Source organism: Glandiceps talaboti, chromosome 22 (assembly GCF_964340395.1).
Source record: "Glandiceps talaboti chromosome 22, keGlaTala1.1, whole genome shotgun sequence".
Taxonomy (NCBI): Eukaryota; Metazoa; Hemichordata; class Enteropneusta; family Spengelidae; genus Glandiceps; species Glandiceps talaboti.
Genome location: NC_135570.1, coordinates 6,224,163 through 6,368,341, shown reverse-complemented (window position 1 = coordinate 6,368,341; position 144,179 = coordinate 6,224,163). Strand labels below are relative to the sequence as shown.

General features: G+C 36.6%; 4 protein-coding genes across 9 annotated transcripts; 2 read left to right on the top strand and 2 right to left on the bottom strand.

The window, feature by feature from the left end:
• Window positions 1–14,128: 14,128 nt before the first annotated feature.
• LOC144452460 (uncharacterized) lies at window positions 14,129–53,043 on the bottom strand. The gene is made up of 34 exons (XM_078143557.1): window positions 52,974–53,043; window positions 47,913–50,617; window positions 44,058–44,135; window positions 43,344–43,418; window positions 42,874–42,957; window positions 42,371–42,517; window positions 42,063–42,107; window positions 40,002–40,130; window positions 39,677–39,772; window positions 38,277–38,399; window positions 37,615–37,698; window positions 36,828–37,268; window positions 36,018–36,119; window positions 35,530–35,658; window positions 34,217–34,306; window positions 33,427–33,549; window positions 32,314–32,709; window positions 31,804–31,908; window positions 31,206–31,334; window positions 30,023–30,115; window positions 28,991–29,113; window positions 28,755–28,841; window positions 28,203–28,346; window positions 27,156–27,287; window positions 26,322–26,408; window positions 25,449–25,565; window positions 24,893–24,979; window positions 24,306–24,467; window positions 23,522–23,644; window positions 23,034–23,162; window positions 22,381–22,467; window positions 20,988–21,110; window positions 20,545–20,642; window positions 14,129–19,685 (listed from the first exon to the last, which is right to left on the bottom strand). Exons 1-34 carry the CDS (start codon window positions 53,041–53,043, stop codon window positions 16,229–16,231), a joined length of 10,200 nt encoding a protein of 3,399 aa, XP_077999683.1. The 3' UTR covers window positions 14,129–16,228.
• Window positions 53,044–81,538: 28,495 nt separating this feature from the next.
• On the top strand, window positions 81,539–100,393 carry LOC144452128 (uncharacterized). Of its 5 annotated transcripts, none has more exons than XM_078143157.1 (4): window positions 81,539–81,656; window positions 95,877–96,413; window positions 96,996–97,097; window positions 97,314–100,393. In XM_078143157.1, the coding sequence occupies exons 2-4, from the start codon at window positions 95,924–95,926 to the stop codon at window positions 98,588–98,590; spliced, it is 1,869 nt and encodes a 622-aa protein (XP_077999283.1). In that variant the 5' UTR covers window positions 81,539–81,656; window positions 95,877–95,923; the 3' UTR covers window positions 98,591–100,393. The 5 variants fall into 5 exon arrangements, with proteins under 5 accessions (XP_077999283.1, XP_077999282.1, XP_077999279.1 ...); XM_078143156.1 differs by lacking the exon at window positions 81,539–81,656 and adding an exon at window positions 87,525–87,660; XM_078143153.1 differs by lacking the exon at window positions 81,539–81,656 and adding an exon at window positions 93,740–93,970.
• Window positions 100,394–103,950: 3,557 nt separating this feature from the next.
• On the top strand, window positions 103,951–117,301 carry LOC144451930 (interferon-induced GTP-binding protein Mx-like). Of its 2 annotated transcripts, XM_078142840.1 has the most exons (12): window positions 103,951–104,280; window positions 105,760–105,909; window positions 106,474–106,628; window positions 107,481–107,619; window positions 108,263–108,461; window positions 109,184–109,262; window positions 109,657–109,779; window positions 110,726–110,870; window positions 112,085–113,254; window positions 113,819–114,054; window positions 114,751–115,050; window positions 115,930–117,301. In XM_078142840.1, exons 1-12 carry the CDS (start codon window positions 104,025–104,027, stop codon window positions 116,155–116,157), a joined length of 3,180 nt encoding a protein of 1,059 aa, XP_077998966.1. In that variant the 5' UTR covers window positions 103,951–104,024; the 3' UTR covers window positions 116,158–117,301. The 2 variants fall into 2 exon arrangements, with proteins under 2 accessions (XP_077998966.1, XP_077998968.1); XM_078142842.1 differs by lacking the exon at window positions 112,085–113,254 and having other exon boundaries at window positions 103,968–104,280.
• A 3,414-nt stretch (window positions 117,302–120,715) lies between these two features.
• LOC144451968 (S-adenosylmethionine synthase-like) lies at window positions 120,716–142,636 on the bottom strand. The gene is made up of 8 exons (XM_078142907.1): window positions 142,508–142,636; window positions 128,135–128,212; window positions 126,736–126,858; window positions 125,728–125,984; window positions 124,580–124,798; window positions 123,878–124,060; window positions 122,772–122,905; window positions 120,716–122,349 (listed from the first exon to the last, which is right to left on the bottom strand). Exons 1-8 carry the CDS (start codon window positions 142,593–142,595, stop codon window positions 122,241–122,243), a joined length of 1,191 nt encoding a protein of 396 aa, XP_077999033.1. The 5' UTR covers window positions 142,596–142,636; the 3' UTR covers window positions 120,716–122,240.
• Between the last annotated feature and the right edge of the window lie 1,543 nt (window positions 142,637–144,179).

The window sequence follows — 144,179 nt, the reverse complement described above, 5'->3', positions numbered from 1 at the left end:
GGAATCCACCACTCGTCTTTGATTACCTCTTTCTTCAGGAAGGAGAAAATGAGTCCCAGACGCCAGGTAGAGACAACGCGATCATAGTTATGCATATCAATGTTGGATATAGACGCCTGTTGATTGTCTATGGCTATCACCTTCGGAGGACTGTAAAAATCAAGGCATGAATGCATTTGTATGCTTTTAATGTTCGTAACATTAAATATCTTACACTTTTGTTGCTACTTTGTCCAAGGAAATGCAAATCCATTGTCTGTTAAAATTTTAAAAAGTCAGGGGTCACAATACAAAATAGATAAAGTGTTTTCCACATTAAACTTTATTTGAATCCGATATGGCAACTGCATACTGTGTTTAACGTTATGTGAAAACTAGGCGATTACACTATTTATTCCACGCTTACTTAATTGAATGGAATAAGCACATTTTATGAATTTTGTTTTCATGCATCGCTGTTTACATCTTGGAAACAAGAGTGTGTCAAAATAGAATAGGTATCCACGTGCTGTAATTTAACTGAAAGTTACACGAATGTACTAACTACAAAGGAAGCCAGGTGACTTGAAATAAAATTCCATCTGGCTCAAACGTACTAAATTGCTACATGTTATTGTCTAGCGCGACAAAAAATCACAACAATTATTATTGTTTTCATCACCTGGTACACTAAATGTCACTCTTACCAACATTGTTGCATTTTCTTTGCAAGAACTGGTCTACCGTTATCTTTTCAAGTCGTTGCCAAATCACATACATTGCAACAGCATATACGTTTTCAGACATGCGGCCAATGGATAACATATAGCAATTGTAGCTTTCTATCGTGTCTTTGATAACATGTGACAAAGTTAAGGTTGTTGTTTGAGCTATATATATTATAAAATTCGTCAATGTTGAAATATTTGTCAAACGTGACAATAAAATGTAGCAATGTTCGTAAACTTCTGTCGTTTTAAGATGACAATGTTTTTCAACTTAAAATCTCCACAGTCACTCAAATATTATCTCCATGTGGCAGGTCCTAGGGGTCGATCTTACCTATTATATGAAGATCGAACACGTACGCTTCTTAATCACTTCATTTGTTTCTATTTTGGCGAGTAAAATATTGTTGCCAACGGTTCCAATCACACCTTAATTGACTAAGGGATTGAAATTGATCATCCATCTGAAAAAGAAAGACGCGGAAAACATTTTTGAGTATTGTTATCGATATGAATAGCGTGATGAAGACCAACGTATCTTTTTAAATCAAGAATTCCGGGAATTAAAGTTATCCCCTCTCCTGATAATTACCCCCACCCCAAACATTACCATTGGCAGCAATCAGTAGACATTACAGCATAAAGTGAATATCAGTTAATCTGAAGACTAAACTGTGTACAAGTTCGGTTATTATCTTGTCAGACCGAAAAAAAACCATGAAAATGGCGAGAGGTGTAGTATTCCATTTTACTTATAAATAACAATAAAACCTATCGTTTCCCATATACGTTTACCATGTGAGGTACTAAAGTTGAAGTCCTGGGGTTAGGTCCCAGCGTACAATAATGAATGATATTCGATTCAGGTACTAATTTGGTAACCTGAATTCGGCAGATTTGAGGAGCTGTCAATATGATACTGCCTATAATCTTGCAAGGCAGTACGGGAAATTAATGTGACCTAACGTGACCTTTACCACGGAATTAACAATATCAACATCGAAACTTTTCAATCAGTCGAGATTTGATGCATATATGAAACAAAATTGGGGGTATTACCGACATTTAATATGTGAACCAAAACAGCAGATCTAAATACTTGGATATCTGTGATTTGATCGGATTACAAGCTGTAAATTTGTCATATATCCAATGAAAGCCCTGTAAATATGCCAAACTCTATACTATATTTCGGTATTTTCTTCTTTAAAAAATGTAAAAGAAGAGCATAACTCTACGTTTTAATGGTAATTTTAGCTTTAAGTTAGTTTAGATAAAGATTATATTGTCATTTCTGAAACATTCTAGTGTAATTAGATGTTATTCCCCAATATTATTTTCATTCAGCCATGGAAAATACGAGTACGAGTGACCTAGGAACCTTTATCACTACTCGTCTAGAGACTCGTAGTGACAACCCTTAGGTCAAGAGTATTTTCCGGCTGAATGAAGAAAAATATTGGAGAATAAAATAATTACACCAGCGCCGGTAATATCAAAGAAAATTCGGGGAAAGTAATGACAATTTTGAAGGTTTTGACTCATATTCCGAACAAAGCAGGACCAGTGACGTAGACACACGTTGTCGTGACGTAGAACAAACAGAGAATATATTGAATATTTCTCGTTAAACTTGGCTCGTGCATGGTATAAGTACTCCATATATGTAGGGACAACGTACAAAATTATGCTAAAAATAGTACTTTTAAAAATGAGCATAGGCCCTGAACTTGAAGAAGAATCTATAGCGAGAAGGAAAGGAACGCAGAAGGAAAAAATACAAAATGGTATGAATAGAAAATACGAATTGTGGTTTTAGGAATTTAAAACAATTTTAAAAGCACTTTTGACAATACCACACAAGAAGATTAGTTTTACCCTACAATGTAATGGAGTCGCCCAGGTGTCGCAGAGCTGCTTGTTTAGCTATGACGTCGCAGTCTAGAACTTTAGTAATAAATGTAGGATATTAATAATTTCAACTTTTTAGTCCCAAAACTTATAATAAGGAGACACGCTCAGTGATATATACCTGTAGGTATGTACCCGAAAAGTGACATTTGCACGTACATATAGCGCAAATGAGGAGCTCGCTACCACTTGGTCAATTTTAGCAGCACATGCGATCATTTACCAGTAGATCACGTTACTCAATCTGGTCTCCGTAAATCTGAAATTCAAATGGATGGCATTGTCCTGTTCATTGTATCTATACCAATTATTTGTGATAGACTGTAACTTTGAATTAAAGATCTCGTACGAGAATGTTTTTAGTATTCATAGACCGCTTAAAATTGACAATTTCTAGGATCCGATTATTCAGTCATTATCTAGCTATAATATTGTTCAAATACCATGGGGCAGGTACTCAGTAACTAGTAGTTATGTACCGTCTTTTCCATTTCTATTGAAACTATCATTATTTGTCAAGTTAATGACATTTAAGTTTGGCAGCCTTAGGATATCACTTATCCTTTGTCAATATTAAGTATGCTTCATATAAGATTATGTTTGGATGAAATTATCTAGACCAGAACGAGTCACAGAGGTTTAAAAATGATTAGTTCACTCTTGTGTTTTTGGTTGAACTTTAACCTTAACTTAATAAGAATGATCAATTACAGGAAAATTGTAGCTGCCTTGGCATTTCACTCATGGGACACATTGTGTTTTACATAAACATAGACAATTTCAACCCCACAATATTTAAAACAACTTCCAATGTTCTGCACTTGGTTTGACATCGGAATAAGCATACCACATAGGTGTTATGGCCATACATGCTGAGTAAACTGACACATAGAGCTCTGATACTGTACACACTTCTCACTTCAACATTGTAAGTAACAGATCTCACTGACATTGTCTTATATCAACTTGACAGCAAGGAAGGTGACCTGCAGAAATTGTAACAATTGGGAACTTGCAAACCCGCCGTGTTGAATGTTATTTTTTTCGTTTGTTTATATTATCTCCATATCCATAACCTACTATTGCCACCTAATTATGTTTTCTATTTACTCCGTTTCTAATTCATATGCATGAGCATTCTTTACTTCATATTTGGCGTGCAATTATTTACGGTAACACTAAAACGAAAAAGAGTGGTAAACGTAAGCTTATGTATACATGTTGTGAATACTTGACAACACTTAAATAGTGCCAGACCACATGTGCAGCTACCGTGCCTTCATTTGATCCCTTTTCCATAATAGCTAGCCATTGAGAGTACGTTTTTAATGTCATGAGAAGTATTTGATCGTGCAAAGCCCAACCCTTCGCTTTTACACGTTATTTGGTTTTAGGACGACTGCCCCCCCCCCCAACTACAAGCGCCCCTGGGGAATTACGTCCGTATGACAACCCCTCTCGTATATAGTTCTCATTGAGTTGATTGTAGTCTAAGACTTTGAAAATACCTTGCGTATACAAATCGGTATACCTAACACACACGCGCGCGCGCGCGGTTACACCCACTTCCACATGCACCCACCCACCCAATCAATCACCCAACGCACAAGCAAACACACACACACACACACACACACACACACACACACACACACACACACACACACACACACACACACACAGGCACATATGCTGGAAAGTCTTTTGCAGGCGCCGTTAGACAATATGCCAAAAGTGAGACAATATGCGTGAACTTTAGAGAAATGAGAGTGTCCTATATTTAAATATCGTTATCAAATAACAGTATAAGTGAGATTGATAAGAAAAAATCTAATGAATAGCTATCATTGTCACCAGTTAGATAGCCTCCTGTCAAGAGACATCGTTGGTAGCAATTGAAGCCCACTAATTGAAGTTCACTGACCGATTACGTATTGTATTCTATAAAAATGGTGAACTAGCTTATGAGAAAAGGTTAAATCACCGAGGAGGGGAACATTCTTTCTTGTTTTCCAAAGTCGTCATGGCTAACACAAATATATGTTCGCCTTATGCAACATATACTGATTCAAGGGGAGCAGGTACATTACGAGGCGGTTTCTGACACATTACTGTTGTAAAAGTTTTAAATTTTGCTAGCGATTGAATGTGAAAGTTTCATTAAAACTATCGAAATATATATGGTTTGTATTTCACGTATTTACAATTAAGGCCTCTGTGGAACCATAAATACCTCCCATCGGAACACCACATCATATCACATCGCATCGCATCGCATCACACATCACATCACGCATCACATCACGCATCACATCACATCACATCACATCACATCACATCACACCATATACAATACCATATCGTTTAATACATATATAACATCATATATCATATCACATCACATCATACTCTTAATTTGAACATTTTAAGCTTTGACATAATGAAAATGAGGAAAAATTGTATTATTACGCAAAACTTACTTATGCACCTGATGGATTTTGTGATTTTTGGCCCCCCCCAAAAAAAAAAAAAATAAAAAAAATAAAAAAATAAATAACATTACTGTATAATAGTGTTTTCCCATGAGCATTACTTCGTAATCCAGATTTTATTAACTGTTACAAAGTGAAGAATCTCCAAAATTACCCTTATTTTCAACTATTGGCCTCCCTAATCTTGGATGTCTTTCCTTGTACATGAAATTACATGTGTATTAGAATGTGAAGGAGAGCAGAGCGCGCCATCTCGTGATAGGATCAGGAACTATCTCTCATAATAAAGAAAAATCGGATCTGCACGCTTTATTCTAATTTCTAATTTAAGGAAAAAAATATGTTGTAAGATAAAATATGCATTTATAATTTTGTAATATATTTTTAATTTATAGATAATGATATTTCAATTATTATAAAACTCACATTTTTACAATGAGAATAGACCAACACGTGGGTTATGCTAAACAATATATTGTATTTAGTTAATGTATGAACTACACAAATGTTCAAGCATACAACCTACAGTGAATGGATCCTGCCTACCAAGTTCTATACTTTGAAGTGTTGATTAGTTCCGATGACGCCCTTTGAACCCTCGGATTGACCCTCGAGGCGCAATTAAGAATAACAGACTTTTCAACTAACACCTCAATTAATTGAACAGAGGCACTTACGAAAGCATATATGCAAGTTGTAGTTCTTACATATGGTTTTAAAACTGCAATTTTTGAAAACTGCTTTGTTAGGTTCAACAACTTACTCGTATGTCGTACATCGTTAACAGTATTACACAACATGTGGGTAAACGTATTGTTTGCAGCTGCATACACGAAAAATCGATCAAATCAAAATCATTTTGGGTCCGTACTCAAAAGTCAGCGCCCTTAACGGCGATCACGATTTCAACCTGTTCCTGTGGTGTTTAAGGATATTATCGACCGCGAATAACATGTACAATGTGTAATTATTAGACTAGTATTCAAACGATTTTCGATGATACTCCAGCTAGCTACAACTAGTACAGTTTTAACATGGTGAACGATTCAAAACCAAGCTTTCGCTCAAGATACACAACCTACAGATACTATTGACCACTAATTAACAGATACAATGCCTTTTTATAAGTAATTGATCAATTTATAGTGAATAAATCTTTGGTTATTTGATGAAAAAAATGTCCCAGCTTGTTGCAGCCAGTGTAGATTTAGGAACCAAGGCTGAGTAAGAGCGGAGGCGAGCTAAGCGGGTCATCTTACCCACATTCTGACCACACAAATTGAATAAATCAATACCGTTATGTAAGAGGAGCATCCTATGTGGTAAAAAAACAAGAAGCCCAACAGAATACTTTCTGCAATCAAAATGTAATTAATCAATGACGCAACTGTGCACTGGTCTGTTTACTAGGACATGAATGTTGATTCTACGACACTGTTTTACCTTATATGGTATTAATATTGAAATGACAAGGAAAAAAATTTACTGTCATTTGTTATCACGTTTTGGCAATAAATAATTTTGACTTTCCAAAAATTGACATTATATAGCCACGTAAAATGCTATATCGCGAAATTCATGTTTTTTTAAAAAACCTTCCGTATTAGGACACAGTGTGCCAAAGGTGGAACAGCAAATGCGCACTCCTTTGTGTATTGGAGATTCAGAGTAACCGATATCATACTGTTTGTCGTTATATTCCTGGAATCTTCCTTATCATATCAGTGTGTTTGCACTTCTGATACTTTTATCTCCAATCTCATAAGGTGTATCAGTTTCAGATTAGAGTTCCCATGCTACACCAAAACAGGCAGTGTTACAGCAAAGTTAATACAATGGGAATCCTTATAAAATAGGCGAGGCTAACTATGCCATATAAAGCATACAATAGGGAACTTGCAGACTGAGCATGCTCAGACGCAAAGGACTATGGGATTATCTGTAGTTATCGCAATATCTAATCTGGAGCTATCGATAAAATAACCCTTCTCGGTATATTAAACCATGACTACATTATTTGTGGTTACAAACAACGTAACAAAATTGTTAACAATACTGACTGATTCATATATATCAACGCATTTCCCATGATGCAACATTCAGGATATTCAAAATGGCGGGTTTGCAAGTGCCCTACCAAATAGAATTAACATCGTACAACCGAACTAACCAGACGATCTCAATACCATATTACCCAAACCAACTACGCACATTGAAGTACTCTTCTTACCCTCGCATGGTATTTAAAGTGGAACAATCTCACAAGCAAGATTATGTGCTCCCCATCGATTGGAATATTCAAACAAGTCTCGAAACAAATCAAGAGTATTCACCATTACAGTGCTACCCCCCCCACACACACACACTTGTAATCACAACTTGGTGTGCATGTGATACGTATATAGTGTAAACGAACACAGAAGCACTTGCGCCCAATTTACGCTGCATCTTAAGAAATTCATCATTGCTTTCTACTTGGGGAAAACAATGTGAGTAAACATTGACCAAGTCTGTGTTTGTTACTCAATATCGGGAAAAAGCTATAGAAAATGTGTAAAAGTTTGTTATTGTACGTACAATAACAAATATTTTACGCATTTATAAGTCTTTTTGGAATGTATAGAGTTACTTACAAACAAGGACTTGGCATATGTTGTTTCACGTTGATTTTTCAATAGGAAGCAATGATAAAAGTGTTTATAAATAAAAAAAGTGTTGTTCCATACATGGTTATATACGACATGACAGCCATCAACAGTATGTGTCAAGTCTGTTTACGGCGCTAGTGGTACTCCGTTTATTTCTCATACCGCCAGAGATAATCGATCGGACTATAATATGTGTACTCATTCATCACGATTCGTAGCAAATCTTCACCATTTCGCTGTTTTGCTCAGTCTTTCCGTGGATCAAAATTCAAGACATCAGCGCATTGCTTGTACATGTACTTGGCATTGTTTTTTTGGTCATGAAATACAACCAATATACCACATACCAACAAGGGCAATATTACAATTTATAGCCCGCCCAAGGGCTGCTACCCTGACCATCATATTGATGATGCCCTCACCGACAGTTCAGATGTAATCATTAAAACAATCATCAGCTCCATCCTGCAGGTAGACAGTGATAGAACGAAGCTGCTTAGTAGATGTTAAGGTCAATTTATTACCCTAATCCTGTGATTGATTGTTAGTGGCCTCCCATCCGTTTGATTTTAGATATTGTTGAGGATTTAGAAAGTGCAATAATCTAGATCTTGACCTGGAAACTGGTGTTGATCGAAATGACATGACTTGGTTATATAGGCTATTGACTAGTATTGTCTGTCGATGTTTCCAAATTCATAACATGATACCTTGTAATTATCACGTGATCATAGTCACTGCGAGTACCTTTCTAGTTTGTTGGTTTGCTTGCAACTGTATCGAAATTATTCGGTTATATGTTGTCCATATTTTCAACAAATTCACAATTTACAAACATCTTACTTTCCATGGCAAAGAGCTGTTGTACTATGTGGCACAATCTTACTCGACAGTCGTTTTGGTCAATAAAGTACATGTATTTTAATCTTCTATTGGAGGAAGTCTCTCTGTCTGTCTGTCTGTCTGTCTGTCTGTCTGTCTGTCTGTCTGTCTGTCTGTCTGCCTGTCTGCCTGCCTGCCTGTCTGTCTGTCTGTCTGTCTGTCTGTCTGTTTGTCTGCCACCTTAGTGGTAAAATCTTCCGGGGGAAGAAAGTCAAGAATGACAGACAGACAGACAGACAGACAGACAGACAGACAGACAGACAGACAGACAGACAGATAGATAGATAGATAGATAGATAGATAGATAGATAGATAGATAGATAGATAGATAGATAGATAGATAGATAGATAGATAGATAGATAGATAGATAGATAAATACCAGACAGTATCAACCTTCAGATAAAGATTTTTATCATTACATGAAATTAAATCATTAGATTCTTTTTTACACAAAAGTAATTTTATGGGCGGTCACACTCTCGATATTAACGCAACGTATGTCATATACAAGCGTCACCGATCACTGCCACGCCATTCCCTTAGGATAAAGTACTCCACGCATACCCGCCAATTTACGTACAAACTTCTGTTTAACGTATGGATGAGTTGAGAATACAGATTTCATCGTACTTTGTAGGTCATCCATGGTTGAAAACGATGGGTGTTTTGTATAGTGAGGAATTAGTCAAATGCGAATGCCAAGATGTTCAGATTTTCTCCATTCCAGATAAGACAGACACTCAGACAGACAGGCAGACAGGCAGGCAAACAGACAGACAGACAGACAGACAGACAGACAGACAGACAGACAGACAGACAGACAGACAGACAGACAGACAGACAGACAGACAGACAGACAGACTGACTGTAGACGATATGTAGATCACATAAAGGTATTAGGTACACCAGAATGTCTTAATGACAGTTTGTTCTGAATAATTTGTTTACTTTGGATCATATCAGTAGTTTGTTTTTACGGTCAGAAAACTGAATATCAGTCTTGTACCGTAATATTTATGTGTATTATTAGATTATTAGATCTTAATGACAGCAGAATTCAACCAATGATGTAAAAGGTCATATATGCTATATATAGATATCACAGATTCCATCTGAATGCGATGGCTCGTGGACTATTTTCCCTTTCAAATGTTTCTCCTTTTCATTCAACCACGTGAACCTTCCTGCATATAATTGCAAAATGCAAGTCTCATAGCAAATCAATTCGGGAATATACAGAGTCAGAAGTTGGGAAACGTGATAGAATTTGACCTTGATTTTGTTCCATTTGACAGCATTGCGAATTTTCAGGACGAGAAAACAAATTGTACTTATATTCCATAAACTCAAATATTTTGATATCATTTTGACCTTTATTTAAAAAGGTTTATGTGGTGACCCTTCATTTTATTCCTTGATTTTAACTGAGAATAGGTTGTTTTGAACAAAGTGACAACAAAATTTAAAGCGTTTATTTCTGAGGCACATCCTATATATACAGGTAAAACCTACCTCAGTTCTGGTTGCTTGTTATCAAAGTTTCCATCAGAATTATAGATTACTAATCGGAAATAGTCTTTTCTATTCAACCAGGGTCCTTACATACTTAGTAAAGACTGTTTACTATATACCTATGAAATGATGTTCCACATTTTTCTGTAGGAAAATCTTGACCAAATCCAGGAATAGTGTGAAGCTGGTATAACAATCTGAGGAACGTATTTCTCTCATGGTAAAGAAGTGAAGGAATGCTGTATTTAGCAATAGAAAGTAAGTAATATTACTGTTTGAAGTTTGATAACCTTTATATTGATACCTGAATTTCAAATGCTTGGGACTGCATTCTTTCAGTTTTGAACATGCATGTATAAAACCCATGTAAGATATCTCTTACTGTAGGATCTACTAGTCTAGATCCTACCTCTGTCACTCCCTGTACGATCACTCAAGCTACTTCAGAAACGCGTTGTATAAAGTTTAAAGTCTTTAATTGCTGTTCAATGTAGTGTTCTACGAACAATCTATAACTGACGAATGAATAACAAACGAAATAACGACTCTACAATAGTCTGGATGGCAACTGTGGTCTAACCACTGTCTGGTCAAAGTCCCTCAATCAGCACAGAAAGTTGTTCATCCAATCAGTGAACCCCAGCTGCTATAGTGACGTAAACAGTGTATACTAGTAAGTAGCAACCTCAGCTGACAAATATACCATATTTGGGACATTACATAACTGCCCCAATAAACACTAACTTTATGATGGACTGTGTTATTGGTTAGGTCTAGAATTGTGTGATTGATTATTAAAGGCATGGTGTTAATGACTGTGGGTGGTTGTGGGTAAATTTTAAATTACGTCTCTTGCATCTCAGGACTTCTAGAGTAACGACTTTGACTAGACTGTGAGTGAAGGTAAAAATCGTAATGATACTGTATAGGCACTAGTCTACTCTACAAGGAAATACAAGAGAAAAACACAGTTCAATTAATATAACATTAATAAGCCTTATCACTCCGCTCAAGAATATTGCCTATTGGTATAAGGTTGGGATGCGAGCTTTGTTAAAGGCTTACTCTGAGCGAAGTATTCACTATCTTACCAGAAGGGTGGGTGGGTAGGGTAACTAAGGAGATGTCTCTTATGTTTGGCATCCTTGATGGATTGGCTAACTGAATGCTATACACTTCCATAATGCCACTAAGGTCACCGCACTATCCACCCTTTACTGTGCGAGGAATAACAACGTGTCTTCCATTGCCTTACATTTACCTTTATGTACTCTATGAATATTTAAATTTAACATCTGGCGTAATATTTTCGCTGCGTGATTGGGCTCTGAATATATTTATGTCGTCTAATGACATGAAATAAATTTGCATGTCTGACCAACTCAAAATTAGTACTTTAAACAAATAGGCTTGGCTTGCTGTCTTTTGAAACGTGCTCGGCCACAGGGGACATCCAATTTGCGACGTGTAGGTCTAGTACATTGCTTCGTAAGAATTCTAACTTCAGTTTCACTTGATAATTAAACGGAACAAAAACTCACCTTAGATAGTAGTGTCTTCAGGGGGACAAAGTAAGTTGGTCGCTGCTGTTGGCTATAGTGACAAATGACCTCCCATCAGGGATTCTGAGCGTAAACTACACAAAACCGGCTTCCAGCCACTGCATGAAGTTACAGATTAAGGGGGTCAATTTTAATACTACTACAGTACAGGTGTACGTATAGCAATTAATGCAGCCAATCAGAGTAGCACCTACACCTTCAATGATAGTCAGACATCCCATGTTAATGAGGCTTTCATCAGCCTCTTGTTGTCTCAAGGTGCCCCATGTTAGTAGGCCCCTAACAGCCTGTCAAATATCTCAAGGTAATTGGCTCTCAAAACTTAGTACATCTTCATCAAACCCATATTTATATTTATAATTACATGCAGATTAGGCCATGTGTAGTCCCAAAGTAATAGCCTCCCAACAGCCTTGTCAACCTCCCTGATATGTTCATCACTTAATACTCTCAATCACAATCAGAACTACCTCATGCTGATATATACACCTTGATACTCTGACACATCATTGGAGTATCGGAGCACACATAAGAGCTAGATCATCAGAACAGGCCACATAACATAACGGTACACAGTTGTCAACACGTAGCTCAGTAACTTGCGTTCATACAATATAGTTATCGGAGCTGAATTGTTTTTTATAGATAGAGACCGAATTCAAGTGTCTACCTTTATATTATCATGTATGATCTTTCTGTTAGTATCATATATTTTGACCTTGGCCCTGATCTTTTGGTCAAAATCAAGCCTTTTTCTTGCAAATCACAGGTGCATATGAATTGTGGTATTCAAGTATTGCCAATTTAATTATTTGTTATGTAACTTTGGATGAAGATTACTACTGGAAAGCTGCCAAATACAAATGTTCACATTTTTGCTATCTACATAAAAAATGGTTTTACCAATTGCTAAAACTCAGGGTCTGGCTCATGGCCATATTAATATGCACAGTATACAAACCTGTATTAAACTCATTTCAACCGAGCATGGTAAACATTACAGTTATCTACTGTCGACCACCATACAGTGAAATCGATTATTAAAGTGGCCATATGGATGAGAATTTGGTATTTCTTTTGGATTTTTATTTGATAAAACAGCTTCACTATGTTTTTCTACTTGAAAAAATAATGTGAAATAACACATACCAAGTCCATGTTCACATCTCAATGAACAGTAAAACATTAAACAATGTGTAAAATGTTTGTTATTGTACATACAATAACAAACTTTTTACACTTTTTGCAATGTATCGAGTTATGAACATGGACTTGGTATATGTTCTTTCACATTATTTTTTCAAGTAGAAAAACATAGTGAAGCTGTTTTATCAAATAAAAATCCAAAAGAAATACCAAATTCTCATCCATATGGCCACTTTAAGGGTGAGCAGTGTGGTAAGATATAGAGGATAGTGAGATGGAGTTAGAAACATTACCCCTAGTCTTGCCAATGTGTGCCCATCTTTTATAGTCTTCACAAGTTTTGGCCTTTAGCTCTGCATATTAGATCTAAACACGGAAATTAATTATTGTAGAGCTGTCACACAAATTCACTGTGGCGGTGGTAGTGGAAAACAACCAGCTACTATAAAATCATCAATGTGGTGGGATCGAGTCCTAATCAACATGGTAGCAGCAGTGGGACTTGTATTCCTTTTCACACTGGACAGCATATAAGTGAACCCATGTTTTGAAATATTTTCAATGTTCTAGAGACAAACAATTAAGGTAGGGCTACTTTTTTGATAACAGAATTGGGGAGAGTCACATTTTTCATATTCATTGGGCTTGACTTCCCTTGGCCCTCATATCCCTTGTAATTACTAAAGGTTCCCTTAAATGAGTTCTTATCCTATGTCACACAACTAACTGCCAGGCATAGTGCAATCTGATAAAAATCCGATGTAGTGTACACGTCGTGATTTTAATCAGATTGGGCAAGCCAGTGCAGCCAGAGGTGGACATACAAGACAGGAGCCCGTGTTAAAAGAACACATACACATACAGACAGGTTTGTATAAATTGTGTAGATACTGCATGACGTACACATTATTCATCAGTTTACCAACAACAGCTAAATCCACAAAATAACAATTGCACTCAATATTTCATAAAAACATTTTTTATTTCATAATTGGCAGTTTTAGTTTTACATTGTTGAAAATCATTTACATGTATATTACTGATTCAAATGGATTGAAAAAGAAAGCATTCTGATAATAATACTGCTGAACTTGATGATATCAGATTACTGTAATATTTCCCTAGACTGTATTCATATTAGTGGCTATTTCAATGCAAGTACCTCTTAGGGGTGAGATCAATAGTTCAAAGAAGGATTAAAAACTAAATTCCTTTAGTTTGGCTCAGACCCCCCCCCCCCCCCCCACCAACTAAATTGGCCAAAGAAAATATTTCAGACAGCACAGTCAATTTCAAATCAGTATGGAGCGCTAGGAATACAAAGCCAGTATGTAGTTGACACTTTCCTTTATTTTATAGCGAAAATTCAATTCGACATTTCAAAAACATATTTGTATTTAGGGGTACAAAACAGATCCATTACAAGTAAAAATCGTTTTTGTAGGATGAGGACTAAAATGGTAGTCACTAATACAGCAGAAGAAAGTAATCTGTGCAGGAACAAAAGTCAGAGCAGATACAATTATTGCATTTGTCTGTCTCTTGCAGAATGGATTTATATATAACTGTCAAAATTATGATGGAGATGCGCACTGTCTTTCACGTAGTCCCTGTTTAGTAAATCATACAATTCAAGAGACAGACACAAGCAACAACTGTATTGCAATGTATTTGAATCATCCTATGCAACAGACAGACACAAATAACAATTGTATTGCAATGTATTTGAATCATCTTCTGCAAAAAGACAGACACAAATCATAATTGTATTACAATGTATTTGAATCACCCTATGCAACAGACAGACACAAATAACAATTGTATCTGTTCTTACTTGTGTTCCTACACTGCTTACTTTCTTGTGCTGTAAAACAGTACAGCAAGAGCAACATGGAAGTAAGGGATAACTTCATATCTGCTGTCTTTATGCTACAATACTAAACTCTTCTGGCCCTCAATTCCAGCTTTAAAATGGTTTACGAGCAATGCATCTAGTGGCCAAATGATGCAATCTTTTCCCTCTCTCATAACTGAAATATGGCACATAGCAGTACAAAACAACCCTTTTTTTCTTTGCAAATCAAATAGACCACAAGACCTTTATCCAAGTATATGAGTTTTTCACAGATTATAGGGAGGGGTCTTCATTTCAATGAAGGAATTTTGCTTCTTAAGAGACATTCTGAGACAGTTGCGTCAAAAATAAAACTTTTCACAAAACCTAACAATTTCAACAAATTCGTAAGATGAACATAAAACACTTTTTGAAATAAATTGAATGAGAAGCTGAAAATAAAGCGATACAAGCTGAGTTTACACATTTCAATTATGTAGTGGCACACAGGTGAACAAGCCCCATGCAGAGCGCATCATTCAGAACATGAAATCATCTTTAGATCAGCAATTTACATAAAGCTTTGGCAACATGTAAGAAACGGTTTTATTTTGAACTTTGAATAAATGACATCTTCCACTAGTTTCAGATGTCAGTGGGCTTTTCAAAAAGTTTGATTTGTTTTGAACCTCGACTCTCAAAGTACAACCAGGAAATACATCCATTAACAACTAGTAGTAGACATGTAGACAGCTTGCACCAGGAAATGTTTGTCATCTTACCCAAAAGTCAAATGTGGTATACTCCACCAAAATTTACATTTTGTACTACAAGTAAAGAAATTCGCAATTTGCATAGCCATTCAGGAATACTAGTATTGCAAGAGGACAAATTATGTACAAATATCCAATGTGATATGACAATTTTATACAAGATTTGCTCTCAGATTTGAGAGTCTAATTGACGATATGTTTCAATTTTCACCACAGAAACTTCAAGTCAAGAGAATTCCTGCCAGTCTCCGAGGGAGGGCTTGCTTTCAGATACACTGTATGTATATCTGCCATACAACCTACTTGCTGAGATCTTGAAACAAAGTATACAATACAATATGGGTTGTCAATGACCAAACGGTAAGTTCCTGTGCCTCTCACCACTGCAGTCTGGGTTTGAACCAGCTGAGTTTGATTACAAATTTCCCAAATCTGTATGTAAGACAAGGGGTGCTTAGGTTGACCCTACGGAACATTTTCCAAGGGCACTCCAGAGGGCACCTCGGTGCTGCACAAGAGGTGACCGTATATTTGAATTTCCAAATATAATTTGGATTAGTAAAATATATGTCATTAATATTATTATACTTAGTCTGTTATATCCATGGGGCCTCACATCTGCTCCATGTCATACATTTAAATTGGTCAGTGTATGGTAGAGAAATGACATTCCCTTGTTGAAACATTACTTGCATAAAATTGGCAGTAACCAATGGTGCACACATGTGCAGAAGTTGATTTTGAAACCCAACACTTTAGACTAACCATCTTCACCAACTTCATCCATGACAACAAATCCATCCATCATACTATCAAAATCAATAAATCCCTCCTCCTCCCGATCACTTCTTGAATCAATATCGCTATCATCCTTCTCAAAATCATCATCATAATCATCATCATCATCATCATCACCATCACCGTCATCATCATCATCATCATCATCATCATCATTATCATCATCTTCATCATCATCATCATCATCATTATCATCATCTTCTTCATCTTCATCTTCATCTTCATCTTCATCATCATCATCATCATCATCATCATCATCACCATGATCTCCACGTATTTCATCTACTGTTACCAACAGACTACAATCAATACTATCAATTTCCCCTACTTCATATTCCATGTCATTCTGTGGCTCAGTAGTGCTTTCTATTCTTAAGTTTTCATCATCATCACCATTAATATCATCATCAGCATCCACATTTTCTTTCTGTACACCGTTTGTTAAATTATCATCATGATCCTTTTTGTTCAATCCTAGCTTCTCTTCATCTGTTACCCTTGTTTCAACACTCTTGCAATCACCCTCACGTCTCTTCACAGAGAGGTTTTCATTTGAGGCTGGTTCAGTGGCTTCATCTTTTACTTGTTCTTTAGCTTCAGACATCTTCTTTCCAATGCCTCCATTTTCCATTTCCATTGCATCTGCATTGTCTTTGTGTTCTTTAGAGATCCTCACATCTTCCTTGACCTCCTCTTTTCCTTCCAGAACATATTTTTCTGTAATTTCATTATTCTCTACTTCTTCTTTGTGGCCTGTGTCAATCTCTCCATTCTCTTCAACAATTTCATCCTTGACTTGTCCTCCTTCATGGTATGTCCCAGTTTCTACTTCAGACTCAACTTTTGTGTCTGTATCACTCAGTTCATCCTTTTCAGTATGATCTACCTCAATCTCTTCTGCTTCATCAACTATTTCATATTCATGGCCTTCTCCCTCATCTTCTTCAGGGACTGTCTTATCTGCTTCTCCTTCCTCAACTTTTTCATCTTTGAGGCTCTCTCCTCCATCCTTGTCAAGATCTGTCTCAGTAACTTCTTCCCTCTCAACTATTTCATCCTCTTGGCTATTTCCTTCACCTTCTCCATTGTCTATTTCAATCTCTTCTTCCTCATCAACTGATTTGTTGCTCTCTCCTCCATCATTATCATCATCTGTTTCATTAACGTCATCTTTCTTAACTGTCTCATCTTCCTCATCGCCTTCATTGTCTGAGCCAACCTCCTCTTCCTCATAAACTGTTTCATCCTCGTGACCCTCTCCTACACTGCCTTCGTAGCCTGTTCCTACCTCTTCTGCCTCATCAACAATTTCATCATCTCCTTCTTGGTCTGCTTCATCCTCTTCTTCCCTCTCATCTATTTCCACCACCTCCTCCTCCTCCTCATCATCATCATCATCTTCATCATCATCTGCCTCAACCTGTTCTTCCTCATCGGCTATTCCCTCTCCTTCTTCTTCTTCTTCACGGTCTGCCTCAACATTTCCTTCCTCCTCATCTATTTCATCATCCTCTTCCCCATTGTCTGTTTCACCCACTTCTTCTTCATCAACTATTTTGTCTTCACCCTCATCATCTTCATGGTCTGCCTCGACCTCTTCTTCCCCATCTCCTTCTTCTTCTTCTTCTTCTTCTTCTTCTTCTTCTTCTTCCTCTTCTTCTTCTACTTCTTCCTCTTCTTCTTCTTCTTCTTTGTCTGTATCATGTGTTTCCTCTTCTTCTTCCTCCTCATTGTTTGTGTCAACTTCTTCCATGTCCTCAACTATTTCATCATCATGGCTATCTCCTTCTCCCCCTTCTTCGTCTACCTCACCCACCTCATCAATTAATACTTCTTCCTGGCCTGTCTCAACATCTTCATCCCTGTCTATTTCCTCTTCCTCCTCTTCCTGCTCCTCCTCATTGTCTACCTCAATGTCTTCTTCCTCACCAACTGTCTTTTCTTCTCCCCCTTCTACTTCTTCAAGGGCTGTATCAACTTCTTCCTCATCCTCAACTATTTCATCATCTTCATGGATCTCTCCTTCCCTTTCTTGTTCTACATCAATCTCCTCTTCCTCATCATCTAACTCTTCTTCTCCCTCTTCTTTATGGTCTGTCTCAACATCTCCTTCTATTTCATCTCCTTCTTCCCCGTGGTCCGTTTCACCCATTTCTTCCTCATCATCTTCATTGTCTGAGCCAACCTCCTCTTCCTCATCATCTATATCTTCTTCATGTACACCATCAACTATTTCCTCCTCCTCATCATCATCTTCTTCATGGTCTGAATCAACCTCTCTTTCTTCAACTATCTCATCTACATCACCCTCTTCTTCGTGGTCTCTGTCTACTCCTTCATCGATTATTTCATCTTCTTCTTCCTCCTCAACATCTTCCTCAACTATTTCCTCTTCACCTTCATCTCCTCCATGGTCTGTGCCAAACTCTTCTTCCTCAACATCATCATGGCTTTCTCCTCCATCCTCTTGTTCTGTCTTATTACCTTCTTCCGTGTCAACCATTGCATCAATGTAGCTATCTCCTTCCCCGTCATCACCTTCTGACTGTATGGCATCAGATTCTTCAAGATTTTCCTCTTCATTACCATGGTCATCAGACATGTCACCCATAGTTTCAACTTTAGTCTCCTCAACACTGTCTACGTTGTGCTCGTTTTGTTTACAATTCTCATTTGAATCACCATTCTTGCATTCTTTGCTGTTTTTCTTGACCCTTTCACCTTCAGGTTGCTGCTCTCCATCTATGGCTGTTTCACTGTCTTCAAAGTCTTCTAAACTTTCATCCTTTTTGCTGCTGCTATTCTCATCTGCCTTTGCCCGACATATTTTACTTTCCTCTTTCAAACCTAAGTTTTCTTCATTGTCCCCACCCATGTTATTTTTCTTGTCATTACTTTGCTTTGTTCTTTCTGTGCTATGAGTACCCTGATCATTCTGTTTGCATTTTCTTATATCTTTGAGCCTTACTGTCACAACAAGTTGATCAAGTCGAAGTCTTTTTCTTTCATTTTTCCAAGTCCTACCTCTACACATCATGCCTTCATCCTCTTCACTATCCAAGTCTGTATCTTCCATTTCTGTATTATCCTCACACTCTTCTTCACTAATCTCACCAGGTCTTTTCCTCTTTGCAGTTGCACTACTTTCACCTTGGACACCCATTTTATCATCTACCTCTACTATATCCATCTCATTCAACATCTGAATGTCTTCTTTCATCTCAACATCACTCTTTGAGATGACTGTTACACTACCTGACTTTGGTTTCAAATCTCTCTCTGATGATTCAATACTTCTCTGCACTGACTTGAGTTTCCTTCCAGTTTCTGAGTTACAGAACTTATGAACAGCAGTCCTGATAGCATCAATGCAAATTTTCCTTTGCTGATGACAGTTCACACTACTGTGCTGCTTAGAACTAGATAAGAACATGAAATACAATAGCATTAATATTTCACAACTACTAATGTACAAATTTCAACGATGTATATATTTGATAAAAAATATCTTTGAAACAAACATTTTCTGGAGCAATTTGCAGTAAAAATCAAAGAGATAGTATCAGCTATAAACACCAGTATGCACACAACAGCTGTTTGCCATTGTCTGCATGTAAATAGCAGTAAAATATGTTAGCTTTACTTCCCACTTTCATGTTCAATAGTCAAGACATATGTAGCTTAGACAACTACTTTTACCATCTCTTTCACAATCATGACAATAGTTCATAGTTCATGATATTTTCAATCCATTTACACTGTCACAATCATGACAATAGTTCATAGTTCATGATATTTTCAATCCATTTACACTGTCACAACCATGACAATAGTTCATAGTTCATGATATTGTCAACCTATTTACACTGTCACAATCATGGCAATAGTTCATAGTTCATGATATTTTCAATCCATTTAGACTGTCCTAGGACACTGCTACATGTATGATCTCGCAGTCATGAGTACAGGAACCATTTGCCTACTAATCATGGGCATCCTAATGTCTATAGTCAAAATTATCCCTTTGAGTTGTACTGTAAATTCAACAGTGTGTATACTTCCTATTGTAGTAAACGTGGAGACACACTATGTAACTAATACATGTAATCTAGCAACATACATTTGTATGTAAACATTTTCATTCCATTAAGTTGTCTTTCAATACGCCACCATTTTGCTAGTTGCAGACTACACTTTTTAATCCTGCATTAATTTTCTGTTACAATGATACAGACATAGAATTAATCTTTGTATTCAAACTAAAGTATCATTCAATACCTAGCTTCATCTTTGAGGCCGAAGGAACACAACTTGCAGTACCACTGGTATCCTTGTATCGTCACCACACTTAGTTTTTGTACAGGTAGATTGATGTCCTGAAACAAACATATTGAAAAATATTGCTTCATCCCAACACAAACACAATGTCAGTCAGAATACCCCTTCTGTGATAGTTTGATTAAATATGTACAGACATCACTGGGGAAAGAAAACAGACGTACATGAAGGTCAAGACGACAAAGAATTTATCTTTTTGTTTTAATGTTTAAAAAAAAAATTAGGGTCAGTTGGGTAATCAGAAACACAGTTTTTTTTATTTGGCCTAATCATAAGTGGCTTCACTGACAAGAAGCCACTAATATCAGACAGAACTTTGGATTGGATCAGAGGCCTTTAAACACAAAATATTGAAGAAGAATGAATTTACAGCATCAGCTTACCTGTAAGAATTCCTCTACACGATGTAAATGTCCATTTTCTATAGCATTTTTAATACTGTTGACAGCTTGGCAGGCATACTTCATCACAGAGTGCATGGTTCCATTAAAATGATATGATAATGGCTGCAAATTCAAACCACAGTCAAATAACATGGTTTATGGAATTAACAACTAAATTGGCTGCCCTTTTCTCCAGGAACTGGTACCAAGGTATGACATAGACATTCAATTATGTGTTAATTTAATTATGTAGTCTAAATGTATTACAGCTGATTTAATCTAGCTCCGAAGGACAATATTTATATAGATGTTGATAGACTACTAGTATTGGTTTCAATGTTAGTCTCCAAGTTTACTTCACTTGTGGAAGTGTACGGTAAATTATCACAGTTGGATACTGATATTCACTAGGCAATGCATTTGCCTGAATGAATAGACAAATTTATACAAGGAGTTTTTTGCTTTTCCTTGACTAAGTCTTGCTTTCTTTTCAGAGGTATATACTTATTAATTTTGTGTTTGATTGAGTCCATGTAAATACCTGCAAATTATAACTCTGAAAGAATTCACATGCTCAAAGTAGAATTACTTAAACTATCGTAGAAGCCATATTATTAAAAAATATATTCACTGGACTAGTACATGTATTTACAGACAAGGCATCTACCAAGTGTGTGTACCCTGGTGTTTACTGCTGATATTATAAGTTTTAGTGCAACTTCAACAATGTCTGTCAGTGTTGACAAAGTTGGAAACCAGCTCTAGCAATCTATAATATCTATGTAAATATTTTCATTCTTTATTTTATCAAATCAGCTGTAAGGTATGTGTCATTATATTATACCAGTATATTGATGGTGCAAATCGTGAGATCTGATTGGTCTAGACATCGAACTAGCGCGTCTAAAATGAGCGAAAATGCACAGTTGGCACAAGTCCAAATTTTGATGTTCACTGTTCGTCTAGATCTTTGTAGTCTGTGCAGGGATGGGGACGCAAATGAAACCAGAAAATGTTGCGTCTTATCTTGTTTCCAATATTTTCAATATACTGGTATAATATAAAAGCGATAAACCACCCCTTGGAATGGTATACAACTCGGTTTTGACCAGTGAACTCAATATATGCACTCCTATCGCTTGTGCATATATTTTGTTCACTGGTCAAAACCTCTTGGTATACCATCCCCAGGGATGGTTTATTGCTTAAATTTACAGTCAATTTGCAGTTCTGTAGATGATGTAAAAAAATCAACTGTACAGTCTTACAACATAAGGATACGATAAATGGTCATATAATGTACACGTCATTTACAGACTTTCCTTATTTGCCTGTGAGTATTGTATTAATTTTACTGAACAACAGCCTCCTGTGACGAGAAAAGAACACCTACCTTCCCTTTTCTAAATTTCGTTGAACATATACAGCAGTATTGATTTCCGATGACAATTCCAGTTTTTAAATCATCTCCTACAACCTTCTAATGGGACGAAAGAATGTTGGGAGATAAAATCAGATAAAGTAACATAGAAATCAATGTAGAATGGACCTTGGGGAAAAAGTTATTCAAATCTCTCCAAACTTTGGCATATGATACAGCTTTATTCATTTACTATTTTAAGACACCCACTTCATTTGTTCTCAGTACAGCCTGTTGTAAATAGCCCCCTGTCCAAACATAAATATGATACTATTTTATAATCATACTCCCACTGTGTATAGACAGTAAAACTGCTTCTACCTATCTACTAGCACAACAACCAAGGCAATAAAGTGTTGCCAGTTGGTTAGTTTTCATCTATTGGAAATAAAATTTTTGCAACATTTATATCCTTGAAAATAATAGTTTAACAAACTGTAAATCTTTTTCCCTATAGTCACAGAAGAGTTTTGTAACTTCTAGTCTTTAATTCAGGGTAACATAACTTCTTATATCACTCATATTCCTTCAGCTGAACCATAGATGTTGGAGAGAAAACTCCCCGACACCAACATCTATGACTGAACAAACAAAAATATTGGGGAACAATATCAAAATATACTTACAGCCCTAGTCATAGCATTGGATTGTTCCTGTCCATTGGCCATCTCTCCAATTAAAGTAGTTAGTTGTACTACTTTCTTTAATGTTAAAGTCATTTCTATGTGATCTCTGTCGGTTCTATGTGCACTTGCCTAAAAAAGGAGAGACAACCATGTTTATCTAAACAGATTGTTAGATGGTCAAGTCAAATACAGAATATAGACTGTATAGTTTTGGTAACTGGAAGCAATGTTCTAAAACAATTGTAGGACCAGTCATAAGGGGCAAGCTTATTGAACATGATAACCTCCTCTGAGAGAATCCAGTGTTTCACAATAGACTTGGAAATATTCCCAACCAGAACATTCTTCTAACTTTTTCCAATGATATAATTTTTAGGAAATCACTATTATTTTAGCCACATTTTGTAGACTACCTCATGTACTGCCATGTGACTTGAGGCCTCACTTTTCCTCCTTGATACTTGATGAGACTGCAAACATATACATACCTTATCAGTGTTATCATGTGTTGCTATCCTAAGAGAACAGACAAGGCAGTAGAGTACACCGTCCTTAAACTCAATACACCCTTTGTTCAGTCTTGCTTGCAATGATGGCAAAACATCTGGATCCTGTAAAAATGAGTAAGACACAAGGGAATAACAACAGTACTGCAGCCACACACCTGACTGAACTAAAATGACTGTCCCTGTTGTTACAACAAGGAGGCCCATTGCAGTGCTAATACTAGTATCTAGACTGCCAGTTCCAGATTAAAATTTGAATTTCATATTCACACTTCTTTTCACTTCTTTAAAAGCTGTTGCTATTGAGGTTCTACATGGCATGTATTGGCAGAAGAATCCTCTTATGAAGATGTCAGTATTAAACCGAGACTAAATTCTGGTTTACGATTTAATAGTTTGTAGTTTGAATTTATGTTTATCAATAGATGAATATAACGTTTCCTACAATGCACCATACAAGATGGAAGGATTGACATTTCCCACACTGAAACATAGGGTGTGTTCAGAATAAAAGCTGTCTGTTAGCTAGCCTAGCCTGTCCGTGGCACTAGATTTCTGATTGCACTGACTCGACAGTTAGCGCTGTCACTGATCCAGTGCTGTGGATAGGCTTGGCTAGCTAACGAATTGTATTGTACTTCCCACAATGCAACATTCAAGATGGAAGGATATATACCTTCCCAAAATGCATCATTCAAGATGGCAGATTTGAAAGTTCCCTATTACTATATGTCATGCTGTTCATTTAAAATTTCAAGTTACTTACATCAGATGGTTTTTCTTCAATCGCTTGAGGTGTTGGTTCCAAAGCACTGGTTGTAGCACCTGGCTGGCCTGTCTTTATAAGATACTGCACTGATTTGACCAACTCTTGTAGAATTGCCACCCTCATTGTATGCTCCTGTTCATTCTTATGCTTTTCATACTTCTGAAATCGGATTTTTTTTTATAATGATTGTGAGTGTATTCGTCATGTATATTTTCACTTCCAAACACTTCAATTTTGCACATTTTCCTTCCTAATAAGTGAACTTTCTTTTCCCAACAATAAACCCGCTATAATTCCTCAGCCCCCAAGCCATAAATAATGGTAATTCCCTAAAACATACCAGTAGTATTTCTTTGATGTTGCACGTCCAACACATTCAATTATCTCCATTCTGACGTGGACTATTTTCAGCACCCCACCCTCCCCCCCCCACCACCACCACCACCATGTACACACACACACACACATACACACGCACACGCACACGCACTCACACACACACACACACCCAGCAGACAACTAGTACTAGTAACTCTTTTTAACACCCCCCCCCATTCAAATAATAACAAGTCCCTAAAACATACTTCTTGTGTGTCATACTCTACGTCACATGACCAGCACAACCAATCCTCTGTGGGGCCAGGTTTAACTTTCAGCTTCAGACTGTAATCCTGTAATTACAACAGAGAGAAGAGGTATTATTACATATTAATTATATACCAGAGATTACATGCACTGCAGTGCAACAGGCCATTCCAGACTGCAAACAGGCAATTGAGATTACAGCACCCTAGCTCAAATTGGGGGTATCATCACCTCACAGTACCATTTCTTAAGAGCTTTGTCCATTGGTATTCTGTGGAAGTGTAAAGCAGGGATGTTTTCATATTCTGCAGACATTGAGGAAAGCAACAGTGCTCTATGATTAACTGAGTAACCTATACCATGTACACCCCACAGACAGGAAGTAGAGCACCACCATGGCAAATTTTGGAAAGGCCTATGCTGAACACATTATTGCATACCAGCATTCAAATGATATGCAAATGAGGATATGATCGTTCATTGTACATGTAAGCACATGGTCATACAGTATCATTTTTTTTATCACCTATAAACATTTCTTTACAACCTGCATACCTTCAACATTGATTTCAGTTTTGATACATCTTCTATTTCATTCTTGATTTTTACAATCTCTTCATAGGCATATTTAAGTTGAACATGTAGAAAGGAATATTTGTGACTTCTACAAACCTAAAAATGTGAAGAGACATAACATGTTGAGAGATTATATTGTATGATTATTAAAACATACATTGTCACTGGCACTCTTTCTTTTTTATTAAAGGCCAATGTTTCAATCCCAGGTACTTGCATTAATGTTACAACTGCTGAAATCAGACCGTGGACAAACATGTTACAAACAGGGAAAGTAAACAAATGAATTGGATTAATAAAACTTGGCTCAACATGTTGGAATAGCAGAAACTTGTATTACACGCCATGGTTTGATAAGAACAGTTTTATGGCTTCTTTAGGTGTACATGAAATGCCAGAGGAACTGGAAATTTGTTTGTGAAGAATTTGTTTATTATGTAAAGTGGCCATAAGACTGTTCTTATTAAATGATGGAATGTAATACAAGTCTCTGTACTTCAAGTTCTAGCATGCTGTACCAAGTTAATCCAATTCATTTGTTTACTTTCCCTGTTTGTAACAGGTTCTGTTCATCCATGGTCTGATGTCAGCAGTTGTAATCAGTGGAGCAATGAGGATTACATGAGATTATTCTTTTGCTCTGAGCTACCTGATTCTATAGCTCTGCCACACAACTGTTTTTTTAATAAATTTTACTGCTAGTTAGAAATGGTCCCAAAGTTGCCTATCTGTCTGTACATGTTTAGTGTCAAAACCATACAAATAATTCACTTTGTATATTCAACAAATTAAAATCAATCACTTCCAATAAAACCGACCAGTTTATACTCAGAATAACAATTTGACACTTACTCGATTGTACATGTTGTATAGATTACATATTAAACATTTGTGCTCTCTTCGTAGGAAACCAGTCGCCAACCTTTCTTCAATAGCTCTCTTTTATATGTGGGCACACAAAAAACAAAAAATTCAGTAAGTGTATTAGTTACATATTTACTGTACAGACATGTCAAAAAGTTGTCTCTATAATTACAATATTTTGCATCTGATACATTTCATACTTTAAGGACCTCATCTGCATATAAATAGGGGTTGGATTAAGATGACGCTCATTATGCTAGATGACTTTGACCGTGTAACACACTCACCGAGCTCATAGCATGCCTATAAAAGTGCTATATTAGAGAATATTACACATTTTTTACCTCCCACTATTGGACTATAATATTATGAAGATACAGGAAAGAAATCTATCAGTGTCATTTTAAAAATGGTTGTCAGTAAGTAAAGATGATAACTATCTAAAATTAGATATTTTCCAAAAGTTCATTATATCAATTTTTATTGTTACATTGTTTAGCTTGTCAAATGCACCCAGAATAAGTGTGTTTTTGTAGTGAACACATGATATTTCGTTATTTTAATTATATTTTATGTAACTTGATAACAAACTAAAGGGTAATTAAATGTTTTCGGTGTTTCAGATTTTTTACATTTCAAAAAAAAAAAATTGAAAAATTCTATGCTCCTATCGAATCTTGTTCCTAATACAGCAGTGAAAGTGAGGTACTATGATTTACATATTTCACACTTATAGTACCTTACTTTCACTGTAATCAAAGTCATTTTCTGACATGGATTTTCATCCGATTGTGATCAGATCATTTATTTATGAACACTTACAATTTTGAGAAGAGCTTCAGCCTTAAATTCAGGAACTGCTAAGTCAGAGATAATCTGACACTCTTGTATGACATCTTCAACATGAGACAAGACTGACTTGGCCACTCTTGTTGTTTTGGTGCTCTTCACTTCCTGTTAAGAAGAGTCACACAAACAAACTTGTCTTGGAATGTAGTCTGTAGGGTATGCAGTGACTGGGTGTCCTCACATATAGGTCAACCCCTTTCACATCAGATAGAGCAGGCCAGTGAGGGTTGAGCGACATGACATATCTTACCATCTACTTGGAATGTGACATTAGGTATTTATGACTAGCCATATGGAGTATATTATATGTTTTCAGAGCTATATGATGTGTGTGATTCTAATCACAAGCACTGAAGAACATGAACATGGAAGATGTTATCTTACAGGGCTCCAAATGAAGAGTGAACGATGAAGCACTGCAACATATTGATACATTACTGAATTTGTTCTAATGCACTGATATAGATTTAGCTATAGTAGACCCTATTAAATTTTGTACAAAGACACAAACCTACTTTAGTAATGTATCAATATGTTGCTGCAGCAGTAGTTCACTGTTCATACTTTGATTGGCAGCATTATAGCAAAGAATGTATAGCCACATTGTGTCTGGTTTTGTCAATAAGTCTATCCATCTGTATAGATCTATGAAATTTAAATTACATTTTAATGATAATAATAATCTTTATTTGTCCAAATCAATTCTGAAGTTTGTTGAATGGTCACCACAAGAGCAGTAGTGCCCTAGTCTTGAAGAAGCAGGAGGAACTGGAGTACCTGGGGAAAACCTTAGTGCCCTAGTGTTGAAGAAGCAGGAGGAAACTAGAGTACCCAGTGAAAACTTTCGTTGTTTGGCAGGGTCAAACTGAACATCATCCTTCTAATGTGCAGACCTAGTTAATTTTTAATCAAGCCCAGCTGACGTTTGGTGGGTTTGAACCCAGGCTGCAGAGATGAGGGTTCAAACCCGCAGTAAGGGTTCGATCCTGAATATTTAATTTTCATGATAGAACTACAAACCTCTTCTTGTTCTGGTAGCCGTACAACAACTGGAGTGGACGGTTCCATCAGTGAATGGCACAACATTTTGACAGATTTCAAAATGGTGGAAAAACATACTTCTCTGATAACATGAGCTCGTAATCCAACATGTTGACCATACTCCTGAAGCAATGTACAAAATTTACACAGTCATATAAAAGTTACAGCAGTGGTAGGTCGACCATGTATTTGTAACACCTTAATCAAATTTCAAAATCCACTGCAATTGGCCCAGCGTTTCTTGACTTACTCACACACACACACACACACACACACACACACACACACACACACACACACACACACACACACACACACACACACACACAAGCACACAAACACAAACACACATTCATTCATTCATCCATATACGTATGCACGCACACATGCAGACACTTTCTTGTGTCATGACATGGTAAAGCATAGGGAGACACACCAAGTTTTAGAGTGCCATAAGAATGAAGGCTGTATGAAAATGATGTGTTATAATAATGGATAACATAGATTGCTAGGCTTTGGACAAATACTTACTGCTTTAGTAGTGAATGTTAGATTACAAAGACTACATATCCACTTGTTTTCACCACTCATTTTTGGGTTCAATTCCTCTTTCATATCCTACAAACAAACAGACCATAGTCATCAGAACAGTCACAATAGACCTGAGGTCACTTGTATTTTCCTTGGCTGAACGAAGAAAAATATTTGGGGAAAAAAATCTAATAATATAACATGTGACTGCCAAGAATGACTAAGTTGAAACTTACCTTCACTAACAGTTCCAGTTTTTCAGAGTCCGTGGTGACCATGATATTTTTGACTTTGATCAACATCTCTGTTGCATGTTTTATTCTTTCATGTCTAATGGAAGTGCTATGACATCGATATGCCTGCAATTTGAAATACAGAAAAAATTATATAGATTTTGTATTTGTTTCCAGTGTATTGTTTACATGGTGATAATCATTTTTATCCTTGACGTCTTTAAAATGTCCATATGGATGACAATTTGGTATTTATTTTGGGATTTTTAATTTATAAAACAACTTTACCATGGTTTCCTACTTAAAAAATCAATGTGAAACAACATTGACTAGGTCTGTACTTATAACACATTGCAAAATGCTAAAAAAAAAAAAGTTTGTTATTGTACGTACAATAACAAACATTTTACATATTTAATAATCTTCTGCAATTTATTGAGTTACAAACAATGACTTGGCATATGTTGTTTCACATGGATTTTTCAAGTAGGAAGCCGTGATAAAATTGCTTTATAAATGGAAAATCCAAAATAAATACCCAATCCTCATCCATATATGGTCACTTTAATGAAAAAGTCATAAACATTTAATTAGCTAAGATCATTGATCTGATCAATAATGAACAGAACAGCTAAAGAACTTCTTGATGGCTGGACTAGCTCAATTTTAACACACAGAATCAGTACAGTACTAACACCAGGTTGACACTGTCACCTAACCAGCATTGCCCGCACCAGTCAAATACTATCACCTCACCAGCATGTCTTAGCAATTCGCTGGGTTAATGCCTGCACCAGTCAAATACTAACATCAGGCTGGTACTATCACCTCACCAGTATGTGTTAGCAATTTGAAGATTTCAAGCCTACACCTGTCAAGTGTTAACAGCAGGCAGAATAGACTATACATTAAGTCAAAATACCTTCATATAAAAGCTATATGGTGATTTTGGACATAGTGTTCAGTCACTCAAACAGCAGAATAGAGTAGAATACACTAAAAGTAAACTAAAATGATACCAACAAGTTCACTTACTATTAAACCCATATAACCTCCTCTACAATAACCACACCATTCACCACGGCGTAGTTTAGATGGTGGTGCTTGCAACCTAGCCTCTATAGATTCCTAGTTCAAAGAAGACATCAAAACATCATTATAATGATATAAACACCTATCTATGAAAATTTGCAATATCTACACTGTATGTATACTCTTTGTGCCAAGTTTCATCAAAGATAGCTTACAAATGAATATAAAATGGTGTGTGAGCCACCAACATAAAATAGAAAGCATATATACTACGTTTACAGTGCTGTGTAAGGGTACCTAAAACATTAAACTCAGTTTGTCTCAGGCTCAGTTTGCAAAAAATAGTCATCTGAGACCAGTTTCAGTTTGCCAGTCTCAGATGGCATAAAAAACTTGTCTACCTGAGAATAGTCTCAGTTGGCAAAAATCGATATCTGAGACTATACTATTGAGACCATTGTGAACACTGAAGACTTTACCAAAGATAGTAAATGCAATAAACATTACTAGTAGCATAGATGTATCCCTTATACATGCTAGTAGCAACATTAAATACTAGTACACTACACAAAGCACAGACTGCTATAAGTTACACAAAGGAAACAGTTGATACCATATATACACAGAATAATAAAAAATATGCATGGAAGGCAACACTGATTACAATATAAACACTAACAAGTATCTAAATCCTAAGAACATAAACACAAGTATCACCCACGTCGGTTATACTTTCATGCTATAACCATGGAAGTTCTAACAGAGTTTACTTTATACATCCATAACTTTATTCATAGGTATGTCTGTGACTTTGCCTTTTTCAAAGACATGCCATGAACAATCCATAACTCAATACATGGACGCACATCCATGTTACTTTTGAGGCAAAGAAAAATTTCATAAGATTCCTCACAGCTCTGCAAGCTTGTCACATGCTTGTAGTATGGCATATGATAATGCATGCTTTTTTAAATGTACAATTTTGCCAGAATAGCAGAGCAACATCCCGTACGAAAGTCACAAGTTTGCAGAATACTGGATAACATATTCCCAGACAATAAAAGGGGGTGGCAAACTTGAAAGGGGGAAAGGGGAGGCAGGTGCACCCTCAAAAATGCCCAATTATTGCTAAGAGTCCTTCTATAATTGCTGTAAGACAACTGAATATCAAAATAAGTATACTTACTACATTTTTGATAGCATCAACCAATGCACTTGGCATTGCCATCTTATCTATTTGTTTTGTTAATTCTAGAATTTCTCTGAAGATATCTGCCATTCTGCGATGCTCAGCCTTTTTGTTGTGTCCCCTCGCCTTTGGAGAACAAAGAAAGAAAAGAATTAACACAGTGCAAACACTTATTTAAATACTAAAAGAAAAGTTCCTTTTCACCCACACACCAGTCTGGGTGCCAGCAATGTGGTATTGAATCATCTCTAACCCTATCTAGCTCAATGAGAAATCATGAACAATGAGTAAACCCCTAACTGTTAGAATGATGTACACAGTGTATAAGTAGCATCCTGATCTGACAAATATTCCATATTTGGACATTACGTAACTGCCCCTGATAAACACTACATGTACCTTTATGATTTGGTAGAACCAAAGAAAATATTGGGAAATAATATCTAAGTAACCCACTGACCCTTTTCACCTACATACTTATACCCACTCAAATACTCTGTGTACCCTAGTCAACCCACTGACAGTACATCATTTCCACTGCAAATGAATGGATAGTATATCATCAACATAGTATTATGACTAAAAATTAACTTACATTTGAATGTGTCATACCATCACAGCAAATAAGGCAGTACCGATCTCCTTGTACATAATGGAATGTCTTTATCAATCTTTCCTCTATTGTCACTTGGGGAAACATCTGTTGATAATATTGGAGAAATGAAAATCAGTATTTCAGCTAATCAGAAGGATTGGACTGATCCGTTTGACTTTTACAATAGACATAGTAAATGAAGATACCCCCCCCCCCCCACCATCCCTATTACCATTACATAGACATTGGCTGCTCTGCATCAACTGAAGTATTCAAAGAACAAGTGTCAGAAGACATAATAACTCTTTTCACCATTACTCGTGATGTCCACACATATTCACAACTTGGCGTGATACTTATTAGTATTACCGAGTCAGCAGAAAGAGAAACAGAAACCAAGTACTTCTCTGTGAGTAATTGTTAAAAAGGGGCTGTCTGTGAGGTGGGTGGGTGGGTGGGTGGGTGGGTGGGGGGAGGGGGGAGGGGGGAGTTTAATCTAAATTCTCGAACCTTATCCCTCTGCATTAATGTAACCGAATCATCTGTTTGAGGAGAGATATCACTGACAGGCATGGCTGAGGTTTCCTTGCTGTCTGTACTTGGTGTCACCGACTGTATTGTACTGGAGCATGGTATCACATCATCACTCCCTATAGTGGTAATGGAGGTGGATTTCTTTTCATCACTCTCGTTACTGGTATCAGTTGATGGTTTTGAATCATTGCTGGCTTCATTCTTGTCAGAGAGCGGCCTCATTCCACCACTGCCCAATTCATCTACAGTCTGGTGACTGTCATTCTTTCGTGAAGGAAATGCTTGAGACAAAGCTTTGAGAGAATTGACAATAGATAGCATATAGATTCTCCTTTTACTTCTCAGTGATTCACAGCACTCTTCCTCATATTCCTGGTAAATATAAAAGGAATATCAGAATGTCTTTACTTTTATAGCACACACAAAATTTAAACAGAAACTGACAATTTTTCATATTTTGAAATTTAAATTTTATTTACTGTACCATATCATGTATACAGCAACAAAAGTACATTCACCTCTGGTCATTCAGTAATATTCAGGGTGTACAGTAGTATGAGTAAGTTACTTTATCTAACAAAACAACTAGTGCAGCTGTCACACTGACTAATACATGAAATCCTTTTTAATATGACTCACTCAGCTGTGAATTTATTCAGCTTAACAACTGCACAGTTTAGAAATACTGTCAATTTGTATCAAACATATTACAACTGTCGACATCAGACCGTGGATGAACAGAACCTGTTACAAACAGGTAAAATAAACAAATGAATTGGATTAATAACACTTGGCTCAGCATGTTAGAACAGCAGAGAGCAGAGACTTGTTGGTTTGATAAGAACAGTTTTATGGCCTCTTTATGTGTACATGAAATGCCACGGGAACTGGAAATTTGTTTCTGAACTAGTATGTAAAGTGGCTATGAAACTGTTCTTACAAATGGTGGAATGTAATACAAGTCTCAGTACTTCCAACATGCTGTGTCAAGTGTTATTAATCCAATTTAGTAGTTTTACTTTCTGTGTTTGTAACATGTTCCATTCATCCATAATCTGATGTCGGCAGTTGTAAATTTTAGCAAATTACCTTCAGCAGCAGTTGTATGGTTTTACCATCCATTTCTTTTACTGCATTCTTCAATTGAACAACCAACTGACAAAGTTGATGTCGTTTTCTATGCTTAAAACTACTCATATGGGTACCAAAGTCCTACAAGTGAAAAAAGATATCAATTACACTGTACAAATGATGACTGACAACACATCAAAATGGGTTCTTTCTTCAAAAACTTCTCATGACCAAATGAAAGACAACTTATGATGTCATCATGACGTTTTCTTTAACAGGGGTACACCACTGTATGAAATAAATGCACAAATTTTTCATGAACTTTTCAGTTTGAAAAGTTGTCATTTTATGACATTGTACCACTTCCATTACAAGAATGCAGTTTCCATTTGTGTTAAGAATAATCATAATATTGGTTTTTATATTGCATTTTCCCACTCAGAGCACTTTACACTTATTACCCCTGGCATGGATCAATAGCGGCACAACAGCCTTCCGGCCATATACTTCCTCAACTCCCTGGAGAGCATACAACCCATTGCAGCATTCATACGCGCATAGAATTAAAGCATTCACATTGCAACATCTATCCTACCAGGTCCCCAATTATACAGCTGGGTTGACTGGGGCACAATCGTGGATTGAATCTTGCCTAAGGACTTTAGCCATTCAGAAACAAATGGCAGTGATGGGGCTTGAACCTGCAACGTGAAGATTCCAAGCCAACCACTCTAACCATTCAACCATCCACTCTTATATCTTAAAAGCTTGCTTGTGGTACTAAACTGATGACTGTAATAATACTCACCTCTTCAGTAGTAATTGTAAAATCACATATACCACAGTGAAGGTTCATACTCAACACACCAACTGTTACAAATGGTTCCACGTTCTCTTCCTGTCAACAATAAATAACAATGCATAACTAAAAACTGGATGGTCTCCACAAAACTCAACTCAAAAGGTTTCCAAATGTTCTAACTAGCTTTTATCCTCTTAAACACAGCATCATCAGGTTTGTAAATATACGTGTGTGTGTGTGTGTGTGTGTGTGTGTACACACACACATTTGTATATCTAATATAAACAAAAAACAGTAACTGGACTAGCTATTGACATGTTAAAGTATCCTCAGCTCAGCGAATATATTCGTCTCACATTGGTCAACCCCTATCACAGAGCTGGCTGGTGAGGACAGAGCAACACAACATATCTTACAGTCTACGAAATTATGAATAACAGTAATATGCAAAGGAAAGCAAGTCTATACAAATGTGTGTAATTATTGTTGTTAGGGCAAAATGAACCTCGGGGACAAATATGCCGGAAAATAAAAGTTCTTCAATTATCTCCAACTTTGCCATATGAAGCTTGTTCCTTATAATAAAAGAAATTTGGGGTTCGCCATCCTGTTTTCAAGGAAACTGTCAATAGTTTATTTTTTCATTGAGTTAAAGTGGCCATATGGATGAGAATTTGGTATTTATTCTTGATTTTTATTTGATAAAACAGCTTCACTATGTTTTTCTACTTGAAAAAATAATGCGAAAGAACATATACCAAGTCCATGTTCATAACTCAATGCATTGCAAAATGATGCAAAAAGTGTAAAAAGTTTGTTATTGTACGTACAATAACAAACATTTTACACATTGTTTAATGTTTTGCCGTTTATTGAGATGTGAACAGGGACTTGGTATATGTTATTTCACATTATTTTTTCAAGTAGAAAAACATAGTGAAGCTGTTTTATCAAACAAACATCCAAAATAAATACCAAATTCTCATCCATATGGCCACTTTAATACAGTATTTGGTGGCCATATTGGATTCTAAAATGACTAAATTTTGACATCATTTTGACCTCTATTTCAAAAATTTGTATGGTGACCAAATTTTTTTTATTGATTTTAACTGAGAATAGGTTGGAATGTTCTTGAACAAAGTAACAGTGAAAGTTTAGAGAGTTTTTTCCACGGTGTATTCCATGTTGTGTAACTTCACAACATGGCTTTTCATGTACAAAAATATACAAAACTTGAAAAAAAAATATCAGAGAAATTAAAATACCAATGTCAAAGAGGCCTATAATACAAGTCACTCATCTGATGAAATACTTACAATAGTTTGAATGGCATACTGTCTTGTATCTTCTGTTGCCAAATCGTTGATCATTGTTAACTTTTGATGAGCATAGTCTAGCAAAGCATGTCTTTCTTTATGTTGCGAAGTACTATTGTGTTCACTCAGCTGTCAAGAAAAATATCATCCGTAAAATGATTAATGAATCATTTCAAAAACTGATTTGTTTAACTTCTAGGCACCTTCTGAGATTATACAGTTGCTATGGGCATGATCACAGTTGCCAGGGATTTTAGTAGTGGTTTTGAAAAGAAAATATGTATGTTGTTAGTTGTCATGACAAAGCACAATTTAATGCCTGCCCTTAGACTGGCACTCTTTACGAATATTTTGATGAGGCCTTCGCCTAGGCATCATCAACATTTTGTTTACTAGTACCAGCCTGTGTGCGGACACTAAAGTGTGATACTGCCCTCACTGGTATGTGTTATTATTTTATCAATATTTGATATTACACATATACTTACTTTTATTCTAGCACCAACAATCTGACAGCAAGGCAAACAATACCTTTCTCCATATACATATTGATATATCTTCTTTTGACTTTCTTCAAGGGGAATATCAAGCTATACGGGATAATTTAAATTACTATATATTATAATTACATATGTACCAGTGGTAATAATATCATTCTGAATAAAGTTTATTCTGCCTAGGAAGTTGCCGGTAATTATATGAAGTGTGATAAATCCTGTCAACATATGACCAAATATAGCCAAAATATGCATCTTAATAAACTGAAGACAACTTTTGAAGTTTGACTCAAAATAAGAGTTGTTTGATATATGGGATGTTTTTAAGGATGTGGTGATCCTGGAAAGGGTTGTTTATAGTGTACACTGTAATCCAGAGACTTGGTGACCTAACTTGACAATGTCATTCACCAGTATGTGGAGCCTGATAGCCAAGTCCATAGGCTATGTGCACTGAGGCATGAAAAGATACTGGTTACCAGGATGATTGATTGATTGATTGATTGATTGACTGACTACCTGACTGACTGACTGACTGACTGACTGATTGGATTGATCGACCGACCGACCAACCAACCAACAGATTAGACTGACTGACTGACTGACTGACTGATTGGATTGATTGATTGATTGATTGATATATTTATGATTGATTGACTGACTGCCTGACTGACTGACGACTGATTGACTGACTGACGACTGATTTGATTGATTGATTGATTGATTGATTGATTGATTGATTGATTGATTGATTGATTGATTGATTGATTGATTGATTGATTGATTGCACTGTTTACATACCAGATGTAATGGAAAGCCTTCCTCCACATCATTATGTTCATGTGCATCTGTCATAGATGAGACTTCCTCTGATTTCAAAGTAGGAGACTGCTTCTCAGCAACTAGCGTTGGCATGTCTGATGATTTTGAAGTTGACACATCTGCTAATGTTGGGGAGTCTTTAGCTATGGCTGATCCCACTGATGGCACCACTTTCACTGAGGTTACAGTCACCATCTTTGATTTACCAGATTCTGAACTTTCAACAGCTGAGGGGTCTTCTACAGATCTTGACGTTAAAGAGTGTTGTTCTGTTTTGATTGGATGTTCAACAGCTCCTGCCTCTGATTTGAACTCTCCGACAACTTGAGATTCCTTGAGAGTACTAACAGCCTCTTCTAAAGTTCCTAAACATACATATCTCAGAACATGTAATGTTGAATTAATATGGTCTTTTACAGCCTGCAAAGAAAAAGCAAAAACAAACCTATTAATGACCAAAAAATGTTCCCATGGCAACCTTCATGAATAATTACTGATATCATAAATACTCATTTTGACTTCATTAGAAAAATATCAAAATTAATCACATTTTATCATGATTTATACCATTTTCCTAATATTTAGTTGAGTAGGGTTAATTTTACGACTTTTTATTCTTCCTTTGCATGCATTGTTCCCATGGAAACAAATACAATGACCCTACCTTCAACTCATTATTACACAATATAGATATAAAAAGAATATTACAATAACACTAAAATGGTTCACGTGTGTGTATTTGTAACTTGATCTTTAATCAACTCACCGTCTGTTGGTAACTCTGGAATCTACATGCAAAACAAAATGTTCCAGATCTAGACACTTTGGTAGACTTCTTAATTCTTATATCCTGTAAAAAGACAATGTCACAGAATAATATTGTGTATCACACTATCATATCACAACCTGTGAAAAAACACCTAATGCATTTGCTTGAATGAGACAAGATTCATGCAAAGACATACAATGTAATTAGTACCGGTAACTTATCAAAACATATACACCATGACAGGAGAGCCTGGATCCAATGACTCTGTTTACTGATAGAACACTACATGTTATAACATTGAGTACAACTGTTACTATTACATTATAACTTCCACAGATATAAACAAACTGATAAAAAGCATTGCATGAACCTACATCAAAGGCACCCACTGTTTCCCATGAAGTCATTCCTTGCAATTACACATTCTAAGGTGTCATCTAAACCTTTCAATTGTTAGCTGGTCGTACCTCCTAGCACTTGTATGAACAGTGTGTCTTGAGCATATACATACCTTGGTAGTTTAAACTGATTCAGGAAGCCACACCCCACACAAACTATACATCCCAACAACTTCCGCATTTCATCTAGAGAAGTACGCTATACAGATTTAAAGAGACAATAAAGGTCAAATTTAGAAGAATTGAAAGGTGTAGACTTACTTGTAACAGGTTATCTATTTCTTCAAAACTCTTGTCATTGACTGCCTTCAATACTTGTCTCACTACCTGAGATGCATGCTCCAATCTCTCATGGATAATGTAAGTCAAATGAGTACCGTAACTCTGAAAGAAATAGGACAAGTTTGTTAAATAAACAGGGATCAGTTTGAGTTGCCTGGGCTTGAAATTAACTTCTGTTTTTTGGTAGTCCCAGTGAGCTCCCACTTTCAGAAATTGGTAGCCCAAGGACGGTGACCAGTCGTCCCATATTCCTGAACTGAAAACTGAGTTCCTCTATTGGAAGTATGTGTGTTGTTAAAATACTTTCCATCCTCTAAATCATCACATATAATAATCAGTGGTAGTCTGAGTGGCCTACTAGTTGCAAATTATGGTAGCCCATGACAAGAATTTGTATTCTATGGACATGGGACTACTGTTAATTTTGAGTTCAGCTACAGTGTAACACCCAAAAGAAATGGAAATCAGGTCTTGGAAGTAATAGGTAAAGTTTGGCAATGATGTAAGACAAGTTATAATAACAAGGCTTCTTAATAACAAAACCTGTTTTTGACAAAGAGCTACAGCTTGAAACGTTAAGCAAACTTTACATTGTACAATGTACATCTTGAGGACTATTTCACCTAGTATGTTTTTCTACAGAACCAGGCTCACACTGCACAAAACTTCACATTTTCATAAGAAATTTGCTGTATTTCACGAAGGATAGTAAACTACAACATGTGTAGTCACTGATATGTATTTTGCAACCACTTCATACATAAATGCAGTACATCAGTATGAATGAAGTACAACATATAATTTCAGGGAATCGAACAGGTCTCACACTAAAAATGTTAGCTTTTCTACATGTGGGTTAGAAAACAATTACGTTTACAGTACATTAGAGTTGCACGAGCTGAAACCGGAACATTTTTGGAAACTGTTTTGTTTGATACAATGGCTATTAAATCTATTTGTACAGCAGTATATATATAAGATAATACAATTAATTCAATCACATTGATTTCTGGGTCCGCATTCAAAGTTCAGTGCCCCAATTCACTCATGACTTCAACCTGTTGATGTACAACTTTTGGATACAATCACCCTGCCCCCATTTAACATGTGTAATGTCACATTATTAGAATTTTTGAAAAGAATTTAGTGAACATATTGTTAGTTGTCTGATAGAAAAACAGGGGTAGGTAAGAAATCTTAGCAACGATCCAAATATGGCTTCTAGTATTGCAACTACAGAGAATTATTCTCTTAGCAGCTGTTTTGTTAACACAGCTAGCAATATTTGGATCGTCGCTAAGATTTCTTACCTACCCCTGAAAAACAATACCCCAGTTACAGCTAGTATAGAAGCTTTAAAATAACAAGACAGTACAAACCGCTGGTGTGTAGTAAGCTGTTGAACATACTCCACATTTCGTCTCTCCACATTGGGCTGGTATAATTTTAGTTGTCATTGTCTTGTCAATATAATCCTGCCAAAGAGACATGTAAATGACTTATTAAATACCAGTGTCACCTGAGCAAAATGTGTTTAAGTTATATACATTTTGCACTGGTATATAACAATGTACACACATGTATATATCACCCTCTGCAAGAGACAGACATGTGCAACAAGTGAATTACAATGTATAATTTTGATTTTTTGATCGAAGTTCATTTACTGAACAGGAATTATAATAAAGGTTAAAATTCACTTACTGCCTGCTGTCGAGCTTCCTCTATAGTGTCCAGATTACCAAAGTCTGTAATAAGACTACACAGTCTGACCATTCTTTCCAACAGACTACGTTTCTCTTTATGACTCTTGTAGTACATGTGTGTCATTTGCTACAGAAAATTAAAAACAAAATTATCATCAGGTTCAGATTGTAACTACAAAAATGAGTTTGTCAAAGCTTTGCACAGCTGTTATGCAAAGAATATAGACTAAGATCTGAAATGTGCAACATGATGTAATATTTTGGAATATATACTGTGGTCATTCTATGTCACGACAATACATGTCTTCATCAAGTGTTCAAAATTCCCCCAATTTTTCTTTGATATTACTGGTGCTGGTATAATTATGTTATTCTCCAATATTTTTCTTAATTCAACTGGAAAATACTTGTGACCTAAGGATTGTCACTATGAGTCGCTAGACGAGTCAGACCCTTTCATCATGAGTATTTTCCTTGGCTGAACGAATGAAATATTGGTGAATAACATCTAAATGTCATTATGCATAAATGGCATGGTGTATGTTTTCTGTGGTTGTACTTGTCACTGGTGGAATAGATATATCCATAAATTAAAGGGGAAGGATACTCCAGGAAATAAAGGTATTTTCATAACTTCGGGTTCTGGAGAGTAATTTCATTAGTTCACATCACATGATTTTCACTCGGTTGCCAAGGAACACAAAATCGAAACTATTTTTCACCTCTATTGTACTTTCAGTGATGCACCATTGCATCATGGGTCTTAGCATGAAAATATCTTTCTTTCTGGGAGTGATACTCCCCTTTAATGGAAATTGGTATCCCTGGCCTCTATTCTTAACAAGTCCTTTCTCTCTGACGTAAATGGCTTCTTTTACTTCTCATTTAAACCAGTTCTGTTTTATAACTAGCACCTTAGGAAATATCATTTAACATTTCTTTGTGCATCTAGCTATAGCTGAGACATTAAAAAGTTAAATGCAAAATGCAAAAATAAAATGGTGTGGCTTTCTTAAAATTTCTACACACACTATATTTTCATAGAGGATCAGATCTACTTACACTGAAATTTTTGGGCACTATCTCACAGCACACCAAACAATAACGTACGCCATTACTATAATGGAATATTCTCTTGAGTCTTCCATCTGCCATTAGACTGGGTAACGTCTGAAACATGAACCTTGATAACTTAGTCTAATACCTGGTATGTCATATAGTAGATGGGGATGACACTACAGGAAATAAAGGAATTCCCAGAAAATATGGGTTCTGGAGAATCATATCATGATTTTACATCACCTACAATTATTTGCAATTTCAGAGAAATATCAAGTTGATCTTGTGCCTTTGTAGAGTATCTTTGCTGTGGGCCTAATGAGAGTCAGCAGAAATGGTTATATATGGTTGAACAATGAATATTGAGATGTTTTACACTGAAGGGAAAAGCACTCAGGAGTCATAAATATTCATTGTGCAACCATGTTCCATTCGTCCATGGTCTGATGACAGCAGTTGTATTTAACTCTCAATGATATCGCAATACTGTTTTATGACATCTATGTTTATACTCTAGTCATCAACTATTTACTTACTTTACACTACTAACATTATTTACAGATTGATTACATTGAGAGACACCACAGACTTGGTGAGGATTAAAGCACTTTTACACTTGATATGGATGCTATGAACAATTGTGACATATCATACAAATGTTTTACTTCAGAGTTAGCAGTTGTAAAAACAACAATACTACTGAAAAAACGGGGTCCCTGTGAGGTAGGTAGGTTCAGGTGACACTTTTATCAGTTTTCTACATGTTACATCTACTGGTACTATAGTATATGTAGCACTCTATCGATAAACAGAGTTGTGGGATCCTGGCTGCTGTGGTGTTTATGCTTTGATAAGTTACCAACACTAATTACATTGTATGTCTTTGCATGAAACTTGTCTCATTCCTGTTCACCACAAGCAAGCAAATGCACCTATTTTTTTTGTGGGTTGTATATAAGTACATAATTACACAAGAGAAGATGGAAATTTTAAAACTCACCAGTGTACTTGCCATCAGCTGGGACTCAGGTATAGGTTGCTCTTCCTGTAATATTAAAAGACAATATTACAGCCCATCAGATCAGAGTAATTTTGAACATTACAAGACACAAAGAGGCTGAAATCTCATTTTAGACCATAAAATTCAATTGCCATGGTCTGTGAGGACCACTTACTGTTTTAAAACTTTTGGCACAGTTAAGCTGTAGTTCTAAAAAGAATGAAGTTTAAATAAATTTATGGGATTCGTCATATTTTGCACAGAAAGCTAGCTTCAGGAAATACAGTAGATAATTCACAATAACTCACCTCTGGTGTTCCATGTGTGGACAGTCCTAAACCAGGTTGGGGTGGTGGCACTGTACCAGGTTGGGGTGGTGGTACTGTACCAGGTGGGGGTGGCTCTCCACTTGAAGTGGTCCACAGCGCCTGTATATTTCTAGCTGCTTCAGGTTTCTTTACATGTAAAGGAAACACATTGCAGCATACATGTAGAAAGCTCAAGTGAAATTTTCATAGCAAAGTTACTGTAAACATTGAAATATTTGCTAAATAGTTATTTTCGCTCATGTCACTGGAAACTAAATATGCAAAAATAAGAAGTGACTAAAATGTCTTCTTGTACATAAACTTAATGTACCAGTTTGGTAATTAGTAAAAATTAATCTTTTAAAAACTAGCTGAACAGCACTCCTAGTGGCCAAACTATGAAATCCTTTGTTTTCTGAAAACTGAAACATGGCATATTGAAACTGACAAACCACATGTGATTATATTTCATTGTAAAATGTGATAGACGGGTTTATACTCACAGCATAGCGAATTGGAGCACCGGAAAGTATCCTTGGATCATTTTCTATCTTCACACTTATCAAAGTAGATGTTGGTGAACGCTTCTGTTGACAAATACACAGAGTCATCATTAGGGTGTTTACTACTAAAAGTGACTCACGCTGACATTCTTATTGATACATCTTCATAATGATGGATCGGTTGGTTTAAACAAAACAAGAAAAGGGGCGAAAAAGGGAAGATTTTTCACATGAATACTCACTTCATCATGTAACATACTATTTCAATTTATTTCAAGTCAGACTATAATTGGATGGAAGTTTACTCCAAGAAGACATTGGGATTATGGGGGGGGGGGGGGGGGTTATTCTATTGTTTGAGGCCTGTCAGCCAAGCCATACCAGCTAAGTATTTATCACACCTCATAATAGTTCCATCTGAGTTCCCCTTTAATTCACCATGTACACAACAAATGACTTGAGTGTCTTACCTGTTCTGTGCCTGGTGGTGGAGGCTGGGTACTTGAAGTGGTCAGTGATGGAATATTCTGGGGTTGTCCAGTTTTCTGATGAAAATTATGAGACACTTGATAAATATCAGCCATTACTCAAAGGGTAACAAGTGGTTACACTGCTACACATTATAATATACATTGTGTACTATCAGGATAGACTCTGTCAGACTTTGCTAACCTCATTTCCATACAACATAGGTAGAAACAAAAGACATACGAATAGATACAAGCACTGGCAACATATAAAGTAGTTGGTCACCTATTGTTAGCTACCCAGAATTCCCTACCCAGTGTACAGTACAGCTAATTTGAATAATCATATTTCTCTTATTCTTGGAGTAGGAGGTAAATAAAGAAATCGCGCCAAGTTCCCTACATCAGATTTTAATCAGACTGGGACAAAATCAACCTTTGTTTCCCTAAACAGTTCTTTCTAGCTGAAACAGTTTACACATATGTTGATAGATTACTAGTATTGGTTTCCAAGTTTGTCTCAAAGTTTAGTTTAGTTCACCTGTAACCCATATCAAGTAACAGACAGCTACTAGTGCCCTCATAGCCATGAAATATTAGTGTAGACTATTCTATATGTAAAAACTTTTGTTTTGCTCTTTCCTTGAAAGTATCACAACTGTGTATAGGACACTTAAAAATACATGTATATGTATGTATGTTATTATAAACACTTACAATTTTACCAGTAGTTCCATTATCCACAATCGGTACATTTATAATAGCTTTGGGATAGACATTTTCTGATATGTTCATCTAAAAACATAAAACAACAAAAACAAGTTACCAAGACAACTCTACATTTAAATGCAAAGTTAAATTGTCAACACATATCTAAGAAAAACTATGTATTAGTCAAAAATAGTTATGGAAGTTCGTCACTTTTACATTTGGATCCCTTACTTGATTGAAAATTACACATAGGTGCTAGTGGGGCCAAGTATTAAATAACAATAATTCAAAGCTGTCACTATTTGGACTAATACAACGATTAACACTAATTTAAGGCAGTGTTTCCACAATTTCAAATATACACAATCCTTACCCATTTTGTCTGGATACACTTAAAACAAAGTATTATTCCCTATCTTCCTGTATCTTACTCCTTCCCTACAATACAATATCTGATTCCCTAAACCAATCTGATTAAAATCTGATGTGGTGAATACAGCTAGATTTCTTTTATGTACTGCTATTTCCTTCATTTAGTGTTGTTTATTTTTCATTTTATTGTTCTGAGAGTGTGCATCTTCTTTCCACATCTGACCCTGTATCATAGTATCATTAGTTCTCCTTCAGATCTCGGCTTTAAATGCCAATGTCAATGAATGTAGAAAGAAGACCCTCACTCCCATAGCAATGAATCAAAAACAAAACAATGAAGGAAGGAAATAGAGCTAAATAAAGGAAACTCGTCCTATCATTACGCCAGATTTTAATCAGCTTGCCCCTGAACAAACCATTTGCACAGTATCTCTTACAAACAGATCTAGTTCATTCTCCTCTAAAAATGACACCCCTCCTCCTTCTCCAGAACACATCTCCAGTCCAGCACCTCTTATAACTCAATTCCAGCCGAGAGTTCCCTACACACATACCTCCATCCCCTACCCCAACCCCCTTCAAATCTTTCACCCATCCTCCCCTCATCAGTTTAAAATTGAAGGTGACTTTTTGCCCTTAGAAATAAATTTTAAACTGTAGATCTGATAGGAGTAAATAGTACAATCATACTATTCCAAAGTTTCCATGACAGTGCTAATTGGGAAATAAAACTTTTAAATTCTAATAGAAATAAAATTTGACCACAAACTGGCTATCACTAATCATTTCTATATACCGGTATATTGAACCAGCCAGAAAAGTTACAACTTCATAATTAAATACTATCAAAAGTTTGTAAATTTCACAAAAACAATGTACTCTGTCAATGTAAATGTCCATTTCATTTGTCATACATTTCAAAATATCATGTACATTTCAAATAAGTGAAAGAAAGAATTTCCCTCTAGAAAGTTAACATAACAGATACTGCTATAAATCTCATTCTCCAGAGTAAAACCTATCATTTCTTTTTACAGAAAACAAATTTTGAATTATATTGGTAATGTTTTATTCAAAGCTTTCGATATTCAATATCAACATTTTTTCATTTTCCCAAAAAGTATAACCCATATTAAACTCAATCCCATGTATTTGTACTTGGTGATATTAATTGGTATAAGTCACAAAAGAAATATGAACGGAAAACAGTAAATGTTTCAATAAAATATAAAAGACACATGTATCTTTCACCAGTTTAAGTGTAAAGTACATAACAACATCAGTTGTTACAAGTTGCATCAATTAAAATCATAACTTAATCAAACTAACTGATTTTATGAAAACTAACTAATGCATAATACATTTCTTGTATCTAGCATAACTACAAGTGCATCTATAAGAAATCATATAAAACAAATTCAATGTAAGAACTGTTCTTTTTTGTAGTTGAGGTGTAGCACCATCTCTACTCTACATGCGTGGGTCTACACACTAAAACTCTACACTAATATTGGACGATACCTGCTATCTCCACTCTACATGTACAGACCTGCAGCCACTAGTTGTTGGGTACTGTTACTTGTATGTATTATATCTACACAACTAGGCTCTACTAGGTATATAATTACTGAAAACTACATGTACATGTATACATACATGTCATTTCTCTCCAGAAATACAAATTTAGGCACCAGTAGTAGTAGTAGTAGTAGTAGTAGTAGTAGTAGTAGTAGTAGTAGTAGTAGTAGTAGTAGTAGTAGTAGTGGTCGTCATTGTCGTCATCATAATAGTAGCAGTAGTAGTAATCATAGTTGTCATCGTCATCATCGTCGTCATCCTCATTGTTGTCGTCGTAGTGTCATAGTAGTTGTAGTTGTAGTAGTAGTAGTAGTAGTAGTAGTAGTAGTAGTAGTAGTAGTAGTAGTAGTAGTAGTAGTAGTCGTCAGTGTTTTTGCCAAGAGTGGTAATAAAGTATGTAAAATCTCATTGTCATCGTCATAGCAGTACTAGTAATAGTCGTAGTCGTCGTCAGTGTTTTTGCTAAGGGTGGTAATAAAGTAGGTAAAATCTACCAGGGTTCCCATGTCCTTTTACCTACATTGTAGGTTCCAAAACAAAATCAGATGTACCATAGACTCTATGGGGAAACACTGCCATTTTTACCCCTTTCGCCCTTTCTGTTACCGGGGTTCCCCAACCTTAGCAAAAACACTGGTACTATAGTGCACTGTGACCTGCTCCATAACAAAATACAGCATAACTAAAGTAGTACTGTACTGTCATCCTGTAAGAATGTAAAATGCACACCAAATCCTACAAAACTGGGCAAAAGTACATTCAATGCACCCTACATTATATACACATATATGTACATATATGTACATTGTAAGTTCTCAGAGGCCAAGTTTTCTCAAAAGAAGTAGGCACTAGTAGTTGGGCACAGTGGCACCATCACACTATCTCCACTCTACATGTAGAGGGCACTAGTAGTGTACTGTAGCTTGCACACTGGCATCTCCAATTCTACTCTGATATATCAGGGCCTTCTTCTGCTGTCAGGCAATGTTCGTACATCAGGTGTATAACATGACTGCCACTCTGTACAAACCCAAAGACTGTAAGATCATAAAATCTTAGACCTTGTATTGTTTCTCTTTCATCTATATTTAGCACATTGTAGCGTTACATATGCATACTAATGCATGTTCAGGACAAGACTAATCTGTTTCCCTGGCAACACATCACTTTCTATAGATATTTCATAACCCATTACAAGACCACAAAAGATGATGACATAATTTGAAAAATAACAAAACATGGTGTAGGAATATGAATCACTTCAGCTGTAATGGACTCTAACTAAGAAATAACAGGTACTTTTCACCAGTTGTACACTGATTTCAGAATCTTCATATTCCGTACAAAGGTGAAAAGATACAACACAGAATGGAAATCCCTTATCTACGCTATACTCATACACAAACAAACTTTGTATTGCTATACATATAATTGGTAAGTTCCACTTACTGGTGCTGTTAGTGTTATTAAAATCATCCTAATTCTAGACTAATATACGTTGAGAAAAATGTAATACAAAGTGAAAATCCCTAACCCTACAAGTATACATAGTGTTAGGAAGCATTGTTTCAGAAACACACTTACAACTCTACTGTACATGCATGGCGGCAAATTACCAAAATTCAGTTCTTAGTTGCTAAAAGTACAGTTTACAAGTGTCAAAATCTACAGATCAACAATTATAAAAATTGACCGTTGTCCATATATTATACCAGGGTGTTATCTTTATGAAATCAATTTACAAAATGCACACATCACATGAAATTTCTCATAGGCATTTAATCAAATGTATTTGTTATATACATACACACAGAATACACATGTGAATATCTGACATGAAATCTCATCAAAATGTGGACAGGTTAAATATAATGAAAAGAGAACATGGAAATAAGAAAAGATAAACCATACCGTTTTTTGTTTCTTTATTTTCCCAATGCGAGTAGGTAGAGAACTACTGACACTAGCCTCAGAGCTGGCTTGTTTACCACTGCCTACCATTGCTGGTGAAACACTGCAGTTATCACCACCACCACCGCCACCACCGCCAACAACAACTCGGATACCAGGTGCTGGAATAGACGTTTGCATTCCAGGTGGACAATAGCCTGACATGCTGGGAACTGGGTGTGGCTGGATAGGCATCCTCATGCCAAGAGGATTGTAGCCTGGTCTAACTTGATGTTGGATGTGTGGTGGCATAACTTGTACAGGAGGAGATGCCATCGGTGGAGCAATCGGTCTTACTGCAGGGTAGTTATAGTTGACAGACAATGTATGAGAGGTCTGATATTGAACTTGATATGACTGAGATGGCATGCCTGGTTGACCCTGTCCACTAAAATTTGGTGTGATAAGAGCCCCTGGCATGGGCTGCTGTGCAACTGGTGGATGATAACCTCGGAATTGCTGAGTAAAGCCAATGGGCCTTTGAGGGGGTGGATATTGCTGACTGGCTATGCCAAGTGGAGGCTGTGTCGATGACAAGTTAGCTGGTAACGGTTTACTTCCTTGTGGTTCAGATCCAAATACAGGTATGTTTTGTCCTGACTGAGATGGTACTTGTTTTGAGAGACTACTCCCCTTAGAAACGTCTTCTTGTTTTTGCTGGCTTCCCTTTTCTGCCCTTTTTTCAAGGGCCTCAATCTTTCGTTTTAAACCCTTGTACACATCTTTGTAATGATCTCCAACTTCTCCACCAATATTTCCGGCAAGCCTGCTTTCAATGACCTCTTTCATTTGTTTTGCTGTCTCTAGTTGAAATTCATCAGATGGTTCTTCTGTTGAATCACTGTCATCCTCAACATCTACACCTGATGGACCTTTTGCACGTATCTCTTTCAGTTGAGACACAATTGAACGATCTGCAGTGTGGGTCTTGGGCCTTGTATCGATAGAACTAGTTTTTTCTGATGATCGAGAGTGATAGTGTTGACTTCCTCTGTGCATGTGATCATCACTCGCGTGTCTGCTATGAGAAGAATGTCTAGAAGAAGTTGGGTAGTCTTGGTGGGATGATCTTGCTGGAGACAAAGACCGTCTCGCCTCATCATATCGCGATTTTCTGGATCGAGAATCTCGATCATCACAGGGTGATCTCTTTGACCTGGATGTTCTGTAATGTGGCGACCTTGACCGTGATCGCGACCTTCTGGAAGTTGACATCTTACGATATGGTGACCTCCTTGAGGCGGATGCTGTGTAACGAGGAGAGGGTGATCTTCTAGACCGAGATGTTCTATGATAAGGAGATGATGATCTTCTTGAACTAGCGTGCCGTTCTTTTGTGTATGGTGATGACGATCTTTCAGATCTTGATCTTCTATATGAAGTAGACGATGACCTGTATTCTGATGTGTAATATGGTGATGGAGATCTCTTTCGGTCAGAGTATGGAGAAGGTGAATGACAGTATCGTGATGGTAATGGACTTCTTGATCTTTGCATTTCATATTCCAGAGTTGAAGACCTTCTTGATTGAGATGTATCGTAAAAAGGGGACATAGACCTTCTGGAGTGAGATGCTTCATAGTACGGAGATGGTGACCTGGGTTGAGATGTTTCTTGGTAAGGAGATTGCGATCTTCTAGAATGAGATGTTTCATAGTAAATGGACTGCGATGTCCCAGATCGGGATAACCTTCTAGATGATGAGGTGTCTCTTTCTTGGTTGGCTTCGTTGTAATACTCTAAGGCTGAATCTTCAAAGGTATTTTTATAGTCATATGACAATTCAGAACTTGTGACTTGTTCTTCCTTAAAGCTACATGGTGAAATTGACTTTTTGACTATTCTACATGATCTGTCACTCTGATATTGTTGTGAATCGACCCTTCTGTGTTGCTGTTGTCTAAGCACCACACTTAAGCTTGCTTGTGAAGTGCCCGACTCACTTTGTTGCTGAGATTGATGTTCAATATTTACACGAATGTCTGGTAAACTTTTCTCACTTTGAAAGCTTAATGATTGATTTGTAAACCGTTCAGATAAGGCAAGTTTACTTTTAGTCCCCTCAACTTTACTTGTGTTTTGGATTTGCTCAGCCTGTTTCAGCATTTCACAAAGCTTTGCATGAATTTCTCCTAACTTAGTTAATGCCACTGGATTTAAATCTGCTGTGCCTAACTGTTGTTCTACAAGTGCTTTCTGCATTTTGAGCGCTTCAACTTGGGCATTTGCAGCTTTGTTTACGGAAGTGTTATACTGTTGGTGAAGCACATTTTCTGGCTGTGGATCCTGATGCACAAGCTGTTTTTCTGCCTGGTAATGGTGACTGGTTTCTCTGATCGTCTGTTGCGGACTTGGATTGTTCCTAGCTTGCCACATATCACCTGACATGTCATGTGATACTAGTGGTAGCCTATCTCTTTGAGAAGACTCTTCAGTCAAGATATTCGGTTGGTATGATTGTTGTTGCTGCTGACAATGTCGTGAATTAAACTGATCCTGCAATAGATGCATAACATTCTGCAAATTCACGGCCTCTTGACCCTCGCCACTCCCTTCTACCACATTAATGACTTGATGACCAAGACGCTGAATCAGTTCCCTTGGAACATTATAAAGATTAGCTTCTTGTGAGGACTGACTAACATTACCTTGCAAGTACTGACGATCTGCAATGGTACAAGAAACTTCTGTTAATAATGAGCCTGCAATGTACTTCATCCCATGTTATTGAGTGACTACAGTATTTTCGCTACTATAGCAGAAGCAGATGATATTCAACAGTGGCTCCAAGAATGTGTAATCTCAAAAAGTAATTCTAGTTGGCAATTGTTGTGAACTTATATCAAGTATATTGTATTGGTTAAGGAAGCTTTGGAGTCATCAACAATGCATGTACAGATAGCGAAGCCAAAAGCAAGTGATAGCAGGTCTGTAGTGTTACCACATACAATTATGAACAACTGTACTTTTACTGTATATAATGTCAAACACGTAGATTAAGAAGAGGTGTGCGTTTGTTAACAAAATCGGACAATAGTGATTTTTGATGATTTTAGTGTTACATGTACAAAGACCTGTTCCATGCCTGGCTTCATGATGTTTTTGATGATTATGGGATTATGCATGTTGTTCATGATGGCAGGTACTCAACCACATACAAGTACATCATTGTCCCGAAACACCTGTTGCATAGTCAAAATATTGTAAATGTTATTATATGCTAAACCTTGTTAACAGTTAACAGTAAATTTGTTTTGCATGCTTCCTGGATTTTTTGTGCATTGGCAGGTGTGTTTGTGTTTTGTGTGACTTGAATGATGCATATGTGTGTACAATGTATGTGTGAATGTAAGGAGCTTGAGATATAAATGTACAGAAATATGCTAGGTCATATAAATCTGCCAGGCCATACATGTATGATGTAATATGGCTTTGGCATACATTGAGATTTACAACAAACGGCAATTTATTTTCAGTATAATGTCCCTCACTCTCTCTAAAACATCCAAATATTGATTTCAAATGTATTTAAGCACTTCAGGAAGTATATGATAAAACCGTTATACAATGTAGCCCAGATATGGGTTTTCTGAACCTCAGTAGTATGGCTGGCTTTAATACGGGCCCTTCTAAAGTTGGGCCTTTCCACCGTACAACCTTGGTCTGCAAAACACATATCCGGGCCATAGTGATTATGACTCAAAAATGGCTGTAAGAGTTCCTTTGGACTATTAATCCTGTGTATGTTAGGGGGTAGTCTAGTTCTAAACTGGTACAGTATTACATATTAAAAACTTCATTACTTTACCAGTCTGTGGTGCCCCCTGTAGTGAAGCAGCGCGAAGGGTTCATGTCAGTAGTAATCCATCACAAACTGACAGGCTGTCATCATTTGACTGCACTGATATGCAAATGTCCAACCAGGACTCCACCTCCAGTCTGTTTAAACGGAAATCATGTGGGGATGCGATGACGCTATCATGTTTGTATGAACATGGTTGAGGGGAGCACATAAATATGTGCTCAAACAACTGCCTTGACTAGACTGGTAAAGTAATGAAGTTTTTAATATGTAATACTGTACCAGTTTAGAAATAGACTAGTTCGGGGTCTAATCATATTAATCCCTATTCATATCTCTACCATGACCTCTCTAAATCCATAGCTAAAGTTTAATCATTGCATCATATGGTACAGTAAACTGTTCTGCTACCTTATCATGTTTCTACTACTAGTACTGTATTCACACACCTGTCTATCTTATCCCTATACCCTTTCACATCATTAAACAGACAAGTTCAACAAGACTGTGGAACAGTTACCGAACTTTACAAAGGATATTACTGTACCCTAATCGGAACAGCAACTCTTCTGAACTGCACATCCCCCCCCCCTCCCTTCCCTTTCATACCCTGAGAATTGGAACAGTTACCGAACTTTACAAAAGGTATTATTGTATTCAAGAAGATTTTAATACAATACAACCATGGATGTATTCTCCCCTAATACATCCATGATACAACGAATCGAAATAGCAACCCCTTTAAATACAGGCACTCGAATCAATGTGTATGATTTTTTTTTTAAATGTATAGTGAATATTTCAGAATAATACATTTTTCCTCCCCAAATCACACAGATTGATTCGAGTGCCTGTGCCTTTAAACGTGCCCCTCGCGTGTCCTTCTTCCCTTCTCATACCATGAGAATTGTTCCGTGCTATATCAAGGTGTGGGGGAGGGGGGGGTTCAGCCGGGTAAGGCACTAAAAAGGGTGACATTTCCCTCGAACGTGTCCTAGGCATAACCATTCCAGTGCTTAAATTTATGGAAGTCAGTGTACGTCCGCATATGTTTACACTTCAGTCAAAATGGCTGCATAACTTAAGTGCATGCATGTGTCACGTACACCCATTTTCGTCTCACGTTACGCCCCTCGCTCAAAAACATTATACCAGTGGTTACTTCAAGGAAGACTAATACCGAGATTACATTTCCCTGAAGATCATGAACTGACAATTACCTCTAACAATTTCTTCTGGATCTACACTGGATTGGTAGTCCATCATCTTAACCTGACGTTGCGACGCCATACTGTTTTCGACCGATGTTTACAACTACTTTACTCCACTGTCGAGCCTGAACTCCGACCTGGCAAATGACTTCACGTCACGTATTAAGCACAGGGGCACATATTAAGTTTGCTTGTATATGGATGTGTCACGATCATGATTTATCCATGTACAATTTAAAACAATAGTAAATAAAGAGAAACACTTTCAATAGATTCGTTAACTTGAAGAAAAATAGAACTCCGGTTTGTACCAAGTCCGGTGTGGAGTTACGTATTTCTATGCATAGCCAACAAGAATTACGTTTTTGTCAAATATATATGCGAAATTGCCACATTTGTACATACCCCGCGTCCATGTCAACATATACGGATACAAGACGATTTATTTTGTCAGGCCCAGAGGTAAGAGCTCTAGCACCATAAACTTATTGTTTATTTATGGTTTACTTATATTGTACATAGCAGCCTACTGGCTGAATTGCGACAATATTGCAATTGCAGATTATTCTAAAATGGGAAATAGGATTGATACATTAAAATATTAATAAAACTTACAATTGGCGACAACAACATCAAAAAGTGTAAGACACACAAGACAGCTTAAAATACTTTACAAAATGACTTAGTGGTAAATTTAAAACCAATTAAAAACAAACTGTAACATATTTAGCACATCATAAATTTTCCCACATATGTATATATACAAAACATAATTATTACAATCCATATCTGACTTAAACACTATACGCCTTGAGTTATTTCAAGACTACTGATGGAATTAAATTACGTGTCCTTATATCGGTTCGGAGTTCGCCCTCATCACAGACCGATCAAACCTTTTCACAGGCCGGTGAGAGACTAGAGTAACAACATGGCGTATTTTGTATGCCTTTAGCATGCCATTTACAGAAGGATTATGGGTAGTTTTACTTATTTATAACAAAATCATGATTAAATATATAAATCAACTTTTGTTGCATGGCGATGTGGTTTTTTGGTTTAATGTGAGTTAAATGATTTTTCACCGAACTTATTCTGAGTTACTTTGGCGCTGATAATGAGGTGTCGTTTTTAACTTTGTCTAGTTTGTCCAGGTTGGTTAAAAAGTATCTCTGTGACTAAGCTCTATACCCACACAAGATACCAACCAATACGTCGAACTTATTAGCTATTACTTGTATAACTCCAGAGTTCACTAAGTTTATGCATAAACCCAATCTGATTAAAATCCGATGTAGATGTCGGCTAATCATTCATTGCTATTTTACCTTCGTTATTTTGCTTGAATTGACCTCCGTAGTACATGTTTACGTTTTTTAGCCTGATCGCCGCCTCTACGAGGCTAAAAACGTAAACATGTACTACGAAGGTCAATTCAGGCAAAATAACGAAGGTAAAATAGCAATGAATGATTAGCCGACATCTACATCGGATTTTAATCAGATTGTGCATAAACCCTACTCGTGTAGGGTCTATGGTTTATGGGCTAAAAGTATTTTGTAATCATGTAAATTAACTTTTGCGTTGGCGTCGTAAGATACTGCTTGTTGGCTTGCTTTCGTAGTATGGGACCCAAAGGTATATATGCGCGTGTATTATTGGGATAACTGGTAAACTTTATTCGGTCACGCTTCTTATGGTTTCTATATTAAAATTGTTAGATTCCATTCGTTCAGTGTAGTGCATTTATTGTCTACAGTAACTATAATAGGCTAATAGCTTTCTACTCAATGCAAACACGCACACACCCTCTGCATTTCCCAATGTGAAAGTCCTCTATTATTACCATGGCAACTAAGGTATAACGGAAATGAAATGAACAAGAGTTCAGTATACAAAGTGACCACAAATAATAAAATATTTATAGTCACTATGCAATTACTACTCACTGTTCTATGCTAATTTCACGAGATGTATAGGTAATAGCCGCGCTACCGTTTCAGAAGCATAGGTTTGGCACGACCAGCACTGTTCAAAGTATCGTTCTGTGTGAGCTGTAATCACGACTCGATTAAAATTGACATGCTGAAAGCAATTTACAATGCTGACTTAATTTGGTTTATGAAATCTGTAAATTGACAGTGGTCGATATATTTCATATCAGTTTATGTAACTTTAAGGACAATGCCACTCTGGCTGACGATCACAGAAGTCACAGTACACGTAAGCGATTTTTGGAACAGTTACACTGACCTTGACGTTACTCACCATTGAGCTTCTACTACTACTACACCAAAGTTGCAACGATAAGGTACGTATAGTGAAGAATTCCAAATTATCATATTTCTGTAAGATTAATGTGTCTCAAGTAGTTTAAACCATACTTCTTGAAATAACCCACTGAATTGCGAAACAGGTCCAAGTCTGGTTTACTCATTTACTGCCGATGTTACCATTAAGGGGCGAGATCAAATAGTTCGAATTCAATGTACGATTTTAAAAAAAAACTGCAAGTTAAGGTTTTTGGGAGGTTTTTAGTTGATGATCCATTGCATCCGACAAAAACTATTTACTTTTCAATGTAATCTGTTTTGTACCCCTAATTACAAATGATACGAAGAATTTTTGCCAAACATGTATGCATGGCACTAAGTACATGTTGGAAACAAGGGTTTTGTATCATAGTACTGCCTATTACCACATACTGATTTGAAATTGACTGACTGTCATATCTGTTTTTTGGGCAATTTAGTAAGCGGGGTGGAGGGGAGGTGGTCTGAGACCTGACTAAAAGAATCATGTTATCGTACATTGAACTATGATCTTAAGACGTGTTTCATAACATGTACTTCTTGGAGACTCAGTTCGTCATGATATTAAATTTTTTATTACACACTGTCAAGCTCATATTACCTAAAGGTAATTTCATGTACTTCGGTAACGTTTCGATGACTTGTGTTTTTATCTTAGACTAACATTAACAAAACATAAGTCATATAAATCTATAAATTGTTGGGTTTGAGAAAGCAACTCATTATTCAAAAAGAAAAGTTTCCATGTTCTATGCATATACATGTATATACTCTATATTTCCATGTTCTCTGCATATACATGCATATACTCTACATTTCCATGTTCTCTGTATGCCTGGCATAGAGATCGTTACAATGAACGTGTTCCGAATGAATTAGAATAGAAATAGACTGGGAGAAACAGCTGCATTTGAGAAGCCTCCCACGTTTTTTTCTCTTGCGGATGTGGAGGAAGCAACGCAGCAGTAGAAAATGGGTAATATTAGGGACACACGTGTAGCCAAATAATGGATTGTGTCTAGACTATATATGTCACCTACAATTGGTTCACTGTAAGCTTAGAGTCTTGGTGATTGTTTTGGTGTTGAAATATCCTTATTTAGGCCTTGTATTTGTACTAATCATTTAGAGAAAACATGAAGGAACAACTTGTAGAGTTCTGACCAGGTATATGAATTAATGTTATTTTAGAACCATGTCATTTCGACATGATATTTTGTATGGGATCCGTATACCAACACATTTGAATAAATAAAAAAATAGTCTTATCAAGCTTCATTTTGTATAATTGTACTCAAATAATTCAGCCGGGTTTTCATTTTGCTGTCTTCATACGCCACATATTAAATTAATGCCATGATGTTGTACTTTTTTATGCTTAGAGACAATGGAAGTACTTTCCTACCAACCATTCATTAAGCGGCCTCTACAGCTACTAAAACATTTGGCAAAACTTCAAGAGACTTACTGTACACTACGCCATGGAAATTATACAAAGTAACTTGGAGCTTCATACATTTTGATCCCTTTCCCAAACAATGCTGAGACAAATATATTAAATTATTTTTACGTATATGAACTAAATTGTTAATTCACAAAAATCGTTATTTATTTTCTATTAGAAAACATAGTGAAGTTGTTTTTTGAATTAAAAATCCAAGTATGTACATATTTCTAATTATGTGACAAACTTAAATAAGGGGGTGGGGGTTATAGTCTACATCGGAACGAATTTCAGCTATTCATTGTTTACTACACGTATCTCCTATCGGTCGTGTTTTTGTTGCTGAACGTATGTACGTTTGTTGTTTGACATGATATTAATATCACGATGAAGTGTGATACATTGATATAGTGTTGTATGGTATTTCCGGCCAGATATTAAAACACTTAGTTGGACGGAAAACGTGACGTAGATCCATTTCCCCTGAAACACATTAACAGAACAGTTTATTGTTCGACTCACACTGCAAAACTATTTTATTACTGCGGATGAATAATTGATGACATCAGCAACTTATGAGTAATGAGTCCATATTTCAATTATATGTGGTTTTTCTTTATAGGTATGCGCGGTACCGAAGAAAAGACTTACTTGGAGGGGATCAGAGGTTGTGCAATTACTATGTTTGGAGTCTACCCCGGAAAGAAGTGTATTTTAACAGGCTGCCTTATTAAATTACAATAATTGTCCAGCCGAACGGAGAGCGCCAAACCAAATGTAATAATTCAATTCTTTTGAAACTTTGATGTGAGCAGACTTAGGATTAAATTCGTTCTCACGTGACACAAAATGGCAACAGACGGTGCAAATTTAGCCAGCAGCACTACACTACCGGATCAAAATTCATTGGTAACAGAAAGCGATGGCGGTGATAACAAAGCAATGCAATTTGATGTTGATAAATCCAAACAGTATCTAAATACTGCTTTGTTTGATATACATCGTGAATTGGAGGAACTACGAATAATAGATCATGATAAAATGATGGAGGAAGGAGGAGCTAAAAACAAGATAAAGAAAAAGAAACGTCGTCGCCGTTCATATCGTACAGAAGCTGAAGCAAAGTATGACATTGATATTAAATTACCTAAACCTGCGAGATCGTTTCTTGTTCGGCTGATGCGGGAAGAGGAATGTAGACTCAAAATGGCGGCGGTTTACGATGCTAAACCATCGCCAATGACACGTACACCTGTCCCAAAACATCTCCTGAAAGATCCTCCTAGAAAAAGACCGCACACGACACCGGCATACTCTGTCGAAGATCTTGGATTAAATCCGTTATTTTGTGATGCCTTTCGGAACTCAGCGTTTGGTTCTTTGAATACACCTGTTTTCAGGCAATTTCCCCGTAACCACTTTAATAGTCCGAGGAGAAGCCGCTCTGCATCAGAAAGGGGGTCACCGAGAGAGACTTCTCATTGGCAAGAAGATGCATATGCCGTGTTCGGTACAAAATGGACCCCGAGACAAACCCATACCACCAGAATTTTCAATATCCACACCGAAATAGAAATGCTACGTTCACAAAAAACACAACATCTCCCAAACCTACCGGTCGGCCCTCTTGGTTGGCCATTGAAGCAACCACACCAGTTTCCACAACAAAGTACGGCGTTGCTAAGACAACCAGAACAGGATACACTGAGTTTGTCGGAAGATTTGTTATATGGTAGTACAAGAAGTAGAATAGACACGTTGATGGAGCAGCAAGGCAGAAACCCACCTCCAAGACTGACGATTACGAAACCGGCTGTTCTCAAATCAAGAGCTGTTATCGACAGCCTTCCACCGATGAATACCGTCAATGTTGTCATAGATGAAACTAAAAACGACAAAAAAGAAGGTGAGAAAGTTCAACTGACCGAAAAAGATGGCGACGGAAAACAACTTCGAGTACCATCAGCCGCCTCCGTACCAAATCCACCAAACACACCCGATAGTATGCTGACTTATAAAAAATAACTTGTCAATGAGTACAAAAAAAACATAATTTCATTAGATTTTCAGAGTTTGAATAGAATCCTGTGGATTGGAGCGTGTCACACATTGTAAATTTGTGACCAGTCTGTATCCACCTGTAATGTCCGATATAAGATGCGAAAGTTGTCATATCTTTTGCTCTTTAAATCCGACAATATTGAAAAAAGATCTTTGATACTTGCGTAATCTTAACATAACAAGGTTGCTTTGGTCCGAATTGTTAACTCTGCAAGGGCTTTATTTCTGGTAAGTCTGTCATTATATCCTAAAAAGAGGGTGACAGCCTTTGAAGGGTTGAACAGCTGAACTAAATTAATATAACACTATACTAAAACTGGAGTAGTCATGTAATGAATTACCATATAGATACACAATATTCAATAAGTACAGTTTGATTTATGTAGAAAATACTGTGGTCAACTGTTTCTACAGTGTTTGAATTTTGCGACTCGAAATACTTATAAGTCAAGGTATAATCTGGCCCTGCCAAAATTCCACTTTCTAAACTATGATCGTCGTCTGTCCCCCCCCCCCAGAACCCATCAGCGATTTGCACAATAATATTCATCCTTGTAATAACCGAAGGCTCTCTCTCTCTCTCTCTCTCTCTCTCTCTCTCTCTCTCTCTCTCTCTCTCTCTCTCTCTCTCTCTCTCTCTCTCTCTCTCTCTCTCTCTCTCTCTCTCTCTCTCTCTCTCTCTCTCTCTCTCTCTCTCTCTCTCTCTCTCTCTCTCTCTCTCTCTCTCTCTCTCTCTCTCTCTCTCTCTCTCTCTCTCTCTCTCTCTCTCTCTCTCTCTCTCTCTCTCTCTCTCTCTCTCTCTCTCTCTCTCTCTCTCTCTCTCTCTCTCTCTCTCTCTCTCTCTCTCTCTCTCTCTCTCTCTCTCTCTCTCTCTCTCTCTCTCTCTCTCTCTCTCTCTCTCTCTCTCTCTCTCTCTCTCTCTCTCTCTCTCTCTCTCTCTCTCTCTCTCTCTCTCTCTCTCTCAAAGGAAAATTAACGGTCGTATTTTTCTATACAATGTTTGAACTTGACATGATAATTTATTGCGACATTGCGTGATATATCACTGCATTGTAATGTTTACGTTTAGCTTGAAATTCAAGTATGTAATGTCATATTGGCCTGTGGCCTGAATCAAAATAAAACACATATACATCAAAACGGCTACACAATTTGTCAACTAATGCGTGATCCTTTCAAAAAATTGCGGTTGTATATCTATTAAAATGAAAAGAATCCCAAGTTTAACATAATTGGTTTTTGCCAGACCTAGTATTCTTTCATTCATATTTGCATTCATAAACTTATTTTCAGATTCGACAAAATGTTACATGTGCCACCATCATTATGAAGTTACATATGCTGAGCAGTGTATTACGCCCTCAATGTATCTATATTTTATACTGTTGTTTTCATTTATGAGTCTCGCATGATTACAGGTGTCCTATAATGGTTTGACGAATGCCAAGTTTTCGCATCGTCGCAAACCATGGCCTCTTTTACGGCACCGTCCAAAACGCCTCGTTATTTCGAAGTTCGCGGAAAAAATAACACCTATGGGTTTTCGTGATCTATTGATTTAATGTCTCTTTTTATATCGAGGATGACAATACATTCCAATTACTAATTATTAGTGCCCCGAATAGCCCATTTAAAACTGCAACTGGAACGAATATCGTACACCGCGAACTGAATTGCATCACCTGTGAGTAAACGTACTTTCTGTAGTTGTATACACGATAAATCAAATCAAATTGATTTTGAGTCCGCACCCAAATATCAGCGTTCTCAACGGCGATCACGATTTCAACCTGTTTCTGTACAGCCTATGGATAATATAAACCACTGATTAACATGTACAACGTGTGGTTATTGGCATTTTCACAATTTTCAGTAAATATATTGTGCTTGTCTGATCAAAAAATGACACGAGATACAAGAGTGAGTGCGGAATAGGGGATAGGATTCCGCTAGGGCCATTTCTAGTATTACCACTAAATGTCACGGTGTATTGAAGACCAGACACTCGCACATTTCGTGCATTTAGCTGGACTATGATATTTTTTATTCCACGAAAGCTAAATTTTCAGGAGACAGCCGTGAGCCGATCAGCTTCAGAACTCATCACAATTAGTATGACAGCTGTTTCGAAACCACCTTGAGTTTCATCGTTAGTCGAGTACGTCCATTTGCTACATATGAATACTTCATTAACGTGGGAAGGGTCGTTGTGAACCATTTATATAAATTCTTTGGTGAAAGCCCATTATTCGAACGATATGTCATTCGAATTGAGGATTTCATCTTGCGTAACAAATATATTTTGGTCTTGATAATTCTAGTGAGGGAAATAACCAAATGCACAATCATCAAATAGGAGTAGGCGATGTTATCAGGGAAAAAACTAATAACAAACTATTGTTTGGTTCACGGCGGTTAGCCGACCCCGCCTAGTTTTAATCCACGCCGACCCTAAACTTGTTTACGTATTCGAGAAAACAATAATAAAACCGTGAAAATTGTGTGAAGTCTCGAAAGAAATAGTGGCTGCTGAAACTGACATCAACTTAAAAAGGCAATATAAAACTGTTCTTCCAAACTGTAATGGCTGTACATCTGATCACTGATGAGAAGAAACCAATAACAGAGAGAACATATGGAAAACAACGGAAAACATAACTACGTGAACTAAACACTCACATATGAAAAAGAAATCTACCTACCCACCTATTCTAAAATTGAGCATAATCAGAACCACACAGTTTATTTCATAGGCCTAACATCAGTACAGACAATCGAAAGTCAAAAACTGTTTCCGATACTTTTTTTCTCATATCATTACATGTAATCAAACCTTGAAAATTCTGGAAAACCTTTTCCCTAGAACATCAGTATCCCAGCGTTTTCCCCGAAAAAGTTTTTCTTATGCAGATAGATAATCGATAATCGAACGGTGCAGATAATCGAACGTTAGAGTGGCCATATGGATGAGGATTATTTTGGGGATTTTTAATTAATTTTATCATGGCTTCCTACTTGAAAAATCAATGTGAAACAACATGTGTCAAGTCCTTTTTTGTAACTCAATACATTGCAAAAGATTAATAGATGCGTTTGTTATTGTACGTACGATAACAAACTTTTGACACACATTTAGCTTTTTGCAATGTATTGAGTTACAAACATGGACTTGGCATATGCTGCTTCACATTCATTTTTCAAGTAGGAAGATAACAATGTTGTTTGGTAAATTAAAAATCCAAAATAAATACCCTCATCCAAAAGGCCACTTTTAAAACGTGTTCAGTGCCCATGCTACTGGGAACTATTAATCTTGGTGACCTCTGACCCAAAACATGATTAATTTAACAACAAGAAAGATGTCAAGGCATATGAGACCACGATCAACATATCTTCATTTGTAAAACACTTCTAGCAGACATCTTCAGTATGTCATAAACATTTCCCCTGTACTTAAGGGGCCCACATAACTCTAGGGAGTCCACTGTTACCACGAACATTCATCGCATTCACCACATCTCTCATTAAAAGGCAATCAGCTGTCAACACACTACCGATATCACCACTGTGTAATTACATATATCTCTAAGAAGCTGCGTTGTCCTAAAAATGTCTCAAGATCTTTGGCAGTAATGAAGAAAACCAGTAAAGTTTATATCTTAGACAGCTCAACGATATTCACGGATCATACGGTAAGTTGATATTATGTTGATAACACTGTTTTCATATATTGTACATGATGGATATATCTCTAGAGATGTGAGTACTATAGTAAGACATGTAATGTAGCAAGGGTAAGTGGCATTCCTTTAAAAATAGAACTCACTTGGCATGCCAGGTATCCATTGACATCACAAGCTTAGAATCTGGCATGTTGACACTGTAGTATACTGTAATTCTAGATATTTTCACCGCTAGAAAATATTGTGATTTTAAAGTGCTCAGCTGGTTCGCGACGAAGATTTTTTTTTCTAATTACCAGATTGGTACATTATGTTTATGTAAAACAAGTCTCGTAGTCTTTTGTAATACAGGGTTCAGTGCATCCATCCATCCATCCATCCATCCATCCATCCATCCATCCATTCATTCATTCATCCATCCATCCATCCATCCATCCATCCGTCCGTCCATCCATCCATCCATCCACTCATCCATCCATCCATCCATCCGTCCGTCCATCCATCCATCCATCCATCCGTCCGTCCATCCATCCATCCATCCATCCATCCATCCATCCGTCCGTCCGTCCGTCCATCCATCCATGCACCCACCCACCCACCCATCCATCCATCCATCCACCTATCCATCCATGCATCCATCCATCCATCCATCCATCCATCCATCCATCCGACTATCCACCCATGCATCCATCCATCCATCCATCCATCCAACCATCCATCCACCCATTTACTACTTAACTACCCTTCTGTCTGCTATGCGTTCTTTACATCTCTAAATACGACATGCATTTTGATTAAGAGACAACCTTCGACAGAAAAGCTACACTAACGATGTCTATGAAGATCACTGGCCTATTTTCCGTATAAAACATGATTTAATATATTCTATGTAAGTTCGCCCTCTCTTCTTTTGATCTGTAGAGTAAGTAGTTTGAGTAAGTCGTCTTAGCAGTCCGTCATTTAGTGATTAGTTTCTCCCATTTAAGTTAACCAACATCCTGACAATATTACATTGAAATAATTTGATTGACAGGTACGCAATGTCATGATGAACAAATGACCCTCATAATCACCTAAGATTTAAAACCATGCCAGACACGCTAAGGGAAGGACAAACCTTTGCCGCTCTAGGTCAGTGCCAGGGGTAATAATTATAAAGTGCTTTGAGCAGTGTGGGAAAGTGCTATGTAAAAAACTTACACGGTTATTACATAGTGTTATTAGATTATGAATTTAATGGGAGGGGTCTCAAACACCGCCAAAAAAGGGGGGGGGGTCATTTTGGAAAACAACAAGCTCAGTGTATTTGTCATGTTAGTGTCGTAAAATGACACCTGAATAACGTTTACTGTAATTCGTCAAAATCTTCTATTGCGAGGAGGGAAAGACACCCAACGGTAACCTCCCCATATCTGTATCCATAAATTATACATGAATAGCGCTATGTGCACTCTTTTACTAAGAAAGTGACCCATTTTGTGCTTGGTATATAATATTTTTGATTGGCCAGTTATATACTACAATACACAATACGTTTCCTTCTGTGACCCATTATGCTGACACGTCATTTCCATTGGTAACAATTACTTGCTACAATTACGGGGTCTATATACTAGTATCCGAACACAGCACTTTTTAACTGGTGTTTGAACTCTTCATTTTGTGTTCACTCACTTAAGCAACATATTCAAGTGTTGTAACCGCCAAACCAATATCATTTCCGCTGACGACAAAATAAAGAACACATAAATTTTCTAAATATCAAAATGTAGTTAAGCTAGCAGATAATTACATTTCTTACCAAGTGCACCACGTGAAAATATTTGGCAAAATTGATATGTTTAGAGTGTAGGCAAGTAAAGAATGAATGATAACTTTTGACACTGTGACAGCATTATTACGTGATAAAGTCTGAAATAAAACCCCCTTACATATACTTGCACTATGTCTTGGGTCGTGACTCCAAATCGCGTAAATAGTTTTGATTGGGAAGTTTTCAAAAGAAATCAACCCCTTTTATATGTGTGCGTTGGATGCAATGCACGGGTACAGAGCAACGGATTCAGACTATGAGCTATCAGAACTAATCAGACATTTCACCATCTCTCGTGACGTATGTGAGCAAGAAGGGAGCCACATGCCGTCATTCCATTCCAAGGAAAACGACGATGATTTCAAGAAAGGCAATCAAACCACATTCATAGAGAGCAAACTACCTCAATTCACTTGTCTTGAATTAGTTCAAACAGTTGGCGATGTAATCGTATTTCGTTTATTGTGATTTTGTTATAATTGAGGTTTTATGTACGCTGATATCAGAAAAGGGTTTTATATGGCCAAATAAGGAATCAGGTAGAACAGGTTATTTAAGATCATCATTTGCACTGATCATGCTACATATGAATTTCACATATTGAAACAAACAAATAAAGAAACAAACAAACAAACAAACAAACAAACAAACTAGTCAGCTATCATAAGTAGAAAGAACAAAATCACAAAATTTTTAACATGGGAAAGGTGTTTAGTACTGGTCACAGATGTTTATCCATCCAAGTCCCATAACTTCAAACATAATCGGTGTACTGTAAGGAAAGCATATTGAAGCACGATTTACATGTACGTCGCCTGTGGAATCACAAATCATCATTATTTTCATGTTAGTGTAGGTGAGCAGGAGGAACAACAGTCTCTTGTTGTCCTAACGATAAGATTGAATTAATGTGTATGCGACTGACAAACCCTGAATAAATAGTAGTTCAATGGAAAACTGTAAGATTTTAACTTTATTTAGTCCGATATATATCGGATATATATTTCTTCGTTCACCCTGGGAGACGTTCAGCCGAACAGAAATTTATACGGCGTACGAAAGAATTTTTCCCAAGTGAACTCTTGTGTGTGTGTGTGTGTGTGTGTGTGTGTCTGTGTCTGTGTCTGTGTGTCTGTGTGTCTGTCTGTCTGTGTGTATGTATGTATGTATGTATGTATGTATGTATGTATGTATGTATGTATGTATGTATGCCTGTCTGTCTGTCTGTCTGTCTGTCTGTCTGTCTGTCTGTCTGTCTGTATGTATGTATGTATGTATGTATGTATGTATGTATGTATGTATGTATGTATGTATGTCTGACTTTTTACCTCTGTATAATTCTGACGCATCTCAACTTTAGTTCCGAATCATGTAAATAATATGTACTGATGAATTGATGTAAAACTTAGGCTTAAATTTAACTGAACAAATATACGAAATAACGTTGCAAAATCCTTGAATGAAACCTCGTTTGCACGTATGTCTAAGCAGCTCAAAGGAAAAATTGGTAATATTGGGGAATTGACGACCAATCTGTTGAAAAGTACAATTGAATAGTTTGACAAGAGTTATAGAGCTAATAAAAATACTGGCGAACATTCGACAAAGATTACAGGTTAAGACAATAAAACCTGATAGGGTAATATCGTAAAATGTTACAAAGACTATATTTGGAATCGTACAACGTGTAAATGTCTATCAGTAACTTGATATAAAGTGACTTCCACTTCCTTCACTCACCAGGCAATATGTACGGGAGGAGCACATCGGGCGTACACGTTGAAAGTCGCGTTTCCGGTTCCAAGATGTATTGCATTGGAGACGAAGCGTGCCTCGCTTATGTTTTACGTTAAGACTTGTTTCGTCTTTACTACATTTTTGAAATAACATTTTCATTATAATGATGGAAAGACATGTTGACCTCTTTAATCATGAGTGGTTTTATACAGTAAAGACTAAATGCCATCAGTAACAGATGGATTTTACTCCTTAACCCAGGTTAAATACTGGGAGGTGCCAACCACCCCCCTGAGTAGCATGTGCAGACCACTATCAGCGTGCATAATATGACGGTGAATGGATGTTGCAACCGTCAACATAGTCTAGTTACTGACGGACTTTATTCCGTACTATGTTATCTTCACACTTATACCCCTAGTCAAGCCTGTGACTCAAGGCGATAATTGTGGTTCAACCCTATGGTGAGCAAAGTACAAACGGCGCATGTCAGTAGTAATCCATCACAAATTGAAGGGCTGTCATCAGCGCTCATTAATATTCATTTGATACAGCTGTTTTGACTCTGTCCAATGTCTAACCAGGATTCCACCTCGAGTCTGTTTAAACTAAAATCATGTGGGGACACGACGACGTCATCATGTTTATATGAACGCTGTAGGTGGGAGCACAGAATTCTGTGCAAGAGTCACAGGCTTGACTAGATGGTATAAGTGTGAAGTTAACGTAGTAAGGAATACGGAATACGGTCCGTCAGGAACTAGACTACCGGCAACAGGTCAATGGCATTGGAACAAACGAAGTTTTAAATCAGGATATGGTAGTTACCAATTGAGTCTTTTCGTACATTATAATGACATCCGCCATCCGCAAAATATTTAAGCAATAAACCATCCCCTGGGTATGGTATATTCCGAGGTTTTGTCCAGTTGACGACATATACGCATGAGCCGTTGAGCGTCAGCAAAAAATGCATATATGGAGTCAAATGGTCAAAACCAAACCCCTATAAGTTGGTGGTTTTGAGGAAATATCAGGCAGTTCTAGGGCTTTGTATATCTTATTTATTTCCCCAAGCTGCGGAAATATTAGCGTTCGGCATTGAAGACTTATTGTTGTGCAGACCCGGGTGGTAACTCCATGGGTAACATTATACGGGAGACTCCTCACAAACATTGAAACCTAATGTGTTGTGATACCAATTTTATGCAAAAAGTATACCCTTTCTGATACCAAGTTGCATTTTAATTAGTCTAAGTCACTAAAAGCCAGGGCTCCCAGGGGAAGCTAGCCCTAGATCTAGTGTGGCATGAGCGACGAGAGTATGGAAGTTTTGAAGGTAGATACACCAGGTTGAAACGCTTCCAGTGTTGACTGCATAGTCTCTGTTATAATTAACCCCATTTTTCATTCACCCGACCCTTTCTCATACCACAACCTCATGAAAAGTATACCCTTTCTGATATTAACCAGCATAAAAAATCGACCCTCCCCATCTATGGGAGTTGCCCTGTTGTCCCCCCCCCCCCCTGGTGTGCAGGCGATCGACGGTACGGATTTGGCGGCCATGATGGATGCAGTCAAATGAGCATACTATTCTCATTCAGGGCCAATCAGATCTCTCGATTTGCACCATCAATATACTGGTATAACATAATATTATATATTGCGTATACTATACCAATGATTAGGTAACATCATATCTGTATTAATAGGGGATGTTCCCCTAATACTTTCATGGGAAGATATACTACGTTATACGTCGTGCATCTACATAATTGTATTGAACGTATTCAAATAATGGAATTGGAGAACCGATCCGATCCCAGTGGTCATATAAATCATTGATAATAAATACATTTTCACTTTTCACAGCCACTAATACTCCCGTCAAAATTAAGAAAGCTATAAACACCTACAGGTACGTTTGAAAGAAGTATACCACCATTACTAGATGAGTGACAGTGGTACACACTCCCGTAGGCAAAAAATACAGATGTGACGAACGTCAGTGTTACAATACAGTCATTACGCAAATGTTAGAAACATTATAACTGTATGCCTTCCGCGATTCTGTTGATGCATTGAAAACATCTTTTGAGGGATTACGTTCGTAAAGAAGAAATTTCAGCATTTGTATGGACGATTTTATAACGACATGGTATTATAAAACCAACTACATTTTGGATACTGAACAATTATTTGTACGTTTGGTATGAATTTCAAGCTAATGGTAAACATTACCATACAGTGATATATCACGCAATGTTGCAATAAATTATCATGTCAAGTTCAAACATTGTATAGAAAAATGCGACCGTTAATTTAGAGAGAGAGAGAGAGAGAGAGAGAGAGAGAGAGAGAGAGAGAGAGAGAGAGAGAGAGAGAGAGAGAGAGAGAGAGAGAGAGAGAGAGAGAGAGAGAGAGAGAGAGAGAGAGAGAGAGAGAGAGAGAGAGAGAGAGAGAGAGAGAGAGAGAGAGAGAGAGAGAGAGAGAGAGAGAGAGAGAGGGGCATTGCTTTTTATAACATAATAAACAACTTGTTTTCAAATTGAACTTACTGTACAAAACATTGAGAACAACTCTGAAATGCCGGCGGATTTCAGGTCATTCACATCAAGCTTATCAGAAGAAATAATAGTGAAATTGCTGGTGGAAATTAAAAGTGTTGACAATAGATACTTGAAAATTGAAATCGTATTCGCCTACATGGTCTATTTCGGGCTTTAAAGTGACAGCCTAATTAGCTTTACTTTAAACGGCGAACTACGCTGACACTTTGAAGAGGTGTTTACGTTACGATAAATTGCACTCTGATGACATTTGCTCGATACCTATACTTCAACCATAAACTTTGTTCTCCATGTTCTAATGCATTTTGAGGGTTAGCCTTTCTCACATTTATGTTTCTCGACCATACCGCCTCTGTAAGTTTATATCTTGAATCTGACCAAAAAATAAAAACGACGCCCTCTACGGTCAGACTAGAAAAAATCACCGAACGTCACTTGTGGTGAGACGGTGACACCACAAATGTGTATCAGAGAGAAAACTATCGATCATTGCTGAAATTCGGGACATGGTTTACAGTATCCTTCTAACTTCAATTGTTATTTTGAAAGTATGATTATGAATTGAAAATATCACCAACATATACAATACGATACCCTACAGGCCTATATTCTCGTTTATGATGGGAAACATGAAAACAAATAGGATCTCCTTCATAAGACGTAGAATAAAGTATTCCATTCCTTGAATTTTAAAGTCACAGTGCTTAATTTCAAATACATGTATTTGCGACGCACTTTCTTCTCAGAACCCGTTTTCTCTCTTTTTTTGTTCCGGGACTGAGAACGTGTAGGAAGAGGCACTTACTCTTGTAACAAAAAAAATCGAAAACAAACGACAATATTCGAAGGAAATATAAGTGAATAGAGCAATCAAGAATTATTCCTACATCAGATTCTGATCAAATTGGGCATTGATAGTGTCCGAACGTCGTGACGTGTATGACGATTTCAATGAGATTTTAAGTGGGAGGTAAAAGTCAACTACACTCAAAGTTATTGCGTTCGATTTATTGAGTCATTAGTAGACTTCATGTTATTACGAATTTACCAGTAAAGGGTAAGGTCAAATAAATGTCAAATCATTCATGAAAGTAATTCAATCAACACTTGTAGAGTTTTGGACTCCTAGCATAAAAGTTGCAGGCTATGTATGTATGTATGTATGTATGTATGTATGTATGTATGTATGTATGTATGTATGTATGTATGTATGTATGTATGTATGTATGTATGTATGTATGTATGTATGTATGTATGTACAATGTATGTATATGTATGTATGTATGTATGTATGTATGTATGTATGTATGTATGTATGTATGTATGTATGTGTACGTGTGTGTGTATATGTATGTATGTATGTATGTATGTATGTATGTATGTATGTATGTATGTGTGTGTGTGTGTGTGTACATGTGTGTATGTGTGTAGGTATGTATGTATGTATGTATGTATGTATGTATGGATGGATGGATGGATGGATGTGTGCGTGCATGTGTGTATGTGTGTATCATGTGTGTGTATGTATGTATGTATGTATGTATGTATGTATGTATGAATGTATGAATGTATGTATGTATGTGTGTATCATGTGTGTGTATGTATGTATGTATGTATGTATGTATGTATGTATGAATGTATGAATGTATGTATGTATGTTACTTTTTCAAGAAGAGTTAAGTTCGAGACATATATATATTTCTTTAAACTGTCGTAAGGCTACTTTAAAATTTATATCGACTATGCAATACAAAATTATATAAAATCAACAACAAACATAATCTTAGACCATGATATGTACAATTGTTTTTTAAATCGACACCCTGTCATGTCGTTTATACGGTAACATATTGAGCCTTTGTGCATAAGAGAATTTACTACGTACAGCGCATTGGTTACTGTCTGTCTGTCTGTCTGTCTGTCTGCCTGCCTGCCTGCCTGTCTGCCTGCCTGTCTGTCTGTCTGTCTGCCTGTCTGCCTGCCTGCCTGCCTGCCTGCCTGCCTGTCTGTCTGTCTGTCTGTCTGCCTGCCTGTCTGCCTGCCTGCCTGCCTATCTGTCTGTCTGTCTGTCTGCCTGCCTGTCTGTCTGTCTGTCTGTCTGTCTGTCTGCCTGCCTGCCTGTCTGTCTGTCTGTCTGTCTGCCTGCCTGCCTGCGTGTCTGCCTGCCTGTCTGTCTGTCTGTCTGCCTGCCTGTCTGTCTGTCTGCCTGCCTGTCTGTCTGTCTGTCTGTCTGTCTGTCTGTCTGTCTGTCTGTCTGCCTGCCTGTCTCTCATGTGAACTAGGTCAGATATGTAGGTCGGTGATAGTCCATGTAGAGATTTGTATGTGATGAACAAGAGTTTCAATGACATGTCATATGGATATGGATTTTACCCGTAAAATCAATCTAACTTTAATCTACGGTTATATTAAGTCTACTTCTTCAACATAAAAAATATATATGAAACACCACGAGAAAAAGTCATGACATAATTAGTGTGCCAACATCTTAAGATGACAAAAACATTGCCATACATGTTTTGACCATATAGATGCACACACATGCAATTAAGTGTAAGCGATCCTTTACGTGAATAAATACACCTTTTCAATCCAAGATTGACTGACAGTAAAAGCATTCCTGGGAAATTACTTTTATGTAATAACTTTGACTTTTGTAACTCTCGGTCTCTTAACGAGATGAGTTTCCTTCTCTGTCCATATAAGAGTATCCACATTTTTATATATTTCCGACTAAAACTAGAGAATTGCGTGAATTCACCATCCAATGGTCGATCAGGTAGCATAGCATGAAGCATTCAAACCGGTTATGTAATGTATTTAAAATAAACAGACAAATCGATAATATGTTAATTATTCCAAAGTATGACACACAAGCACTTTTCCAGTTTTCTGGTTGACATGAAACAACTGAACGCAAATTATTAAAGGTCGTTATATGATATACATATCTATATGGGAAGAAAACACTCATTTAAGTGTCTCTTGAAGACGTTACAGCTTTCTTATCATACCAATCCAATATACTATTTATTTTATTTACTAATAGTATGATTCCTAATGTTCATTCCCATGCCTATGCCCAGCATAGCTTCGACAAGCAAAGCTTTGACACAAAATGTTCAAAAAAAACAAGGCTTTCACAGGAAGGGAATAATCACAGTTATCGATTTGCCCCTTCCAGCTGGTTATGAAAGCATTGTAAATAATCACTTCTGCGAATTGTTTGAAAACAAAGAGCGACTATTTCAATGTAGATCATAACTAAACATCAGGTAATGCATAACAAAAGAGACAGGTAGCAGGTGTCCAATAATATAATCGGTTAGCCCTTGCTATTACCATCGAAATGTCCACAAAGTAATTTTATATCTGAAAAGACTAATTCATTAAACATACTATTGCATACAATCGTTTCTCACAATAAAGGTTTATTGCATGTCCATCCACAACGTACTCTACACGCACGAGTAGTCACTACATAATGCTGCGATGTGATGATCAAAACGCATATGGCTGTCTTGTAGGAGCACGGCTTATTCTACGGTTCAAGACAAATCGTTTACATTATGTGAATTTTGACATCAGTCCCTGGTTATATAGTTAACGGGGTTTAAAATGTCATTACCCGACGTGTGCTGATGTAGTGGAACAGCATTTCAAAACGTTTCTACTGAATACGACCGTCGTACATTTTTAAATACCAATCCTTGGTCACATAGTTCACGAGGATTTAATATCAATCCTTAATCATCGTGCCATATGAATACTTATGTTCTAAGGTCAGGTGACAATACCGAAGATGAAGGACTCGTTAATTACGGTAAGTGTAACCCTTCAAATCATGTCATTGTCTCTGCAAGGTCTATAGTGTAATCGTCGTGGTGTGTGGGATGGCCAAACTAAAGGAGTTCATGGCTTAAATTTCCTGTATTTTTCCAATTGTTTTCTTTCACCTCTATAGCTTCATATGCCATATTGTTAGATCTCAAGAAAAGGTGGCATTTAGATTTGTGAACGTGAAAAAATGAAATTAAGAATAATCAAATGTGCTATGAAGTAAACATCACAGGAATGAAAATCAATCAATATATTACAACACAGTTTGTCTATTAATATACAGGTAGGGAAAACCAATATTCGGATATTATTTGCGAAATATCTTAGAAATTTCAAGAACTCAGATTGTATAAAGATATCCATTTAATCAATCCCATGTAGTAATTTGATAGTTGGAAGGCACATTCAACATATCAAATAATTCAGCTCGATAAATTATTTTCCGCATCGAAAATCAAGCATTTCATACACAATAACGAGCTATTGTATGTGTAATACAGCAGTGGCAAGTTAAGTGTGGTGTTTGTTCTGTATATGTAGGTAACTGTTATTTCGTCATTAAAATAGCTACAGTTGTGTCGATGATTATATTGTAGATTGTAGAATGCACTTTATTGAGTTTATGATGTTGACCACACAACTGTACATCAGGTAATAACATCCACCATGGATAACTACTATAGGAGATAACATATTTGGTAGCCACATATAAATATAACATTTTAAGTCATTGAGGTATAAAGCATTTATCATCTAACGTTTCATGATTTCAGTTTTATCAACTGAAATGGTGAAAACCATTAACACAAAGAGATACAATCAGCCATGATTATCTAAGCTTGTGAAAGTTATGCAATGCTACGTGGTTTAACATCAAAGATACTAGACCCTCAATAGGGTACTGAATACACTGTAAGATGTATAAAGATGCTCCATTTTCTCGAAAAATTCGAAGGTAAGGAATCTGCGCGTTTTGCATTGCGCAGTTTTCTGCGCACGACGCATTGCGCAGTGTTCTGCGCAAGACGCAGTTGATGGCAACGATTAACCAAGTTAAACTTCTCTCAATCTCTTTGGGTCAGTGAAAGGCGTTATTAAACAACGGCTAATAACATTTAGTTGTCATCGTGTAGCAGGCGAAACAATGAGTCTATTGTGATGTAGAAATGTGTCTTCCTGTGAGTTTTTGTTTTATTTTCCATGGGGATTTCGGATACAAAACACATACATCCGCAAATTACGGTGCGTGCTGTTTTTAGGTGCGAGTGATTATTTAGTTCTTCCTGTGCTATTTACCTTTTACATATATAATAGAGTAATACTAGTTACGTATTACATGAAGTGCGCCCCGAACGGCGTCTGGCAACGAGACTAGTATTTTGATACCTTGAGTGAAAACTTAAAACTTTTCATCAAACATAACATGATTCGTTTCTGTCACTCATTGAAGTCATGATATGAAAACCTCATGTCTATGTTTATAAATTTAACTTCATTTTGCACAAACAAATACTAGTAGCTCACCAATGCAATTAAATCTAAGATTTTACGTCAGGTATCCATCGTGATGGCTTCGTCGACGCACGAGCTTTGCTGAAGCCCTATGTGAGAGAGGAAAATTCAAATTCAATGAAAAAAATATAGTAGGGAGCGGGCGCGTAGTAGTGCTGTGTGATCTTGCCTCTATCCAGCACGCGATCGTGAATATTCGAATATTTGCTACATTGGAACCCATGCGTTCGTACTCTATGCTTTAATCAGCTGTGGCGATAATTAAATATTATAACACAGGCAAACGAGGGCAATATTCAATTTAATGCCTGCCTTCAGCTTGGGGCATCACGAAAGTTTGGTAAAGAGTGCCAGCCCGAGGGCAGGTATTAAATTGTAATATTGCCATCGCGCGCTGTCATGTGTTATTAATTTGATTACACCGTCCACTCATTAATTCCTCCTATCATTCACATGTCCACTCATCGTTCATCACCATTCGACATCGATAGAAAAGTTTACCCCTTCATGGTGCATTTCTAAACTGTACTTGCAGATAACCATAGAATGGGGACATGGCATTATTTGTAGGAGCTCAAGTGTCTCCACAGGGAAAGAGACTTCATGCAAGGACAAAATACACTCTGGTTTGATAGTAACTTGCCTCAAGTATTTAGGGTATTAGACCTGTATAAGGAGGATGGTATAAGTGTTTGTATTGTATTGTATTGTGTTGTGTTGTGTTGTGTTGTGTTGTGTTGTGTTGTGTTGTGTTGTGTTGTGTTGTGTTGTGTTGTGTTGCGTTGCGTTGCTTTGCATTGTATTGTATTGTATTGTACTGTATTGAATTGTATTGTATTGTATTTATTGTGTTGTGTTGTGTTGTGTTGTGTTGTGTTGTGTTGTGTTGTGTTGTGTTGTGTTGTGTTGTGTTGTGTTGTATCGTACTGTGTTCCGTTGTAATGTAATGTAATGTAATGTAATGTAATGTAATGTAATGTAATGCATTGTAATGCACTGTGTTGTACAACTCTGTACTACTGGGACGTGCACTACACTGTATAGTTTAGTTTTGTAATATGCCGATAACACTGAGATACGACATGTTGAGCAAGTAGGAAAGGTTTTGAAAGGATGAGGCATTGTCTGTGAACCTACATTCTTGAGCAGGTGGATACAGGGGACAGTACATTAATTCTGATTAGTTACGGTTATGGATGCTTTTAAGTTGATAAGAATGGCAGATAAACTGTTGAGATGGATATACCACCTTACTCCTTTGGGAGGAGAACGATGTATGCATGCATACAAACTAGTAAATCAACCAGAATCATCCACACCCTTGTGTATGATTATCTTTGCCCTAGTAACAAATCGAGATAATTTGCGTTAGCTTTTAAAAGGGTTTTATTTAAAATGATAGAAATGTGATCTGAAAATTACAGGCAGTGTTCAAATTTGTAAATTAGCGTGAGATTGACTGCCATATAGCAAATATGGCATGTATGTTGAATATAAATATGAACTGAAGTATTCCTATAGTATGTTATGTAATAGAAGTTCTCTCTCTAATATGTATGATTATATGTATGTATGTGTGTGTGTATATATATATGTGTGTGTGTGTGTGTGTGTGCGTGTGTGTGTGTGTGTGTGTGTGTGTGTGTGTGTGTGGTTATTTATTTATTTATGTTTATATGTGTGCATTCGTGTGTGGCTGTATGTATCTATATGCTACCCGTTACCACTAGCTATCTCCGAGATGGGATGGGGTTGGGATGGGGTCGGGGTTGGGTACGAAATGAACATGCCGTTGCATTTTCCGGTGTTAGTCTAAAATAGGTGGTGTACGGTAGGTGTCAAGAAGGGGGTTGGCCTAAACTAGGGTCATCTAACCTCGGTCTAAACTGGTATCAATTCTTCCATTACATCTTACATCTTGTGTATTTATCTAACTCACATTTCTTTGAAATGAGGTCCGGGATTAGCACCAGGGCGCCACACCCCTATCAACTCACCAGTTGGTGAGTGCCACCTACATCACCACCACTACCCAACCCCAGGCTACTATCACTACCAGTAACATTTAAGATTGTTGAAATTTCATAGAAATTTGTTCCTAGTGTGTGCAATTGCGCTGTTTTACATGCTACCAACGGATCTTTTTCAAAGTGTAAACCATTTTGCTTTGTTCAGTGATAGGCAATTATCTCAGTAACCATTCTGCACCTGTGCCACACGTTATTACTGTTAAATTTAGATATTAACTTCGTTACTTTGGTTTCATGGTCGTTACTGTGAGTACGATTTCAAGGTAATAAGTATATGGGCTACTGTTTACAGCGAAAGATAACGAGGAATGCTCATCATTCCTCTACCATCACTGTTATTAACCCTTGGCGATGGATAAAGATATATGTGCGGGTCCAACGTTCTACGTCATCTTAAACAATCAAGGGGTTTTCAATTCACTACTGTTCATCTCTTCACTTGAATTCGTAGCATATAAAGTTATATGTTAGTGAAATCTAAAACCTTTGATTAGTGAATAGGAATGTTCTCAGGTTCATACTAGTTTCTATTTCACAGGAAGTACTATTGACTAAATTGACAACTCAGAATATCTTATATGGACATGAAATTAGTTTCTTATCAAAATAAATTTGATAGTGCCATTGCATTGGAAATTTATGTTGGAACTGTGTAACGCAAGCGTTTGGTACAGTTTGACGTTTGTATTCTAAAGCTAATACGTGTGGTATAGAAATGCACTCGTGTTGAGGAAGGGATAACCTCTCTCATGAAGTCCACCGGAAGAAAGCTACAGCATGGATGATAACAGCACAGCATACTTAGCAATAACATACTAACCTCAGACCTCAGATAATGACTCATTTATGAGTCATGTACTAAAGAAACACCAAGAAATGGTCAGACTATTATAAAACTGTAAACGCGACGTTATAAAAAGACATTTCTAATTATAATTGTCTGCACGAGCACTACTCGGGGGTCCTTACTACGAAAACCTACGAAACTTTGCTTGCCTTCTGTGTCAAAATTAATATATTCTATGAAATCCCTTTTTTTCAGGTGGCATGTAAATTAGACAAACTCAACATGGCCAAAACTTGGTACAAGAGCTGACATAGTGATTACAATGTGGCACGTCATGTTTGTCATAAAACAAACGGCATCTCGTTCTGGCATACGCATCAGGCGACCTCTAAACTTAATATTGCATATATTTTTATAATTTATAAAAAAAGTGACTTTGCAAATATAAAATTGTGATAGTAATGATAACTATTTTCTCCGTATAATGTATTATCAATTCAGTAAAACGGAAACTGTCGATGGGACGACAACAAATATTTTGGAGGAAAAGTATTGAAAAGGGCAGGAAATTACAAATTGTTCGTGTTAATTTGAATCAACCCGGGGTTCGTAGATTTTATTTAGGCCATCTGAATGTTTTTTAAGGAAATGATATTTCTCGATGGACAATAGTTCATTTTGATAGTAAATAAACTGACCCCATATCATATCAATTTAGCAATTCGTTTGATGCATGAAACATGTTCCATACTTTGTTCATCCATGCATACTCGCTGTATTTCAACTGATGGTGGATTGATCGATGAGGCTTTGTGATAAAATATAACTAATGGCTGTAGTCATCTACCCGTCAGAATGATAGGGTAACGGATATCAAAGTTACTCTGACGAATCACTCCACTGGGAGAAAAAACAACATGGCGTCCGATAAGTCTTTCCCAGTCCATGCAAAAGGTAATCAATAATGCAAATAACACTATTCTCGTCACTGATAACTTTGTACACTATCTATCTATTCAATCATTAATCTTAGATGCAAAATTTAAAACCCAAAGTATAAATATTGAATTTCAAAACGGTAATTCTAATAATTAATTCTAGTTTTCGGTACTTTTTACGTTATGTAATTGGAATGGCTCAAATTTAGTCTAATTTCTTCATTATGCGTTACCGGCATGTACTCTTTGACGCAACCCCCTCCCCTCCCCCATTCAACTTTTTTTTACTGTCATGTAGCCATATATGAATTTGATATAAGTAAGGGCGCCGACCTCCATTCTACAATATAAAGTATAAATGACATAATAACTATCGGAACTTATGACAAATAATATTGCAATTACAAATATAGTAGTGTTTTCTCTCGGAGTAAAAAAAAAAGCTTGTACACAAAAACCAAAACAAAACTAAGAAAAATTCCAAGTTGGGTACTGGTTGAAAGTAAAATTTATTTCTATTTCTATTTCTGAAGGTATGTGTATTTTTGTGAACGTTTTGGTGTAAATGTAACTAGAAGATGAACTACATGTATCGTTTATTTCGGCCTTAAATTTATATCAGTCACTTAGAAAACCATTAATACCATTTTTTGTTCATGTAACTTTATACCCGCATTTGGTTATTAGCGTACATATCTATATTCGGCTTACGTCACGATGGTATCACCATGTCGTTAACATCTTGTGATTGAACTCACTAAAATTTATTTGTAATGAGAAACTTATACAAATATAGGAAATATAAATTTAAATATATAGGAAAATCTGGCGATGACTTGACATGTGTTAACCTTCTATAACAAGGGTTGTATTACTTTGACGCAGAAATAAAGAGGTGGATGTGACCTCTGACCTCTGAGTCAGATCGTGTCAAATTCCAGCAATGACATGTTGTAACTCTATAATGTTTAAATATCAATAAACTCATTTCGTAGTGTCTGGTTGAATTGGAACCCATGCCTATATAATACACCTAAATGTTCGCTAAAAAGTACAAACTCTGTGCCACTTTGAACATGTACTGATTGTCACGTGGTCAACATTCTCACTCAGTATAACAACCATTTTGATTTGTTGGTATCTGAAGCAGATATGTTACAACCAATTTGATTTGTTGATATCTTAAGCAGATATGTTCCATAATTTAAACCCCCTATTGCCACTATAAATATTTTAAGAGTGAATTCAAGAGTCATGTGTACCTCGTCAAACCACATCAAAATTGACAATTTTCCCCTTAATAAAATAATGATATAACGTTTATCTGTCAATTATAAAGGAAATAAACTACACGGAATTATCACATTTCTTATCCTGGATAAATTATATAGTCGTAACCAGACAGTGCTATTTTTAACAGTCACAACATGGAAAAGGATTTTAATGATACAATATATCAAAATATACTAGTGCTTTTTGACTGCAAACAAACTCGAAACATTACTCGAAACATTTGATTGAGTCAGTTTCGAATTTAAAGAGCAGCAGTTGCCTGATTCGCAGACGTGGTCCTCGGGGACCCACGCTACGAAAACTTAGCTAGTAACTAGGAGCGCCAAACAAACCTTTGTTTGTGAACAGATATGTACACAATTTACTAAGGAGTTGATCCCTCAGTGAATTCTAATGTAGTAAAAACAAGCCAAATTAAACATTGTGGTCCGAACTTAGATGGGTATTAACTATTTCATACATATGATGTGGTCGCGACGTATCGTGACCATGTTAGTCAACAATCCTGAAGTACTTAATCTGGACATGTACATATCGTACGAGCGATGAACATTAAAGGAACATCTATTATCTACGTGTATTACCCCTCCTGACCTCAACAAACAAACAAACAAACAAACAAACAAACAAACAAGCTATACACATCTTTGGTCAATCGATAGATATTGTAGGGAAAGTCCATCTTTGAACTCTGACATTCTGTGTTGGTTTATTCTCGTTTTACGAATTATTTGTAGATGTAATCATGAAATATTAAACTTTGATCTTTGAAAGTGTGGCTTTCATTTTTTGTCATTTGTATCCTCTTCCTGTCATAGATATAGGTCATTAGTATATTTGTTTAGTTGAAATGTTTCATCGAAGCCATAACTGTTACAGTTCTATGGCAAATGTTTTTGATAACTAGAATAACTTGTTATATGATTTACGAACGACCCTTTTCAAAGCGAACTCTTGCATTATGCAAAACAAAATCCAACATGGTGGTCAGAAACTTGGATAGTCAAGAGCTTACATAGTGATCGTGACATGACGTATCGTGTTTGTCAACAAACAAAAAAACTTAATAGGGACATGCGTGACAACTGTTAAATTTTAAAGTGGCCACGTGGATGAAAATTGGCTATTTATCTGGGATTTTTAATTGTCAAAACAACTCTATATTTTTTTCTTCTTGAAAATACAATTTGAAAGAACATCAAGTCGTTTCAAACTCAATAAATTACAAAACGTTGAATTAATGTGTAAAATGTTTATTGTACGTACAATAACAAACTTTTTACACAAGTTTATTTTATTTTATTTTTTGCAATTTATTCAGTTACAACACAGACTTGGTGCATTTTGTCCCGCGTTTTTTTTTCAAGTAGAAAATACAGTAATGTTGTCTCGTAATTTAAAAAAAAAATAAACACTCATTTCTCATTCATGTGGCCACTGTAATTTTAATGAAAAACAGAATTATCTAAGGCCCCCCCCCCACCACACACACACACACACACACACACATTTCTCATCAATGTGGCCAGTCATTTTAATGAAAAACAGAATTATCTAACCCTCCCCCCCCCACACACACACACACATACATTTCTCATCAATGTGGCCACTGTAATTTTGATGAAACACAGAATTATCTATCCCCCCCCAAAAAAAACAAATGAAAAAAATAAAAATAAAACCTTTGCCCAGTCAATAAACAAAATGTAAAAACAAACCCATATACCTTTTACATTCTGACATCCTGTTGTTTATTCTCTCATTCGGGGAAATAAATGCAATAATTACTGTATCAAAAATAGCAGAACTTTCATCTTTAGAAGTATTTTTTTTTAAATATTTCTGTAGCCTACATCCTCTTCCCGAGATTGACTTTATAAGTGACGTTATTTTGAAGGACGCAGATGTTTTCACAGTGTCATTTTTATTCCCTGTCTCTCCCTCTCTCATGACTTGCCCTTCACAGCAAGTTCACTACATGTACCGTACCGTTTACATCAGAACACTCATGTCATCTGTTGATCTCCACTGGGAAATACTTTAGACGGATGGGATAATCGCCCATCATCGCTCGTTATACGGATATCTCTATTTCATTGGTGATAACATCAGCAACTTGAGTTATTGGCGTGGAAGAAAAGGCTCATCTCATTTGTGACTATACTGACTCGTGATCATTTCAGCAGTTGTATGTGATATAACAGTCCCGGATGTATACGATAACCTCATCACTGTGCCTACCGGACGATGACCGACCATGTTATTTTACACATGCAATGTCATCTTGTGACCTTTCACGGGAATGAAGAAAACAATTTACCATGTTCAGACAGCGTATTCAAAGATTAGATAGAGATTTACAAGTAACTTCTGACAGACAGCGATGAACTGAACAACGTGATCTGTCTTTATAAACGTATCTAGATCAATAACGCCATAAGTAGATATTTATTAATTTAAGCTGTTTGAAAGTCTTTTTAAATGTACGGCCTGAACGAGGATCATATATGACTGGTATTCTTGGAGTCTCGAACAAGGTTGCTGGGTGAATTATTATTGGACGAATGGCGCTTTTACCGATGTTAAGAACGTATCATACCGTGTAAGAATGCTAAAAGCCTCTGGGTGAAACGAGCCATCTGTGAAATCCTCCGCGATGACGTTGTCAAGTGAGTATGCACATGTTAATGTTTCTATTATTGTTGGTGGTAGACATACAAGTTACAATTAGGTTTGAACCCGGGTTTGAACCAACATATCTGGTTTTAAACTCGTCTTCTGTTTCAAGATATTGCAGACGGTACAACAGACGTTCAGCTTGTATGACACAAACATGTGATACGCAATTACTCATTTGAATTCGTTCGTCTTTTTCCAATCAGTGCCACTTGACTGTGTGCTCGATTTGGAACAATCAGTATTTTTCATCAGTGAAATTGGGTAAAGTACGGAGATCTTTCTCATGTCCATGACTTGATAGAACATATTGAATCGGCAATCTCTGATATAACAGGGAAAGGTAGCTCAGTCGGTTAAGCGAAACAACGGGTTTTTATTGCGAAGTAAGTAACATAATTTTTCCTTTATAAACATTATATGCTTTTCCGGTCTTTTTTATCAGCCCGCTAAAGCAAATGATAATGCTGTATTAGTTAAGAAACGGAATAACGAGTGCTTCGCAAAATTTTGTAAACCCCCCCCCCCCAAATAGCACAACTAAATATTAACAACAACAACAACAACAACAACAACAACAACAACAACAACAAATTATTAACGCGTGTGAACATCCATTTCATCATAAGTAAGTACATTTGGACTAGGGCAAAATGTCGTGCTTGGTTAAACAGAAAAAGCACCATTCAAGTATCTCATAGCAAATCTATATGCGGTTCCTATTAATAGTACAATAGGCAGTAATTCAGAACATATGCCTCTGAAGTAATTAGGTAGTAAGCTTATAGTACAAATGTAACTGACATCCAACTTGGCTTCAATGAAAAATGATGCTCCCCGTGTTTAACTCCCCTATTGTAATCTTAAATGTTTTATTGTTGTAATGCACAAGACAATATATGTAGTCGTTGTTAATCTTAAACATCCGAGTCTTGTGGCCTTGAATTTGTTTTCTGAAATAACCCTGGATAGCGATAAAACAGTGTTGGCAATTTGGATTCCTTCACGAAAGATAAAACATGGCGCCATTTTGACTTCTACAGTCTGTTCAGGCTTGCAAACTCAAAACGACTGTTTCCATAGCATCGGCGTCATAGAGGTAAGACCTATGTAATGTCAATACTTCATTTTTATCTAAACTTATCTGAACTAAATGATGCACTAAAGCACTTTGATGAAGTGCTTTGCGATATCAACTCATAAGATATCACAATTCGAAACTTGCCGATAAATCAGCGCTATATAAACGTTGAGCATTTTCGAATACAAGTACAGGGTACTCAGACTTGGCCAAATACGTGAACGTTTATGTAAACATATTTTAGTACAGACTATATATGTTCTTTGAACATATTCAGACACACCGTGAAAGGAAACAATACATGACTTACAAGGTTACATAATTTGCAACAAAATAGTTTTAATATATCTCCAGATATTTTGAGTAGCGATACAGTTTACGAGACCACTTTTTGTGAGTATCATACATTACAGCAATGCATACAGTTTTGTAGTTTTGTGAAATGCTCCAAGTTCTATTTTAGTACACACTGTAACACAGGTATTTATTGGGTAGTTTACTCACATATATTTTGCCTTAGCCTTTTGTTGGAGAATATTAATTCGAAACGTCAAGGATCGTACTTATTAAAGACTGTTTTAGTCGTTACTTTTACACTCAAGTGAATGTGTGTGTGTGCGCGCGTGTGTGTGTGCGTGCGTGCGTGCGTCTGCGCGTGCGCGTGTGTGTGTGTGCGCGCGTGCGTCTGCGCGCGCGTGTGTGCGTTTGCGTGTGGGTGCATGTGTGTGTGCGTGCGTCTGCGTGTGTGTGTGTGTGTGTGTGTGTGTCGATATAGAAGGTATGTGTTTTGAACTCAAATGTCAAGAAATTTGAGTTTACTATGGATTCAAATAGTGTACGAAAGTGAATTACTCGAGCTGAGAGGCCGATTGTACTTTAAGGGGGCACAGGCTGAATTTATGCGTTTGTGAGCGTAATTTGTGCTGTATATTCAAAGGTATACTAGTAATGTTCTTCTTACTGGAGTATACATACCCGTCACTTGAAATCGACCGACCACTTATAAACGATCCGATGACGTAATTCATTAGTTTAAATATACGCATAAAGATGTCAAGGAAATCGCTATTAAACAACCTACTATTCTAAACGACACCAGAAGATAATTGTGAAGTCACGAAAGGTTTGCATTAACATGAACATTATGATCCCAGAATAGTTTAATCAGGGTTTTATTTAAGTATTTTCACTTGAGTAAAAAGCTGCTTGTGCAGAAATATGATAGTTACTATATCACAGGGTCACAGGTTGTACACGTGTATATCCGTCGGCCATTCATGTTCTGCTTGTTTTCCAATTCTTTGTTTAGTCAATTGTAAGCTGCTTATTCTAATTGAGATATCGAGAGGTTTCCAGTTTCCGAGTGATGACCTCCAGTAACATTTGTAAGTGCAATAACATTTGTCGTAAATTGTAAACCTTGATTGTAAGAAATTGTAAACCTTTCGTCAAGACATAGGTGTCAAACATATACTTTTATGTGATCAAATACGGTAGATCTCTAACAAGTATGTTGTCAAATCATAGATCTCTTACAAGTATTTTGTCAAATCATAGATCTCTGACAAGTATAGGTTTAGTATTATAGACCCCTGACAAGTATATTGTCAAATTTTAGCTATCTGGCAAATATGTCGTGAAATATAGATCTGTGACAAGTATGTCGTCAAACCATAGGTCCCTAGTTACAGTGACAACTTAGTCGTCAAATGATTATTGTTCTCTGACAAGTACACTCATCAACTTATATAGACACGTGTGTCGTCAACTTTTGGACCTCTGGTGACATGGGTCATCAAAATATAGAACCGATAAGAATACCGTCGATGAGTAGACGATAGAAATCATCAAAACATAGACCCCTATCTATGTATCATCAAATACATACTTCTTTCATATAAATCGTTAAACTGAAGACCTCTGACAAATAAGATATCAAAATAGATATCTCTGTCAAATAAGCCGTTAAAATTGAGACCTTTTGGCAAATTAGTCGTCAAACTGTAGACCTCTTATGCCCAGTCGTCAAAATGGTGCCCTCGTCAAAATGAAGGCCTGGGAAAAAAACAGATAGATTGGTTTGTTATATCACACATGGGATGCATTCTGTGTGTGTGAACTTCTCATTTCATATGTATCCTTTCCACCCACACTGCCATCATTCCAAGGTCGATGATCGTGTAGAAGCTACCATAAAAGTTCCAGTATATATGTTGCTATACTAATTGTGTTATTTTGTTGGTCGTAGAAAGCTTTGGTCAAATACTGATATTATTGTATAAGAGAGTATGTAGAAATGCTCCTAGTTTTATCAAATTCACGTAGAAGAAACAACTGGTCATTTTATGAACAGGGCGCGAGACTTTCATGCTCCTTACAGAGAGGTTATAGATAGTGAACGTTGCATTCCTGAATATATTAGACTGTCTCTACTGACGGGATCTGTGACTGTGTTGCTAGGTTGATCTTACGATTGCAGAATCGCATGCTCAGTCATTAGACAGGCTACAAATTGTGATAAATAGTCGAGTTATCAACAAAGGTACGTGATACAAGCTCCCTTTTCTCTGCATCACAACTTACGACTTTGTGTTGTTTAACTTATACCTTACACAGAATACTAAAATAACAATACACAGTTTAAGGCTTGTTGTACAGCATACTCAATTTAGCTGAAATTGGTGTACAAAATGCATAAACATAAAACACACTAAACATTCCATGATTTAGATTCAAATCTGGGTCAATGAAATGTGATAGATGTTGGTTTAATACCCACAAAAAGGCTTAGTGATTGAGTTTTTTATTAATTTATTTTTAGTAACCAAATAATTACATAATAATGTCATTTATTTACCATGATATATGAATTCCTAGTTAGAGCTCTACCAATCCGTAAATAGTATTCAAAATGAGTAGTTAGAACGGCCGGATTAACGTCTAAACGTATTCAACCACCCAAAAACCACACAAATTCCAAACTGTACCCCAGCATGACGCGTCTTAATAGTTCATTACTACTGTGTATGTTCAATCATGTAAACTGTACGCGGGTAGAATTACTAAGCATTCAAACCGTGTTCCTAGACTGTTTTGTACCTGCAGACAGAAATGTGATACGAAAACCTGATTGGATAAGGTCTTTGTAGCAGGTGTTATAATCCCTAATACCCGAGGCTTTGAATTGTTGATCTGCTAGCACTGAGATAAAGCTTAGCGAGAATTGTTGATGGAGTTAGCACTTAAAGGTATCACGACTTGACTTTTGAAGCAACTATAGCAGAGAATTGTTTTACTCATGTTGTACTTTTTCTATCTATGAGATGACTCATGTTGTTAGAGCCCCATGATCAACCTCTATTCACGTGCATACCACGTGACAGATATTAGTGTGACATCTCTGCTGTCCTGTCATAGAACAGTTGACGTCAGTGATGTGTCTTGAAATGGACATCGTTCCTATAGTGACGGAGATGTCAGTTTGTTGCGTACATGTACATGTTACACGACCATAGAATGTTTGCTGTCCCAAGATACATTAAGCTTTAATATTCGCTTATATTTTTCTTCGTTCAGACAAGGAAAATAAGAGTGACCTTAGGGACCTTGTCACTTCTAGTCTAAGACAAAAAGAGACAAAGCACTTGCGCACGAGTATATTTTACGGCTGAATGAAGAAAACAACGGAGAGTATTATTATATATCCACAAGCCTCGCTTTTCGAGCATCACATAATCAATGACGTAGACACAGGTTGTCACGAAGTCGAACAACCAGGATATAAATCCCGTATTTTTTTTGTTCGAATGCGTTCAACTTGGCTTGTGTGTGTTATACTACTGGCGCGTTGTTAGAGTTCTTTACTGCAATCTTAACATGGTGAGAATATTCCCATACTGATCATATCAAAGCAAGCACGTGTTGAGTTTGAAGTAGTTCAAAGTTTTATTTATTTTCTAATGGGCCAATTCGATCAAATGCGCTGAACATAAAATATACAAGTAAATCAAAAACAAATATGCGAACAGTGTTCACTGGTTAAAATCGTGAAAAGAAGTTCCAAATAAAAACAACATGTAAAAACAAGTGATATAAAAATCAGTAAAGTTCACGATACTAGCTTGAAAATGAGGTTTACAATTGTGGCATTTCCAGACATATCTAACACGTATTCGATAATAATCATCACTAACGCTGATTCTTGATCGAGAGACTGCCCATGCAGTTGTCAAAATAACTGCAAATTACTCTTCGTGGAACGAGCCTAAACAAAATGGCCACTATATCTAATTCGACGTAATGACATATAATTGCCGTGGATAATATCTACAAATAAACATGATTGACAAGTTGCTATTAAGCCATTCTCTCCTTGTACAATCGACTTTTGTTGTTGGCTTCATGTGCACACAGTTCCCTTGGTTATATATGGATTCTACTAGTAATATCGAAAGTAAATCGATTCAGGGATTGTTACAGGATAGGGAATAAACGTCACTCACATTTGCAATTATTAATTGAAACTGTATTGTAGTTAGGTATGCGGAAAAGGAAGGACACTATTTACGTTACGTACATGTCCGGCGCTAGAAATAATTACATTTCTGTTATCTGATTTTGCTTGAATGGTTTCTTGCTAAAGTAAATGAAACTGTTGTCAGAGGGCGCGATTCTCGCAGGAGTGGATTACAGTCGAATGATGTTACATTTACTATGATTTAGTCAGAGCGTTTAGTATACATGTATAACCCACACATGTGTCCAGACATCACTAGTTGATTGGAAGGTGTCGTTTACACTATTGTCGTCAGCCATAATCATCGTGTTTACTGGAGCGACTTAGAAATTGTGCCACTCACTAATACACGAAAGGTTAAACATTTGTTCATATCGATGGTTTAACAGTATCCGTAACGGTAGGTGTATTTAATACAGTGTATTTAAATTATATTTATCGTAGAATATGCCAGCTTTTCTTCTGATTTCATCAAATTTGACATACATATTATTACAGATTCGGCAAAGAGACTGTTGTGTTGGTATAGACGAATTTCAGCCCTTCGTACATGAACAAAGACAACACAGTTGTTTTGATGAAGACTGTTGGTTGTAGAAAGAATGCAACATCAACCATAATCATTGCAACTGTGGTTTCTTTGTTTCTGTGGAGCCGAAATTTGCCTCTCTTTACAAAGCATACACTACAGTGTTTTTGCCAGGACTGCAAATGGGTGCCTTTAACAACTTGCCATTGTTTGCTGTGTAATCTGTATGTATTTGACTTTAAATTTGATGACGGTAAAACAGTAGACGAGCGATACAATTGTAAATCGACTTGAAATGCGACCATGCTTCTGGTTAAAGGTAACGGATATTGAGTTCAAATATGCCGAGTAAAATTCTTCCTCGTACTAGCGAAGTGAATGGAGTCCATGAAGTGATCAAGTAAGGTCAAATGTACGTGACGCGGCAAACTAACATATGTACAACATTTGAACGCATTGTAGACAAACACCGTTGCCACTCAGTATATATCATGTGTAATTAGATATTTACACCAGATAGATTCTGATCCGTGGTGTTTCGTTCCCATTCTATCAAGCATGTATTGATTTCCTATGTACCTTGTACTTCAATGAATGCAGTAAGTTATATTTGTATAGAAATGTGAACATAAAAATGATTCTTTTAAATATAGTTATACCATACAATACACCATGCTCATACGGATGCTTATACTATTAGTCAGAAATAAGTAAATACGTAAATAACTAAAAATACAGAAGATAAATTTGTATAGTGCCAAAATCCAAACTGCTATTATTCAGAGGCTCTTCACAATGTTTAAAAATGAAATAAAATTAATAAAGTCTGTCTTTAAAACACATTGACCAAAAAATCGTGGGATTGTTATACAAACTGTAACTGTATGGAGTATGAAATGTAAAAGGTTCAAAGTTGTTGTTGTGGTTGTTGTTGTTGTTGTTGTTGTTGTTGTTGTTGTTGTTGTTGTGGTGGTGGTGGTGGTGGTGGTGGTGGTGGTGGTGGTGGTGGTGGTGGTGGTGGTGGTGGTGGTGGTGGTGGTGGAAGTTATGGTTGAAAACAACAAACTACTTGTAACTTGGACTTGAAAATAACCGTGGGCATATAAAGTGGACCATGAAGCACGTACTTGACATTGATTTTACACGATTCTTATCTCTCAAATTTAATGACATTAAGCGCTTGCCATCTTCACACTACAGTGTTATTCAAGGTGTCATAAGATCATATGATACAGAGCTATATTGGGTCGTAAGATGTGTCGACGTTGTGACGACCGTTCCAATCAATTTTAGATATACCAAGGGAATGAGTGACGTACAGAGAAATATAACAAGGAAGTAGTTGGGTTATGTGACTTTTAATGCCCTTGAGGTCTAATGAACACTCTGTCCCTGGTGTGAACACATGAACAGTAAGTTTATTCACTGGTTGATGTAAAGACATGTTATTGAATGTCCACTAATCTAGATCTATTTTGGTTTTTCTCATTTCAATTTTGTATTACATTGTCGCTAGCCACATTAGAGATAATTTGGAAGAAAAGTAAAACTCGTTATTTGAAGCAGTACAATTCTAATGGATATCCCTCCTCTCCACTTTGGTATAAAATTGATATTTAAAATACTGCTGGTATGCGATTCAACGATTTAATGACAGGACCAAAACCGGAAATAGATCGGCGAGTATTTATTAGATCAATTAGTGATGGTGTATTTCCATTTGCAAGTGAGCCTCCGGTAATTTGTGAGAATGGCCGGGCTTGAGTGAATCAAGTGAGGTCTGTCAAACGTAACAATAGACACTTGGATGGAATGAATCCATAGAATTACTTCATGTTACATTTCCTGAGTGTGGCTGTCAGTTATAATTGAAATGTGTCATAAAACATTTCGACAACATTCTCTATCATGTACCTGGTCTTAAAGAAATCGATTAATATTCACCCAAGTTGATTGACACTATAACCAACCAATCAGCAAGTATTATGTGTTCCCATTTAAAAGATCTTAGAGAAATCGATTGCATTTCGTAGTATTCACTCAAGATGATTGACACTATAACTAACCAATCAGCAAGCATGATGTATTCCCATTATAAACGTCTTAAAGAAATAGATAATATTTCATATTATAAAATTTTAATATTACTATTTTAACGATCATATATGTTTGAATGGGTATCTGTATACGATACAATTCTTGACCTTTTATACAAATAATTGATAATTGTGATTATGGTGACTTTTCGTTAAAATAAGATAGGTTCATAATAGAAACGATTTTCTTATGTGTGCCGTTTAGTTTTCATATTTGTGCCAAGTTTAATCGAATCAGGACAGAGGCATGGTGTGCATGCATTAAAGATACTAATCGCAAATACTGACAGACGGAAAGACTCATCTCTACAGCCTCCTCCAGATGGTGCCCACTGAGGCTAAACACGCAGTACTCATCAAAATGTGATGACGTATTAAATTTACATAATACTTATCAATGAATTGCTACAAATCAATGCTTAAAGCTATTACAGACCTCACAGCAAGGACTGACATTTATTGTGTACGATACAAAAAAAACAATAAACGGTCATCTATTGTAATTTCTCTTTCTTCCCCCTGTTCAGTTATTGGTAGCTGATAACATTTATTGCCCTGACAATCTCAGGTGCGGCCAACGAAGCTGTTCTACAAGATTTTTCAGAGGGAGGGGATATTTGTATGAATTGGTCAGTGGGAGAGGAAAACAGTCATCATTCAAGTAGGCAAAACTTGCGTTGAGCTGAGTGGATGAGGGGAGAAGTGGGTATGTCTGTCCGGCCAGAGAGCATGTCTTGAAATGTTGTAGTAGGACGGCACATATAAACATCTTTCACTTTCCACTGCAATCGTCGATATAACTGAAATCTATGTCAACATTGATCATTAACTAATTTTTCGCATCAGGAACAATATACTTGAAAATCATAGATCTTTAAAGTACTTTGCCATTATAAAGCTTTGTCCAGGTCGTTTTATATAAAATGTCTCTAGGGGTGAATTTCCCGTTGTTATCACTTTATTCAACGACCATTTCGAATCATTTTGACATCTATGTTTTTAAAAATTGTATGATGATCCCTGTTTTCTTGATTATAGCTGAGAAGGGTTTTCTTGAACAAACTAATGGCAATCTTTATGATTTTCATTTATGAAACTTTGCTAAAGTGAATTGTTGCATAAAACCCTAAAATGCAAAGCACGTTTGACCAGATGTTCGTATGTTGTTATCACCAAGTGGACGGTATTCATGACGAGGCAAGGAAATATGTATTTGACGTCACAGCTAAGTCACCAGATTATTGTATTATTGTAACAAGCATTCTAGGAGACTTTTCCTGTTATTTAAGAAAACACTCAGTTGACTCTTAACATGTAACCAAGTCATTTAAAGAAATACTGTGGAAATGTTAATATGTTTGTTGAATGAATTCTGTCATCGGACTATTCACCGAGTTGTAACAGTTCATTAAGTTTGGTTGATAATTTAATATGTGACGTACCACGTCGGAAATGTTAAAGAAATAAAGAAATTCGAAAGTAAACACGTCTGTCTGCAGACACCGACTAGATCAGCATGATCGTCTGCTTGTTTCACTGACAATTGCAAGTCCTGCCCAGCCTATGGCCGGCCACAGACAGATTTTGCGAAGAGGGCATAAGCTTATATATCACGTTGGTTGGTTGGTTGAACATTTTCATTAATCAAATTTGTGTAAAAAGAATTTTTGTTGATCATAGTGTTAATGCTAACAACATGGTGTGCATTGACCTCTAGCCAGGTGTCATGTGCTCTGCGACAAAAAGTCCCGGATCTAGGGGTCATTTGACATGCGTATTTGGATACGGTATGTTAATGAGATTGTCTGAGATATTCTTTCTTGAGTAGTCAGGACAATATATTGTATACTCTTGTTGCAAAATGGTTGTACATTGTATCTTTCAACTTGTTCCTGCAAATATCCTACTGACATGCATTTTAAGTGACTATGATGGCTATATATCCAGATTTAGCGTTATAATGATTCATATCTTTCTGAAACAATATATGAAATTCGTTTATTTTTCACAGTGCAATCCTTGAATCGGAAAATGATTCATTCATTTCTAGAAAGTTTTTAATGAATATCAAATTTTGAATAGGAAAGTATGAAGTATTTATAAGGGTAGTGAAAGATCACATTATCTTGAATACATAGTTGTACATGTTAAACATATAGTCGTAAAACCACCAGACCCTTTTGTGGCAACAGTAGAACATTTACGAGAGTAGAACATAACTCTGACACTGGAGAATGGCTCATGATGTTTGTCGGTACTTCGATTTAACCAAAATAAAAGATATAAAAAGTGTTTATTGCTCTCTCTTAAAATGATCGAAAAATAGTAAACAATTTAAAGACATGACTATGTGTTCTGTCGAAATAAAAGTGACAGCCAAGGCATCTTGTGACTTTCCAATCAGCTGGACAGGATGGATGATGTCTGGAGCATCTACGACACCAGACTGCGAAACAAATCAAGCGACACTTGTCACGTACTCCTTCAAGTCATCCCTCCTCATCTATCTCATCTCATCTCATCTTACGTTCAATCAGATGTAATGACGCGGAAATCCATTCGGTTGCTGTCATCTAGTACGTTTGAGATAACAAATATAGGCACGTCCGCTACGATTATTTATTTGAGTTCGGATGTATAAAGTACTCTATAGAAATTATATTTCAAGTATAATATTTCTACAAAGTTCTCACTCAATAGTGCAACGTTTGTAGCGAAGCCAATCTCGAATATTGGACGCGGGTTTAGTTATCGTTCAGAGTAATAAATTGCAATGACTCCAAGCACGCGTTCACTTACTTGTACCTTTCAGTCTGGTAGACTGAAATATTCAAATTCCGTTCAATACAATTAATTAGTCTCCTTCAAAGTTAAGGTCAAGGTCAGGCCGTTTTTAAAGGAACTGTTAAAACCTACTCTGAACTAAAGAACACAACACAACACAACACAACACAACACAACACAACACAACACAACACAACACAACACAACACAACACAACACAGCACAGCACAGCACAGCACAGCACAGCACAACACAACACAACACAACACAACACAACACAACACAACACAACACAACATAATATCTGATAACATATAATGCTATCAAAGATGAGATGGAGCAACTCCCCTTTGAATTTTAAATTCATTCACTTTCCATTTACTAAGTGAAATTGAGACCGTGCGTTGATTCCTGATTACAATTTTAGTGTCTGGGTGATATTTTCGTTTTCCATATTTGGTATGAATAAATCAAAACGATCAAGCACCGCAGATGTGTCACCACGACTACAAAATATGACGTAGATACACTCAACGAGGGGGAGGTGTAAGGAAGAAGGTCCCCACGACAGCATAGAGAAAACTGTGTACAAATACTTGAATTAAATATGACGGTCGATACTTAAGCGCTTTTTTGATAAATTCTTTCTTAATGTACAAAACATTTGTACGACTTGAATGGATGCAAATTGCCAATTCGCATAAATACACTTATTCAAACCACGTGCACGACCTGAAGATGATGACAAATTGAATCGGAATAAATGATGAAATAATAGACAGGGCACGCATCCACGTTTAAGCAGGCGCCCGTTATTTCCATTGACGTCAAATTAATAACACGCATATACAAGATGTTTCCAGCTGTTGTCTGCTCATTTATCCTATGATCGTACGATGATAGAAGTTAACTCGGTAACTGTCATAGATACGATTACAACATATGCATTGAAATAGTTTTGTGTGTTTGGATGTAGAAGAGGAATGTTCAGCTGGTCTGTACATCAACCATACTAAATATTATGTAATTATGTACTCATTTATTTTTAATAATATTTAACTTTGAATCTACGCACGGTAACCTCAGACCACTAAAATCTTTTAGTGGTCTCAGCGGTAATAGAGCCCATGGGATGCCAACTGACTACAGCATGGCTCTGTCATGGCAAATGGTGTTGCCTTATCATTGCGAGTTCATGATAAAAATGTATACAGAGACACTTGCTGAACTGATGGCTACAGTTTAACTTCTTCCAATGCGTAACATGATAACAATTCAACGAAGGCAGCAGTGGACTGAGAGTAAGTTTAATAGTTGAATGTTAATTGTTTAAAGTGGAACAAGCAGCTTTTTACTCAAGTATTTACATACACTCTGTAATAACCTTGATTAAGCTATTTTAAAATGATTTTAATGTCGATGAATGTTTTCTGTAACATTACAATTGTCTTTTGGCATTGTTAAAACAGTTTATTACATGTAGGAATTTCTTTAACATTTTTATACGTATGATAAATTACGTCATCGGATTGTTTATAATTTTTATCGTCATATCATGTTTGTGTTCAGTTAATTACAAGTGGTGGCTAGGTATGTTCCAGTACGTTCAATACTACCAGTGCCATATATATATATATATATATATATATATATATATATATATATATATATATATATATATATATATATATATATATATATATATATATATATATATATATATAACTCGGTGAGTATCAGTCTGCTAAGACAGTGTTCTATACCGCAGTGGCAGAGCGTAATAGTTTTGTATGTGTGTATATATATATATATATATATATATATATATATATATATATATATATATATATATATATATATATATATATATATATATATATATATATATATATATATATATATATATATATATATATATATGCTGGATAAATTACGCCTAAACACGTGTAAGCTGAGCTTTCAGATTGACTAAATGCATTGCAATATCGACAAAACTGTTGTTTACTGTAACAGTTTCATGATGTGTGTGGGCATATTCAAAATATGAAGTGCAGGTCTAAAGAAAGATCAATAAAACGTAAGATGATATCCACCATTCATAGGTTTTCCTCTTCAGTATGTCGCATCATAGACATTGGAGAGTGGGATGTTTACTGTTTCTGATATGTGTGGGCATATTGAAAAAAAATGAAGTGAAAGATCGAAGCAAATATCAATATCAACGTAGGAAGATATTTGATGTTAATAGATTTTCTTATCTACTGTATTATCTAAGTTGTGTGTTCTCTTACTATGTTTATCTCTATAATAATGTTTTTTTTATACGATTGAATCGGTGAATCAAAATGAAGGATTTGTTATTGTATGAACTCCTTTCACCACTGCTCCATGGTTTAATAACATGAGCGCCAACGACGAGGAATCGAATATTTTAGTCTGTCGATGAACGTGATCAATTAAAGAAGGTCATCTGTGGGCGGATGTACATGTGACGTTGTGTTATAGTGTGATTCAAATACAGTGATGACGTAATCTACATATACACATATCGGTTTTTTATGCCATCTGGCAAGTCAATATTATTCATCTGCTCACACATCCCACGATTTCCGCCATTCATCAATTTATGAAAACAACGACTAAGGTTTCACTTACACTTTTTGACTCTATCATGAACGGACGCTTGTATAATTTCTCAGAAGATTTTTGTACTGAAAGTATTGCTAATGCATCGCACACAACGACTTGGTCATTTTGCAACATCCGTGTAAGTAGAAAGCAACGTCGTGTACACGAAAGACTGGTTTCACTGTTTGGGTAGGAAATTATTTTTTTCCCGTGAAGCATGACTGTATATAGCCTGATGGCACTGATGTTTTGGTTTTCATCTTTCAATTATTTTGCAAATGTACAACGAATACTTTATGATTGGCCATAACGAGTCTATACTGGTTGCTTAAAATACGGTGACATTATGACTTGGGAAGCTGTCTTTTGTTGTCGGAGTAGCATAATTCGGTCATGCAGTGAGAAAGAACTCAGTGTTAATCCAAATCTTCTTCAAGGCACTGTTGTTATTCTTTACTGTGATGTGTAACAACTTCCTTTCATTCGATCGTGATCACACTGACGGAAATTTCACATATTTTGTGGTTCCTCCAAATGTTCAATTTAATATAAATTTATTTTATTTGTATTCTATTACAGATGATTTGATGGTCTTAACCTGAACATCTCTGGTCAACTATTACAAGATGTCTACTTTCGCTCAAATGGATTCCAAATTGGGGTCAACACATTCACAGAATGGCGGGAATTCTGATATTCATCATGTTGAACGACAAACGTCATCACACAATAAACATTTGACTCTCACAAGAAAAAACTTCAAAACTAAATGTCATCCACGGCAATGGATTCATGTCATCTCATCCCATGTAGGATTAATTTTACTCTTTCTTGGCTATGTCATTTTTGGTGCTTTCGTTTTCAAGGCGATAGAGGCGCCGTGGGAACTGGAAGAACGGCGCCAACTAGTGGCCAAACGTGAACGATTGATTGACACGCTATGGAATATTTCTGCATATACAAACAGTCGAATAAATGGAACTCAGATGATACAAAGTTACTTATCAGAATGGGAAGATACACTGTTTAATAGTCCTTCAGTTTCCATAGAAGGGGAACCACATTGGAGCTTTACTGGTGCTCTCTTTTTCTCCTCAGCAACAATAACTACAATTGGTAAGTAGAACTAACGATTATAACGTGCAGCGCACAGTGTTTTCCTATTTTAGTCCAAATGTCCGAGTTTTCATCCATCACATATATACAATTTGTCAAGATGACAACGAACATTGATTTCGTCGAAACACTTTACCAATATCGCATTTTGAACTTAATAATAGTGTACGTCTATTGGACTTTTAAAGACAATAGCGACCATAATATTTAGAGCTAATAGTAAGATATGACGATTATATATATATATATATATATATATATATATATATATATATATATATATATATATATATATATATATATATATATATATATATATATATATATATATATATATATATATATATATTGCTCTTAATAGCCACCGGTCCAAATCGCACATTTACATATGTTAATCTAATCTTTTGAATACAGGGAAACTATTACAATGCACTACTTAGTAATCTTCTATTTACTGTTCTCTCTTTCTTTTGCTGTTCTCTCTCTATGTCTGTCTGTCTGTATGTCTGTCTGTCTGTCTGTCTCCCTCTCTCTTTCTCTCCCTCTCCCTCCCCCCTCTCTCTCTCTCTCTCGTGTTATTAGGTTATGGCAATATCGCCCCCGTTACAATTCTGGGACGTGTCTTGTGTATTTTTTATGCATTTATGGGTGTACCTCTAACTTTACTGGTGCTCACAGATATCGGTAAGTTGATCACTTCTCAAGCACTCTGAAGGGATTTAAAATTTTGAAAAATGACGACAATCGTTTGCGAAGGGTATAATGGCTTTGACTCCAGTTAAGTAGAGAGAGCTTTTGATATACTTTGAAGTTCTTGATCATCGCACAGACTGTATGATAATATAGATACAGATGAAGGTTTCTGTGGTTTGTAATGCACTTTATATACTTTCGTTCCAGGTGCACTCTTGGCAAGATGGGGTAAAATTTGTGCAATTCTAACCATGCGGAAAGTGAAGGAAAGAGAAAAGAAAACGAAGGAGAAAGCAACGAAGGCAACTCCTACTATAACTGTTGAAGATTTAGGTAATAAATCATTCCCGAATTTACGACGAACTGTAAGTACCACAAACACACAATATGCAGCTGTATCACAAGACACAACAGATGGTATACCCAATATGAGGATGCCAGAACCAAGGTCTGGGTTTGCTACAGACGACAGTGTTAAAATGACGAATGGCAAAAAATTACCGGGATCGAGGAACGCTTTGCCTCACAGAACTTGGGACCGTCTAATGAGAGATTCTGCCTTTACAGTCGAAATTAGCCGTAGTGAGCCCGACCTGCGTAGTGATCCAAGTGACGGTGTGAAGGTGTCCCGGATGAGGGAGAAACGTGAGCAAGATTTCCCACCACCTCGTTTAGATCGCGATCGAGAAACAGGCCATGATAGTGACTCAACAATGAACGACTCTATGTGCGACTCTCGGCGGGCAAGTGGACAATTTTTAGAAGTGTTTAATAAAAGCGGGCTATGTGTTTCTCAAGAAAGTGTACAATCAGACGAAAGTAAATCATCTCACTCAATGTCAAATGTTATACTAGTTCCAGAACCTCTTGCCAACACTCGCAGCAAAATGACCATGACACGTGGCACAAAGTCCAACGTTATCGTCACCAACGACGCAACAGCGAGATTTGGGGTCAAAGAAAGCGAGATAGCGACTTTCCAATTTCCAGTTTGGCTTGCAGTCTGTATTCTTTTACTTTATTTGGGCATCGGGGGGTTTGCGTTCTCTCTTATTGAAAAGTGGAAGTTCTTCGAATCCTTTTATTTTTGCTTTATTTCATTGAGTACGATCGGGTTTGGTGACGTCATTCCTGAAAACAAGGGTACAATTTTAACCCTGTCTATTGCCTACGCAGTGTTAGGTTTGGCTCTGACTTCTATGTGCATATCTCTTGCTTCAACCGCCATAATGAACAGTTTGCGACGACTTGGTCAATTAACGGACTATTACAAAACTCGACAATGGAAAAACGTTCATGTGTATAGATCTCTGTACGTTAGAGGGCGCTCTTTACGCCGTCGATTTTCAAGTAGGCGCAAAGGTAAAGCTGGACAGTTTTCATCATTGAAACGCCGACCTAAACGTGGTTCGTCGTTGAGATTGCCAGGAAAGTTCGCTATTGTCCGCATGGGGACACCAAATACTTCTCAGGAGTTGTCGTAACCTATGATATACCGAGGTTACGTATAAACACCGCCATTTGTCAATGCAACTCGGGAACACAGTAATACGAATTATTGCTTAGATTTGGAAAATATCACTCGAATCCTGCTACTACAAAAGTAAATATACACTAGATATTCTGTTCTTTCCATAAAGACAGGGGAAATATATTCATAGTCAAAACATTGTTATATTTAGCCTGTAGACAAGGAAAACAACTATCTAAGAAATATTACGGGCCCCTATGCTCTGAAATGCAACGTTCATATCATTTTGATAATGACAGTTGAGACGGCATTTTTCAAAAGGTTTATTAAGACTTGTTATGTGTAGCTAAGGTTACTTTCAATGTACATTTCACTGAATAATACTTGCCGCTGTGTATATGCACCAAGAAAGAAAATAATTATTTTCAGGGATAAGATGCAACTCAGATATTTTCTGTTTCTGTGAGATTAAAATCTATGCAAAGTTTGAAGTGCACGGATTTTACTGCGCATGCAAAATTAATATCGGCTGCACTTGTCTCTGTTACTCAGACTTTCGTCGTTGAGGGCTCTCACTTTTATGGCCAAACTCGTTTGGGGCGTAACTATTAGGCGTAAACCCCCAACGACAAGTCTGTGACTGTGTAACTGAGACTGCGGCATAGCGAATGATTGACAGGTGACATTTACATATATATTCTCTATGAGAAGTTCAAATTCACTACACCAATCTACATTGTTCAGTCCATTGACATTATCACGGTAACTTCACTAATTCATTTTGTTTTTGATATTTTCAGAATATTTCAATTAAGTAGTTCCAGCTAGGTTGCTTAGGGTCACCCTGCTTGTATAACCAAGGGGGGTTAGCTAGTTATGTTTACGAGAAAACAAAGTAAAACAGACAAAAATATACCTATTAACACTGACAAACACGAACGACAGAGTAATTACATATCAATATCAACAAACTGAAAATTGTTTGTAAATACGAAAAGCATTTATGAAAGCTTTCGACTATGTACTAGAACCTCGAGCCTGGTTCACTCGCTGCCACTAGATGGCGTAGTAGCAGATTGGGACTAGTACTGTGAATGTGGTGTCGTTGGTTTGATAGCAACATATGATCAAGCAACAATATTTTTTCCCATATGAAGTAGGAATTTTTTTTTCACTGGAGGAGTATTTCTACAGTGATCGTTACATATATCAGATATGAAAACATATCGTAATTCTCGTTGCATAGAAACATTTTTGGTGTTCATATGTGATTACGCTCTCGTTCTTGTCTGTCGTGTTTGTCAGTGTTGGTTGATTTGTGCTGTCTGTCTGTTTGTTTGGGTTGTTTGCGTGTTTATTTGTGTGGTGTTTCCATAAACATAACCAACTAAAACTGAGCCCCTTGTGGCGAACATTTTAATGCGGCCGATTTCGTATGGCTTTTAAGAAGCGACAGTTACATGATTTTCATTGCCAACTAGATCAAGCCAACATGTTAGCTGAGATGTTTGGCGTTAAGTTTGAAAAGCTGTGGGGAGGGGGGTGTTCAGCTAAATCATTAGTGATACATTGGCGTTGACGTTTTCACATGATTTTGTTTTGTATGTTTGTTTGTTGACTTTCAAAACGAATTATTACTAGTATTTGTATTTCTACCTGTTATCTGATATCACTGTTCAGGGGACAGTCTTTGACGTATCAGAATTATTGCCAGTGTCTAATACTTTTTAAAAAATGATTGAAAGAGAAGTCTTTAGACAGTATTTGTAAAAACACATAAAATTGGGTTTCAATCAAATGTAGATTTGCCCGCTTAATACGAATTTGAATCAAATTTGCATTCATATCATATTGACTTGAAGTATCATTATTCATTTGAATAAATTCGATTTTTTCTTCAATTTATTTTGTTCTTGTTTCTATAATTGAAAAGTTGGTGTACTGCTTTTAATGACCATGTAGTAGCCTCACAAAATATACAGCTTAAAAAAACCTTCAGTACTCAAATTAGCGATCGTGTAGGTAAGCACTTTGAATCAGTATATGCCCTGATTGTTTACCCTTTTCAATGAGCTGTTTAATACGTATTACAACCCTTCTCAGTGAACTGTTACGAGTCAATGGTCCGACCACAGAATTACAACCCTTCTCAATGGACTGTTACAACTCAGTCAATGGGCTAACCACAGAATTACAACCCTTTTCACTGAACTGTTACAACTCGGTGAATGGTCTAACCACAGAATTACAACCCTTCTCGTGGAACTGTTAACACTCAGTCAATGGTCCAACCATAGAATTACAACCCTTTTCACTGAACTGTTACAACTCGGTGAATGGCCAAACCACATAATTACAACCCTTCTCGTGGAACTGTTAACACTCAGTCAATGGTCCAACCATAGAATTACAACCCTTCTCACTGAACTGTTACAACTCGGTGAATGGCCAAACCACAGAATTACAACCCTTCTCACTGACTCACTGTTGCAATTCAGTGAATGGTTCACCCGTAGAATTACAACCCTTCTCTAAAATGACTACACTTTTATATCATTTGACCTCTATTTGAAAAATATGTATGGTGACCCCAGATCTTTTTTTTTAATAACTGAAAGTAGGTTGGAATTGTCATTAACAAAGTAACAGCAAACATTCAAAGGGTTTATTTCCACGGTTCACTCTACATTAATGTTGTCATTTACATGTAGACGACCTTTTTGGTAATTAAGTAATTGAAATATGATTGCAGCTTTCCTGTGTAATGTGCTGTGGATGTGGGGCAACTATATCATTGCAGCTGGAATGTGTGTCACTGTGCTATGTGTCACTGTGCAGATCGATATACACGTGTACGTGATTCAGGGTTTCTGTCATGTTTACGTATAATATATATTTACTTCCACTATTCTCACAATGTCGCCAATGGAACAGACCCACGTCTCGGTTACCCGGATTTGCCGTTGTGGACTCACTTCTTCTCGTCGCAACACCATTACTCCCCGAGGCCACTCGTTTATACGCATGACCCCGAAATGAGTGTCAACAGTTTGGCCAATGCAGGAAAACGGCCTCTTCTGATAGTTTGAGCATGCGTGCATATTTCTCTGTCGGTATATCCATATATCCATTATTCGCAAATTTAGGACATGCACGTACTCGCCGAAACCTGTAAGGGTTCATTGAATTATTAGACCGGTTGCGATATTGAATACGTCGGATGTTCATCGTTATCAATGGTTAACACCAGAGATTCCTCATGGTGGGATTTTCCATTTTAAGATTGCGGGGTCATGAACTATCTAACTTGTGACTAGATATGTGGACCTTGGCACAGTCGGTGGTAATTTTTGTTTTTAGGTTTCTTTTACCACTTTGTTAGGTTCCGAAACTATTTTTACTATCAGGACTTAACCGTACTTCCCGTTTTTCTTTGAAATGGTTCGAGTTGTGTGTATCAGATTTTCGGTAGCTACGAGACTTTTAATTAAACAACCACGTAATATACTAGTAGTATGTTAAAAGTCTGTGGGTGTTGCTCAGTCCAGTTCTCATCGTTATTGCGTTGGAACTTTCAAATCAATCAGAGAAGAAAAACAATGTAATTTTAACATGTATATAATAATAATGTAATAAAAAAATGTTGTTTTTATATAGCGCTTTCCCACTCTGTGCTCAAAGCACTTTACAATTATTACTCCTGGGATGCCCGGGATCTATAGCGGCACAACAGCCCTTTATACTTCCTCAATTCCCTGGGGAGCATACAATCCATAGAAGCCTTTATATGTGCATGGGATTAAAGCATTCACATTGTAACCTCTATCCTACCAGGTCCCTGATTATACAGCTGAGTTGTCTGAGGCATAATCGTGGTTCAAATCTTTCCCAAGGACCTTGGCCATTCCGAAACAAACAGTAAAGCATAAAGAAAAAGCTTCCAAGTGTATTTGGTAAAGAAAGTACTATGTGACCTTAAAGATTGATGTTTAAGGTCAGTTTCTGAACAGAAGAATGTGGCTGTACATTTACTTGCATTATTAATTACACATGCCTATATGTCCAAAACTTCAAAGTATTTAGGAAATTACTAACTGACCCTGATATTTTTTCCACGTTTTGTTGAAACTGAGATAGGGCTATCTACGGACGCCCACCCTGACGGACGGAAACTTCATCTGCAAAGCAGATAATGTCCCAAGTAATGAGGTCAATATGGTTGTGACAGTTCGCTATCCAGAAACATTTCAATATGCACACAATAGCCATAGGTCAAAGTGCGTTTGGTGATTCATCGGGGTCTCGGGTTTTTACCGTTCTCGCAAGCCAGAGTTATTATTTCTACCACTACATTTTGAAATATGGGAGGGAGGCTTGTTAAGAACTATGCCGTAAAACAGGCCGTGGTTTGCGACGATGGGGTTTATAGTGAATTTATTTTGTCTTTCTATAGCCTAGATTAAAGTCACATATCCGAGTGAATATGATCCAAGGTGCCTGGGATTGCAGTTGCAAATTTCATATAAATTGCTCTGTCGTCTGTTATAAATTAGCGGGTAACTTGACATTCATTAGACGTGAATTTTCATCTTTGAAATATGAATAATTAAACTGGTATATTTTGACCAGTTTATCACACTGGTCTGTAACTCTGACTTTTATGTCAGACGAAAGAGGAAATGAAACGGGTGAGACGTAAGTTTCCCATGTTTATCAATTTAATCGACAACACGGAAGCTGTCAGATATGTATACTAGTATAACCATAAAATAACCACTGCTGAGCATTAATCGTAGTGCGAAAATTGAATATTAGGTCTGTACTCACGGCCGACATCTTGTATATTACGGCCGTACTCCGAAGAGTTTAAAGTTATAAATGAACCACATTGCATGCTCAATGCCCCGAGAGGTCTGAGGCTTGAAAATTTGCAACAAATCAAAATTTACGCAAATGAACAAGCTCTAGTGACTCATCGCTCACTTTTGATAACTGGGGAAGTTTAAAGTTTCAAGGAGGCTTTCGATGAGACATCACAAAGGTGAGTGCGCGTGATGATTACAGTATTAATTCTCAAGTCCCCGACATGCATGACGCATGGCCTACCTAGCTCCATCGAAAAAATCACATCTCGTTACCTTGACAACTGAGTCTACCATTTGTCACAGGGAAAGAAGAGTCATGTAAGATTTCTTGTGACGTTGCAGTTACAATTATAATAGTTTCTGTGGGAGTCGTTTTACCCTGCACAATTTATTCCAGCACCCTATATAGCTTGATTGTATAGGCGAGTTCCTTGCACACTCAGCAAACCGCTTGAAAGTCTATGTCATGTGATGACAGAGTCATAGGGGAAGTCCCGTACACAATATTTATAAACTGGGTTTCTTTAGAACTTGTTCATTTTATAACACGTCATTTCCCACCTTACATCGACTACATAACCGATGACTTCTAAAGGACACGCCAGTTCTGTTGAATCTGACGAGTTTGGCATGATGGCTTCTGATCCCAAGATGCCGTATTTGTCGTCTGCATACCACGATCGTATTCGTCCATGCATTGATCTAGTAGATTCATTAAGACGTATCGGTCTGGACAAAGACATCGATCTACCTGCTGTAGTGGTTATCGGCGACCAAAGCGTCGGAAAGAGTTCTGTCCTAGAAGCTATATCTGGTGTGCAGTTACCCAGGGGAACAGGTAAGCAATTCCATATGTAATATTTCTATTTACTTCAATATAACTTGAAGGAGAAGTGGTTGAGCGCACTTTTAACATGAAGGGCGGGGCAGATGAATCAAATATGTAAGAAAATACTAGTATTTAAGTGTAAATAGAAAATTGCAAATTGCAAAATCATAATAGTTCGCGTAAGAGGGCACTTCATGTCAAACGCAAAACATTTTGACATTAATAAGTAGGCCGAACACCCGGGCCCAACAGTGAACGCGCCGGGTGAACACTTAAGCCCGGAGTACCAACAATTATAATGTCCTGTGGTGGAAACAAATGTTAAAATCGTATTATTCGTCAACATAAGGCGAGATATCTACCCATGCGCAAATGCGCTCGGGTTTTCCCCGCGTAGGGTTTTTCCCACCTATATATGTCTCTGATCCCAACTGTCACGCGACTCTGTCGTTCAGGCAAATAATTGCTCTATATTTTCCAGTAAAATTTATTTTGTTTTCAAATAAGGCTTTTTGACAGAAACATTAAGTATCTATCGAGGCCTAGATATTTCAAATAAGGTTTCTTTGAAGCCCGTCATGTTTAATTTCAGAAAGTGAAAGTGAAACTGACAAGAATTAAATATTAATGGCTAGATCTTAACAAATGTGTCACTATCTAGAAGGAATTACCCGTTTTATGAAATTTAAATAACTATTTGCGAGACACTGTTTTAAGAGTTATGGTTGCCATATTTTCAATTTTGTTTTTGTGTGACCTACAAATTCTGGTGCTAGACACTATAAATAGGCCGATTACGTAAAATTACGATGTCTTTTCTCGGAATAGTGAATCGTAAGACAAAGTGAAAGACCATGTATGCCTCCCAAATAAAACTACTTTGTTTTTTGTTGTTACTGTGTTCGAGAAAACCCAAACCCTTGTAATGTTAGAATCCATGTTTTGTTTTCATTTTCGACTTATTTGAAGTACTTTTTTTGTAATATGCATGCATAATCGCCAGCTCATCAAACCTTTGTCATGGGCTACACTAGCCTGAAAGATCCAGTCATTGTTTTCGTTTACAAGTGGTTACATATGCAACCCAAAGCCTGGACCTTTCAGACTAGGTCGACGACAAAAAAAATTTAGTAGTTCGTACCTCTTTAACAATTGTTTATATATACAGACGTCACGTGAGTGTAGGCAGTGGTGACGAGACAGTACCATTGGTGATTAACAATGTAATAAAGGTATACACGTGACTTAGCTAACTAGGACCGATTGAACCGTTTCATGCAAAGGTTATATGTCTTTTTAGACACACTAAAAGTTGCAATTACTGAGTAACAATACTGCTGATATCATTCCTTAACATTGTCGTAAAATCACACACCCCTTTGTGGCAAATGTAAGCTTACTACTGTACAAGTCGAGCCACCAAGCGGAAATATATACTCTGGCTTGAGAGAATGGAAGTATAACAGTTTGTTTTTACCATCATTGCAGAGATAGTTACACGTTGTCCGGTAGAACTTCGACTGAAGAACATCGATGAAAACGACTGGCGTGGTCGGATACGTTACACAAGTCACTCCAAAGATGTAGTTGATAGATATATCGATGATCCTGAACATATTGGCGATGAAATTAAAAAAGGTACTATTAAACAGTTGTTTTTATGGAAGTTTGGAGTTCTTAACTTAAAGCCAGAGCATTAGTGTCACTAACGAAACACGTTTTTTATAGTTTACTAGATTTTGTTTGTTTTCCTTCTTCAACATCCAATTGAAATGTTTTCAGTTAAATTTATTTTTTTATCATCTAGTTACACAATGCCAATCCATTTCAAGGCATAGACTTAATCATGATGTACTCAATTAATATTAAAAAGGTGTTCGTTTATTTTGTGTGCATTTCCCTGAGACTTGTGCATGCTCCCCAGTTCAATAATCTTGTCCAAAGTCTATTTGTAGCACAGTGCGTCTATCATTTGTAATGGATCAGTCCGTCTGTATATAGTGCCGATATTATGCAGGATGCATACTATATTCCAGGAATTCACATCAAAAGTGAAACATTCCAAGAATTAACATCAAAAGTGAAACAGTTCAAGAAAACTAAGTTCAAAAGTGAAACATTCCAGGAATTAGGATAAAAAAATGAAACACTACCAAGAATTAAGATGTGACTCAAATGTATCACTGCTTTCTTTTTCTACAGCTCAAAATGACATCACCGGTTCTGCGAAAGGGATAAGTGACAGTCTTATCACCGTTCAGGTAGAATCAATGTATGTACCTAATCTAACATTGATTGATTTACCTGGTATAGCCAGGGTTGCTTTGGATGGTCAACCTGGTGATATTGGTGACAAGGTAGGTGAACTACCGTGAATTAGTCATTTCACGTTACTTCTACAAATATTTCCGTTACTCTAGATTGAGGTTCAAACGTTCAACAGGTAAATGAGGTCGCGTGAAAAGGCTCAATTATAGTCAATGCAAAGCCAGACAGGGATTATTTCAACTTAAAAACAGCTTTCTTACACATGTCGAACTTACTGTATAAAATTACTAATTTTTCACGAACTTATTTTCTGACTACAAAACATAATTCATGCTGTCCTTGATGTCGCTCAGAGCCTTGCTTTGGGTTTGTTTGTTTGTTCATTTATTTATTTGTTTGTTTATTTATTTGTGTGTTTGTTTGTTTGTGTCCTAATTATTTGGGTTTTTTGTTTTAAAATTGTTTTTCATTCATTCATTCATTCATTCATTCATTCATTCATTATGAAAAACAAAAAGTAAACCCTTCATGAACTACGCCACGATGATTTAAATATCTCGTAGACACCCTCTCACTGTTCTAGCACTCGCCTATTCATCTATGAACTGCTGGCCCCACCTCACCCACCCCTAATCACAGTCATTCAAAACAAACAACCGATATCTGTATTTTGCTCACCCAATTCAAAGATTAAAGAAATACGAGAATGAATGTTAAGGGACTGTGTTCATTGTATCAAAAAAGAACATTACTACTCACAGATTTTTTTTTTAATTAATTCTTGGAAACGATCCAAAATTTTCGTTTACGTCTCGCCTACTTTATACATAGTATGGTCAGCATTTTATATGGCGACAGAATACTCAATACCCAATCATATAATACAGTTGGAGTGTGTATGAAATGTATTTATATTTATATGTTTTATAAATAATCTGCAGACCAAATCCCTCATCAGAAAGTACATTTCGAAGGAAGAGACGATCATACTGTGTGTGATACCCTGTAATGTGGACATTGCAACTACAGAGGCCATAAAACTAGCACAGGAGGTAGACCCTAATGGAACACGGACTTTAGGTATGAACTACTTGTTTGTTGTCTTTGATACATAAATACTTAGCCTAGGGTTATCTGATTTGATGACGTCGTTTGACTATCGAGACAGTATGTCACACCTGATAGTTTTAGTCCCTAGGCTAATAAATATTCTACATACATTTAAGTCTTTCATGCGACACAATACGTAGCCAGGCCATAGCATGGCTTTGCATTTTAAATGCTGACCTAAAACATCGGTGTTAATTAGTATGGACTATATGCTATTTTTGTGTCACATTTTAACTACACGAAAAGTCGCGTTTAAACCTTGGTCACACCAATGAGCAACCGAGGTAGTAGGGGACACGAGCACCACTTTCCTTTGACTTTCTACAACTTTAAGATATCAACATTTGGGTAAATTAGGTCACAGATAGAACAATATTTAAAACTCATATTCAGCACATTTCCAAATCCTCTCACTGTTTCTACATATGCCATGTTGTAGTTACATGTGCCAGAGTATTCAAAGTTCATTTATCTACAAGACGTTATCCCAATCAGGATATCCCATTGTATATTGTCTTGTGTGTTGCAGTATGTCTGCACAGACTTTTCGTCGGGTGTAAAGATGTGGTTATATATGATCTTTCTAAATCATGGTGGAACTTTTTGTCAACAGGTGTAATGACAAAACCTGACCTGGTAGACGCAGGCACTGAATCAAATGTTGTCAAAGTAGCACAAAACAAAGTTCTCCCTTTGAAGAAAGGATACACAGTGATAAAATGCCGAGGCCAGAAAAAGGTGGAATCAAAGCAGCCCTTGGACGAGGCTATGGATGAAGAGGATAGATTTTTCAAAGAACACAGAATTTACAAGTATGTAACAACGTTATTAGCATGCCATAAAGTAGTATAATTAAATGCCATTGGTTGGCAGTAAGTGGAGCTGCATGTAGGAAGGCTAGAAACACACAATTGAATGCATTGCTAAATTGATAAGTTTGGTGAATGGAGGAATTCTACTCTAATTCATTCGTCTGTGAATAAATATACTATCTCTATCTCTGTCTCTGTCTCGCTCTCTCTCTCTCTCTCTCTCTCTCTCTCTCTCTCTCTCTCTCTCTCTCTCTCTTTCTCTCTGTCTCTGGCTCTGTGTCTTTCTCTTTCTCTCTGTCTCCCTCTGTCTGTCTCTGTATCTGTCTCTGTCTCTCTGTCTCTCTCTCTGTCTCAGTCTCTGTCTCTTTCTCTGTCTCTCTCTGTATGTCTGTCTCTGTATCTGTCTCTGTCTCTCTCTGTCTCTGCCTCTCTGTCTGTCTGTCTCTCTCTCTGTCTCTGTCTGTCTGTCTGTCTGTCTGTCTGTCTGTCTCTCCCTCTCTCTCCCCCCCCCTCTCTCTCTCTCTCTCTCTCTCTCTCTCTCTCTCTCTCTCTCTCTCTCTCTCTCTCTCTCTCTCTCTCTCTCTCTCTCTCTCTCTCTCTCTCTCTCTCTCTCTCTCTCTCTCTCTCTCTCTCTCTCTCTCTCTCTCTCTCTCTCTCTCTCTCCATACACTCACAAATTGTTGCCTTTTAAATCAAAATCAATAATATTTTGTTGTTTCCAGTGTCCTGTATCATGATAGGTGTGCTGGTACGAGGATGTTAGCGAACAGGTTGACCACCGAACTTGTTGAACAAATCAGAGTAAGTTAATAAAAATGAACAAATAAGTTGTTGAGATAGGTCCATTACTAGACTTTTAGGACCTATATAAAAAGATGAGAAAAGTCAGGAATAGATCTCCGAAGTTCAGTACTATTGACAAAACTGATCGGAACAATAACCCATACTCACGGATGCGCTGTGATGATTTAAAAGTTCCCAAAAAATTTGAAACATGCATATTAAAATAAGACGAAACATATGAAGAAAAGAGGGACAGATCGAATGAAAAAGGAGCAAGTTATTAGGAATCATATTGATATCATGAAAGGTTTAAATTTGCGATATGAATAATCAATCAAAAGTCAAGATATCGCGAAAAATGTACAAAAAATCCTAAGTAACTTTGTTGAGAATTGTATTATTTTCCCCTTAGAAATCAGTTCCCCAACTACAGCGTGGTATAAAGACAAAGTTGGAAGAAACGAATCAAGAGTTGGCGGCACTTGGCGATAGTGTACCAACAGAGACTGTAGAGAGGATAGATCTCCTCGTCAGGGTAAGTTGAACTTTGACATTTCACAATATCTAGTCACATATCGGATGTTTTAAGTTCTCACTTATGTGCAGATTAATTTCATAGCTTGAGAACTTAAGATAATTACACAGTTCAAATGAAAATCAGTTTTGGCGGCACTTGGCGATAGTGTACCAACAGAGACTGTGGAGAGGGTAAATCTCCTCATCAGTTTATATTGTGCATCCCTGATTTCCTTTTATCAGTCAGGAATTTTCAAAATCGGGATAATTAAACGATTGTTCCGATCCGGTACAATACTTTCCGTATTTATCCCTATAAACATTTTTTTAATTAAATGGGAGCTACCATTGATTGTTCACTACTGGGATAAACTTATTTCAGATACAGTACTCTTCAAACACATGTACTGAAAACTTTCCCCTTACAACCCATGTCCGGCCCCTGGCTTTTTTGTAGTCGCTGAAAGTAAAAAGCATATAATCTGCTTCCGCATACTGTGTGCCATGGAAGTTGCCAATCTGATTAAAATCCGATGTGGTGAAAGCGGCTAGATGTCCTTATTTACCTCTATTCATCGTGTTGTGACGTTTGTTTTGTTCGGAGTGATCGCCGTGGGAAGGCGGTGATCACTCCGAACAAAACAAACGTCACAACACGATGAATAGAGGTAAATAAGGACATCTAGCCGCTTTCACCACATCGGATTTTAATCAGATTGTGAAGTTGCATACACCAGAACATTCAAATTAAAGTTAATTATCCCGATCGGTTAAATATTAGCTATATAAATTGCCATACCAACCAAAAATTATTGCCATGGCAACTTTACCTCTCATTTAAGTTGCAATTTTGGTTTATATAATACTTAATTTCTGTCAAAACAAATTATGCCAGAATGCAAACCTATGTAGGCTTATATCAATATTTGTTACATTTATAAATAAGGAATGATTGATTTCGACAGATACTGGCCAGATTTCCTGAAGATTTCAATAACGCAGCAGACGGTGTTTACAAAGGTGCGACCTGGGACAGAAGTTTACGACTGCAGACCATCGTTAAAAGACATTACGAGAAGTTCGCCGATGAATTAGAATCTCTCCAAGCAGGTACTTGTATTACAAGTGATCATGTCGCGACGGTGCGCCCTCAGTCGTCAGCCTGTCGAAAGAAGGCCGCTGAGGTCGGACCGGCACGACGTATTTTACAGTTTAATATACGACGTCAGTAAACAACCAAAATAAAGAAATTGTTGGGAATGATTATACCAATGAAACTTGACGTTCTATAAACACATTATCACAACTTGAATGAGAGTAACAGGCCAAAAATGTCACGAGTAGTTCCCAGGCTCATTTTGTCCCAGATCTAGATCTAAACTTATCTTTGTAGTTTGAGAATATTTTGGATAAATTAACACACAAATAAAGATGTAAATGAATGCAAACAATTTTTGAACATTTTGCAATGAGAATCAGACAGTTTGTTATGTTTTTTACCAAATAATGTTAGACTATCCGGAGTAATGTTGTCATATTTTCAAGACAAGAGCTAGGAATGAATACATGTATCCGCTGACTAAAAATGCCAAGAAATAATTTAAAATCATTTAGACTTCTTCAAAAACCTCTTAGTCTATTTGGTTATTATTTGATAAGAACACTACATACAACTCACAAACAACAATTGTAAGCTTTAATTAAGATGGAGCAGTGAATACTTAAAATGAAAAAAAAAACATTGAAAATGTTATAAACTCTGAGGAACCATGATAGGTTGGTGCGATAGGTCAAAGGTCAATGTTAAATTTAGTTCTGAGATGTTACGTATACGTAGTACACGGTGTAGGACTTTTCAAATGGATCGTTTTAAAAAACAGTGATTGAACCTGTTCGTCACATCATTCCAATATTTGACAATCTGTTTCCAGTTCATATTTTAATGATTTTTGGAGCAGAACACCAGCTTTGACAGGTCCATCGCCCTTGAACTTGAACGTACTACAACTTCAATACTTATATATAGATGAACAATGTATATACATTGTATATACATATAGTATTGTATATGCATATAGTGTATTCAAACTTTGGTTTCTGTGTATTCGAAATACCTTTTTCTATATACTTCCACACTTTTTACCTAATTTCCAAATTCCCAAAACACCCTCTCTCTGTCTTACATTGTTTTACTCATGAAACGGTACGTTTTAAAGTGTGATTCATCAGTTATAAATATAAGTGGCACCCCCTGCCTTTCATGGTTCCATTGAGAATAGTGAGTCCTTGCAGTGACACGTTATTTCTTCTAAATCTTTCGGCAGAATGGCAAACGGTCACTGATGTAAATAGGACGGCACTGAATCAATCGAACCGAGGAATGGCAGGGGCGCCTGGTTATAGAGGGCGATCGTCTGGTGCTAGAAGGACAACTGAAAAGTCAAAAACGACTTCGAAGAGTTTGAATACAAATAAACCTTTAGTGAAAGAGATATCACAAAATAAGAACGCTGTGAAAAATGAATCAGTTCAAAAAGTACTCCCGAAAGATTCAAAACCTACGATGCCATATTCTCAAGCTCCGAGTCCCAAGCGAGAAGAACACACACGTGACCGACACATGACCCAAAACCAACCGTCCTTCCCGAATCCGATTTCATCAATGCCTTGTGCAGTGTCCGGGACGTTTCGAAATCCACATGTTCAACCTAACACAGTCGAGCACAAACAGAGAGCTGATACCCTTCCGCCTAACTTGACCCAAGGAAAAGCCAGTGTGCCGGTAGCAAAAAGTTCCCACACACTACCTCACAACCAAAAAGCGCCACCAGCGGCGATTCGTACAAATCAGCGATCCCCATCACCTACTGACTGGGACATGGTAGACGATGATCTATCGGGTTTTAAAGAACCACAACAATCAGCTCGAAAATCCAAATTCTTCCAGTTTGGAAGGAAAAGGAAAGACAAAACGCCATCAACACAGGCAAATTCGAACAACTTCCAACCTGAGAGATATTCTTCAATTGGGAGTCCATCTCAATTCACACGCCCTAATCAAACAAGATCGCAACAACATCATCCCCAACAGATTCCGGGACAACTACTCACTGGAACGAGACCTGAAAGCAACTGGCCAAGTCTACCTCGTAAAGTAGAAACCATTGAGAAATATCCTTTTGACACTCAGAGTATTAGCAGTGTAAAATCCAATGACTCGAGCTCTGATGAAGAGTATTATTCGCCAACGGAAGGCGAAAAGTCACCTGTAGATTTGAAACCAAAAGAATATATCGACGGTGCTGTTGGTGGCGCTATAGTTGCGGCAGATGCAATAACAAAACGCGAGATGCCAATTGATGAAGTTATTCGTCCCGATTTAAGTCGTACAGATACAACTTCCATTGATGACTCAATCAGCAACAGTGGTGTAGCTGAACCAATTCAAACGTCATCAGATGATGCAGTTGAAGCTACCCCAACATCGACTCAAGGTATAGGCTATAGCAACACACACAGCTCTAACACGCAACGTGTCTCACTACCAGTAATTCAGTTCACACGTTCAAAAGAGAGAGAAACTCGTACCTTGGACATCCGGTTAGGGTTGGGTAGGAGATGGGGTACTCCCATTGGAAGATGACTAGAGATGTGCCCAATCAAATGGATCAAATTGATCGCATGCCCAAAATTTTGCTGATTTATTAATTTACAAGATTGTAACTGGGGATATTCTAGAGGCTCTCCATGATGGCTTTATGCAGAAAAAAATCTTCAGATCCAAAGCCAGGGATATCCTCTAAACTAAACAAGGGGCGGATTCGACTAGTTGCAAGACAACTACTTTTCGTCTCCCTTTCCCACAAAGAATTGCAATCAAATTGTGACGTGTTTTTGAAAATTGTTTTAAAGTTATCTTGTATGTCTCTTAGAATAAATTATCAATATCATTATAGTATACTATTATAGTAGTCTAGACTAGGTCTTTTTTCACTTTAATACACACACATTTTTATATATTAAACATTTCAAATTCTCTTTTCTTTTGATCATCATAGGCGACCAACATCTTCCAGATATCAAAGAAGAAATTCGTGAACAGAAAGGTTTAGAACTGCCACCGTTCATCAAAGATAGACCAATCTGTGAGAATCTGATTCGTCAAATTATCAAAGAATTCATCGCACCAGCAGAGAGACTCTTACAGGCTGTCAATTTTGAAGTTGAACGAATTGGTCAGAAGCTAGTCACCGACACCTATATTCAGTTCCCTAGGTTACAAACTACAGTGATGGTACGTGCATATATTAATTATAGTACCTGATATTATAATCCACAACAGGACAAGTGCTAAAATATAGTGCCAGCAGCATCCGATACGATTCACACACACACACACACACACACACACACACACACACACACACACACACACACACACACACACACACACACACACACACACACACACACACATACACACACACACACATACATACATACACAGAGAGAGAGAGGCAGACAGACAGAGAGAGAGAGAGAGAGAGAGAGAGAGAGAGAGAGAGAGAGAGAGAGAGAGAGAGAGAGAGAGAGAGAGAGAGAGAGAGAGAGAGAGAGAGAGAGAGAGAGAGAGAGAGAGAGAGAGACGCTCAAACAAACTTTGCTTCTGAGCAGAAATTTGGGGGGTTCGTTTATGACAGACTTTTTCCTCAGGTGTCATGGAAATAAGCCAGTTTCAGCTCAGTATTCAGAACTTGTGGTGGGTACGAGTTAATGATCACAATGCGACAAGTAATGTTTGTAAACAAGCAAAATCACCTCTTCCGGAACCTCCAATGACCATTGACCTTTAGTCTCAGTGAATAAACGAGTATATCTAGTTGATGAATCTATGTTACGGTGCGGAACGAAGATACTGTTTGTAGACTGTTCATAAATTCTCAATTCATCATTTTCTAAATATGACTTTCTCGTTCGTTTTCGTTCTCAGAGTAAATTTTGCGATTTACAACAAGAAGCTGTTCAGGCAACTAAAGAAGCTATCGACATCAAATTCAAAATGGAAGACATGATCCAGACTCAAGACAGAATTTACGCGGACACAGAGAGTCTGATGTTACAGTCTAGGACATCACAGAGTAGTGCCTCATCATCTTCAAGTGAGCCCCCTGGCGGCAGAAGTAACAATTCTACCGTAGGCGATGATGAAGAAAATGAAAATCGTCCTTACAGCTACGACGAAGACTACGAAGCCAGGAAAATACTGAGAGCTTTGCAGGTCTACTTGAAGGTACGTAAACAATTCGGGTGTTTTCGTACATAGTACATTTTTCTGACGAAAAAACTTTGAAAATGCAATATTAATAAGCTCCAATTGGAATTGTTTAATGAAAAATAGTACAATTTATCTTTATGAATAAAAAAGTCTTTTAAAATTAAAAATGGAATATAATTAATGACTTTGTGTTCCATTCAGATTTTGTTCTTGTGATTTAAAATCTGCCATTTTTATTTTTTAATGACATAGTTTGTGGTTATGAATAAACAGTAGTCGGGTTGTTTTTTACATTAAAAAAAAAATTGAAAAAAAACAGTAGTCGGTTTACAGTAATCAACAATCCAATTAATCAACCGTCCACAGTTTGTTCTTATGAAAAAGTGTAAATATAAATAAATTGCTATTTAATTAAACTACTGACCACAACAATGGCTATTTACATGTAATAATTGGCTTTCATTTTTCCATGCCTTTACTAAATTCACAAAAAGTACGATCCGGAATGAGATCTCCCCCAAAATCTAATCATCTCTTGGTCCCAACAGACGTCGCTATCTCACAAAGAGACAAATGAAAGTACGCACATTAATGTATAATAGATTAATTTCAAACGAACTATAATTTGTATAAAGTATTCTAATGGAACTGACGTAGACGACATCGCGGTATAGCGCCCTCAGTGTCACAAACTTCAAATACTGTGCATACCCCTACCCCATGCATATTTGGGCGGAGGAAATGCAATAGTGTTAATCTTGGTGGCAGGTCCCAGCTGTATTTTGGGGAGTATCCTACCCTCCCCTCCCCACCTTTTGCTAATCAAAATGGTCCGTGTCAACGACATGAAATGTGTGCAATATTACTAATATATGTTTGCATTTTTCTCTTCAGGTTGCTACCACTCGACTGATGGATGACATTCCAATGACTATTACTTACTACTTACTACATGAACTGGGCAAAGAAATCAAAACAGAAATGTCAAAATTCATGATAGAAAAGAACTTTGATGAATTCTTGAGAGAAGATGCAGCTATCGAAGAAAGACGTTTGGCGTTGGAAACAAAAAGAGAGCGTCTAGATAGAGCCAATAAGGAACTGGCTTTGTTTACTTTATAAATCTTGAAAAAATACCCTCATTTATTAACAGTTCAGTGTGCGTACCTGGTAATGTAACGTTTGTCCTGATTGGCTACTCAAAAGCGCGAGATTTGAACGAGATGTTCAATTATACAGCGTCAGATGTGCGAAGGCGGCGATTACTAGCCGGAACAACAAATCGGAAAACACAAATCAGATCGTACAATGGGTAGATCTGAACCCTACAGAATTGTTACCTCTATACCTTGTCTATATAGTGAAAAATATGTATCTGTTTATTCGAATATGAGTATTGTTAATATATCACAAAGTATATAATAGTGTGCTTATAAATAACCGATATTGAAATATTGAAATATCGTTGTGGGGATAGTAGGTTTAAATTCTCTAAAATCAAATCTTGAAAATAAAAACAAAAATAATAAAACTACCAATACCGTATCTTATTACCCTCATGACATAAACTTATTGCGAATGCAAAGTACCTATTATGAGATTGTTGATATACTTGTAATTAATGGTGTACATGTAAATTTATCGTTTTTGACAATGAAAGTCAAAGGATAAGAGAAATACACCGGTTTCCCTAGAGATCTAGAGTATGTCTGTTTGATGAGAATATTTATTCAAGAAATGAATTTGACGAGGTACATTTTGGACCCAAAAAGAATGCAATTATTCTTGGAGACTTCACTTGCAGGCACTAGGTCAAAGATATATGGCCACAAATCGTCATCACCTCAGAACACTTAGACCTAATACAGCGGTTTGCTCACTTCACCAGCGGAACTTAATTCTGGGGCTCCGCCAAACAACTATGTTTTCCATTCTTTATAGCGGTATAAATCATCACTATTTCCTCATTATAGCACACATATATCTCACTCTTGTCATACATAACATAATTTTTATCTCAATTTATGTCATACAGTGGGGAATTTAGTTGTTGGACAAGTCAGAAATGATGAGAATGACAGATTTCTACCAACTTATGTAGTCGACAAGAAAGACACAAACTTGAAGAGCATCTGCTTTGTTTACGGTCTTCATACAAACCTTTGATACAAACTTAAAGGTTATTTTGACAATTGCTTGTATCACATTTATAACGACGTGTAATCATAAACACTGCTTATAAAATAAAATTTCTGGTATGATTTGACTGATTTGTCTGAGATTTATTTACATATAAGCTTATGCATATTTTAAAAAAAAATAGTCTAGATACAATTAGAATCATGTGCAGGAGTCTTATTATTTTCACTCGTTTCCACGCCCAGTTGGACTGGATGCATATGGAAGCCCGCCCCCTTGCGATCAGAAGATGGTGTGACGTGTAAAGCCGGTATTGTAGACTAGACATTGAGGTATAAATGTCATTTCATTCTTAAATCACTGATGACAACACTACAGTTGGGGTACATTATGAATCGATCTGACAGTCATATATACGATATGGCTGTACACCCAAACAACAGTGTCAGAATAATGGTAAATGTCTCTATCTTGCTGGTAATTTTAGGTTTTGATAATTTGAAAAGCAGATAAATGGAGCGAACAATTTCTCGTGGACAAAAACAAAATAATCAGAAGGTGACGTAAACATTTAGAGGACATGAGGATTAAATTTACTCACCTGTGTGTTCCTGAAATCATGGAGAATCCAAACTAGATTACTATCTACAAACGCCCCACAACGTATAGTGCCTACGGCATGACTGTCATCTCACATCAAAATCAAATCCCGGAATGACAAACTGACAGAAACACTTGTTCCACAAGTGCCAGATGGTTGAAATACATTGGCCAATCACTGGTCTCTTGCTAGCAATGACTTGCTAATTTGCTTACACATCCTCAAACCCAATTGGCCAATTTGTGACCACACACGGGTGTGTTTGCTGTCCATTCAAAATCATGATCTTCCCAACACTTTCAGTAGTGTGAGGATTCATCTTTTTGATGGTGCTATTCAGCTGTGTATTGGGCTAAGAAATGTTATCTTTAATAGTGCAAATATTGAACCAGCCATGTGCTCTGCTGCACTACACACTCAGTTGGTGCAATATCTACCCTTCTCTCGTTCGTTAACCATTACATAATTGACATCCATATGCTGCCAAGAATTGAAAACCTCATTCCTTTCAGTGAAGGGAAATTTAAACTAAAACTCCCTCAAAAAAAAGTGTCACTTGTCAACTAAAAGTCCAAATATTATTACATGTAAAGATATTTGGACTTAATACATATTCGAGTCATTTTCTGCCCCAATTGGGATTTAGTAAATCCAAAGTGGAAGAAGAAGAGACCTTCTGTAATCATAATGCTAAAATACGAAAAGTGTGTGGTGTAATAAATACCTATGGTGGTGTTCACTAACCTTGAAAATTGTCTCACTCCACAACTTCTGCCTTCCTCTAAGGTCCTCACCCAGTTCCAAATGTTTTTACTTTGGATTGACTTGTTCACTTGATGGCAAGTAATTATAATCACGTCTCCGTTTTGTGTATTTAATATTTTTATCACCATCTTCATTTGTTGCATACTTCACAAATATCATATCATCAAACCGATCAGATATTTTAACTTTTGAAGTTTTAATGCCCCATTGTCTTGGTTTTTTTTGTGTCAAGCTACTTCTGGCATTGCTTTAATACCACTCAGTGTTTAGTCCACCAACTGATAAAGGACAGCAACTACAAGTGTTCAGCGAGTGCAAGTTGCAAGTGTTTTGCTGGAAGAAAAGATCGCATTATCACTTGATAGAATCCAAGTACGCAGTTATTGTCTGTTCTGTAACTTGCACTAACAACTGCCTTTAATTTGACCGCTTCACTGTCTTCTTTTTTAACAGTAGATTCCTAACTTTCTCACATTTAAACATATTGCCACTTTGTCTATGTTTTTTTTCCAAGTTTACTCCGAGCAATTTATAAATTGTATCATGTCCAAAGCTATCAGGAACAATACTTAATGAAGTAGTTGCGATGTTTTGATATACATGTCGTGATACATAGTAACTTCGACTTCCAAGTCTAATCAGATACTAACGTTAAATTTATCGACCTTCATCATCGAAGCGTCCAGTCAAGTCAATTTGGCACAGTATCACGCTTTGAATCATTCTTCTCAGACGATTGCTAGTAACTAGGTATGAAAGTTATTTTTATTAATTACGAAATTGAGTTATGAAAATTCGAATCGAAATGTAACGACCAGGATCGTATATAAATTTATAATACATACCAGCTAACACGGAAGTAATGAAATACTCGTAATTTACACCACTATCCAAACGATATATCAACAATGAATGCCAAATTATTGAACACCGTATACTGTTGTTTGCATTTTTTTTAAAAATATAACAGTTACGCCCCCCCCCCCCCCCCAAAAAAAAATGTTTCTGGTAAGCGTGTGTTTGTCCAGCCCATGCAGACTGCAGATATAGGGGGAAATACAAAAATAACCCTCCCTTCGGTGAAGACAACTGCAGAGCCGATTATGAACAAAAAAATGACATCTGCCCCCCCCCCCCACACACACACACAAACACACACACTTGCTCTGAAGTACTAAATAAAAAGAACAATAACTGCCATAAACAGTAGACTGAGTGACAAGTTTGTTGAGAATTAAAATAAAAATAAAATAAAATTTAAAAAAGAGCGTCGTCGCACCATTTTAGACAAATTGTGATTACCAGAAAGAATTCTTCTTTTCTTGGCCTATTGAAAACGAAACTTTTACAATTATGAAAATAAACAAAAAAAAGCAGACGTCGTATAGGAAATGGTGGAAATTAACGGTCTCGTAAATCAACTTACCTCGCAACGAGATCTATTTTACGGCCGGTCACAGACGCGTTACGGCACTGCAACCACCTCTTCATGGGGAACAGTATATACCCCAAACGGACTATCAATAACAGCGCCGTGTATATAATTTTTTTCATCAGAATCCATCTCATACACAAGCTATTACACGTTAACGTTGTAAACAACAGCTGGGCATATTATCGTCTGCGTGTGTCGTCTGCAAAGCACAAACTACATCTCACGCATGCGTATTTTGGTTCGCCTATGCTCGCCTGTGCATTTAGATTCCGTGTGTATGGCCGAAGATGGCGCACCAACAGGACGAATCTCACGAATCTTACTATAGCAACAGCATGCATCAGCACAGAGCTGACAGATCAGCCGTTGTGGGCGCGGTGTTATCTCCCTTTCCCTTAAACTCTTGATCAGTTCATATTTACTGTACTTCATATCAACTGTGATCAACATGGGGGGGGGGGGGGGGACCATAGGACTGACTTGTTTGGGGATTCTTGAGCTGGCTTGTAAGAGGGCCTAGGCTACGGCTGAGTTGTGTGGGTACAATTGCACAAAATTAATATTAACAGCAACCTCACTCTTTACTGCAAAACGATCACCATATTTCCATCCATCCATCCATACATACACACATACATACATACATACATACATCCATCCATCCATACACACATACATACATACATACATACACACATACATCCATACATTACATACAACAAACTGTTCCATTTTCCCGTATTTAGTATATTTTAATTGCGACCAATCTCAAGCTAAAATTTGTACATTTCTGTATTCACCAGTTGATCTGAATATTGTTCCATAGAGTTGGTTTGAAGGAATGAACATGAATTGTAGTAATATTACACCAAGGCGTTCACAGGTACTGGTACATTTCACAACAAAATCAGTTGGTGTTTGTTTATGAAGTGAATTACAACAAAATCACAGATGAGAATCAATAAAAAAAGGTTGCTTGTGAATACTTGAGATAACATGTGCTTGGAATGGTACTTTTTTTAAATACATATAATGGCAAGGAAGGTTAACTTTAACCTCCGACCCTGAATATGAATTACCCTTTGACCCTTGAACTCCCTTCCCCTCCACAGTGCTTACAAACATTTGAATTCCCCAATGAGAGTAGTGCTTTTAAATGTTATAAATCTCCCGATGAGTGTAGTAGTGCTTTACAATTATTTCAACTTCTTCCAAGAGTGTAATAGAGCAGACAAACAAAAGTTAACATGGCACAGGTATACCTCTTACTGCTGCGCATATGATAATATAGTAATGTATCTAGACATACACAATAAACATACTGGGCACTAGAGTACCATGGCTACCTTGACTTCCCAGTCGGTCAAGAAATTATATTTCTTTCCTTTGCCAAGGGTGTTTGTACCCGTGTGTATTACTGGTATCCCTATAAAAAGTCAAAAGTCTTTGTCCAATGTGAGGTCATAGTTCATAGTTCATGACCCTGCTAATGTCTGTCGGTATTAGGACGAGCAACTAGGATACCTTTTCTATATCAATCCACAACATTTCACTGACACTATTTCTTGTACACACTACCCTAAAATAAAATACTAAATCTATTGGTCTTGTCTCTTTCTCTAAAACAAGATAGAGAAATACCAATAAACACATGACGGTTTCTGTTTTGTATCTGTACACAAAAATAGCACTGTTGAAGGTACCATACTACAAATGTTTGGTGATGACATAAACTGACTACCATGCACTTTGCTAGACTTTAACGTAAGTTCATTTGAAAGTCTAGCTATGTTCGTTTTGACTGCATACATTGTCTATGTATACTGTGACTTCACATATAACCAGTTTATACAGTATATGCGGCCAGTACTGACAAAACACTATTTAGAAGATTGGCAGGCTTGGCATCATTATTTGAATATATTCACCATATAGGTGCTTATTATTAAACAAGTGCAGAAAGGTAAAATTTGCAAAATTATACATCACACCTTATAGCATAACTACAAGAAAAGAATTATGTTATCAGTGGTTACAAAAAAATGAACAATCAAGGAAATACCCTTAATGCACTGTCCCTTTCCAGAGGATATCTCGTCTAATATCAAATATTTATTCTGATCGATAAAATAATAAAAAATGAATAATAAAACTAATTACTACGCCACATTATGGTAAAAATAATCACCAAAACCAAGATACCCCTCACAGCTGAATGTTGTCCATTTTACAGTAGTCATGGTGACATAAAATGTCAAAGGTCACTTAAGCCTTAAACACCAATTTTTTGGGCTGTTCCCAAGTGAATTCGGGTCGTCCAAAATGTCCATAAGAACTGGTGTTTTGGTAAATTGGTCTTTTCAAGTCCAGCTCTCTGTAAGATAAAGAAAAAATATTTAAAAATTCATCAGGGCCACAAAGAAGATCATGAAAGTGTCATCAAATCATTAAGTATGTTGCCATAATATAACAGCAACTTTCTGACAAACCTATATCATTTTAGATTGATAGGCTATGGAACAGCGCCCTCTGTAGGCAGAACTCATGTTTGGATGAAATATGCAAATATTCATTTATGAGGACTCCTGACTGATCATCTGACTGATCATCTGACTAAACATCACACTGAACACCACACTGTAAACTGGGAATATACTTGCTTAAAATGAATGCCGGGGTAAAAAAAATTTTTTTTCATTTATGAATCTTGATCACTTCTTCGTACAATCCACTCTGCCATTAAAATTACTGTGACTGTATACCTAGTATAAGGTTATAAATGAAGTGTACACATACCTTACAATGATACCAGGTCGAAGGTCAAAGTTATCTTTGACAATCTGCAGTAGTTCAGCTTCTGATCTATCAGATGTTCCATAGTGGAAAACAGTTATGGACAGTGGTTCAGCGATACCAATGGCATATGATACCTGTTAAAGATGACAAAATTACAACTTTACAATCAACATTTGATAACAAATAAGAAAGGTACCTGGATAATCCAAACCCTCACAAGCTTTCATCATCAGTTTTGTCAAAATTTGAGTTGTGGATTCTAGCCCACCATAGATTTAATGTGAAATGCATCTCGACAATAAACTGCTTAAACTTTCACGGTGAGAAAACTCCAACCCATTCTCAGCTAAAATCAAGACATAAACAAGGCATAACATTTCAGAGATAAAGGTCAAAGTGTTGTCACCATTTTAGAATCCAATATGGATGCCGAATACTGTATTAATTCTATTATATGGGAAAACAAAAGATTGCCAATTTCCTTGACAACAAGATAATGACCCCACCCCCATTGTTTGTTAATATTTCAAAAGGGTCATAAACAAGCTTTCATGTGGCAAAGTTTGGAGGGAATTTAATAATTTTGAGTTTCAGTGAAATTCATGCCCAAGGTACATTCAAATAAAGTCCTAGTAGTTGCACTCAAAATAATATTTTTCAAAAATGTTGTTCTTATTTCCATTTATCTAATGTTGTATTTCCTGAACCATGTATGAAAGTGTTTAGTACTCAAACCTTAGTAATGTTGATAGATAATAAGTACCATATTCATGAGTTTACATACAGACATCAAGACAGTGTACACAGTACCATCAACAATTGGTAACATAGAAACTTGGCTAAGAAGAATTGAACTAATTTGGCATACTTTTTCGAGGGACATAAAAATGCAAAAAGTAAGAGCTACTGGCTGGCTAGCATTCGTACACATCCAAAACTAAGATGTACAACTCCTATATGTTACATCAGCTTTGTTTTTAAATCCTTGTGTTACACGACATTGTTCTACTAGTAGTGTACACATGTCTGTGATTTCTTTATCCACATGGTCTTTGCATTGATATTCAGATCCTACACAACTGAAATTCAAGTCCTATGCAACATACCTGTACAAGAACACGTCTGGCTAATCCTGCTTTGACCAGAGACTTGGCAACCCATCTTGCAGCGTAAGCAGCCGATCTGTCTACTTTGGTGTAATCTTTACCTGAGAAGGCACCACCACCGTGAGCTCCCCATCCACCATAGGTGTCAACAATAATCTTTCTGCCTGTCAGTCCAGCATCTCCCTACAACAAAACACACAGATGGGGAAAGTCAAGTTAATTATAAATCATTATGTACCAATGATTACCGGCATCTCTATTGTTGGCATTTACACTGTACCACAATACTGAAAAAATTATTCATAAATGTATGCAAATGAGCACACAATCATTCCATGTACACATGAACACAAAAGTGGTTTTTCAAAGTGTTTCTTAAAAAATAAAATTTGCTATTTTTGATAAATGCATGTAATGACCACAGAACCCTCATGACATGTAAATAGCAGAGTGGACTTGGGGTACTTGTGGTGTTTTCTGCTCAACTTATGTATGGTGACACAGAACATGGCAAGCACTCCACATGGAACTACCTCAAGTATCCTACACTGGCAATACAACCCCCTCCCCACACACTAATAACTCACAAAAATAGTGCTTAATTAGCATATTTGCAAAAATCACAGATTGACTTCTCATAGGACCACAAATATATTAGCATAATATTTGCATTTAATTTGCATACATCACAGAATAACTTACCATTGGACCTCCCATAATAAAACTGCCTGAGGGGTTCAAATGATACACTGTCTTTTCATCCAAGTATTTCTCTGGGATAACTTCCTTGATGACTTTCTCTCTGAGGTCCTTACGGAGTTCTTCATTTGTGATGTTTTCACTATGTTGAGTTGAAATGACAACAGTATGGACACGCAGTGGAATGCAGGCTCCATTGTCAAACTTGTACTCTACTGTAACCTAGTCATGTGAAACATAGATGTGATATTAATGATATGCCTGACTCAGACTGATCTCTCGCACTGAAAAGTCGCATATATTTCCTTTAATGTTTACGGCACTGTTGAGATACATCATAAGCCCTCGTATAACCAATTAACAATGTATCTCGACTGCACCATAAAAATGTTCATGTTTCCTGGGATATCCGGAATTATAGTTTCGCCATTTTCCAAGAGTTTTTGTTCCTAGTGATTTGAAAAATAAATTCAGCAAGACTAGGCTAATCTCCATAAAGTCGCACATTTCCAGAGAAGTGCAAAATGACAGATAATGCTATAAAGCTACCCACTATAAGATTAATGTCATTGTGTTAGAGGCCTAAGGCATGTAACAGGGAATTGCTTGTTACCATGGCAACTTCATGAACCCTGATTACTGATCAAATGAAATTGGGTAAATTAACAAGATATTTTTCATGTTTTGAGTGGGAAACCAGTTTCATGCCTGGGGTCATTAACTAAATTTCAAATACAACTTATATCCGCGAGGAATAATTTGACTGTCCCCATATTGTACCACACAAAATATAAATACTCTACATTTGGCCATATTGCTTTACAGTGGGAAATTTATAATACTTGCGTTATTCATCGATAATTTATGTTCCCTCATTATGGTTGTGAAATTGTTGTTACATCTAAACACTACACTAGAAAATGTTTTAGCAAGCAGGTACAAGTAAATATATTTCACAAGTACAGGTTTTAAAATGTTTCAAAAGTACCAGATACACAAAAAGATGTTTCACTTTGGCGCACTCTCTCTCTCTCTCACTATTCCCTCTCTATGCCAACGGTCATACACCTTGAGATCCCTGGTATATCATTTTTAGAGAGATCATACTAGTCTGGCTCATTCATGACAGTTGCAAAATCATGTCATCATACCTGAGTCTTAGAATCTGGTCGCAAATATGGCATCGTGCCATTGCGTCTGTTTTCTGCTAATTTACGATTGAGGGCATGAGCCAGATCGACAGTCAATGGCATGCATTCTTCAGTCTCATCTGTGGCATAGCCAAACATAAGACCCTGATCTCCAGCACCGATATCCTCCTCTTTCCTGTTTATATGTACACCAGCTGCAATTTCTGGAGCCTGTTGTTCAATAGCTACGAGTACATTGCAGGTTTTGCAATCGAACCCTGTAAGAGGAATACATCAAGTGTTATTCTGATTCAAGATAGTAATTCACCAAATCTGACCAATGTGTCCATATCGATGTACAAAAACAGTATCATCACTATCTTGTAGTACCTATCTGCTTTGTTGCATTTATTTATTTATTTATCATCAAAACTGATCTTTCTGGTGTTGCAGACACACTTTCAACTACACTACCACTAGTCTTTTATTCTATCACCATACATGAATCAAGAAATCTTGGCAGTTACAAGACAGAAACCCATGATACACAAGTACCAGAATGGCACACTTGGGATATAACTACAAGTACTTGAGTGCTGCTGTATTTTCACAACAAGTATAGAAAGTGAAAGTGCAATAGAACACACTGCTAGCATGACATCAAATACCCCCAGAGTATAAATACTGACACTGACATGTCATGGGGTTCTGTTATTATTACACGATGTTTATCCAAAACTACAAATTTTTGTTTTAAAAAAATACAACTGCAAGTTCACATAATACTACTAATAATAATAATCTTTATTTATACTGGATAGTTCTTTAAGTACATAAACACGTGTCTCCCAAGACGTCCAGTGAGGGCCATCCGTCATGGTTTCAGTGAGGGCTAACCCTCATGACTTCATGTATATAGAAAAATTGTATACCCTGTATGCAAGAATGTTTTTGGTAGTACATTACTTGTATGTGCATGCATCAGTGCAAGTAATATTAAGTTCAATTTTCTGGAGATATACAACTTACCTTTTGATCCATCATCATATCCTATCTTCTTGACTGTGTCACGTACAACTTTCTGATAATCGACAACAGCTTTTGATGTAATTTCACCACATATTAAAACCATACCAGTTTTGGTGCAGGTTTCTATAGCAGAAAGAAAGCAAAGTTTTGTTAAAGCTGCACTAAATTGTTTTGTTACATTTAATGACTTACTTGTAATATATAATCATTCTGAACAGTATGGAATCACCTGTGGGCAAACATATTGTTGGAGTTGTATGGTGGAATAAATCCAATCAAATTTATTTTTGAGTCTGCACCCTAAAATCAAGTTTTCAACATGTTACTCTACTACTTATGGATACACCTGACCTCTCATTAACATGTACAATATCCAATACACAAGAGTAAACAAGAATATTGTCCATGCATCTCAAAATAGTGAAGAACTACAACTTTTACAATTAAAATTAGGAAACCTGACACAAAACATTGTCTGACTCGACAAAAATCTTTCTAACAATACTACATTTTATCATCTGGCTCAACATAAATCTTACCAACAGTGCTACATTTTATCATCTTGTTCAAGAAATACCTCTGATGGCAAGATTTTTGTTGAGGCAGACATTAAAATGTAGCACTGTTGGTAACATTTTTGTTGAACCAGGTGATAAAATGTAGCGCTGTTAGTAAGACTTTGTCAGACTAGATGACATTTTGTTTCTGGTTTTGTGATTGTAACTGTACATGGGAAAATTTTGACCGAGTCCCTGACAGTCACTAGAAGGTTCAACCACAAAATAATCAGAAATTGAATTTTGAATTCAAAATTACCACACACATATAATGAACAAAGAAATTTCACTTATTTTTTAATGCCACAGTAGATGTGTATTTTGAAACAAATTCTACAAAATTAAAGTGTTTCAATTTCAATCGCCAAAAACAAGTTCTACAAAATCAGAATATATCACTCTCTATCAGAGCCTGTCCATGAACTTTCAAAGAACCCAGAAACACAATGCCAATAACCATGAACTTATGCACATGTAAAGATAAGTTGGATCTAAATGATACAATTTGTACTTCACCTTTTCAGGTCAAGTGTACATGTATATAAAAGATCATGAGATATGCGATCTCTGTGATAAATATTTAGTACAAAAAACGGCTATAAAAAGTTTACATTTACACCTGTTTTTGTCTTAGTTTATTACCGTCCATAAACTTTCCGCTTCCTTAAGGGTGAAGAAACTGTTTCCTGGTAACCACTACATAATAAACTATGACAACGAATTACACCTAATATGTAGTTTGACACTCATACAACAAAGCTATGAAAAGTTCTATGAGTTCCTATAATCACAGCCATATTTCACAGGAAACCATTACCATGGAAACTACATATTTAACTTACCACAAGCAACTTTGGCATTGGGATCCTGCTGAAGATGAGCATCTAGTACTGCATCGCTTACTTGGTCACATAATTTATCTGTAAACGAAAAAAAAGAAAATTAATTAATTTAAATTTAACTACCACAAGCTGACTTCATAAAAAAAGTGTTTTTTTTTCATTCACATGGAAATGTCAACATAACACCTGTATTCTAGTTTAATAATAAAGTCAATATTTCAAGGTATAGAAAGGGTGGGATTAATAGAAGTGGGCTGTGATGGAATATCACACAAGTTCAGAAATTGTTGTCGCATTGGTGTGTGGGTTTTTTTTCTCACGTTTTCTTTATTCTGGCAAAAGCGTAACTTTAACTCTAACTTTTTACTTTAGCTTTGATTGATTGATTTGATTTGGTTCTATATTGATTTGATTCCATATTTCTTGTCCCACACTCTCTGACTGCCAGGACATTAGAATAAATCATCATTAACACTACTTATTTCCTGATGAACACACTGTTTTACTAGTTTTTTCCAATAAGGGGGGAAGTTTTGATATGGTGCTGTCTGTCTGTCTCATTCCCTTACGGCAAACCAACATTCATAATCAACCTAACCCTTCCTTTACTGTGAGATTTTGGATAACATATTGACACACACATGTAACTATGCAATAAATTTTATATCTCATAATATTACTGAAAAATAAATTTAAAATTCAATATTATGAATATCAAATGAGTTTCAGGTACTATACAATACATTCATCATAGTACTGTGTACCATGTGTTATCTACAGCTGATGTAAACAATCAATTCAAAAATAAACAATCAGGGTACATTATAGATGTGTACAGCTGTCATCACTGTATAATCCACCCTAGATTTGACTTTATTTATATCACAATACCAAGATATAACTCAACTGCTTGTTGTAGTCAGTAGCTAAACAAACTTTATAATCTGTTCTATACCAAACCAATAACCGCACTTTCTCTAAATCTAATACACCCAGTGAGTAATTCACTAAGCACCAGCCATCTATCAATTTGATTTCTTTGCAAGTCCTGCTGATGACTATTGAATTATTTCCTATGCAACAAGTACATGTGTAACATCATAGGAACTGACAATCATCACAGTATGCCACAGTTAAAGGCCAAAGATTCCATCCCAGGTTCTCATATTAGTGTTATCATATCAGTGAAAACATATAGTTGTTGATGACTAACTTTTTCTATAGATCTACCAGTCAACTGTTTCTAACATCTACAGTTTAAATCCTAATACGAACCAAGCTTTATGTCAGCAAATTACGAAATGTCTCCTGCTGAAATACCACTTTGATAGCTCTCGTTCCCCTACTTATTAACATTTGAATGAACAGCATATACCTTTGCCTCTGGACCTTTCATGAACCCAATGAACCTGCTGGTAGCAACCCCCACCCCCACCCCCACCACCCCCACCCCCACTCCACCCCACTCCAGGTTTTTAATGTGGCCAGTCTCCTACTTCAAAACTTCTTGAATACCATGTACACCTGAAGACAAGGTCTGGCACTTTCATTTACATATTTATCTTTCACTTCGGTACCTGTACTTTTAAACTAACACTGTAGTAATACATTGACTATAATATTACAGTAGTATAGTATACTATTGATTTGACATGGCTATCCAATCGCCAATACACACATACCGACTACCATCACTTTTTAATCACAATTATGGCTACCCAATATAGCAGGCAAGATGTGAATAAGACACCAATGCAATCACCATCAACACATTATATAGTGCAAGATGTTACATATAGGATACCAAAGTATAATATATTCATCAGTCTTATTAAAATACATGAATACTAACTAGCCTCACATTGTGCACTACATGTGTCATTTGGCACCATCATCAAATCTGTAAAAAACACTTTTGATCTGATGATCACTTAAATTGTCTCTCCAGAGGGCGCACATCAAATTGAACATACAATGTAAAGGCAAGTTTTACCAGCTATCAAACTTTCTTATCAATGACATCACAAACCTAGTCAAAAACAATAGTTTTATGCAAAGCTTGACTTGTCAAAATATACCCTTGATTCAGTATAAATGTTATTTAAATATAAATGGTACATTTACTATCAAATCAAAGTTTAACAAAGATTGACAAGTCCTTCAAGGACAAAACAATCCGGATGTACAGTACTATTGTAATTATACATTCAGAATTGTTAAAAACCAGAAAAGGTCGGACAGGTATTAATTACCACAGTTGAACAAAGGTTGACAATTTCTTCAAGGACAAAATAATATGCTGCAGTGAAACTCCTAAGATAGTTACACCAACATACAAATGTACTGTTAGGGGTGAAAACAATAGTTCAATGTTGGGTAAAAACACAATACTCTTTTAGTTTGTGGTGGGGTACATGTAGTCTGTAAGGTACACCATGACATAGCACCCTTACACATTGGTCAACACATTGAATTTTCGCTATATATAGTAAACGAAAAAATTTAAAGTGTCAATAAAAATGCATTTTTCTCACTACATACATGTACATGTACTGGTGTTGTCTTCATAATACTACATATTATGTATATAATAATTTGAAATTGATTGTGCTGTCTGAAACGTGCAACAATCATCAATTTTGGCTGACTATGTTAGGGTGGGAAGGGGTTTGAGGCATAATGGTAATATTAAAGATAGTTTTATCTACTAGCAGTACTACATGTATGTAAGACTCCAACACCAGTTTCTCCATTTGACAATTCAGTTGTTGTATAGTTGAAAACAATAAAGTAGGTACATCGTATTATTATGAACTCTACCTTCAAGGCCAATACAAAATGCTGTCTTGATGTTAAGACTTCAATGACAGTTATGCCAATACATTGACAAGGTTTTATATTACTGAAAACAGGTCACAGTTCAAAGGACATGCACACTGTACATACTAACACTTCGGAGTAGATGTCACACTGACATTGGTGAACATTTCAACCTATTGTAACAGTATTAGCAAGGTCTTTTCTGTCCAGATATTTTCACCGGGATATTTGCTTGACATGACTTGCAAAATAATTCAGTGACTTAACAAGCAAACAAAAAGTACATAAATAAAAGTTGTTATTTTTACGTCCATCATGACATCAGAAATTCACAGGATGACCTTGAAGACAATGTTAATATGACAGGTACATGTCACCTCTATCTCTGTCTGTCTGTCTGTCGGTGGGTGTGTTTTCTCCAGTAGGATAGACTGTAGACTTTAATAAGATTCATTGTTGTGTAAACTTTGTTCATCACTCGTTACACACGTGTTTTAGCTAACACGAGTGTCAGAAGTGACAAATCTTCACATCAAGATTAATGTCCATGTGTCACATATGACAGACATCAATTCTGATCTTGTTACGTCAAAATAATATTCAAGGCCACAGTCAGATCTAAATCATTCTAAGTTTGATGGATTAAGTTTTGGGCAAGACAGACAGTTGTCTGGCCAAGCTAGACAAAAAGTTTGTCTTGACTGAAGAAATGTTCAGACATATACATTTTGTATCTAATCATTTGACTACGGATACGATATCACTAATGTAAGAACCAGAGATTAAATGACAGGCCTTTAAATCCATTCCATTTTCATGTTTATTCAAACATTATTCAGTAACACAACATCTACATGTATATTGTAACCAATGTGCCCTCTAAGCCAATTTGACGCACCACTGACACACACAACATCTAGTGACGCACCAAATTTTGATGTCCCCTATTTCTTTTTGGGCAGTTATTCACAAGAAATGACAGTTTTTATGATTTTGGCTCGCAACAACAAAATTTGGCTATCATTAGAGGGTACACTGATTGTAACTAAGTGTAAACTACATGTACCAGTACTGTACTTTTGCCCGTAATACCAATCTTCTTGTACATCTCCAGCTTCATGACCTTTTTGCAAGACTATGATTATACTGGTTTGCAAGTCTACAATCATGTAATCATGTTTCTTTGTGAAGGGTAAAATAACTGTAGCATTAAAATTCTATGTAGTAGAAGACAAGCTTGTTCAAATGGGAACATAATAAAAAGATACACACCATACAATGTACAGTAACATGATAAATCACTTGATATTGAGTATAACTGACATTATTGATTTACTTTTCAAGTTCATTTATTACCCAGTATATTTTACATGAGTACTCAGTATTACAAGATGAATGAATCAGTTGTAAGGGCTACATGTAAGTTACAAAGTGCAAAGCACTGCTAGTGCTACAAGTATGTCCATCAAAACATTCCTTGATAAAGTGTGATGAATTACACTGATTTTGTTATAATTTACTGTACCATTACAGCTACCACCACTCCTACCCCCACCCCCACCAGTATGGATAGAGTGCAAAGTGTTGTAATGTGATCAACTATAGGTCTTATTCTTATAAATGACTTCACATCTATACCCGACATCCAAACTCCAACCTGCAAAGGTTCAGAGCAAAGGGTTATCGTGCCCTTCAAAAGCCCTTTGCTATTAATGTGTGAAGAACCTTCAACCTTTAAAATAACATGACAGCACTGGCACCATTCCCTCATTCACCCCCCCCCCCCCTCCTCTTTCTTCCCCTACCCCCTCAAAGCAGCCGCAACATTTCACATATTTATTTTCACATTTTTGTTTCAGTACATTTGTAGCTGAGATACAGTAACTTGACTTGAACCTCGACATATGTCATAAGATCTGTATCACTCTTTTGAAGGTAGATCAATTTTGCAGATATATACATGTAAATGGCTGATAGTGTAATGACCTAGTTTAGTGGTATCAATGTGTGTTAAGAGAACAGTCAAACTTTGTTTACATGATGTGTTGCACTCAATCCATTCCTGTGATATCAATAGACAATTTGTAAAGTTGATAAATAACTACATATTTCACATTTGGAGGCAACATGTACATGTAGTATATACATGTAGTTTTGCCTATGCTTCTAAAAACATAAAATGTATTGATTTTTTTCTTTGATAACAAAACATCACAACACTTATCATACAACAATACTTGGCACAATGTGACATACTTGTGATAAACCCAGCAAGACAGACAAGAATGTTATTACACCACTTCAATACGGTGTTTCTAAGTACAACAGTACTGCATCCACATCTGTTTGTCATAATTTTTGTTCACTTGCAAGTTGAACTTGCTGATTGAAGCTTGTCAGTTGTCTGATCACCTGTGGTCACAAAATGTGTCAATAGGGAAGTAGTACCCCTCCAACCATCCCCCTCCCCTCTCCCCTCAAAATAGTAAACACTACAGGTGTCCTTATGATATATATGCATGACAATCATTACACATGTCAAAATCTACCACTGTAGAACAGTATACATGTGCTATCTGACCTTGAAGACTATCTTGATCTGACAGGTATCTCCTCCGTCCCGTCCCTGTCTGTTTGAACATATTTCTTAAGATGATCAATTTTGACTGACAAGTCACTCAAGATGGAAATCAACCAATCTAAATTATACTCAAGGCCATTTCTAATAAACAGGTTGAGTATAATAACCTATACATGTCACAATTTAATATTGCTATGGCAACAAAGTGCATGCAACAATTTATCAAATGTGTACCATGGTAATGTTTGTCTGTTTCAGGGGTATATCATAATTCATAATTTTTTCTAAGCCAACTACTACGTAATCAGGATGTCAGATATGAGTTATTGTGTGAATCAGTGATGTTTGGAGAGAGTACACAAATAGGGTTTAGTCAATACAGTGCCAAACTAAACAATGACAATGCAGAATTGGTACATGGGGTAAGCCACAGAAAGCAAACTAAAGGTGGGCCAAATATGGGTCGTTACTTTTTTTTTCATCTGAAGTAGGAACTAAGAACTGCCGAAAGTAAACAATGACGAGGCACAATTTGAACAACAGTAAGCCACAGAGGCCAAGCCAAATCCTTCTTCACCTTACATTTCCAAAGAACAATACAAACTACACAATGACATGGCACAATTGGTATAAAAATAAGAAAATACAGCTTCTGTCGATCTTGTGTGTGATGTGTCTACTACCAATGACAACGTAATGTATTACTATACTAGCAAACAATAATATACTTGTCAGTTGTACATTGTTTTGTGCATGCATGCATGTATATGTATGTATGTATGTATGTATGTATGTATGTATGTATGTATGTATGTGTGTGTGCAAGTGCATGAATAAATGAATGTCTCTGTGAGCAAGTGTCTGAGTGAGCGTGTGTGTGTGTGTGTGTGTGTGTGTGTGTGCATGCATTCATATTAGTAACTGAGTGAATGTGTGGTGCGACTGTGTGTTTAGGTCTAACTTGCAATGAGAACTTGTGAACAGTACAGGGAGCAATATCACCCTGACATGTGCAAGGTTTTTGTTGTACATTTTCTATTCAAGAACGTTTGCTATATATATTTACAAAAAGTTTAAAGGACATTAACCATTTGCAATGTAACAATGCCACCTATAGGTGTACAATAGTAGGCTAGCAACCCCAAATTTGAGGCTGCAAATTTAGTCGTTTTTTGACCTTTCAAAACTCTGCTGTGTAGAACCAAACACTGCATTCACAACAACAAAGGAAACATGTCCATTCATGTGGGCTGGAGTGTGACAAGATCTTACAGAAATAGACAGAGAATACAGACCATAACCTATCTTTTTTGTTAATAGCAGAATACAAATTTTGAATTTCAGTGCTATTCAAGTCCAAGTTACATGTAACTAAGGATTCCATTCACTCATTGTTCCCCTCTAGATATTGATGTCAAGAAACAAGCCAAGATCCTACATAATCAGCTCTATTGTCTGTTGAATAATGGTGCATCTTCACATTTTTATGACTACAATGAACGTTTACAACAGGAATCCAGTGACCTCACAATTACCACTCGACCAACCAACCCTGCAATGTTTTGACAGTCATTCTTTAGGCCGGTGAAAAAAGATATTACATTCGTCATGTTTTACTGCAGTGTTAGACTGTTTCTACACTATCTTTGCTATAAAACAGTGTACAGTTAATATATACTATACACCTTTTGAACATCATAGCTTTTAAGCTCCCTGGGGACTGTTCAATAAACTCCAAGTGCAACTAGTTGGAAAACAATAGGGTGAATTTTCTCAATTGGAATCTTGGTTCATTAAATTCACTGAAACAAAGGCACCTAAAAACTGAAGAGACTCAACAATGAAACTCGTTCACTGTCACACCATCATATTTAACCCTTACAGGTGAGGTGGTATATGCACTAGTAGAGACTCTTACACCTCCATGATTTAACATTAACATCTAGGATGTGGCTGTTACATTCAAAAAAGAATTAAATGGGTCAAAAGCACTCAATTACTCCACTTAAACTAATATGCAATATCCTCTAATTTGACCTCAGGAGCTAAGAAATTATTGATTGTAATATTTCACGATATTGATTAAAATGATTATATTGAAATGTAATATTTCTTTATGTAATTGATTATTTATATGACTGGAAGCATACTTAGCAGTCTGTATATGTTCTTGTTAAAAAGTTCATTCTGACAAAGACTTTGTATTTCGAAAAACGGGGAAGAACATCAACTCAACATTTTGCCCACGCAGTCTGTGGATTGCTTCATTTATGGGATACTTGATTTTATAATCTCCCATAAAGTATTCTTGGCTCATAGTGTTCAACAAAATAAAGCGGCACCTTAATTTCTCAAATAAATTTAGAAGCCAGGGTTTCAATTATGTGTAACCATCCTCAAATTTTAAAGGCCTGGGTTTCATTCCCAAGTTCTTACATTAGTGTTATCTTGGGCAAAAAAAAGAATTCTTTCTGGTCAGGACAGTTTGTCTAAAACGGTGCAACGACACAATTCTTTTTAAATTTTCAACAAACCTGTCACTCAGTCTACTATTTATGGCAGTTACTGTTCTTTTTATTTAGTAATAGAGCCAGTGTGTATGTAGGGCAGATATCATTTGCTTGTTCATGATTGGCTCTGCAGTTGTCTTCACTGAAGTAGGGAGGGTTATTTTTGTGTTTTCTCCTGATCTGCAGATTGCATGGGCTATACAAACACACACAAAAAAAGAACCATGCCACGCAAGGGTATTTATTAAAGTGATGCGTGCGCTGACCAGAAACAATCCCTTTTTTTGCCTTATCAACAGAACCATGATATAGAATCATTCTTCTGTTCAGGAATAACTTTTTTGCCAGACAACTGTTTTTCACACCTAAATTTTATTCCCAATCCAAAATTTACCGCTGAAGGGACGCATGCTGATAAATGTGGTTTTGGGTATAATATTTTACTGCCTGTTTAAAAGGTACACCACTAATCTGCTTACTGTAGCATACTTTACCATCACTGGCAATTGACTGATCTCAAGAGTCAAACCTGGTATTTATGATGTATTAAACTTATAAAGGAACTGATAATGCAATTTACTACGCGACGGTGACATATGAAGAAATGTTGAGGAAATCCTTACTATGTAATCAACTGTTGTAACTATGTCAGAAGATTGTGATGTCAGAAGGTACATTGTATGCAACATTATACTATTACTAGAACAGTTTTAAAAACTTTAATCACGGCTTTATTTTCACTTGAGTAAAAAATTACATAAACTCATCTTCAGCCAATGATATTTCTGTCTTAGATTGCTTACTGAAAACATATCACTTTGGTTATCATAAATGATAACCTTTGAACTGTTTATCCCATGTTTTTAAGTTTGTTCACTATTGAGGTGTTGTTGAACAATTGGTAGGGTTTCATAATCAGATCAGTACTAAAGCCTTTTATGCAATCATACAGAAATCCAGAACATATCTGATGATGTTACGATGTGACAGTCAGTTGTGTGCTCTTCTTATCTGTGTCTATCCAGTTTTATTTACTCACCCTCTTTTCGGTATCAAGAAAAAAAACAAAGCATAGCTAAAAATACAACCAACCCCTAACTGGGGACTTTGGGGAAATATTGTCCATTGGGTGGAAATAAATCATTTCGTTATACACCTATAAATCATTTGTTGACATCTTCTCAGAATGTTTAATCAGAATAAATAGCACTATTTATCATTTGTCAAGGAAAACATGTCTTTATGAATCTCGAACCTGTTGCAGTAATGTGTCAAAAATACATTGCAACTACAAATGTAACTTTATCAAGCTTTTTAATTCCAATGAAAATACCCGCATTAGACCTCTGTTTAAACTGATCATATATAATGTAAATGTTGATGCATGCCTTAAATGGTATTGAAAATCATGCTCCTTTTGGTATTTTCAGCACAGCCGGTAGTATAACAGAGGTTACCTTGGTAATATAATATGTGTGTGCACCAAATTGTCATCTCAGTGTTTTTGTATTTAATATTATACCAGAAAACCAAGATTGAGTTATGCAAGTGAAGAATCTTTGTCTAGTAAATAGAATACAATGGGTAGTTTTCCATACATAATAATACTTAATAGTAATACTTAAACAAGCTGTCACTCCACAAAAACTCAGCTAATATCCCTTTAAAAGAGTTGGAAAAGTAAAACCACAGATATGAGTACACCTCAAAGAAACATATACAGATTTGAAAGAGCTTCAAAAATGTTAGAAATGAATAATGCATGTATATATCATACAAAATTGACATGGTCATATGAATATGTAAAATGTTGATCACATGACAATCATTTTTCAACAAGTTGGGACAGGATGTCATTTCCGGATATTTCATATTTCATTTTATGAATAATTGATAATCATAATAGACATTGGACACACCTACAAATACAAAAAATTTACATCAGATCCTACGGGATGACATTTCTATATCATATTTCAGAAGTATAATGTATGCATGTTTGAACACACCTACAAAAAGTTGCATCAGATCCTTTCTGTTCAAACAAATCAGAAATTAATTTTTAATAGTTTTCCTTCACGCTTTAGTACATGTATTCTAAATTGTTATTGAATTCACTTCTATTATCGTACATACCTAACCTGGATATACCAGGTTCTATTAGCAATAAGAGATTAAGAATGCTTCAGAAAAGATGCCTTATAATATCAGGGCTCCAAATTAACTTTTTATCTTTGGTAGGCCTAGTGGGCTACCAGTTTCAGAAATTGGTAGCCCAAGGATTGTGACCTGTAGTCCGATATTCCTGAACTGAAAACAGATTTCCTCTATTGGAAATATTGTATTATTAAAATACTTTCATGTCCATAAACCCATCCTCATCACATGATCAGCGAGAGAGTGGGCTACCAGCTGCAAACTATTGTAGTCCCATGACCAGAATTAGTAGTCTATGGGCATGGGACTACTGTTAATTTCGAGCCCTGAATATGCAACAAAAACATAATACCACCCCCCAAAAAAAAAAAAAAAAAAAAAAAAAAATTCTACATTATACTCAGCCTGTGCCCCTTTAATAACAGCTGTAAATGTAAAAACCCTGGAATGAAAACACCTCAAAGAGATATATGTAAATTTGACAATATTGTTCAAACCCTGTCAGAAATTGGCACTGTAGATCATGTACATATGTATGATCATGTAAAACAGACAAAGTCAGTGGTTGGGAATGGATGTACAGTATGCAGTATAGTTTATCATTATTCTTTCATATTTCATTGATATGATAAATATACTACACCCCTGCAAGCGTTGCATCAGATTTTTGGAGATTAATAACCCTTCCTGTCACATAAGATAACTAACTATCTATACCATCTTGTAACATTTCACATATTACATAGCCATACCCATTTCTGTACACACCCCTGTTTCTCTATGCCCCAAAATTTCAAACAGTAGATGTTGTATCAAGGACCAACCCTGGCATACCTTTAGCCTAACATTGTAAGTAGACTTGGCCTCCTGAGGAGTACATTCTTGCCAAGGCAAAGTCTGCCCATTACTGTAACATGATACAGTACCAAATCAGACTCTTGCATGTATTTCTACAACAGTAAACTTTACAAAACTCTTCAGTCTGGCATAAACTTTTTAGTGTCCAGTTCTTTCAGTACAACTATAAAAGACTCTCTCATTGATCGCAACAAGTATCCTGCCTTGATGTTTCCCATTCTCCACATACCAAGAGAACTACATGTACAATTCAGTTACTGCATACCCGGATACTATTCCAAATGCCATATATGTGGAAAATGTATGTGTTGGGTTTTGGAGGTTTTTTATTTAATTTTTTTTATTATTTAGTGATGGCTGGGAACACAAGTAATCCTCTGGGAGTGTGTAGATGTTTATCCCTATTTATTCAATAGTTGACCTCATATAAGTAATGACTGACAGTAATGCTGAATCATTGGTTATATCACCACAATAACTACTCCTTTTTCTTCAACTTGACACCCATGTCCTATTACACAATGGGTTCAAAAACTTGTGTTGCATTGATAGGCTTTGAGTTTTTCATTACGTCAACAGACGACAATGTAAAAAGAATACGAGATTGCATTCCAGTGTGACCTTTAGCCTCTGAACTTTGCCCTTTAAAGGCATTTAAATTCATTCATACAATGTCAATGTATTAATTTTTATACTGACTGGTGCTTTCATAAAACCTGTGTTAATAGTCTGTATGGAATTGAATAGAACAAAAAAATACAGCAACTATTCAAGTTGTCTTTCACAAAGCTTACAAAAAATAGTGCCAGTATCAACAACATTAGACTCATGACTAACTTGAAATGAAAATACACTTTTCCTTTGACAGTCTTGACAAAAGATCTCAACATATTCATCAGATCTTGCCTGCATAGAAATCTAACTAATTAGTTACAATGACGAAGTATTTTCCTGAACAAACTGAATAATCCCTAGAGAAAACAACAAAGTTTCTTGATGGTTCAGCACCAGTTTGTATCCATACAGAATCGGTTTGATGTATTGGGAGGTATCAATGCTCTGGAAATTCCTCAATGTTTATCAATTCTGAGTAGGTTCCAGCTGACTAAATCTCAGTTCTACCTGCAATATGTTGACGATTGCATCAGCCAAAATGTGTAAAACTAGGCCTATACCAAACTGATCATAAGTAATACTCAAACAAGCTGTCACTCCACATAAACTCATTAGCATAATTCTCCTGACAGTCTCTCCTAGCATTATTTTTTTCAAACAGCTGTTACTTCAATACTTATACAATCCTTACAAATATTATATTCAGTGAAATACGATTTCACTCATGACCAAAATGCTCACGGCAACCATTAAATCATTTACCAATACTTCATGTGCTATAGTGCTACATACAACTCCTTTCAACAAACTGTTACAACCCAATGTACAATTTTACTACCAGACTTAATTGCATGCAAGTTACACACTCCATATAAAACTTTATTAAACTTCTATAGTCAACTCTAAATCAATTCACCTCAATCTGATGTTCCTTGCAAAAAAAAAATAACAAACACTATGTAGTTTAAGTTATTTAACATTTCTTCCAGTTCTAACAACTGTTCTCTTGGAAGTCCAGCAACGGCCAACCCACCTCAGGGGTCCAACAATGTCAGAAGAAACCACAGTAAAAGGCCTGTGGGGAAAACCTACATCCTGAGGTGGTAGCATCAAACTGAAACTTGAACACCCTTCTTAGTTACAGGCTCAGCATGTAAAGTTTATCAAAACCAAGAGTGGGCTTTAGTGGGCTCTCTAATAATAAATGACAATTTGTGCAGTGGTAGTAATAGCTGAAACAGTTCACCCAGCTAAATCTGACTACCAAATGTTGAAACCCTGAGTTAAACTGGACTGAGTGAAACTATTCACTGCCTAAATCTGACCATCACCAGTAGATGTTTACATGTAATTCAAGTCCTGGCAAGCAATTGATTATAATAAAAAAAGACACTTAATTTTGATCTGATTGATTTAGCAAAAAAATATGTGCCAGCTTGTCTATAAAAAAAACACTAAAGGTTTTGTGTTCTACAATCAATGGAGCTCATTTGAGAACCTCCCCCCCCCCCCTTTAACTTTCTTAATGCAAATATGGACCACTATCATGTAAAATGAAACAAAAACATGTATTTCTTCTATTCTATGAATATCTGACTGGTTAAATTTGGTAGTGAATTGTAATTTCCTGTTGTAACCCCACCATCCCCCTTATACTTCCAAATACATGAATACGAACCTACTGTCAAAATGGATTCACCTCAGTCTACATGTATGTCGTTATTTTTTGTGTTCAAAATCATGCGAACATATCATTTTTTTAATTTCAATTGTTATTGGAATAATCGAATGTTTGACTACACTGCTGCAGTGCACTTTTCCGTTGCTTTCATTTTTACACCCTGGTTACGTCCATAGCAGACAATTGTGAGTTCTATAGAAATGAAGATTGTGAATATTGATCACATGTACCACTCCTGTTACACTACTAGCTACTAGACCTTTCAACTTTGCCCTATTGTTGAATCCGATCATGTAAAGTTGAAATCTAACAGTAGTAAACTATATATTTGCCCTTCTTCCAGTGAAACTTTGGAATTTGTACCGAAAGCTAATCCTGCTATCAGCGAATTGGCCAAGTCATGATATCAACCGGTCACGTTTCTCGGGATGTCACAATTGTTATGTAATGTACCGGCCTTCAGCATGCCTGAATCATGTGTATTGTCATGCCACATGTGTGTGTGTGTGTGTGTGTGTACGTATTCTTGAAAGCATTTCGAATTCAAATGAGAGACTCATTTCTACTAGCCAATCGTAAGTGAAAACCGCAACATGTAATCGCTCGACCCTTACGAGTAATGATTTTGGGTTCGAAAAATCATAAAATCTTGCCGTAAAAAACTCCCACTAATAACCCCCTTCATTTGACAGGGAGCTGACAAGTGTTTTCCACAAGAACACTGACGTATTACGGCTAATCGCAACGTCTTGACTGCACTCGACCCCTATGTTGTCAAGAGCTGCCGCTTGTTATGATTCAAGGGACACCGGTATATAGGCACGCCGCTAGAATCACGTGGTTTGCCGGTGCAGAGAGCAAATGTGCCGAGGTCTTGAGTTTCATACTGTACACTGTCGTTCTTCAGCTTGACTCCACGACAAGCAAATGTTGCCATATCAAGACTTTTATCAGTATTTTATTTGTATGATCGTTTTGTTTGAAATGATACCAGTAAAGTACGTCAGTGTAGCTGTTTACAACTATACCAAAACGTAAACACGGTACGTCCATTTCGCAGTTATTGTGGATGCACATGACTCGTCACTTTCCCTTCTAGCTTTCACTCCACCTATAACCCACTCGCTGTAAAAAATAATAGCAGTACGTACCTGGATGACCTTCTCCGACAGATTCGGATGTGAATAGGACAGTTTGCACCTTGTCCACATCGTTTTGAAGTCCATTTTGTAGTGACATGTTTGCTTGTGTTTTGTTACTGGTCTACACTTCTCGCCGGCTGAGCGTGAAAGAGACTTCATAAGAGGTGTGCTCGGGATTTTGCTCCGCGCATCACGTGACTTGAGTCTTCACTGATTGGGTACATAGTTAATTATAATAGCCTCTCCAACAATTTATTTTTATTCACACTAAATATAAATAGCAGATATAATCGGAAGTCACTTGTTAGAAAAATCCATCAATTTACAGTGAAATATATTAAAGACATTGTTATGTACTCAACAACATTGTTTCCCATTTCGTACGACAATAAGTAATTATTTATAGTCGTGAACGAGGATAGATAACTGAACCGGCAACCCGGCCCCGGGCTGCGAATTAACATTCAGAGAGTATTGACCTGAATACATACGGAGCAGTGTCCGAGAGATTGATATTTAATGTTGAATCCGATGTGTATGTTTTGAAACAGTAGTAAAAAAAGACTGAATGTGTTTATTTTAAGCGCAGTTGATCGTTCTTACATCATAGTTATTGTTGTGGCAAACCACAACAAGAAATAATATGTTTATACCACAGATCATTGAGTCAAGTGCCTATGAAAGTAAAGACTTCAAAAGTTCAAGTTTCGTCTCCACTTTTATACACTTTATTTTATTACTTAACAACATGCCGTGGAAAGCATGGTATAGTAAACACAATATAATACAAGGCCAAAAAAATGTTTTTATATAGATTGTTTTGACACCTAGTACCTAGCTCGTGTCACTATTCTGAATAACGCTTTCGATTCTTTGTTGGCTATACACATGGGAGTTTCCTTCCCATTTGTTATCGTTCTTGCGTGTTGACAGCCGGAAGACACACAAAAAGATGCTAAAATATAAGAAAGTGTTTCTGCTGAGAGGTTGTGTGGATTGTCCTAATACACATAAATTCTAAAGTTGGCTTGTGAGTGTGTAATGTTGGGCATGACGTACAGTTGTACTAAGTATGTGTGTGCTTGCATTTGTGTAGAATAGATTTCATTAACAATAATGTTGTTTCTGAAATATTGTTTATGGCTACAGCCTGTGGGTACAGCGCGGTATGAACTTTTTTTCGGGTACTGGAATCGATATCCTTTTTGGCTGTCGGATACGTACATATATGTATAAATATTCAATATCGTCAGCCATTTACAAAGTACAATACGTTATTGTTATAAGTAATTATCAAGATTTATCATCAAAAAACAAAACACTTCCTGTTCACTCACATGTACAGGCACGTCTCGCATTTCTTTCCATTACGCCTTCTTTTCCAGTTTCGAATCACATTTACACGAATCCCTTTCTACTTTTTCAAACGGTAAAACAGTACAGTAGTTGGGATTATTTTTTCTATCCCTCCCCCGCACGTAGTAGCTATATGTTGTTGTTTTTAAATACCGTGTTATAATGCCACAAGAGGGCGCGCTTAATTGAACAGCCTTTTTGCAAGAATTAGAGAATATATGACTAGTTGAATATTTCCATAGTTCATTGCCAATGCATTATTCAAATACAGGAATGCAGTAAGACAACACCATCTGAGAGTGTACGATGTTTCAGAGTCTATGCA

Coding starts and splice junctions, on each gene's coding strand:
- LOC144452128 (XM_078143157.1), top strand. CDS start 95,924: ATGTCTACTTTCGCTCAAATGGATTCCAAATTGGGGTCAACACATTCA. Junction 96,414..96,995: donor AGCAACAATAACTACAATTG/GTAAGTAGAACT, acceptor TCGTGTTATTAG/GTTATGGCAATATCGCCCCC. Junction 97,098..97,313: donor ACTGGTGCTCACAGATATCG/GTAAGTTGATCA, acceptor CTTTCGTTCCAG/GTGCACTCTTGGCAAGATGG.
- LOC144451968 (XM_078142907.1), bottom strand. CDS start 142,595: ATGTCACTACAAAATGGACTTCAAAACGATGTGGACAAGGTGCAAACT. Junction 122,906..123,877: donor CCAGACGTGTTCTTGTACAG/GTATGTTGCATA, acceptor CATCTTTAACAG/GTATCATATGCCATTGGTAT. Junction 122,350..122,771: donor CGACCTGGTATCATTGTAAG/GTATGTGTACAC, acceptor TTTATCTTACAG/AGAGCTGGACTTGAAAAGAC.
- LOC144451930 (XM_078142840.1), top strand. CDS start 104,025: ATGACTTCTAAAGGACACGCCAGTTCTGTTGAATCTGACGAGTTTGGC. Junction 108,462..109,183: donor AAAGAACACAGAATTTACAA/GTATGTAACAAC, acceptor TGTTGTTTCCAG/TGTCCTGTATCATGATAGGT. Junction 113,255..113,818: donor TACCCCAACATCGACTCAAG/GTATAGGCTATA, acceptor TGATCATCATAG/GCGACCAACATCTTCCAGAT.
- LOC144452460 (XM_078143557.1), bottom strand. CDS start 53,043: ATGGCGTCGCAACGTCAGGTTAAGATGATGGACTACCAATCCAGTGTA. Junction 42,108..42,370: donor CCACACATGGAACACCAGAG/GTGAGTTATTGT, acceptor TTAATATTACAG/GAAGAGCAACCTATACCTGA. Junction 22,468..23,033: donor CCAATGCTATGACTAGGGCT/GTAAGTATATTT, acceptor TCGTCCCATTAG/AAGGTTGTAGGAGATGATTT.